The 144,179-nt window shown below is 41.6% G+C and overlaps 5 protein-coding genes across 19 annotated transcripts; 3 read left to right on the forward strand and 2 right to left on the reverse strand.

The window, feature by feature from the left end:
- The first annotated feature begins 6,962 nt into the window (after positions 1-6,962).
- On the forward strand, positions 6,963-58,681 carry kif13ba (kinesin family member 13Ba). Of its 4 annotated transcripts, none has more exons than XM_034571534.1 (39): positions 6,963-6,978; positions 7,567-8,325; positions 14,607-14,700; positions 26,772-26,784; positions 27,582-27,642; positions 27,756-27,848; positions 28,652-28,832; positions 29,870-29,957; positions 30,635-30,769; positions 36,634-36,746; positions 37,047-37,158; positions 37,296-37,508; positions 37,592-37,702; positions 37,800-37,934; positions 38,358-38,488; positions 38,644-38,730; positions 39,065-39,255; positions 39,349-39,628; positions 39,716-39,878; positions 39,974-40,129; positions 40,344-40,493; positions 40,907-41,032; positions 41,166-41,339; positions 46,610-46,767; positions 46,889-47,021; positions 47,126-47,281; positions 47,401-47,500; positions 47,597-47,723; positions 47,854-47,909; positions 48,070-48,194; positions 48,876-49,151; positions 49,237-49,389; positions 49,502-49,579; positions 49,798-49,848; positions 49,973-50,129; positions 50,954-51,084; positions 51,925-51,987; positions 53,512-54,091; positions 54,484-58,681. In XM_034571534.1, exons 2-39 carry the CDS (start codon positions 8,256-8,258, stop codon positions 54,687-54,689), a joined length of 5,427 nt encoding a protein of 1,808 aa, XP_034427425.1. In that variant the 5' UTR covers positions 6,963-6,978; positions 7,567-8,255; the 3' UTR covers positions 54,690-58,681. The 4 variants fall into 4 exon arrangements, with proteins under 4 accessions (XP_034427425.1, XP_034427432.1, XP_034427440.1 ...); XM_034571541.1 differs by having other exon boundaries at positions 51,928-51,987; XM_034571549.1 differs by having other exon boundaries at positions 50,987-51,084.
- Positions 58,682-64,804: 6,123 nt separating this feature from the next.
- Positions 64,805-81,541, reverse strand: LOC117753582 (homeobox-containing protein 1-like). Of its 4 annotated transcripts, none has more exons than XM_034571772.1 (10): positions 81,372-81,541; positions 74,278-74,777; positions 72,547-72,632; positions 72,309-72,419; positions 70,372-70,528; positions 70,183-70,265; positions 69,161-69,256; positions 68,656-68,750; positions 68,149-68,232; positions 64,805-67,490 (listed from the first exon to the last, which is right to left on the reverse strand). In XM_034571772.1, exons 2-10 carry the CDS (start codon positions 74,769-74,771, stop codon positions 67,185-67,187), a joined length of 1,512 nt encoding a protein of 503 aa, XP_034427663.1. In that variant the 5' UTR covers positions 74,772-74,777; positions 81,372-81,541; the 3' UTR covers positions 64,805-67,184. The 4 variants fall into 4 exon arrangements, with proteins under 4 accessions (XP_034427663.1, XP_034427668.1, XP_034427665.1 ...); XM_034571777.1 differs by having other exon boundaries at positions 68,656-68,744; positions 74,278-74,772; positions 81,367-81,541; XM_034571774.1 differs by having other exon boundaries at positions 68,656-68,747; positions 74,278-74,772; positions 81,367-81,541.
- A 2,019-nt stretch (positions 81,542-83,560) lies between these two features.
- On the reverse strand, positions 83,561-94,692 carry tdp1 (tyrosyl-DNA phosphodiesterase 1). Its single transcript, XM_034571726.1, has 16 exons — positions 94,563-94,692; positions 93,343-93,957; positions 93,084-93,127; positions 91,732-91,787; positions 91,325-91,421; positions 90,585-90,619; positions 89,505-89,597; positions 89,215-89,385; positions 89,004-89,082; positions 87,481-87,657; positions 86,272-86,320; positions 85,958-86,024; positions 84,939-85,046; positions 84,625-84,727; positions 84,281-84,386; positions 83,561-83,793 (listed from the first exon to the last, which is right to left on the reverse strand). The coding sequence occupies exons 2-16, from the start codon at positions 93,953-93,955 to the stop codon at positions 83,720-83,722; spliced, it is 1,872 nt and encodes a 623-aa protein (XP_034427617.1). The 5' UTR covers positions 93,956-93,957; positions 94,563-94,692; the 3' UTR covers positions 83,561-83,719.
- A 377-nt stretch (positions 94,693-95,069) lies between these two features.
- Positions 95,070-117,057, forward strand: eprs1 (glutamyl-prolyl-tRNA synthetase 1). Of its 9 annotated transcripts, XM_034571589.1 has the most exons (37): positions 95,070-95,228; positions 96,684-96,768; positions 97,769-97,868; positions 97,948-98,104; positions 98,232-98,368; positions 98,622-98,716; positions 98,833-98,959; positions 99,626-99,818; positions 99,907-100,078; positions 100,210-100,443; positions 100,529-100,613; positions 101,177-101,236; positions 102,502-102,522; positions 104,498-104,608; positions 105,575-105,711; positions 105,834-106,041; positions 106,131-106,243; positions 106,352-106,469; positions 106,825-107,022; positions 107,253-107,420; positions 107,751-107,963; positions 108,724-108,817; positions 108,860-108,984; positions 109,097-109,315; positions 109,398-109,666; positions 111,633-111,684; positions 111,787-111,996; positions 112,143-112,215; positions 112,370-112,449; positions 112,587-112,688; positions 112,822-112,977; positions 113,151-113,348; positions 113,525-113,698; positions 113,846-114,006; positions 114,529-114,607; positions 114,705-114,769; positions 115,948-117,057. In XM_034571589.1, the coding sequence occupies exons 1-37, from the start codon at positions 95,186-95,188 to the stop codon at positions 116,096-116,098; spliced, it is 4,983 nt and encodes a 1,660-aa protein (XP_034427480.1). In that variant the 5' UTR covers positions 95,070-95,185; the 3' UTR covers positions 116,099-117,057. The 9 variants fall into 9 exon arrangements, 8 of the variants coding, with proteins under 8 accessions (XP_034427480.1, XP_034427463.1, XP_034427504.1 ...); XM_034571572.1 differs by having other exon boundaries at positions 108,724-108,984; XR_004612249.1 differs by lacking the exon at positions 115,948-117,057 and having other exon boundaries at positions 108,724-108,984; positions 113,151-113,383; positions 113,432-113,698; positions 114,705-114,736.
- Positions 117,058-118,242: 1,185 nt separating this feature from the next.
- Positions 118,243-123,566, forward strand: LOC117753679 (lactoylglutathione lyase-like). The gene is made up of 6 exons (XM_034571910.1): positions 118,243-118,383; positions 121,384-121,466; positions 121,657-121,797; positions 122,043-122,110; positions 122,905-122,994; positions 123,142-123,566. Exons 1-6 carry the CDS (start codon positions 118,315-118,317, stop codon positions 123,231-123,233), a joined length of 543 nt encoding a protein of 180 aa, XP_034427801.1. The 5' UTR covers positions 118,243-118,314; the 3' UTR covers positions 123,234-123,566.
- The last annotated feature ends 20,613 nt before the right edge of the window (positions 123,567-144,179 follow it).

A 144,179-nucleotide genomic window follows, 5' to 3' on the forward strand; every position in this document is an offset into this window, starting at 1 on the left:
TTGTTTGGAGACTTTAAATTAACTGTATGTGTGAATGTGAGCGTGAATGCTTGTTTGTTTCTGTATGTTGTGCCATGTGATACCCTGGTAACCTGTCCAGAGTAGATCCTGCCTACCACCCAATTTCCGCTGGGATTAGCTCCAGCTCCCCCCACAACCCTCAAAGGATAAGCAGTATAGATAATGGATGGATGGACAGATGGATGTTAAAGTTTCAGGATGAACAAGTCTGTCTGATTGACAATATTAGTGTCCCACAAGTACTGTGTGTCTGACACAGTACTTGTTTTTAACCTGTGTTTAACCTTGACTGAGTGGCTACAGATGGGAAGATGTTACAGCCTCGCGTCTAAAAAGTAAAACAAGTTCTCAGAAACAGACATCATTATCAAAAAAAGAAAGCCCTGAAACAGTGTGTTTGTGTGTGCACAGTGCACTGCTGGAGGGAAGAATCACTCAATTATGCCTCCATCCCTCATGGATTTCCCCGGGCCCATTGGGAATTTAACCGATCAGCGCTTCAATCACCAGAAGGCTCCTGAAACCTGTTGAGACTGTGGAGTGTCTGCTGCAGACCGACAGGGAAACAAGAAAAGCTGGTGAATGTCTCCATAGGTGGAACATTTAATATATCACATTATCACTACCTGCCCAGGGAGAAAGCATGCGTGGTGCCCTCCTGATCATTAGTCACGACTCTCAGCGTGACTTCGAGCAAGGCTCGTAAACTCAGATTGCTCGAGAATGATGAACATGTACAACATAAAACAGTTAAAAAAGGAAAAAAATATAAACTGTTGGCCTTTAATGAAAAACAATGGATCCAAACTAAACAACACACAATAAAGTGTGATATTACTTGCAAACACTAAAACAACAGGAAATCATGGATTACAGCTGAGACCAATCAGGTTGCTCAAATGAAATGAAATCTGTTTTGCAGGGCAGGCTGTGGACCAGCTTAAATAATGTTGGGAATCTTTCAACAACAACAAACACACACACACACATATACACACACACACACACACACACACACACACCATCTCCTGCTTTCGTCTGATTAGGGTCCGGAACAATTACTGTAATCGTGTCATCTTAACGAAGCAGCAGATAAGGAGTCAGACCTTTCCCTCCACCCCCTCAATCGTTATCACTCACATCGCCACACCCACATCAACACACACCCACATCAACACACACCCACACCCACACACACACACAGGGCAAAGTAGATAAAGGGGGGATGCGCACTACCACTTTCAAACTAAATTTGGATGCATAAACAAATCATATCAGACAATTTTATTTAAGGGTGCTCTGAGAGTGCATACCTCCATCAAGGCTAACCCTAAATCCATGTTAAATAAAATAGAATTCAGGATCCCCCTTTAATCTGAGTCCACTCCAAAATTTAATGGATTCTTCCTTTGCCATAGTTTTACCCTTTTACCAAATTTCATGGAAACAAACAAACTAACAAACAAATGCCATTGAAAGCTCAATCTCCCTGGCAGATGTAAAACTATATAAAGTAATAGGTATGCAGTCCATTTACCATTTAATAGTTTACTAGCAGGCAAATAGGCCACCTAAAGAAAAAAAGGCAAACTCGTCTTCTCCAGTGTGTAAGACCAATAATACACACAAGGCCAGCATGTAGAATCATTTGTCATATTGTGTTCAGTGTTTGTCTGAAAAATAATAGCTGAAACACTTGTAGGTTCAATGATACACCTCAAGGTGCAACCCTGACACATTGTCAGTGATGAACCCGGGGCCATCAGGTGTTTTGGGTCTAAACATCAAACACCCTCACCCAGATGACCCAGCCAGGATGACCTGGGCCCAACTTTTTTTCTCATCCGCCCTCCTTAATCAGTACCAGGGGGAAGACCTCTCTGCGGCTTCTAAGATATCTTTGATGGCTCTCCTCCTTTGCGGCCCACAGATACAGAGGAGCCCCAGGACCTGATGTAGAGACTGGCCTGCAAAGCCCCAACATCCCACTCCCAATGGCTTACAGTGAGCTTTCCATCCGTTCCTCCAGCTCTCACCAGGTCAGCATACTTTGTTCGTTTATTTTTCAGGGTTTCCATGGTAGTATAGACTTGGGCCTGGTTTTGTTGCCAAATTCATGGGTAGAAAGATGGGCACTAGTAGCCTACCTAACAAAGTCTATATTAGTTAGGCTACCTTATATTGTCTACATTAGGAAGCTACCCAGTATATATCATCCATCAAAGCCTCATCCATTAAACCACACAAGCAGCATGAGTCTTGGGATGACTCTCCGTGAGACAAATCCCACAGATGTAGGTAATCCAAATACTTTTTCTCTGGCAGCATCGTCAGTTGGACATTTTCAGTTTTGGAAAACTTTATCTTGACAACTGAATTGCAATGAAATTTCCTTCAACCATTCGTGTTCCTCTTAGTGTGAAGTGTGATAACTTGATGATGCCTTCAAAGGTAGACTCCAGTTGGAACAAAGCAGAATTATACTAATGACTGTTCCCTGTCTTCCACCCCTGCTCCACTCTTTTGACTGCTGACCTCTCATCTAACATGTATTTATCTGTGTGAGGGAGATAACAAGAGGCTAATTCCTCATTACCCAGTGTGGAAGATGTTGATTGAAATTTCATAATATAAACAGCAGGAGCGTCCTTAATATTCTTCAAAGCCCCTGCCCTTTGCGTAGGAAAACCCCATGGGAGTCTTAATCACTCTCAGCCCTCCAGGTCTCCGTCCGTTGTGGGGTGCAAACATTTACTTTAAATTAACCAGCTTGAAGGAAAGTAAACAGACCTGTGGGAAATTAATTCTTTTTTTTTTTATCCAGTCACTGATGTGCCATGGTGACAGCTATGTCATCATTCTCTGCTCCACATTACTTCTGTTCAAACATACAATTTCCGTTGAACCGTATGTCATTCTAGCGGGAACGTGCAGAGCAAGGGGACGGGGTATGGGTGAAGAGGACTGAAAATGAAAAGCATTTGACTTTGAACTCCATTTTCTGTCATGCAGTGACAACATTGAAATGTCACATTGCATTCTCTGTAATGTGTGGCTCCTGCATGGGTGTATTTCATTGAGGCTGAATGAGTGAGTGAACAAAGAGTCAGTCTCACTGAGGTCCATTTGACTTTTCAGAAACATCAGATGGCGATGGGCATTGCCACGAATCGCCCTCAGCAAGCTTCCCGCTCTGCCAATCACCCGATCCCACCTCCTGCTTGCACCTGTTCCCCATCAGCTCTTCTGCCCCCAGTTCAGGGGCTGGATGGTGGGACATCTGCATGTTGCAACCAGAAATGTCTCGGTGAAGAGACAAGGTCTCTCCCATTACAACACCACTTCCAAATGTTTGTGTGCAAATTCTACTTTTGTTTGCCAGAAGATGGAGGATACACAACCAATGTAGCATCTTTAATTGAGAGTATCCCAAAATCCCAACATTTTGCGAAGTAATCTTCATCACATGATTATATCGTCAGTAGATATATCACATAAATTAAATTTTATAGTAAACTTTATTTATATAGCCCTTTCTTAACAGTGTTTTACATTCCTTACCTTCCTTAACAAACACTAAAACCTCACTGGCATAAGTTTTACAGGTTTCAATGACAGAACATTTACCTCAGTGCTTTTTTTGTTTGGACAGAGAGTACATTAAGATTTTGTACAGTAGTATCAAAAGTAGTGTGACTAGATTTCATTTTCACTTTTCTATAGCTTTAATTTCTAAATCTCTGTACAGGGTATTTTTGATATTCATAAAGTACCACAGTACATTCACACTGTGAGTCATCAAAAGTCCTTCAGTCGTAAGCAATGACAGCAGACACTGGTGAGTGCGTGGTTCCTGTAATAAGGGGCGCGGTACCATCTCCACCATCTCCCCTCTGCCTACGCGCACGACACTGTGACGACAAGAGTTCTGTCCTTCCGATCATCATCATCCCTGATCGTTACAGATCACATGAGGAAACTAGGAAAAGTTGTATTAGGGTTAATTAAAAATGAGTGTGAGTTATGACCTCTGCTCCCTTACCATTAGTCATACCACCACTAATAGTAACAACGGTAATCATATTTCCTGAAAAACAAGTTGTATTCTAAGTTTGATGTAATTGCCATTAACGCATACTTACAATGTTTTTCATAAGGAATTATAGTGTGTGAAAGTTATATATGTGACAAATTCTACTATAGGTAGTGTGTGATTTCTTGAAACAGGCAGTTGATGCTGGATCCACTTTAGACTTCAGTGTGTCTACATTGCAGCAGAGTGTCCTCTAGTGGTCTCAAGTGTCCCACTGATTATATACCAGCAACCACCAGAGAGTGCTGCTAGTTCAAGAGACCCCAGACAAGACACAAAACCCACTATTATACACTCTCCTAACCTCTGACCGCTACACTGAAATACGACTGTGAGGGGCTCTCTTGACAGGGAAGAGTGCGACAATCTGTGTGTGTGTTGTCTTTAAAGGGCAATTTGGTTTAAACAGATTTTTACCTGGATTTTATCTTGTGCTTCCAAGCATCAAAGATCTTTTGTTTCCTGTGCCTAGAGGATCCTTTAACTGCAGCTAAAAGTACACATGGTGTCTAATGTGGCCACAGACTTCCAGTGGGAAAAACCTGTAAGGCAAAATGAGAAAATGAGTACCCAGAATACTTCACTGTTCACAACTAATTGTTGGATTATTCCGTAATTATATTATTTTATAATTGTGCAGACAAAAAAGATGTTTGCGTTGATACAAGAATATTTAATGGTTCTGTTTTTCCTAAGGGGATGAGACCAGATCCTCTTTATAGTCTGAATAAGCTGACGAAAAATGTTCTAAGCTGTTACATTGTACGTGTCTGTTATTCTGCACATGCCGATTCATGGCTGCCGACATTAAATAGGAATAAGAAAATTAATTTTATTGAAATAATAATTTTAATAGACTAAGACATTTCATGTGTAATGGTGTGTGTGTGTGTGTGTGTGTGTGTGTGTGTGTGTGTGTGTGTGTGTGTGTGTGTGTGTGTGTGTGTGTGTGTGTGTGCACATGTGTGTGTGTGCACATGTGTGTACTTGTAATCATACTAATAAAGTGTTCCACACACACACATCATAAATTAGTTTTTTTTGCTATGGTCCAGTGTTCCTGGCTTAAATCCATCTGGTTTGTCAAATCCATTTCACCACAGCACATTCCTTCATCATCCTTTCCCTCAGTTTTAACCTTAATAAAAACCAGTTCCATCTGGCTTCACACACAAACACTTCTTCACACTCACAGTGGGAGCGGCTCGACTGGAGCTTGTGGGGGTTATACGACCTTTGCCCCCCCCGCCTGATATTTAAATGTTTGTTCTTTCCCTTTCGCAGACACAGCACAAACTCCCTCCCTCACCACATAATACCTGGATGTGAGGCAAGAGAGTGACTTATATTGTATTATATGGTATATTATGCTTGTGTATAATATAGATTAACTCTATAGTCAGGACCCAGGATCCACACGTTTAAAGAAATCCTTAGTGTTTTGCCTGCACTTCTACCAGTGTCCAGCAGGTGTCAGAAAACCTCCACTCTTCAGACCAAATCAGAGGCTTCATCTGGGGATGTCTCTACAGCTTTTTCTAAAATAATAGGTTATCAGTTTAACAAAGATTATAACGAATGCTTTCGTATTTTAACTTTACTTTATTACAGTCAATGGTCATTGGTAAATGTTCACTGAATGTTATTTGCTGCAATTCCTGAGTAGTAATAAATACAGGAAATGTATGACTAAATTACGGTGTATGTGAGCTATGAAGCAATAAATAACTGTTTATATTTTTGTTTGTTTAAAAACTGTTTAAACAAAAACTGTCTGTTTATATGAAATAAACAATACAGACGATGAATTACTTCTTAATTCATTCTGTTTGTTTCTGCTGATATTCAGTAACTTTACCATCCCCATGGTGCTGGACACAGATAATTATAAAGTATTCACTGATTCCACTGTTCATTTTTAGCAGGTAAGGACACAGTCATTGTTCACTGATACTAAACATTTAATGAATGTCCAAGTTGATCCTGTTCTCTTTTACATTGCAACACTATTTCATTAAAAAGCTGTATGTGTTGTGTAAGGTCGCACAATAATGTCTTGACAATTCTACTAAAATTCAATCAAATTTACTATAATCTGGATGTTAAGACTGTTTGACATAATGTAGTTTGCAAACTGTTTGACAACCAAATCCATCTTTTCAATTCTTCACAATTTTCAAAGAAGCCTGATTCAACAGCAGATTAAGGCAAGTTGATTCCTGTGCAGTGGCGTTGTAGCTGTTCTATTTTTATTTTTTATATATTTGTGAATTAATAAATTTTTTCTTAGTGCAATGTATTTTAGTTTTGTTCCAGTGTTGTGTTGAAGCTACTGTGTTAAAACGTGTTATGGTGTGTCATGAAACTGAACCGATCTAAACTGAACTGAGAGAGTTCGGATTTAATGTGACTGAATCAAATTTATTAAACAGCATTTATTTAGCTTTTTGCACAAGTTTAAAGATTATTGAAAAGAAGTAGTATAACTGTTGGAATATGTATTAATCTCTGTAAGGAGGAATAATGTGATAATATTATTTTCTTTTTGTTTTGATTCATCAAAGTCAGTCAACTTTATTTTAAATTCTGCCATATGTACAGGACATATAAGTAGACATATAAGTATTTTAAACATACAAATACACAACAAATGAGTACACAACACTAAGTACCCTTTAAATCCGCATCTAACTGTATTTAAAGAGTACATGTCTGCTATTTAGTCAATTTCTATTCCTTTGAATAAAATGTTTCAAAAAAAGGTGTATATTTTGAAAATGTTCTTAGGAAGTGAGAAGTTTATTGTTTGGTTTGACAGCGGACACCGGAAGTGTCGCGTGACTGTGGGGTCGTGGACACATCTGGTAACGGGAACCTTTTTCTACCTCGTGTGTTTTCAGGAGGAAGAGCAGAGTCGTTATTTACCAACAGTCCACTGGTCAGCGCGTTAAATCATAACCCGAGTCGTGGCTAACGGAGGCTAAAGGAGGCTAAAGGAGGCTTAAGGAGGCTAACTCAGCGGGTGGGGGGGGCTTGTGTCATGAGCTCCGCTGTGGAAACTGGTCGCAGTGACCTCATCACCACACGTGTTCAGAAGAGACTGCACAAAACAACGAAGTTTCGCTAATTTGCTGATGTTATTTCTAGTTTGAGCTTTCACTGGACTTTAGATTTAAAAGTGAATTTAAAGTGTTAAATGGAACCAAAGGTGGATGTTATTCACCTATTTGTCGGTGTGTGACAGCGCTACAACGAGCGGCATGGGACAATAAAAGCATCCGGGGTAAACAGCTACGCTTTAAGCTAGCTGTCATAGCAAGCTAACTAGCTATCGAAGATAAAATATCGTCTTACCTTTCAGGCTGCCCCGCCATTGTGTTCTTTGTCTCGCCAAAAATAACTCTCACATCTGACTTGAGTCAACGTTTAACCGTCTTGCTTTTACTTTGAAGAAGCAGCGTGGAGGCGGAAGGGCGGATGCTGCTCGTTGCCTGCACCTCGACACACAGAGAGGAGGACACACTCCGCTGGGGAAGCTGCACATCATCGCCGGGCGGTTCTCCGGAGATCTCTCCCCGTTGTACGCCTAGGTTAACGGTGACACCCCTGGGATGAATGCGCCGGGGGATGTAGCTCGAAGGCTGGGTGGTGTTCGGGGATGTTATGTCGCTAAGATGGAGGGACGGAGCTGAAAAGAGACCCTGCTTCTCCCCTGCCGCTGCTCCCCTTCACTTTGCCTGGCAAATTAGCCTGGCTAGCCCGTCGCTCTGTTTTTCCCCTCGCAGATAGCAAACGTTTGTTCAGTCAAATCCACCAGCTGCTGAGATATTCCACACAGTTCACACCTTCCCCGTCTCCTCCAGCCTCCACGGATGTGAATTCGCCGGGAACATGAGCAGGAGAAGAGGATAAGGAGGTTGGCTTCCTGCGGGATTCTGCACAGGCATTTTCTTCTTGGTTTTTCTTCCCGTGGACATGCCTTGTCTATGGAGGAGGGAAGCTGAGCGGAGCTAGCTGGCCGACAAGCCCGGCTAGCGCAACGTTCCCTGGGGTGTTGGATGAGTGCTCAGCTCCAGGGTTAGCTGATTAATTTCGGATCAGCACCACCTATCCCATCCCCTTCCCCGGGTAAGGAGGCAGCATGGGGGAGCCCAGCCTGGACGACGCCAATGTCAAGGTGGCTGTTCGCGTACGGCCCTTCAACAGGAGAGGTGAGGGGGCTGCGGTCTGCTGCACACATTGGTTCAGATTGTTATTGAGACCCTTGCTCAAAGTGCACTTGTGTGAATGGAGACCGCATCTGTCAAGTTTCCGGTTTACATGTCAGATACAGTGACACACACAGACCGAAGGGTCTATCATCATGAATAGAACAATGCAACATCAGTGGTGTTATTCTATCTCAGACCCATATGATGGGTTTGCTAATTACCATCTCACAGAACCATTGTCCACAGGAGACTGCCTTGATTTACTCTCCCCCTGTTTAATTTCCTGGGTGCCATTCAGAATTGGCCTCCCATTAGTGAATTGAGCTGCTGCAGATTAAAAAAAGGATGTGGTCTGGCTGGCACATGGTCGTACAGAGCTGCTATAGGGCTTCCCTTGTGGCCGCCTGCCATCTACAGAGATTTAAAGTCGACTTGCAGTGTGAGATCTACCGTCTAAACTGTCTGGACTCGGTCTCCTTTGCTGGCTCATGCAGATGCCAATAGCTTCTTCTTAATCTGTCACTCGCTGCAACATCAAGGCAACTTCTGTGCTAAAAATAGTGTTTTTCCTTGGTCTTTGCTTTTCCACTGTCATCACTTTCCTCCCTAACATTAGACCAACGCACTCATATCTCCAGTATTTTCCCTGGGGAGATGCATGTCCACTTACATCCTCTTCTCTAATTTTAAAAGCCGGGGTAACAAAGGCACAGTGTTGGACAGATCTGCATGCACGCTCAAATGCTCCGGTCAATTATATTCCAGATTTTCAGTGTCATGGAGGAAGACAAGGATGACATTTCCTGGTCGATTGCCAAGTTGTATTTTTTTGGCCGTGGGAGACCATGTGTCCCATGAAAGGAGGAGGAGAGCTGCCGAGGCAGAGTGGTTGACCAACAACTGACCGAATAAAACAAGCATCCCCTCTCTCTCTCTCTCTCTCTCTCTCTCTCTCTCTCCCCTCTGAGCCAGAGAAGTCGGTCACAAGACCAAGGCAGTAGATTCCCCCACTGTTCCCATTGGCAGCGGTTTACCATGAACTCAAGTGTTGTAAAAACTCTGCAGTGGAAATGACATTTTTGGGTGACAGCTCTTTGCAAGGTTAGACATTTGTTTTGGACACACAAAAATCCGCGTGTATCTGTGAACATCAACCATGAGTCAGTATGCTGGGTGTTTATGAAGACAGTGGTGACACAGAGAAGTAGAGGACAGATACGCTCTTTCAGAATTCGCTCTCAGATCAGGTGTATTTGGATTAACAGAGGTAGAGAGTAACTATAAATGCATTTCTTATTACAGCCACATCCCTTTTATTACCTCCTTGTCGGAGGTAATAAAAGGGATGTGGCTGACTGTTTGCCTTTTGTTGGTCTGTTTGATTTTCAGCAGGATTACACTATTACTACTGAAATGGATTTCCACGAAACTTGGTGGAAGGATGGGTCATGGTCCTAAAAAGAACGATTACATTTTGGCATGGTTTCAGACAAAGATAGGGAGATATCTCTCTAAATTTCGAGATAGGGTGTTTAGTTTTTCATAATTTTAAAGGATTTCCCAAGCAATAATACAATGAAAATAATTATTTTGCCCCTTTCCCACTGGTCAAAAAACCCCACTAACATCTGCTAACATCTGACTTTTGCCTGCAATGGGAATGGATACAATCAATACTCACTCCCAGGTCGAATGACTCTGCTGTAGGCACACGTTTTAAATGGCTCTTGCTCTGATCGGCAGTTATGGAAAGAAGACACCCGGGTGAAAGTGCTAATTTGGCATTTCCTCTACTGGCAATGGGAAAGGAGTTAATCCCCTTTTTTAGCAGGTTTACGAGCATTTAAAAAATAATAAAACACAATTTTGGTGTAAAAGAGGTTTATGAGTGTGTGTAATTTTGTGCGGCTTGATTGAATTTAAGGGGACTGTTGCGTTGAGCCTTGTCAGAAGTACAGTATGTGCTGTACTGAGTGTCATTCTAGTTTCCAACAGTTGCTGTGTCCCTGATGCTTCTCCTCTCCTGTCCGTGTGTTCTCTGAGGTGACGGCAAGCTGTCAGCCAGGATCATTTAACTTATACCATCATCTCCCCTTTTAAGTTTCCTCCAATTCTAGTGTGGGACAATGTTTCAAAAAGCTGAATTACAGCGTTATTAAACACTTTCCACACAGATGAGAGTTTACTCTGATGGCGGCCTTGAATCAAGTTTGTAAACTAGTTTAGTATCAAACCTAAAGCAAATTTCAGAGGTTGATGTGATGCTGGTTTGAAGCCAACTGTTGTTGTTGCTTCATAAAGATAAGCAGGGACAACATGGTGTTTGCTGACAGTTGTATGTGCTTAGTTAATTTCTTTCCTCCTGGCTACAGTTACATTTTTTTTAAAGTTGCCTGCATCATTAGCACCTGCAACACATGACCAGCTACACTGTTGCAAGGTATCAAGCATGCAAGACTTCCTCCATCAGCATTGTGCGTCTTCCATTGCTCAGCATAGAATAATCAAATCATGATTTTGGTAAAAGAGACCAGAAGGCAAATTGATGGCTTCCTGTAGCCAGTGGGTTTGGAAGCAGCAGTGCCACGTTTCCAGCCGTTCTGAATTGCTTTCTTTCTAGTTTCTCTGACTGAATAGGACTTCTGTCCACATCTACCAGTGTTGAGACTTGAATGATTTGAGATAACCAGCCAAAAGACATGTCAGCTGAGAGAAACAAAAAAAACCCCATCTTCAATCACATTTACCTTCTGAAAGGGTAACACTTAGAAGAGAAAAAAAAAATCTCATCAGCCATTAGAGATGTTGTTCTCCATGCTCACATTCACATCTCTGCACTGCTCAGTCTTGTCCAGGCACCTCTATTCCTTTGTCTGGTGCTGCTGTCAGTTGCTTCAGGACACAGTAGCCATGGTTGTGGGAGGGCTGAAGATTACTCATTCACTTTCCTCTCTCACATTTCCTCAGCAGCGGTAATTCAGACCTGGGACACTGTAATATTAAGCAGGCTTCTTTTACCTCGAGGCCACTGTCCCTGTGTATCCCAGGTTGAGGAGGAGATGTGGTGTAGCTGCCTGGCTGAACAAAGGCAGGAAGGGAGTGAGTCTGAATGAATATTTGCTAAAGTTGCGTAATGCCCCTTGTTCCCATGGCTGTGGCCTTCGAAGAACGGAGCAACCCCAGGCGTAGCAACGGCAGTACTCTGGTCAATCGGCTGATGTCAGGGCTGTTGTGCCAAAACCTCAGCACCGGTAGCCCAGGGAAGGACCGGAGAGAAAGCCAGTGGAAAGTGGGAGCCGCTTATGGAGCAAGGAAAGGCAGATAACAATGGGTACATTTATCCTCTCAACCACACCGCATCACACTTTCCCTACTGCTGAGGAGGAAGCCCAGCTGCAGAACTATGGGCATGTGGGTGATGTAGGCAGCAGCAGGGGAGAGAGCAGAGCAGAACAGAACATTTCCTCCCTCATCCCCCATTTGTCTGTGTTACTCCCCATCTTATTGAACTTAATCTCTTTCTTTCTCCCTCACTGTCCCTTCCTCTCCTCTGGTTCACTTTCCATTTTAGCTTTCTAGTGTCCGACAGCTGAAGAATTAGAGGGCGATTCATGTCTGTGACCGGTGACACCAAGTTTCCATAGCTCTACCTCTTTTCCTCCCAGTAACAGCAATGTTGAGCCTCTTTAAATAGATACTCCAGCCCTAAATCCCCACTCGTCCTGGTTTGAAAGGGCATGGTTAACCTCAGATATATAGAACTGCTCTGGTTGAGATTCGCTATAGTGTCATCCCTAATCAGACTAATGGTAGTGAATTTTGACTGTGGCTGGGAATTTAAACTCATCATTTTTAGCCATTCAGAAGAGGTGGTAAACTTGTGAACCCACCGTGTACAGATAAAGTGGACATTTGCATGTGAGATTGTTAGGAAAACGTGCTAATAATAATAATATGATAAAAACACACCCCGTCGACCACCTGCAAAGCAGTTCGAAACACTCTTGGCAGAAACAGAGGGGCAGTAGTATGGCCTGGTACCGTTCGGTTACGATGGCTTCTTGCAAAAGCACACATCATCAACAAATCAATAAGTTGTCTGCTGGAATCCGAAAAGGTTTATTTCAATTTTCTCTGTCTATAAACTGTCATGATCAAGCCTGTGTGGTGCATTGATTATTTAGAATAGTGTAGTATTTCTTTCAACTGCCAATTACTGATAATTTTTTTATCTGCATTTGTTTGTTAGTTTGCAAAAACTACTCAACCTATATCCATGAAATCACCCAAGGGGAAACCCCTAAAATTTTGTGTGGATTTGGGAATAGTTTTTCATTGTGAGATTGGTAAGAAAAATAGTTTTTTTTATAAAATTTTCCTTGATTTCTCAGAGAATGATTCATAGATCCTAATGAAAAAAATCTGGCATCTTTAGGTGACTGATATTTATGTGTGTGATACTATTAAAATGCGGATCCTTTGTATTTAAATGTGGTTTGAGAAGGAGACTGTTGGGCCTTGGAGGAGGTATGGGCTCTCTGAATGCCATTCTAGTTTTCTGTACATGCAAATCTCTGCTTCAGAGACACCAGGTAATATTGCTTTTGAAAGTTCTTGTAGAAGAAAGGGATTAAAACCACAGAATACTTTTCCTGTCTCAGCGCATTCCCACTGCATAATAATGATTATCAACAGCCATCTGGGGCATGATTAACTGATAAAAATCTTAAACAGTCTACATGTTTATACTGGGCACATGGTGATGTAAATATGGTGCTAAGATACAGAGCACACTTGGCAGTAATGATTCACCTTTGGAAAAGAATTGTCAGTTCCTTCTGAGTGGACATTGAGCAGGAACGGTCACTTGTTTACATGTGAGCCCTGAACCAGGTCTTACATTTGAAGGACAGTGGTTATTATCAGAGGGTTTCCTCACTGATGTTGTGTCCTTGAGCAAATGCTGATTTGCAGCGCAGGGAGTGCTGTGACCTCTGACCCCCTTGTAAAAGGGGTCACAATAGAAGAGGATATCCCTACCAGGGGCAACACGGGGGGCATAGGTTCCTGAGCTCTGTCTCTAACTTCTATCTCTGGCTTTTATTGCCTGCTTTTACAAACAAGCTCCCTAATGAAGGAGAAAATCACGTGGGTGAATTGTTATCGATGTTTCAAATTTTCACACCCAGTTAAAAAAGTTTCATTTAAAAAATAAAAAAAAAAACTATCATCCCAGTCAGGCCCTAACACATACTTTTTATGACTGTAATGAATTGTCTTTTAAGTATTTCAGTTGCTGGGGCCTAAAAAATAATGGTAGCCTGCAGCTGATACATTTGTCTGCTTTGAAGTAAGCAGTTATTAAAATACATTTATTTTTTTGTTGGTTTTCTGAATGACCAGTTCTGCCAGATACTGGATGCCCAGGATGTGTTGGCAGGACTTGGCCTGTGTCGACAACCATCATTAGGTCTCATTGGCAAAGACAGATGAATGGAGAGTCTTTGCAGCCTCATGAATTTACAGTGCGGTCCATGTTGATATTTTCCAAAGCTTCTGCTGGTGACTTAAACAGCAAGGCTTCTATTAGAACGTTATACGACTGAATCTGCTATGAAAACAACCTAAATATGCAACGGTTTAAACGTATGAACACTGTCAGTTATCTGTTTTAAATTTGTGGAAAAGCATTCAGTTACGCTGTTTAAGTCTTTCTTAAATTTTTATAGGAAACGTGGCATTTTTTTTCTGATGGGACAGCGGAACTGTAAAAGGCAAAACTACAACCTTGATGAAGTAGCCTCAATGATCAACATTATATAGTGTCTTGTAAAGCCACATAAATATGAGTGGACAACGCATTAGCACCACTCCTTAGGTTCAAAGCATTTGGTGTTTTGAAGGCACAGTGTTTTATCATGACACAAACAGGTCAGTAAAGGACATCCTCAGGTGTGTGTTTGTTTTGATAAAGACTGTTTTGTTGGTTAGCCTAAAGGTCACTCCCAAGGTAAAAGGTCATCTTTAGAGTTACTGTTTAATGCTAAATATTTCATGTCTAAACATCAAGTAGAAAAAAATGTGGCTTGTCAAATTTGGCAGCTTTATTTCCACCATGGGAAAGACTTAGGGGAAGATACATGTAGCTGTTTTGGGAATGGTGACTACATCTGTGGTTACATGACACATTCTGCTCTGTTTTATGAAGTAGAGCTAGACATGTTTAGGTTGTTGTGAGGTCCAGTGATTTTAAAACTAACTGTGTGTCGTCTGATCCACAGAAAAGGAACTGAACACTAAATGTGTTGTGGAGATGGTGAAGAACCAGACGATCCTCCACCCTGGGGGAACCAACCTTGGCAAAGCAGACCCGAGGTATGTTTGTCGCCTGACGACATTTTGTGTCCACATTAATTAATTTATTCTTTTCATGCACACATCATTATCATCCAACCGTGCTTATATATACATCCACCCTCCTTTGATATTTTTCCCCTGAGTTGTTCAGTGCATTACAGCATATAGCTTCTGTAGCACCACGTGAAGACTTGTTGATGTTTTTATACATTAAATTGATTATTTTTCTTGCATTTATCAAACATAAGATGATTTACATGTCACAGTGAATTTTCAAGCTGCGACCCACCCTATGTGAGAACGTGTGTTGGGTGGGTGGGGGGCATGATGTGGAACAATGCAGGTGCATGCAGGTGTTCTGAAAACACTGGGAAGTTGGATCTTGTTTGTCCTGTTTGCTCCTGTTTGTTGACTGTCACAGCTCATGCAAACCTTGAGCTTTAAAAACCCAATTTTTCTAATTGATGAAATGTCCCTTAATAATTGTACTCCTTCTTGGAGTCATAAAATACTCGTACCTAAATAAACAGACATGATAGACATATTTTTTTTTATTTATTATGGTTGGATCTTTCCCAGTATGATTATCTCCAGTGTGAATTGAAAATATAAATACAATAAGATTCAATGCACCTAAGACTAGAACCTGTCTGACAGTTATCATGTTGAAGTTTTCTTGAGTATCAAAGTCTTCCAGTCAGTTTAACTGTCAACGCACTGTAAATAAGATCCATTACTGCCTAATGCCAAGTTTATACTCGCTTTTCCCTTCCTTCGTCGTTTCTCAGAATAGGTGTCACTAAGCTGGCGCACGTCTGTCACACAGCGTTGTTTCAGCTTTTTGTGCACCTCCTAACTTACTTGGCGCAGGCCAGCACATACACAAACATGGACTGAGCTGCAGACAAGAGAATGCGAACTGGTCAGTCTCTAGAGAAATCTCTATGCTTCCTCAATAATGTCATAATGAAGGAGCATAGAGATTCTTAGAGAGCTCCTGGAAGGAGATTGCATAGACTGTAGGTAAAGACGAGGCATTCAGCAGGAAACCATGGAAAACAACTCAAGTCCTAAGTGGTGCTCCTGGTGGGCAGTCTGTGCCAAAACCTTCTGTGTTACCTCTTCTTGTTACCTTTTTCTAGCGGTGTGGTTGTAGTTTCTCAGCGGCGATAACAATCGTGCCTGAGAAAAACTTCACCGCGCGAACGTCACAATTGGCTCACTCAATGACCAATCTGTCAAACATAACCACAGCTTTTCTCTGCATTCGTTAAACAGTTCCAATTTGCCAAAATGTGAATGGATGGCGATGACGACAGGGAGTGTTTGGGGCTTGCAGTTATCTTGATTTTATCTGAGGGGGAGCCCACACTGTCAGACTTCAATAACCCTCTCTAAACTACAGTAACTACTCACAGCCATGGGACTCTGTAGCTTCCTATCAGCTGCCACAGGTCACTTTCTATTGGCCTCATCACACACACACACAGTTTGTATTGTCCATATAATCCATACTGCAAACCTCGAAACATTTCTTGTGTCCATTCCCTGACCTCTTCTTAAAAGGCGCGTGTCTAATTTGTTTGGAATGTCCCATTATAATTATGACGTAATTTTTGGCTGGAAGCTGACTGACCAGCTGCTTACTAGAGACAGGTGTATTCCAACACAAGTCACTTGTTTCCCCTCTCTTTCACTCTCACCTCCATGTCGTTAGTCAGCGGCTGTTAGTGGGTAATGCTGAATTGTGCTCAGGGTCTAGAGTCTCTCAGTGACTGCACTGAAGAAGGCCTGAGATCCTATTAATTGTGGTTGCATCTGGCAGAACAGGAATGTGTGCATGAGTTCAGTGTGTCTGTCTGAGCGAGGGAATGTTTCGGCAACGATCACACCCCGCGAACCAAATGTGAAGCTAATCTTCTCATCTATAATGAAAAAGCTCTTATGAATTAAAGTTTTTTGTTCTGATTAAGCCAGTAGGCTCTGCTCCTCTGTCGATCCACTATCTTGGAGGAAAGCGGCTAAGTCGGAAGAAAGATCTCCTTGTGACTGGTGGAGAGGATCAGAAATGGTGAATAATGTCGGCTTCAGGCAGAGGTTCAGGAGCAGACAGCAGCAGTAGTGTGTGTGTTTGAGACAGGATCAGTGAGACGCAGGCAAAACAGAGACAGCTACACAAGAAAAAAACGACTCCACTCTGCTCCACACTTCCCTCTCTATCAAGCCATAACTCCCCACCGCCCAGCTTCCTCCCTTTTTTCTTAACTCTTCCGTTTCCGTGGCAACACAGGGGGAGGTTAACTCAGGGTCGCTGTCAGTGACCGTGGAGCCCCTTCCTTGAGTGAGGACATGATGGTAGAGGGGGAAAAACCCTAATTTACTCGAGCATCTGTCGACCATAAACTTCTCTCGATGACTTTTATGTTGGACAGAACAAGAGCGGAGCTGTAGTGTCTCAGTCTGTGTCTTGGTGACAAAAGAGCGAGGAAGCAGCAGCAGGAGGATGGGCTGACTGACTGCTGCCCTCCGCGTGCAGATGTCATTTTCCTTTGGTTTACATTTACACAGTGTACATTGGATCATTATGTTTTTACGCAGCGTTTCACTTGGTTGTTAAAAGTTGAGAAAGTTTGCCGTGCATAGAGGAAGTGTGCTGTAAAGTTAGGATGTTGCAGTTGCAAGTTGTTTGCTTAAGCTATCTGATTTACCACAAGGATGCCCTTTGTTTAAAACTTGGAAGACATACACCACCAGTTCACCTCCATTCTACCAGTTTTATTTACATTTCAGTCCAAGTCCATTGAATAATCGTAAATGTTAAAGGTTTAAAAAAATTATATTGATTCTATTTTAAAAAACAACCACTAAACATATTTGCACATAACTGGTGGAAGGATGGGCCAAGAAATGGGCCAACTCATTTGATTTTAGGGCGGATCAAGGATATACGACATTGTGGGAAAGGGATGTTTTTTGACATTTCCACAGATTTCCAAGAGAATAATTCATGGGTTTTGATTTATAAAAAAAGTCTATATCTACCAGCGTGTGCAATTTGATGCAGCTTGATTGAATTTACATAAATGGACAGTTTGACTTTGACCAAGGTATGTGCTTGAGTGCCATTCTAGTTTGTTCTATGCTTTAGTTTCACAGTATACTGAGACATTACATTTTGTAGATTCAGCAACAACTGAAAAACTGACTTATGATGCATCTGTGGCTTTAAGGGATAGTTCACTGAAAAATTAAAATACACTCATCTACTCACCACTATGCCGATGAAGGGGTGGGTGAAGTGTGTGAGTCCGCAAAAGTAAACTTTGTAGCAGCCGAATCTGATACAATTGATGTAACTGCTGACCGAGACGTATAAAACAACAGAAAAAACCTAACATGCGTCCATATTGCTCGTGTGGGTTCATCCAATTGTCCGCAAGCCCCGACATTTATATTCAACTCGAAACAAGGTCATTTACACCATGTTCTAATCCTAAATGTCCGCTGATATCTCCCTACGAGGTGCATTCACAGACCCTCGGACACACCATCGTGTAGCTAAATCTGATAGCTTAGCCACTCCGGTGGACTTTTAGGCTTAAAACACCACACGAGCAGTATGGAGGCATGTTATGTTTTTTCTGTTGTTCTATTATGTCTGAAGTACAGGTCACCATTGACTTCAATTGTATCGGATTCGGCTGAAACAAAGTTTACCTCTGAGATAAAGTGTTTCTTGGACTCAAACACTTCACCCACTCCTCCATCATCATAGTGGTAAGTAGATAATGAGTGAATATTCATTTTTCAGTGAACTATCCCTTTTATGGCAAAAATGAACAGGATTGTCTGAATGACTCAAAGATTCTCTGTTAATTTAACCAACAAAACTGATTTGAACCAACAAAAAGATTTCCTATGAACTGATTGGATGTGATAGACAGACATTTTTCAATAAGCAGCAAGACGTCAGACCGTTCTTCACTGTAGCACAGCAGCACCAACATTAATAACATTTGACGCCAGAGGCCAAAAGTTGTCTGTTGCCATGTTCAAATATCATAACTCTCAACTGGCATAACACAGCTCAGAACTGTAGTGACACTTAAAACATCCACAGACTATTTTTGTAGATGGATTCTAAAAAATGAATAATTTGAAATGTCCTCACTTTAAGGTTGTTTACTTTATTTTTTTTTAAGTTAAGTTTTTCCTTCATCCTCTGTGTGCTCTTCTTGTTGGCCTGATTCAGTTTTTCCGCCAGTAGCGCTCTCTGGGCAGGCCAGATTTAAGTTCCTCATGCTGCCACCCTGAGTGACTCACCACAGTGCTGACATTAATCCTGTCTCATGGAGTATTTTGATTCCTTTAAGCACTGTTTAGAGAAGACATGGTTTACATGGTTTTCTTTGCCATCTGGGGATAGAAAATCTTGTATTGCCTCATAAATCGTATTCTGTCTCCTATCTGTTTTTCCAACCGCCCTGCCTGAATCACTTTGGTTAAATCACTCACCTGACCTCCAGGGATGTTTTAACCTCCAGAGTTGGAACTGCTGGGTTAGGTCACTGTGTGCTAGTGTGTCTGATAAGCAGCAGACTGCTCACCTCTGTGCAGCTGTGTGGTTACACACTGCAGTCTGCATGATAACCTGAGGCTGTTTGCATTGGACTGGTGAAGCTGGATGTTGACACACTCTCAGGTCCTGTCAGATGTCAATGAGGCAAACACAAGTGCCTTGGTTGCCGAGGCGATGTACAAAAGAGACTGTGGCCTTGTATCATGGACACGCACATTTTTCTGTGTATCAGCATGTGTGTGAGGTATATGTTGTGTAATAGTACTCAATAATACCTGTGTTTAAAGTATACAGTATATCTGTGAATGAAGAAAGGTGATATTGAGGTCAAGTGTTTGACCAGTGCAGTCTGAAGGAACCATATGAGGTTGTGAGTTCTTTACAGGCCTCTAACATAATGACAGCGCTAATTAAAGAGTGATAATCATTGACAGGCCCCTGTGGCATGGTTTCTCCAGTATCTTGCTTGCTTTGAATTTATTTGATTTGACTAAGTCACACTCAACAGTGCTGATGAATCCATGAAACCTGAATTTACAAAATCATAATGGTACTGCAAACATTCTGCAGCACATGCTTGTGAGTGTGTGTTGAGTTCATGTGCATGTGGTAACTTGGGCATCTGAGAATCGTCATACGAGCTGAGCAATATTTCATGCATTCACACGTTCACAGATCAAAAATCTGATTATAGAGGAGAAAATGCAAGCAAAATTTGTGTTCTGATAATAAGACTGATGACGTTTTTTAGGCTGTTAAGCAGCTCAGTGGACATTGGACTTTGTGAGCAGATACTGAGCTGTAATGTAAACACATCAATGTTGTCCCTGACCATAAACCAGTGAAATATGTTAATTGGTTACCATAGTCACCACTGCCTGTGATGTAAGGACCATTTTCAGCCATGGATATTGATCCTTCATAGTCAGACAACAATATTATATCCAACTAGAAGAGCAGCTCAGAAACTACATATGTCCGCCAAGGCTACCACCCTATCTCACCACGATAAAGAAATATGCTGATTTTCCGACTAGTGGGGCTGAACCCTGACTATGTGTTATGGTGTGAGTGTATATAATTAGCACCAAGCCCTGGTTGGCAAGGGGAAGGAAATCCCTGTGTGCTGTTTGGCTCCGGCCTGAACATCAGGACGGGGGAAAAGGATGTGGACTAATTGTAGACTAATTGTAGACTAATGTGTTGCTCACCTTAAAAATATTTCAGCAGGATGTGTGCGTTCACACTCCAGAATGCCTACGCACTGTACTCTTACTCGCTTCAGTCAGACGTGCCCAACATTTAACTTAAAACCTAGCTAAAAAATGTCTTACTTATATGAATTGCTTCACTGTTGGTGATGGGTATAGGAAAAATATTAACCATGGAATCTATGTATTTTTTCAGGTCAAATTTTCTGTTAAATTTCTGTGAAGAAAGTCCAGTTACTGTGCAACGCATTTGATCGAGGGGCTGAATGTTGAAGACACACAGAGCATCGATTTAAGTTGTTCTTAAAGCTTCAAGCTCCCCTGCCTTCAGCTTAGTGTGGGCAAAATCTGTTGGTGAAATAATAATTTATGAATATACTGCATAAATGTTTTACTGATCTTTTCAGAAGGATTAGATTCAGTTTGGTAATGTTCAGGTTCTATTATCAAATGAGATTTTAAATAGATATGCTAGCTTTTTAATTTTGAAGTTGAATTTTCTAAATTTTCTCTGAAATAAATTGAAATGAACAAAATTGGCATCCTTATTATTCCGTATTATTTTAAATGATACAGCAAATGCCAATGGCGCTCAACGTGAAGTACAGTAGCAGTACGTCGCAGCTGGTAGTTTGTACCACTGGTCCACTTCTCACAGGTTTGATCCCAACCTGAAGTTAATGTCTTTCCACAGATAGTCAATTGGTTTAAGACCAGGACTCATAGAAGGCCACGTAAGAATGGTCCCATGTATGTTTTAGGTCATTCATCTGTTGGATGAGCCCTTACCTGTGACTGAGAATGAACTTGGCATGGTGAATGTTTCACTTTAGACTTGATAATCTTCTGAGTTCACTGATACCCTGCAGAGATTAAATAGACCCTGTTAACCTCCTCCATTTGTCAGTGTGGGGGTTGTGGTGTTGATGTTATTTAGCAAAAAGCTATTTTTGTTTCAACTGTCCACAGGAATTCTCTCCGAAGCATTTTCAGTTGTCAACATACAACGTCGAGTGTTTTAGCAAAGTCCAGACAACTTAAGTCCAGTTAACTTTAAAGTTTCTCTTTTAAACATGAGCTCTTCCTGGTGCTTTTTATTTAAAAGGTGTCTTATTATGAGACCAGACATTGATAAACCTTGGTATTGGTCTTTTTGTTTTTGACGTTTAGCTTCTTTTTTCCATCATTTGAACTATTGATTTGTTGGATCATGGATCTTACACTTATTATTAATATAGCGACTCTGGTCACAGCAACATCAAGAGTCTCACCGTGACCATGTTTGTTAATTACTTGCTTCTTTGTCTCCTCAGACAACTCTCTTCTTTTCTTTATTTTGTACATGCTCAGTTTAGCAAAAACAATGATACTAAACACCACGATTAGCATTTTTCTCCATTTGAATAGGCAGGGTAACTGATCATAAGATTGGAGATGTGATATTAATTAAAGACAATAGTGTGCTTATTTATTACTAGTAATCTTGTCCAGGGTGATTTAGAAGACCTTTGGAGAATAAGCAATATTTCCGCTCTTTTCTCAGCTTCTTTGTTTTGTTGTCAAACCAAAACAAAGGCATGCAGGTATACATGAAAAATAAGCATTTAATTAAATACAGTGCATTGTTTCACTTTTTGACACTTCTGTACATGCAAGTTAAAACAATCACCTGCAGATTTCTGCAGTATGAACAAAACCAGCCTGAGGCTAGATGTTGTAACTTTAAAATTGTGGCATTTACATTTCTTTCATTTCAACTTTAGTTGCCATTTTTTCCCTGGTACTGGATTTTAACCCTATTTGTCACTTATATTTTTCTTATATGTAAATTGCATTTTATATAGACTGGAACCTACACTTTGTATCTGTAAGATATTGCATAGCTGCTGCTCTACAGCTGTCATCTTCCCTGTATGTGAAGACCTATGGTCCTTTTCCATGTCCGTCACCATGTGCTGAATTCAAGCATTAGCCTGTTATAGTAAATGTCCTGTTGTCCTGTGCCATCAGTATGTTTCAGCTTAACATTCCAGTCTCGGTCCCAGCCTCTTTCCTTTCTAACACCCCCTGGCTACCTTCAGCCTCCTTTCTATCCTCCATTCCTCATTCCTGCCTACATGGCAGTGAATGGTACAGTCCTAGAGAGAGGGGAAAAAAGAATGCAAGAACAGTAGAGAAAGAGAGAGGAGGGGGGAGAAGCAGCCATGCATTAAGTTATTTTTTAAATGATGGTGATCAGAGCAGAGGAGCAGGCTGAAGGGAGGAGGGACGAATGGTGTTCGAGGACCTAGGGAGGCGGGTTCACAGCTCTCCTGACCGCCTCACTCTCCCCTCTCATTGGTCGTGGTTCCTTCCAGCTTCATTAATGGGAGCTTGAGCGCAAGACATGGGTGACCCTTCTTGCCTGCAGCCTTTGAAGCAACCATGACAGCTGTCATCACTATGTACGTCAAAACCCGCCATGCTGATCTCACCCCTAAAGTGTTTGGAAGCATGATGGCAGGCATGTAGGGAGCTCTTAAGCCCCTGAGAAGAGCGTTCAAAGAAACAAACATCGACAAATCAGGGAGTTAATGTCAGAGAACCTTTTAGTGGTAACATGTTGCATCAGTGTTTCTAAGAGGATGATCTTCTCTTTGTGTGTTAAGAGAATAACATGTTGTAACACAGATTTCCCCTCGTGTATAGATGGTGAAAACCACTTCAAACACATCTAGATGATCCTCCCTGATTGCTGGAGGTCTTGTATATTTCAAATCAGTGCTGTGGAGAACTGTCCAACCTGCGTACAGGAGGTCCTAATTGTCCATGGGTTTAAAGAGCTACTGGAATCCATTAAGCTACAGATGAGGATTATTCTGCATGTATTTGCTCTGCTGAACGCAGCCCGTCAGCAGTGGAACGTCAGTGAAATATGAAGTGTTGCAGATTGGACGGGAGGCTGGCGGCTTTGGTGGTTTTTAAAGAATGCACAATGGTAAAAGGAAACAGGTGTTTGTGTGTGGGTGTGTTTGTGTGTATACTTGTACAGATTTCTTTGTGGGGTCCATTTTGAGCCTACTATCTACAGAGTGAGGACATTTTGGGAAAGTGATGACACTTGTGTGGCCGGGCCTCACGTTTTGACCTACTTTTGATGGGCTGTTTGTGTTAAGACAAGGGTTAAGTTTTGATGGTTAAGGTTAGGGTGGGGGGGCTAGGGAATGCATTATGCCAATGAGTGTCCTCGCTAAGATAGGTGTGTGTGTGTGTGTGTGTGTGTGTGTGTGTGTGTGTGTGTGAGTGTGAGTGTGTGTGTGAGAGAGACTAGCCGACTCTTACCTCTGGCCTCATCATCTGACAGTATGCAGCTCTCTGACAGCTGCCTTCCCCCTGTGGGCAGATCCAGCGATGTAAGAGGAAGACGACAAGAGGTTTCCAACAGTGAAGAAGACATGAAGAGGAGCAGACAAGGGCATAACAATTAAGTCTGTGGAAAACATGTTTTCATTAAAAACCTGACAGGAGATGTTATTCAGAAATGAATTGGTGAATTGAGAGGATCAGGACACAAATGCTGCTGGGGTTATGGATTCTGCTCCCTCAGGGCCCACTAGTCCCAACAGCGACATATTGCAGTAAGTCTTATGTGATTAGTGCCCACCAAATGGCCTAATGGCAGTAATCTTATTGCAATCACAAAAAAGCATGTCAGTGACGTTTATTGTCATTTTAATAGCAAATCACATGACCATATTATTGTTGACCTACTGATCAGCAACAAATGTTTATGTGCTGGATATAACCTCCCATTGTCCATGTTTGAAGTTTATACTTTGTCGGGTTTTTGGGTATTACTTTACTAATTTGTCTGACTGTGACTCTGAGTGTCACCCGTCTCAACAGCCATTGACCACAACATAAAAAGTGGCACCCCAGAATAAATGGACTGGTAAATCCAGAAACTAGCTGTATGCAAACCCAAAAAACCAGTCTACACACTGGCTTTGATGCCTGATACTCAGCTGAGACTTGGAAACACTCAAGTGAACACAAACTAGCAAGCAGTGGACTGGTTTTCGCATTGCCAGGGCAGGCATATGGGCGACACCAAAACAGTCTGACCACTTCCTTGGTGTGTGTTTGTGTGAGGACGCACCATTTAGCTTTTTGAAATCCTCCAGGCATTTTGCTGGGGGTGTGTGCATCGTGGGGAGGCGCATCTTTAAATATGCTGCTCGTCACAATCCGTGCATGTGTTTTGTCCACAAGGTATAACAACAATACCCTGCTTGTGTGGCTATGCCAGCACACACGGAAACAATTATAATGGTTTCATTTTAAAATGTTGACAAAATAAAGACAACTGACCAGCAATTGTAACATGCATGGTGTGGATTTTCCACTCCAGTCAGTATCGAGATTTTAAAATGAAACGTCCAGTCCGAGCTTGGTATCAGAATCAGCTGATGACTGTGAAAATGACTGGATGCCAGGTAATAAGGATGCTAAAATTAGTTAATGGCCATTCAGTTTTTGCAGGGGTCCAACCTGTGCCCTATGCACTACACTATAAATTAAGATGTTTTATTTCTGAGGGATGTGATCTCCGAATACTAGGCTCTGTGCTGTTGTGTGTTTTAGATACAAATTAGAAGCAAATATTTTAAGGTATCAAAAGCTGAAGTTGCACAGGCAGCAGCAATATTCATACAATTGTGTGAAAGAAATTGTGTGTTCAAATACACTGTTTTCCATCAAACAAAAACACCATCTTAGTTTTTCACACAGCCTTAAGTGAAAAGTGTTGCAGGGTTTATGTTTTTTTTTACTTTATCAAGTCAAAGTCAACTTTATGGTGAATTCTGCCGTATGTATAGGACATAGACGGGATTAAAATGCTGTTTCTCTCTGATCCCCAGATGTAACCATATAAGTAGACAGAACATATAAGTACACAACATATTAAGCACAACAACAAAAAAAAGAGAATGCAACATAATACACAGTCAAAAGGCGCACAAGTATATGTGAGTAGTGCAAAGCAGAATATAGCAAAAATGCATTGAGAAGTGACAGTCATTTACACCCACAGGATGAGTAAAATGGCATGTTATTGTTTTATCATTTCAAAACTATTTTTGTAACTTTTTATTCATTCATTATTTTAGAGACATAAGAAGTAGGTCATGTCTTCTAGAAAACGTAGGTATAGTATTGACAAAGCAGGGCAGTAGAGCAGTTTACCTGGCGCCAGTGTTCTGTTCGGACTTTGTGTTTGGGCCAGCTTCATTTTTAGCAGGTATTTCAGTTGCTACATTATCCTGTCCTGGTCGTGGTCTGATATTTCCTAACATGCTGAAATAGCCCAATGGAGTGATGGTCTGAGTGCTGAGGAGATCCGTTGTAAAGGACATTGCTACTGGCTAAATGCTCATAATACAGACATGTTTGTGTGTGGGTTCATGTGTGTACTGTTCGTGAGTGTTTGGCATGCACATGTGTGTCCCTAGTTTTTCTGTAGAATATCATGCTGAGACTGTGGGCAATCCTCCCTCTTTTTAAATGTCAAATATTCATTTTTAACATTCAAAGGCCTTTCCCCCACATGTCTGTACATTTCTGTGCGTGACCTCAACCCAGTAACCCCTCCACAGCACCATCTGATTCACACAGTATCTCAACACTCTGCCAGCTTCAGCACCAACACCCTCCACCACCCACACTCACACACTCACACACTCACACACTCACAGACACACAGACTCACAGACATTCCCACAATGTCACCAAGTTCCAGAGATTTTTTTGTCTCCCCGAGCCATCATGAATGCCCTTCCTGACATCCACAGACACACACCCTTACCAAATCCCCAGAGAAGTTGGTTTTGTCATGTGACAAACAAGATATGAACAAGCCACACACACACACACACACACACACACACACACACACACACACACACACACACACACACACACACACACACACACACACACACACACACACACAAAAGGTTGATATTCAATCAAGTGTTTACTAAAGTGAAAAGAAGGAAGGCTTGAGGCCAGTGACTGTGACTCTCTCTTTGTCTGTCTCTGTTCACTTATTCTCTACTTTTTATTATGGAAAAAAATTGGACAGACACTTAAATACGTAAATGATTTCTGCTCTCAATCTGGAACCACATGAGCCAACATTCAGAGTATGTTGACTCTGAATGTCTAGCATACTGCATCCTCTCTGACATCTGCACTAAATGTTTTTTATCTCTCTTTCCACATGCTCCCCTGGACCTTGAACCTCCCAACTTCATCAGGAATCAGTCCAAGGTATCGGCACACACAAACACACACAGACATTTTTAACACTGAGCTAATTCCATGGTAGTGAATCACCTTTGTCAAACAAAGAAGCCAATGTGTTTCTTCAACTTAGTAGTTTATGAGCTGTGTGCAACTGTAAAGGCAGTGCTAAAAAACAATAATTTGTTTAAATATATTTTCTAACAGAGCCTTTTTTAAATTAGTATTTAACATCTCAGGAAAACTACTTGCTAGGAACCTTCTCTTATTAACTTTACTATATATTGATATTTCCCTCATGTGTTTTTCTTTCACCTGAAAATGCCCACACATGCTACATATCTAGATTTAGTTTCTTAGATATTTAAGAATAACATTTATTATTTACATGTACAAACAACATTCATATTTGTTTTCTCCCACCAAAAAATATACTATGAATATTAAGGGTTGTTATAATATTACGTGAGAGTAAAATTTAAATTTTATGAGAAAAAAGTTGTATGATTAAAGTCATAATTTTAGGCTATGTGTTATCAGGTGGATATCAGAAGATCAGCTTCTTGTTAAGTTATTCTTTAGTACAGGTTTCACAAATAAAAATATACTTAATCTTTTGGCACACCAGCATCACATTATCATAAATATCCGAGCTTTCAAAAGATTGAGCCACAAACTGAGTCTATTCTGAAGTAAGAACCACTCAGACTTGGAGGAATTTGCTGCTTTTTTGGAGGAGGAAATGTTAGTTGATTGTTAGTGTTGCTGTGTTTGAACCAGCCTGCGTGTCTCTAATGCTGGTATTCTTTATGCTGTGTCTCCAGGTCTTTGCCTACGATCACTGTTTCTGGTCCATGGATGAGACAGAAAAAGAGAAATTTGCAGGTTAGTTTATTAACACTGTTATTGTCATGTCATCGTCATTCCAAGCTTTGAATAGAGATTGTTCACAGTTGCACAGGATGACATGCTCTGTTTGTATGTGTGTGTGTCTCCAGGTCAGGAGGTGGTGTTCCAGTGCCTTGGGGAGAGTCTTCTCAACAATGCCTTCCAGGGCTACAATGCCTGTATATTTGCCTATGGACAAACTGGTAAATTCCTGTGATGTACCTCACTGTTCCGAGCTGTGCACAGTACGCACATACCCTGACTAAGCCCTATTTCTCAATGTTAAATATGTGAAGAAAATCCTGGATCCACCCTTTTGTCCCGATCCTTGCCAAAATCGAATTGCCTGGCCCATGTCCCATCCTTCCCCCAAGTTTCGTGTAAATCCGTTCAGTAGTTTTTGCGTAATCCTACAAACAATAACAACAACAACAACAAAAAACATCCAAAAAACAAACAAGCCAGGGGTGAAAAAATAACCCCCTTGGCAAAAGTTAACATGTCTATTTCCCATTAATAGCAAAGTGCCTTTGTTTAGTTAAATGATTAAGAGGCGTGTCAGTGTGGATGTGTTGTGGCAGGAAGCTTGGCCAGCCTCTCCTTTCTCCAGAAGGAACAACATGCCAAAGCTCAGAGACATCATAGATATGCACATTGTTGCTGTGACTCAAACACACCTCACCAATGTCAGGCAGACGTTGTAGATATCTGCAATGGCCTGCTTTATTGCGTTAGGCATGATTTGCACCTTCCCCTTAATTCAACGGTAATAAACTATCCCCACACTACAAATATGTCAATAAACAAGTTGGAATTAATCAATGAGGTCCAGTGTCAAGATGAGTTGTATAATACATGAGGTTTTATATGACAGTCAATGACTCAGAGGGAGTAGCATGACTCAAAGTCTGTCATCATATAATACATTTATTCTCATACACCTATTAAATCTCAAGTAGCACCATTACATCACGTTTGAGTGTGTGTGTGTCTGTGTTGTCTGCAGGCTCGGGAAAGTCGTACACAATGATGGGTTCAGTGGACCAGCCAGGTCTGATTCCGCGCCTGTGCAGTGCTTTGTTTGACCGAACCCAGAAGGAACAGCGGGAGCAGGAGAGCTTCACTGTTGAGGTTTCCTACATGGAGATCTACAACGAGAAGGTCCGGGATCTGCTTGACCCCAAAGGGTACGACCTCAACCTCTGATTTCACAGATTGAACTGTAGGCCACAGTGGCCTAAGCACTACCCACCTACAGAGCTGCATTTGTTTTTACATTCCCTTGCACAAGCCAAATTTTATGCAGATTATGACTTTGTTATGTTAACATCCTGTTAGAGCAAATTTAAGTTATTGCAGCTGATTGAAATGTAATACTTGGTGGAAGGATTTTAATTTAATTTAATAGAAGCTGGAGCCTTCTGCAGCGACCCGGCCCTTTGCTGTGTGTCTTCCCCATTCTCTCTTTTCATTTCACGCTTGCACTGTCCTATTACTAAAGGCAAAAATGCCCAAACATAAATGTTGATCCAGAGTCATGTTAGATTAATTTACAAATGACCCATGGACAGGAGTTTCATTGCACTTAATTGGAATTTAGAATGTAACAAACACTGGGGCATTAACCTCAGATATATGTTATCTTTATAGCTGCTTTCCGCACTGAACTCCACAGTTCATCCATATTTTCTCCATATTTTTAAGCAAACAGACAGTATCCTGAGTCATTTTCAGTTCTAAACTACATGTTAGTTGGTAGAACAGAGAAAGTCTATGGTCGACTCTGTTATCACCAGCTGCTGTGGTCAGTGGATAAAAGGATCATCATCCTGCCATGCAGTCACTGACGGACGCCAGTTCATGTCCAGCAGGTCAGCAGTAAATCAGCAGCACAGGCCTGTGTCTGCTGCCCCAGACAACATAACCTCTGACCTTCATTCGCTGCATGACCTCCAACCTCTGTAAAACAGGCCAAAGAGGAGAGGACCATCTGACAGCCATATGGGCTTTGCAGAATGATGAAGTTCTCAGGCCCACAGCAAGTTTGAATCAGAGTCTGAGAGCAAAGTGTTAAAAAGTCTATGTGAACTGGGGAATGTTGTAGTGGTCTCCAGAACCAGAGTTTATTTTGTCATTCCTACTATTACAGCAGATAAAGGGGTTTTAGTAAGTGGGACATTGTTGTTTGTCTGTTTTTATTAACCTGTTTTGGGTTTCTGTCCAGGGGTCGACAAACTCTGAGGGTGAGGGAGCATAAGGTGTTGGGTCCTTATGTGGATGGCCTATCTCGACTAGCAGTGGCCTGCTACAAGGTAAAATACTTTTCTTAAATAGTTTTTGTTACACGTTAATGTCAATTTTAGCGATTCCCTCAATCATACCCCCAACATCTACTAGACAGAAAGAGGTTGGCTCAAAGTGTTTGAATTAATAACATTTTGTTGTTTAAACAAGGCTTCCTATATAGGCACTCTTTATTAAGTAAAATGGTCAGCAAATATACAATCGTGGAGGCCATCAGCTATCGTCTGATGATGAATTAGCCTCTGGGGGCAAAGGACATTATTTTGTGGCTCCCAGTCTCTTTCGTTTTAAGCACAATGTTCATACTCATAGTTTCACACAAGTCAAATGTTCTTCCACACAGACACTGATACAGGTGTTTTAGGTCCACACGTCATTTTGACTAACCTTTATTGACAGCTATCTTTATATGAAAACAGATATATTAAAAAGATGATTTCTGTCAATGTCGTTTTCCAGCAATCTAACGTGATTGGTTAAACTATAAACGAAAACCAGAAGGCTTCCAGGCCCATAATATTAACCCTCACCTACAACTCTTCACAGAGATTATCAAATATATAAACAAGCCAGGAGTATGTCAAACACAGTGGTGTGTATGATGTTCCACAAAAGCAGTCCAGTCTAAATGGGAAGACATTATTATTACTTATTAATCAAGGTGTGATTTCTGTCTTTCTGACAGGACATTGAGTCTCTAATGTCAGAGGGGAATAAGTCTCGGACGGTCGCTGCAACCAACATGAATGAGGAGAGCAGTCGATCGCACGCTGTCTTCAACATCATCCTCACACACACACTCAAGGACTTGAAGTCTGGGGTAAGACCTAATAATACAAATCATTGGATTCAATCTGTGGTGGTCCTTGCCAGGGAGGCGTTATGGATGTTTTGACGGCCAACTGACGCGGCAGGATTTCTCCCGGTGCTGCTGATGCTGCTGAAGCGAGCTCTCGATTGTTCTGAGTGTGTGGTTGATTTAGTTTAGCCATCAATCATGTGTAATTGTAAAAGTCCACTAGATAATTGGCTTTTTTCGCGGCCTCCACAGGGAGTGGAGCCTTCTTCTGCTGCAGGGGGTAGGTCTGGGATAGTCACGGGGTGTGGATTGCTGCTGTCACAGTTGGAGTTAAAGGATCATGGTCACTGCAAAGGGATTGTATACGCTCTGCTTCTGCAGCCACAGGGCGCAGGAAACAATGGCTATGGCACCTGCATGGGGGTTGGAGCCCAGAGAAGCCATTGTTGTACTTGTTTACTTATTCCAGTATTTTTAAAGAAGCTCAGCTCTTTCTGTTGTCAGAGAACAGTAAATAACGTATAGAAACTCAACAGTAGCCACTTCAGATATAAACAATATGTGATCGTTAATTTCCTTGAGGCTTGGGTCCAATACCATAGGCCTATAAAGTGCATGCTTTAAACTGCAAACCACCATTCCATCAAAAATTCATGTAACAACAGAGATAAGACATGGTCAAACACATCTCAACAAGTTTTTTCTAAAAAACTAAGTGGGTCTAATTCTAATAAGGATAATGAGTCTGGCCCGAATTGAGAGGCAAATACCCCAGGCTAAGGTGCAACACTATGGATGGAGAAGGAAACATGTTTTGCCCACACTGCGAGAAAGCAGGGTGGAGGGATGGAATTACCAGCGGTGCAACGAACATGAAAATATTGTCTCTCACTGAGCACAGTCAGTGCAGTGACCAGGCATCAGCTGTCAACATAATCTAACAGCAAGCTGCAATGATAGGCCACAGTGTGACGGCTAACGAAACATTCAACATGAAGCTGCACTCTCAGCCACAAGTTGTTCTTGTGGCAGTTAAGGCTCCATTCACTGATACAGCGACTCTGTTAATGACACAGATAATAGATAGTATTTGACCGTGATTTCTCCCGTTTGTCCGGGACGTTGAACTGTTCCAGGACACGTGAAACTACTCTCTGGTCCTCTGTTGTCCCAGACTCCATCTGTGTGTCATTTTGTGCACTTGGACTGTACAAACAGTGACTGGCGGGTTTTTGATCAATCAGCTGCTGGAGGGTGATGTCAGCTCAGCGGTCTGACCAGAACTCTGAGAAAAGACCTAAATGGCTAATTCTCTGTACCCGCTGACCCACTTAGCCTCCGCTGCTCTTTCTCTTTTTCCAGACCAACCTGTCACCAGTGAATCCTGTTAATAATTCACAGGCTTGACTGTGAGACCGTCAGCTGATACAGGATGATCTGTTTTCAAGGAACTTCCAGAGTCACAAAGTCAGTCAGTCACTAGATTCATCAAGCAAACAGCCAACACTGTGTAGTCAGCGAGTGAATCACTTAGCTGTCACATCCTGTAGTTGCTTGTATCAGTTGTTTATTTTTCTCTGGGGATTTTTATTCTCTCCACTTTCTAAATAGATTTATTTTTAATTACATGTATTTAAATTTTAAATTAACAAAAAAATTCAAATTAGCTCATATTCTTAACAGAAACTTATTTATGACCGGTTCAAGCCCCCCCAATTAACCAGACACCTGTTTATTTCAGTACAGTGTGAATGATGTTCAGAGCCTATATTGTGGCACGTCATGTGCTGCGGTTGGGGTGTAGTTCAGTTACCTGTTTTATCTTCCACATTGTGTTGCTTGTTGTTAATAAGCAGTTGCTGTGTGGAGGATGTTAGACCTGTCCTCAAAATGCTGAAGAAGCGAGTGGACAATAAAAAGTGCTCAGTGTGCAAAATACTTTCTGAAAACAACAGTTAATACGTTGACTGCTGAACAATGAAATAATGTTCCCAAGGCAATGAGAAGCCGTACTATCATCCATCTGGTATAGTCCCCAGAGTGCTAAATTCATGCACAGTGTGTATGTAAACAGCCACATATAAAGAGGAGAAAGTGGGGGAGAGAGAAGAGAGGGGCAGCTAGAGGAGAGCTGTTGTAGTTAACCACTGTCATACTGTTTGTTCTTATGACAGTAACAGTACCCAGTTAATATATCAATAATAACATCAGCAATGATAACGGCGCCAGTTATTAATAGTAACAGAGACAAAGGATCTTCCACTGCAGTAACTTCTCATCATCCTGAACCTTATCAGTGGTTCTCAAATGGGGGTCTGTGAAAAGTTGGAAGATTAAAATCCATTAAGATTATCACAGACATGTCTTTTACCTACTGATCTTTACTCAGTTGGTCAGCAGGAACCTTACCTGGGTCTGAATCTTCTTCATTGTTATTTCACTGTTGTTTTCGTCTATGAAGCCCTGCTGTAATCTGCTGTAATATAACTCCCCTCGCTAAGCCATGATGCTTTTGCCTTTATTTCAGCATATCAGTGTATTTCATCAGTAACATGTCTTGAAAAGGATGACAACATGTAAAATGCATAAATTTCTCATCCATCTCTAAAGGGAGAAGCACTGAAACTTTGCACATTTCTCTTGTGTTGTTCTATCACATGACTAATTGGATGTGTATAAAAATAGGCTATGTCAAATCATCAAACTGAATTGCTTTAGAGGATTGACTGTAAATATAGAAGTGGAGCTCATCTGCACCATCTACTGCCTGAGGATCTGTGTGAAGCAGACAGCAGAGTCACTCAGTGCTGGATGAGTCATTCTGCAGCTCGACAGCTCATCAAAGGATTTCCTTTCAGTGGCATGGTGTGCTCAGACACTCCATTCAAAGTTCATTCTGTTAGTACTTTGTCCCTGTTTGTTACCAAACCCTCAGTTGTTTGCTGTTTTGATCCCTGCTTTGCTGACTCCAGACGATCTTTTGCATGTTTATCCATAATGACAAGCATGTGTAGTTATGATGCCCTGACACTTGTTCTGTGCTAAAACCTTAAAGCTGCCAAGGCTGACAAGCTGAATGTCCTTCCTGCTGATTTGGTTACTGACTCTGGTGTCCTCTCTCCTGGTAACTGAATCTTTTATTTGGGAAGACGATGCCACAAGAGCTGGCATTTTATTCTCCTCACTATCTCACCAGCCAAGATAAAAAAAGAAAAATCAGTAGATATTGACACAGATCATCACAATAAATGTCACATTATTATTTCTCTTTTGCTGTTTTTTATGGGCAGAGAATGACACTAGACAAAACATTACACACCTGAGGTTGATCAATTGCACGTTATACCTCCTTGCTGTGCAATGCAAAAGGATTGTATCAATATCTATATATGTATGTATATATATATTGGACTTTTGTGTTGCGATAATTATTGATTTTATTACCCGGCACTAGTTAAAACAATAATATAAATAAAACCACTTGGTGTTTTCATTTCATAATAAAAGTCCTTAATACATTCATTCATCAATGATGTGCACTGAAAAAAAGAGCTGGTTTCCTGATGTTTCTTTCAGAGTGTAACACCACCAGGTAAAAGGGCCTGGTGCTGTACGTTAAGGTCCAGTCACTGGTTATTGCATTAAGCAGTTGTTATAAATCAATTACAGTAAGTTGTTACTTCCCCCTGTATGTGCTGATGTACACATTCACCAGCTTTGCCTCCTCTCCATCTGTTTGCCTCTCAAATATTATTTTACAACAACAACCAAAACAGGTTTTATCTGTCTTTTGATCTCATTTTGCTCAGAGTTACGGATACATATCTCTTGTTTGTTTAATAGTTTGCTTTACTCTCGGCCACAGGCTGATCTGTATCAGTTCATTTCATGACTGGGTCTTTTCAGCATTGAGCTCTTGGGTTTAAAGCAACTTTACCAGGGGGACCAAGACCCCTTTGAGGAACTTAAGAGCTAAAACTGTTTGGCGAGTGGAGGAACGAGGGACTAAATTTAGCTGCTGTACAACAGTTTCAGGTGCTTAAAATAGACACTGTTAATGATGTCGTACCTTCCAAAGGTTTAGGAACAGACAGAGACAGGGTGACAGGGTTTTCAGAACATTATTGTTCAGTCAAACACAGATTCTGCTTCAACTCACGTACCACTTCTTACATAAAACAATGACTTAATGCAGTACTGATTCAATTCATTTCAATGAAATTTGATTACATTTTTATTGCACGATATAAATCATCTCAAGGCACTTTGCATTGCAAAGTGGAGACCCAGCAGTTACCACATGAGCCAGCACTTGGCAAAGTGAAGGATGAGTCAGTCAGGGTTCCTGACTCGTTTTAAAAGAAGAGTGAGAGAGAAGTGAATGAGAGGGAGGGAGCAGCAATAAAGAGAGAGAGAGAGAATCAAAGAGAAATTCAACTTAATTTGTGGAGTTGATTTATGTAGCTGTGTTTGTAAGCAGAAATAAATAACAATCTGGAGTTGGGTTTTACATTCAATTCTCATGAGACTTAAGGACTTAAGGATTACTTAACTGTAATTTTTATGATAATATGAGTAAATCAGTGTCAGGGGTCACTGGGTTGTTATTCTTGCTGATATATAATAATATGTATATTTAAAAGGTTTATATTTTTCTGTATTACATTTAGAAAGAACACCTGAGTAGTTCTTTATCAGATACAGTTAGTCAACAGCATGTTTTTGTAGAGTAGCAGGTCCCCGGTCCAGTGCAGACACAGGACTGCATCAGCGGACGTTCTGCTTTGGGTGCAGGTGTAGATCGGGTGTTACATTCAGCTTTGTCAGCTACTGGCTTGTCAAGCTCGGCCTGAAGGGAATCTGATCTGTACAGTACAGATGGGGAAGTGATCTCTATATCCTCAACAGCTCTTGGAAAGACACAGAGCGAAACTGTCAACAAAATACTTAAAGATGGGAAACCAAAGCCTGACAGCACATTGTGGAACTGAATGGTTGCTGTTATGTTAAAGACAGTGAGAAAAGAGCAAGAATGGACCAAAGCTTCCAGCCCAAATTCACTTCACAGCTAATGAATGAGGGGAGGTTTCTGATGAAAAGTAAATGCCTCGTTATTTATCTCTGGGTTCTGTGTTGCTCTGATGCTCACAAATCAGGGCGGTGCTCAGTTGAAAGCTGTTGACAAGTCAGCAGGTGATTGTCTCGGTGTGGAGTCTCTGGTGATTAATGTCCCATCGGAGGTTGGTCAGACCTTATGTGGATGCACGGTGCTGTCTTTCAGGAGTGTCAGCACATCCAGATCTGCGTAAATGTTCCAGCTCCCGCATATTTGTATGTCTAAAGAACAGGCTGGACATTACATCGCTCTTTGCCATATGGAATCCTACCCTGAATCAGAAATGTGTGCCAGCTGTAAGAAGATGATCAGGCGAAACATGGACAGAATTGAAAATGCTCAACCATGTCATACTCCAACGCCACCGAGCTGTGTGATGCTGTTAGCTTCTAAACCAACAGAACATGCCCTGATGACAGTGGCATTTATTGCTTTGAGTTACATACAGTATGTCAGTTTCAAGTTGGTTGGTGTAATTCTTTCTGCACAGTAGTATTTCATGTTTAATATAGCCTGTTGTAACTAGATAGTACTAAAAGAGACAAAGTCTGAGGTAGGATTAACTATAAATTTCCACCAACTTGAATAGAAAAGTGCTTAGTTTTAAAAGACTTGTGGACAGAAAAAGCAAGTTTTTGATGAACAGTAGGTTACAGTTAAAAAAAAATACAGCAAAGTTTAAGTAAAAAATGTAAGCAAGTTTGTCAGTTTAACTGTTCTCTTTTAAGTTAATAATCTGACGTTTCTTTCTCTGTCTCTCTTTTTCTAGACGAGTGGTGAAAAGGTCAGTCGGTTGAGTCTGGTAGATTTGGCTGGGAGTGAACGAGCAGCAAAAACTGGAGCCGCAGGAGAACGACTGAAAGAAGGAAGCAACATCAACAAGTATGCAAAAACCGACCACACATTTACAAACTCATGATTGGTTGTTTTCCCATTTAGGCTGTTTACTTGAACCTGAAGTCCAGATGGTTTACCGCCGTGTTACATTTGTTTCCCATTTGTATTATTTCAATAGAGAGTTGTCATATCACTCTGCACGTGCACTGAACCTGAAAATGTGTAAGAAATCATAGAGATTATGTTACAGTTCTGGTGAATTTGATGTTATTTACTTGCAGATCGTCGCACTGCAGCAAGTGAAAAGCCCCTCTCATTGTTTTTGTGTGTATGTGTGTGTTTCAGGTCTCTGACGACTCTCGGCCTGGTGATCTCTGCGCTGGCTGAACAGGGGACTGCCAAAAACAAGACCAAGTTTGTCCCTTACAGAGACTCTGTTCTGACATGGCTGCTAAAGGTACAGAAACAATAGACTTGCATGTCCACCACAGAGAGGAAATACATTCTATTGTGCATTTTTCTCTTTGTCTCATAAACGCAACACATCTAATTTCTACTCCTTTCTCTCTCCCTGCCTCTCTCTCCTGTGTCCAGGACTGTCTGGGGGGCAACAGTCGCACAGCGATGGTTGCAACCGTGAGTCCTTCAGCAGACAATTATGAGGAGACGCTGTCGACGCTGCGCTACGCAGACCGAGCTAAGAGCATAGTCAACCATGCTGTCGTTAATGAAGACCCCAACGCTCGTATCATCAGGGAGCTCAGAGAGGAAGTAGAGAAACTGCGAGTGCAGCTCACTCAGGCAGAGGTGAGACAGCTTCAAAATCTTAGAAATCTGCATGTTAAAGTCTCAGCTTTCCCCCGCTCTCATTCACAGTTTTCTTTCTCCAGTCTTTAAAGGCTCCTGAGCTGAAGGAGCGCCTGGAAGAGTCTGAGAAGTTGATTCAAGAGATGACCATCACATGGGAGCAAAAGCTTCGCAAAACGGAGGAGGTTGCACAGGTCGGACAAACAAAAATCTAATAATTAAATAGATTTTCTGCATTTCTCTTTTTAATCCCTGTGTGAGTATGATGTTTGTCCTTGTGTGTGTTTGCAGGAGCGTCAGAAGCAGTTAGAGAGTCTGGGTATTTCTCTCCAGTCATCAGGGATTAAAGTCGGAGATGACAAGAGCTTTCTCGTCAACCTCAATGCTGATCCTGCTCTTAATGAACTGCTGGTGTACTACCTGAAGGTACATACACACTGTGCTCCTCATGCTCTCATCTTCTTAATTATCTCTTGTGTTTTCTCTTATTGACCAAACAACAGTGTCACTAATCATTTAGCTTCTGTGTTTGACTCAGATTCAAACATCACATCTCTGCTGACATAGAAAATACAAATGCACACTGTTTGCATTATACAAACTGAAGTTGCATTTTAACAACTAATCGGCAGATGTCATGTGACTGACAGTAGCTGCTGGAGTGGAAAGCATCAAACAGCTTTCAAGATTAAATATATTGATGTTTATTGGCCTGGATAAGAACTGATAAATTAAATACAAACTTGTAGGTATAGGAGTAGGTGTACTCCACTGAGCATGATGTCACATGTCACATTTAAGTATTTGTCAAATTTTCTGCTGAAAACATCTTTAAATGTTGTGTCTCAGGAACACACCAAAGTGGGTTCAGCAGACTCTCAGGACATCCAGCTGTGTGGGATGGGTATCCAGGGAGAACACTGTATCATCGACATTACGCCAGACACTGCCGTTGTCCTCACCCCTTATCGCAACGCTCGGTAAGTTGCATAACAGAGCCAGGCTCCAGTGTTGAGCAACTCTCAGTTTTTAGGGAGGAAAGCAACACTGCAAGGATCAATAATTCGTTAACAAACAGAAACATCAGGTTTTAAGAGTAAATCCGAATGACACTGCTGTTTCCATTTTGTTATAGGACATGTGTTAATGGTTCTCCAGTAACCAGCGCTCTGCAGCTTCACCATGGAGACCGAATCTTCTGGGGAAACAATCACTTCTTTAGGTAATTTTATACAATCCCTAAATGTTTTTATGTTGTTTGGAAAATAAAGTTAAAATGTTGTTGTTAATTCCCATAGTTTTTTCATGTCATCGGATATCCTTCTACTCTATTTGGTGTTAATTAGTTAATCATGTATTATTTTACATTTTAACTTAATGTTGTTATTGTTATTATTAAACATACCAAACTTGTATGTATGTCAAAGTTTCATCGTGTGACATCAGACAAATTGAAGATGGAGCAATTATTACCTAATTGCTGTCGATCAGGTTTTGAGCAAATTAACCGAATGATACCAAAGATCAGAAGTAATAAACCTGCGTCCTACCTGCAGGATCAACCTGCCTAAGCGACGTTCCCGAGGAATGGAGGAAGAGTATGGTGAGGGTGGAGTAATGAAGAACAGTGGCAGCAGCGAGCAGCTGGATGCAGATGGTGACACAGCCAGCGAGGTTTCCAGTGAAGTCAGCTTCTCCTACGAGTTCGCCCAAACAGAGGTCATGATGAAAGCCCTAGGCAATAATGGTAAGGACACGTTGGCAAAATGAAATATCTATGTACTGCAATGTTCATTTTCCTGTGTCTGTTTTCTGACTGTTTTCTGTTGTGTCCTGTCAGACCCCATGCAGGCCGTCCTCCAGTCTCTGGAGCGGCAGCATGAAGAGGAGAAGCGCTCTGCTCTGGAGCGGCAGAGGCAGATGTACGAGCAGGAACTCCAGCAGCTCCGCAAGAAGCTGAACCCGGACCGTCTGTCCACAGGTCAGTCTGGAGCGCCGACGCCCGGCCAGCAAGGTCCAGGACAACAGTCCCACTACCGCAGCCTGGAGAGACTCAGCATGGGAGGGATGAGCCATTCAACCAGCGCTCAGAGCAGACTGAGGCAGTGGAATGAGGACAGGTGAGTGTCTGTGAGTGTGTCGGTATGTGCATGCTTGTTGTGTTGCAGATTTAACATTTCCTCTTCTTCCCTGACATCCCCCTGCAGGGAGGCAGTGTTGGTGAGGAGTCTGAGAAGGTTGAGGGAACAGATCGTGAGGGCAAACCTCCTGGTGCAAGAAGCCTGTTTTATCGCCGACGAGCTGGAGCGACACACTGAGTACAGAGTCACTCTGCAGATCCCATCAGACAACCTCAACGCAAACCGCAAGGTGTCGCAAACAAACACGAACACACTCATGAGCAAGTTTCCTGTCTTCTGCTCGTAATCCATAACCTAATCACACTTGTATGTGTCTGTGTGTAGAGGGATGCTGTGCTCAGTGAACCAGCGATTCAAGTCCGACGTCGTTGTCGAGGGAAACAGATCTGGAGCTTGGAGAAGATGGAGAACCGACTGGTGGACATGAGAGAGCTGTACCAGGAGTGGCAGGACTACCACCAACATCACCAAGACAACCCAGTGAGTTAGCATGGCAACTTTGTCATTTCAAGTCTTAAAAACATAACCTTGCCTGGTCACTATGACATCACCATCAGTAGCAGGAGTGTACACATGCTTTAAATGACTGTATTGATTATGTAATGAGGAAATACGTCTTTGTTAACTTTTGAATAATGATCAAATGATAAAACTTGCATTTATTTAAAATATATTCTCGGTTTCTCTTGTCTAGGTGATGCGCTCATATTTCCGTCGGGCCGACCCGTTCTTCGACGAGCAGGAAAACCACAGTCTGATCGGCGTTGCCAATGTTTTCCTGTCCTGTCTTTTCTACGATGTCAAGCTGCAGTACGCCATTCCCATCATCAACCAGAAGGGAGAGGTAGGGATACTGTTGAGTTACACAGAATGTAAAAAATTTGATGTATCCTGTTATATCCTAAATATCTCAGTCAGGTAAAAGTCCATGCTGCCTGTTTTAACTTCATTTTCCCTCATTTCATTCTCATCTTCCGGTCAAAACTGAAGCAGTTTTAAATTAGGAACATTTTATCAGATTAGCTAGATGAAATGTATTGTTCCATTAAGACATTATATCCATTTGTAGTGATCCCTCTGACACTTGTCCAGAGTGAGGGAAACATGTCAGGGTCAAAAGTCACATTAAGACCATAATGTTGTTACTACAATGATTATGAATTATTCCAAAATTCTAGGAAAAGATAAAGACAGTAGGATTATTAAATGTTAAATCTTCCATTGTGTCTATGTGTTCCCTCCTCTCTCTGTGATCAGGTTGCTGGGCGTCTCCATGTGGAGGTGGTGCGGGTTGGAGGCGGCTTAGAGGACAACATAGCTGGAGGAGACGAACCAGAAAACAACCAAGACACCGAGATCCAGGATCGCAAATTTATATGCATGGTAAGACTAATACATCATCAGAGTGGCACTTTCCCTTGTGTCTACTGTGATTAGTCAGAAAGAGTCCGATTTTGCATTTTATTTTTAATTATAAATATGTTTAAATGACCTTTGGCCTGTGCATCCTCTGCAGATTAAGATCCTGCAGGCCACTGGTCTACCCCAGTACCTCTCCAACTTCGTCTTCTGTCAGTACTCCTTCTGGGACCAGTCTGAGCCAATCATCGTGGCTCCTGAAGTCGACCCATCATCCTCGTCACCCAGCACCAAGGACCCTCACTGCATGGTGGTGTTTGACAGCTGCAAGGTGAGCACTGGAGGGGGAGGAGAATCATCTCATATAGCAACAAACTTAACAGCTTTCATAGGTCATTTGTGGGACGATTTTTATAACAGTGGTGGGCAAGTGTTCATGTCAATCAATCAATCAATCAATCAAATTTTATTTGTATAGCCCATATTCACAAATCACAATTTGTCTCATAGGGCTTTAACATGGTGTGACATCCTCTGCCCTTAACCCTCAACAAGAGTAAGGAAAAACTACTTAAAAACCCTTTTAACAGGGAAAAAAAAGAACGTAGAAACCTCAGAGAGAGCCACATGTGAGGGATCCCTCTCCCAGGACGGACAGAAGTGCAATGGATGTCAAGTGTAAAGTAGAACATCAACAAGATAAAGGTTTTAGCAGCATTGATTAGGGTAAACATTTTGAAGTATAACTGAAGGTCAGTGAATTGGTGGATTAATGTCATTAATGGTCAAGTGTCTGAGGAGAAATACTATGTATCGAGCAGTCCTGCTGCAATCATAGTCCATGGTCAGCAGCCAGCAAGATCATGATCCACCATCAAGATCGGATGCCACTATAGTCCACAGTTATTGTCCACTGCCGCCATTAGGATCCATCATCAGCTGCCACCTCGGTCGTGGTCCACTACCAGTATCTGATGCCAACACGATAAAGGATCTGCCTTTGTTATCACGATCAGCCAGCACGATGCAGAATCCGCCATACTGGATCCACCATTACGATCTCTGATACGTGATCCCCAGATCCTAATCCATGATGTGGCCACAGCCGCGGCCCTGGATCTGCGGACGATAAGGCAAAGGGACTCCGGGGAAGAAGTCAAGTCAGTAACATGTATTGATGGGATATGAATTACTTTGATGTGATAAAGATTGAGAAGAGGAAGGAGAAGCTGGAAAGAGAAGCTCCGTGTGTCATGTGTCCCCCGACCTTCTAAACCTATAGCAGCCTAACTAAGAGCAGGTCTAGGACAAGCCTGGACCAGCTCTAACTATAAGCTTTATCAAAAAGGAAGGTTTTAAGCCTACTCTTAAACGTACAGATGGTGTCTGCCTCCCGAACTGAAAGCGGGAGATGATTCCACAGGAGAGGAGCTTGATAGCTGAAAGCTCTGGCTCCTACTCTACTTTTAGAGACTTTAGGGACGACAAGTAAGCCTGAATTCTGGGAGCGCAGTGCTCTAGTGGGTTGATAAGGTACTAACAGCTCTTTAAGATATAATGGTGCCATATTGTTAAGGGCCTTGAAGGTGAGGAGGAGAATTTTAAATTCTATTCTAGATTTAACCGGAAGCCAGTGTAGCGAAGCTAATACTGGAGAAATGTGCTCTCTTTTCTTGGTTCTTGTCAGGACACGTGCTGCGGCATTTTGGACAAGCTGCAGAGTCTTTAACGACTTACTGCTGGAGCCTGATAATAAGGAATTACAATAATCCAGTCTGGATGTAACAAAGGCGTGGATTAGTTTTTCTGCATCCTTTTGAGAAAGGACATGTCTGATTTTGGAGATATTACGCAAGTGAAAAAAGGCTGTCCTAGAAATTTGTTTTAAGTGAGAATTAAAGGATAAATCAGGATCGAAGATCACTCCCAAGTTCCTGACTGTTTCATTGGAAGCAAGGGCAATGTCGTCTAGCGCAGCTATATCGTTAGATAATGTATCTCTAAGGTGTTTAGGGCCAAGTATTAGAACCTCTGTTTTATCTGAGTTTAATAAGAGAAAATTGCGGGTCATCCAGGTTTTTATGTCCTTGAGACATGCTTGGAGTTTAGTTATTTGATTACTTTGTTCAGGTTTTATTGACAAGTATAACTGGGTGTCATCCGCATAGCAGTGGAAATTTACCGAGTGTGTCCTGATAATGTTTCCAAGTGGAAGCATATATAATGAGAATAAAATTGGGCCGAGCACAGAGCCTTGTGGAACACCATGGTTAACTTTGGTGCGCACAGATGACTCATCATTAACTTGCACGAATTGGGAGCGGTCTGAAAAATAGGATTTAAACCATTTTAGGGCGGTTCCTTTAATGCTAATTAACTGTTCTAGTCTCTGTAATAAAATATTATGGTCAATTGTGTCAAATGCTGCACTAAGATCTAACAGAACGAGGACAGACACAAACCCCTGATCTGAAGCTATTAGAAGATCATTAGTGACTTTTGCCAAGGCTGTCTCTGTGCTGTGATTGGCTCTAAACCCTGACTGAAAGTCTTCATATATATTATTTTCCTGGAGAAACTCACACAGCTGATTGGCTACAACTTTTTCTAGGATTTTAGACAGGAAGGGGAGATTAGATATCGGACGATAATTGGCTAAAACCTCTGGGTCTAAGGTGGGTTTTTTGAGGAGGGGTTTGATTACAGCTATTTTAAAAGACTGTGGTACATATCCTGATGATAATGACAGATGTATTGTGTTCAGTAATGAACTGTCAATTAGGGGCAGAATTTCTTTAAGTAATTTTGTAGGAATGGGGTCTGAGATACAAGTTGTTGGTTTAGAAGATGAGATTATTTTGGTCAGCTGATCGAGGCTGATCAGAGAGAAGCTGTCTAAATAATTGGTAAGATTCTTGGCCGTTTCTGAGTTTTCTATTCTTGATGGGGTATTAGTGCCAATTGAGGGCAGGAGATGGTTGATTTGATTTCTAATGGTTAGAATTTTATCATTAAAGAAATTCATAAAGATATTGCTATTTAGGGATCGAGGAATACTGGGTTCGGTGGAGGTGTGACTCTCAGTCAGCCTGGCTACAGTGCTGAAGAGAAACCTGGGGTTGTTTTTATTCTCTTCTATTAGTTTTGAATAGTAGGCAGCTCTTGCTTTGTGGAGGGCCTTCTTATATGCTTTAACACTATTCTTCCAGTCTAGGAGATTTTCAACACGGTTGCTGGAGCGCCACTTCCTTTCTAGTTTTCTTGATACTTGTTTTAACTCATGTGTCTTGGAATTATACCACGGAGCTAATTTACTATGTTTTATATGTTTCTTTTTTAGAGGCGCTATTGAGTCTAATGTTAATCGTAATGACCTTACAGAGCTATCGACGAGATGGTCAATCTCAGTGGAGCTAGGGTTTTTAATGAATTTGTTGTTTATATCGACGGATAGTACGGGTTTAAATGTAATCGGAATTATTTCCTTAAATTTAGCTACAGCACTATCAGGTAAACATCTTGAAAATGAGTTCATTATTAGTGGCATATATTCTGATAGTGAAAAATCGAAGGTTATTAAATTATGGTCTGATAGAATTGGATTGCGCGGAAGTACTGTTAGATTTTCAATTTTGACACCGTATGATAATATAAGGTCAAGTGTGTGGTTACAACAATGAGTAGGTTGGTGTACACACTGACTGAAACCAATTGAGTCTAATTGCGAAATAAATGCTACGCTAAGGCTATCTTTATTATTGTCAACATGAATATTAAAGTCACCAACAATAATAATTTTATCGGTCTTTAGGACTAGGTTTGATAAAAACTCAGGGAATTCTGTTAAAAATTCAGTATAAGCCCCAGGGGCACGGTAAACTACAGCAAATATGATTGGCTGTTGGTGTTTCTTGGATTGGCGTGGAAGACTAAGAACAAGACATTCAAATGAGTTGTAGCTTAGTTTAGGTTTAGGATTAATTAATAGACTGGAGTTAAAAATAGCAGCAACTCCACCTCCTCGACCAAATTCTCTGGGGACGTGTGTATTTACATGACTTGGGGGAGTAGATTCATTTAGACTGACATATTCATCAGGATGCAGCCACGTCTCAGTGAGGGACAATAAATCTATTTTATGATCTGAGACTAGTTCATTAACTAAAATAGCCTTTGATGACAATGATCTTATGTTTAACAGACCACATTTAAAAGTCTTTATTTCCTGAGTTGTTGCAGAGGTTGTGTTAATTTGTATTAGATTTTTGTGTGGAATTCTCCCTCTATTATTGTTTGATTTAAATAATGTAACGGGACGGTGGACAGACACAATCTCTATGGGTTTGTGGTTGTGTGACTGATCCAGAGGGAGCGCAGAGACGTGTTTAGCACTGCAGCTCTGCGTCCTGGTCCCAACTCTGGGTTGTCATTTAATAGACTGGGTAATATTCCTAGATAAGAGAGATGCTCCATCCCAAGTGGGATGAACGCCGTCTCTCCTAACAAGACCAGGTTTCCTCCAAAAAGTTTGCCAATTATCTACAAAGCCCACACCATTTACAGGACACCACCTCGACAGCCAGCGGTTAAAAGACAACATGCGGCTAAACATGTCATCACCTGTTGTGTTAGGGAGAGGGCCAGAGAAAATTACTGTGTCCGACATCGTTTTTGCGAAAGCACACACCGACTCCACATTAACTTTAGTGACCTCCGACATACGAAGCCGGGAGTCGTTGCTGCCGACGTGAATTACGATCTTACTGTATTTACGTTTAGTTTTAGCCAGCAGCTTCAGTTTGGATTCGATGTCGCCGGCTCTGGCCCCTGGAATACAATTGACTATGGTCGCTGTTGTCGCTAACCTCACGTTTCTCAGAACCGAGTCACCAATGACCAGAGTTTGCTTCTCAACGGGTGCGTCGCTGAGTGGAGAAAATCTATTTGAAATGTGAGCTGGTGGGTCTTTAATCGTGGGCTTTTTAAGGGTAGCACTATGCCCCCTCCGGACAGTCACCCAGCCGCCCTGGGCTCCCGGCTGCACGGGACAAGTCGAGGGACTGATAGCGGAAGCTAAGCTAAGTGGCTCCGCGGCGGCTAGCGGGGGCTGGCTAACTACAGCTAACGGAGGTTCTAAGCAGCGGAGCCGAGCTTCTAAGTCGCTAAGCCTCGCCTCCATCGCTACCAATACACTACATTTATTACATGTACCACTACTGTTAAAGGAGGCAGAGGAGTAAGTAAACATGAGACACTCGGAGCAAGAGAGAGCAGGGGAGCGAGAGGGAGAGAGAGATGCCATCGCTTCTATATTAGACTACGAGGGTGAGCTCAAACAGAAGAATCCGGTGACACGCTGATGTAAGGACACAGAATCACTAAGCACCAAAGAGTAGGAGTTGGTATGTGTTGATGTTTAACTATAGACTTAGCCGTAGTGATATAGAGAAATATCTGTGTTAGCAGAGGAGCTAGTTCAGAGACAGCGACCACCACCAGCGGCAGGAAAACAGGAAATGACGCGACTCGCTTACCGTAGTACGTAGAATAGAGTGAATGTCCATGTTGTGAATATGACACTGGTCTCTATGGGCACCGTAGGAACTGGCGGTGTCAGTGTCTGAGGATTTCATCGAGTACCTCACGGAAGGGGCTGTCGCCATCGAGGTTTATGGCCACAGGCAGGCAGATGCAGGCAGGAACCCCGCCCTGTGGGACCTCAGCATCATCCAGGCCAAGACACGCACACTACGAGACAGGTAGACTCAAACACACACACTCACCTCAGTCTGGCTTACAAGACTAGTTTTCCAGCAACTGATGCAAAACCAGTGTTTTGTTGTTTCCAAGATGTGTTGATGATGTTGTTGTTTTTTGCAGATGGAGTGAGGTAACACGTCGTCTGGAAGTGTGGATTCAAATCCTGGAGATAAACGAGAACGGAGAGTTTGTCCCAGTGGAGGTGGTTCCTGCTAGAGATATACAGACCGGGGGAATCTTCCAGCTTCGGCAGGTAGGAACAAGCAAACTCAAGCCAACAGGCAGACTTCTAAATATTATAAACATTTTTAAACTTATGTCCTATCCTCTACACTTCCTCTCCCTGCTCATCTGTAGGGTCAGTCAAGGCGGATCCAGGTGGACGTGCGTTCAGTTCAGGACTCGGGCACCATGCCTCTGATTGCAGAGATAGTGCTTGCGGTGTCGGTGGGCTGCGTTGAGATCAGGAACACTGCAGCAAACCCGGAAGGAGATGAGATGGACAGTTATCAGGTAGATCAGTGGAATACATGTCTGTCCATAGTGTCTGTTTACCTAATTTCAGTAAACCTTAAATCAATTTGCTGCTGAATTGAAGCCAAAGAAGATTAAGTGACTGGTTTGTTGGACAGGAAAGAGATCTGGAACGTTTGCGGGGGCAGTGGTTAACCGCTCTCACCAAGAGACAGGAATACCTCGACCAACACCTGCAAAGCCTGGTCAGCAAATCAGGTAACACACAATTGCTCCCTTAATTCTCAGGGATGTAGTCATCTATAGTGTCTTCAGAGGGGCTTGTTAAATGTTTGAGTATTGTTGTGTGCACAGAGAAGACAGAGGATGACATGGAGAGGGAGGCTCAGCTGCTGGAGTGGCGCTTGACTCTGACAGAGGAGAGAAACGCCGTCATGGTGCCCTCTGCTGGCAGCGGCATTCCCGGAGCGCCTGCTGAATGGTGCGACCCATGGCAGGACGTGTTCCTGTCTCTGATTTATTGAATGTTTCCTCATGTTCAAACTACATCACTTGAAGGTACAGACAAATGCACGTAATGATGACAAGCTGTTCCGCATGTGTGTTCACAGGGTTCCTCTGCCAGGCATGGAGACTCATACTCCTGTCCTCTTCCTGAACCTCAAACGTACGTCACTTCTTTGGGTGTAAAACCATTTAATTCTGATCCATACACTGATAATTATATTACATCATATTATGATCTATATTGAGAAACAATTTTATTGGTTGAGTAATTTATACTCTCAGGCTGCTTTACAATGGTTTATTTCTTGTTGTTACTCCAGCCGATGACCTCAGCTCTCAGGACCAGTTTGAGGTTCCTGAGGCCGGAGGTTTGGATGCGTCTCTGAGTGGAGAAGATGAGGATGACTACTTTGACCTGCAAATTGTCAAACACTACGATGCAGAGGTGAGCATCAGGGATGAAATGGTGTGGAAACTTCCCACTGGAGAGTTAACTTGTGACAACACTAGATTTCACCAAACATTTTACAAGAAAAGCGGCGTGTAGGCTCAGTAACACTTTGATCTATTGTGTGTGCGTGTGTGTGAGTGTGTGTGTGGATTAGAATTGGTATCTCGTGATGCTGCCACATTCGTCAGACATCAGAGTTTGCAGATCAATGTTATCACGTTCCCTTGTGTCATCAGGTCAAATCTGAAATGTTGCAAAATAGGCGCTTTTTCTCCCTGGGACGCCACCTTGTGCCACTGTCTGTCAATTCTCCTCCCGTCACATGATAAGACTCCACTTCCCTGCTGCTGCACTGAGCAGACACTTTCTATATATAACTATAGCGTCAGACTAAGTATTAATGTCTAGTATTTTACAAATTAAAGTTTGTATTTGATTGTTGTGGGTGCAACTTCTGATCTGCAAAAATCAGCCAAATGAGTTTTTGTCTATAAAAATGAAATAGACAGTGGGGCTGGTGATAAAGTTATGTAATCAGTATTTGTTTTAACGCTGTGTAGCACAGATAACAATGTGGCAACCCTAGTGAGGATGAACCTGCATTAAACAATTTTAAAGGAATTCCTGGAGTCCCTATGTTTCACTTTCACTCAACTGTATGTGTCAATTCCACAGGTGAAAGCAGAGGCATCATGGGACTCCACCATTCATGAATGTCCCCAGCTCAGTCGTGGTGGAGCGTGGCCCGAGCAGCGGGTATACCTGACCATCAGAGTAATGGTTCAGCTCAGCCATCCTGCCGACATGCAGCTGGTGCTGAGGAAGAGAATCTGTGTCAACGTCAATCCCGGCCGCCAAGGCTTTGCCCACAACTTCCTCAGAAGGATGTCCACCCGCAGCACCATACCAGGCTGTGGGGTCACGTTTGAGGTGGTCTCCAACATCCCCGGGGTGAGGAAATGAAAAGATGTCAGACATTCTGTCTTCAGCACAGTGGATTACTGAACACATGTTTTGATATGTTCTGTCCCATCAGGACGCCCCTGGATCAGAGGACAGGGAGATGCTGGCCAACCTCGCCGCCAGCGCTCACAACAGCCAGTCAGGAGATGAAGAGGCTGCCATCGAGAAATACCTCCGAAGTGTCATGAGTCTGGAGAACATCCTGACTCTGGACAGACTAAGACAGGTAGATAGAGAAACTGATAGATATGCATATAAACACACACACAAAACGATAGATATGATATATGTAGAGCTAGTATAAAACTACAAGCTGTCAATGTGTGTGTTTGTTTTAGGAGGTAGCAGTGAAGGAGCAACTGGCTGGCAGAGGCAGGAGCAACAGACGGAGCCTAAGTTCTCCATCTGTCCACAGGGTAAATCACAAAGACATTTTCAGCCATGAACTCCAGAGAATGTCCACAGAATTGGGCCCGGACTTTGTTCGGCGTTTGCTTTTCACATATGAACGCAGCGGGAGATTCTCCACTCAGACACATTCACAGCAACACAGAAATCTCAGTTCAGTGCATGTCTGAAAGCGGCTTATGAGATGATACTAGTATATTGTAATATGATCTCTGTCCATCCTCAGCTGTCTGGAAGTAGACAAGATTTATCCACAACCTGCCTGCTGGATGATAAGGTAACATACTTTTTGTAGATTTTTTTGACATATGGTTAAAAATTAAAACAGTACACATATCTGATATTTATTTCACCTTTTTCATGCCTTCGTCCTGTCGTCTCTGTGCCTGTCTCCTCCTCAGGGTCGATGGGAGAGTCAGCAGGACATCTTCATGCCTTCTCAGTTTCACCGCACCCTCCCCCGCCCAGCCTCCTCCCCGTCCACCTACTCCACCTCCCCTTCTTCATCCATTACTTCCTTCGCTACAACCCCGCCACAAAATCAGGAACCAGAGCAAGGTAAACCTCCTCCCTTTGACCCCCCTCTGTCTCTCCTCTCCCCCCATGACTACCCTGTACTCGTCCATCTTACTCTCTTACTCCTCCTTCTTTCACTCTCCTCTCCTCCTTCTTTTCTTTTCTGGGTTAATTCATTTCTTCTCAATAATCCTTTTATTTTGACGCCCTCTCCTCTTTGTCTTTCCACCTCTTCCCGTCTTCTGTCTGATGTTTCCATAAAAACATGTTTTACTACAACATCCTGTGTGTCATTGTTTACATTGTAAGACACTGGGTCTCTTCTCTGTTCCCATCATTCCCAGCAAATGGGATGTGTAATATCTCTCCTCCTACTTCCCTCTTTTGGTGTCATCTCTGCTGTTTTCTAACGCTGTGAATGAGTTTTCCTCTCTGCTCATATTCATGACTTGAGATTAGAGTGTCTGATCAATCTGTTTCTCTTTCGGCTGATTCATAGTGATTTCTTTTCCATGTCAGTCAGAATGCCTGTTACTGTAACACATGTTTGAAATTAATTCTGTTTTCAAAATGAACAGAGTTAATTGATTTTGATTCATTTCTGTTTCCAGTTAATAGACTGCTCCTAGAACGTTTTTCATTGTAATTGCTCAAACAACCATCTCCGCCTGTGCCGGCGGATGTTTTCTCTCGTCAGTCTTTCACTGTGTTTGGGGGTTTTGGCCATTTCCTGAACTCGCTTTTCAACTTCCTGTCTTAATCTTTCACACGTCTTCTACCTCCCGCACCTCCTCCTGTTTCCTTGCCTCCTTCCTCTCTTCTACTTCCTCTTCCTCCTCTCTCGTCTCCCCACACCCCTCCCCCAGGTCGCTTAGGACTTGCTGCCTCTTATCTTTCAGTGAAGGCGCTGGTTCCTCAGATGCCAAAACTGCTAAAGTCCCTGTTTCCTGCACGAGATGAAAAGAAGGAGCTGAGACCGTCGCCGCAGAGCCAGCAGGTCAGCAGAGACTGGGTCGTAGAGCCCAGTGACACAGAGCACAAACCTTCTCTATTGCCTCAACAGTTACAGTCAAGATGTCCTTGAGCAAGGCACTTGGATTTAATTTTCAGTTCAGTTCAATCCAGTTTGCACTCCACGATTTTCATAGTAATCAGATTGCTGCACAGTTCACAACTTGTCTTGCAGTCGTTGTGAGGTCACACTACACGACTGACTGATGACAGGGAGTCACACCCTACACCAAACTTTGTTTAATCACTACATAACGTGCAAGAAGAGACATGGTGAGTCTGACTGATCCTCCTGCTGATGCCTAATGTGTCATCCTGCCACAGAATGACACATCAAGCTGGGGGAGGTGAAACTCTTCAGTAGAAATCATTTTACCGTCCGAACTTGTCCGAGCCCGAGAGAAATTATCCTGAACCAGACAGGCATTTTGTTTTTCATGTCTGAATCTGAACCGAGTAGTTCAATAGTAATTTAGTTCATAATTTACCTCACACACACGGATATTGTTTGATTTCCCTGATTACAAGCATGTATGGGTTTTCGTCTGCGACTTGCAAAACTCATCTGAAACTGCCAAATCGGAGAAAAAATGTTGTACTACGCTTTAGTGGAACTTTGAGTTGAGCTTTATTTGATTGTGTTAACATGTGCATGGTAGGATCAAGGTAGCGCTGGTGGAGGAATGGATGTAAAAATGTTTGATATATAAATAGTAATACATTATACTAGACTGTAACGACCAGTACATTTCCAGTATAGTGAACATATGTGCATGCATACATGTACCCTTATTTCCTTGTCCTGACCTTGGTTGTTGTAACCCATCAGCATGTGCCTCGCATTGTGACATCACCCGGAGGGGACGACAACAGAGTCAAGACAGAGACGGTGAGATTGTTCACCGTCCTCCCTCCCCTTACATGTTGACTTCTGTTTGTTTTATCACTTCTGTTGGTTAATCAGTAACTTCAAATTGAATTCAGAATTTGTACTTTACCAATAAATGTAGTTTAACGTCTACTCACCACTATGGCGATGGGGGGGGGGGGGGGTGGTGAAGTGTGACACTTCTGGAGTCTCAGGGGCAAAAACTTTGTTTGAGCAGAATCCCATACAATTAAACTCAATGGTGAGTCCTACTTCAGACGTAATACAACAACAGAAAAACCATAAAATGCCTCCATACTGCTCCTGTGGTGTAATCCAAGTGTCCGGAAGCCCCGACATTTAAATTTGACTCGAAACGAGTTTTAAGCCCAAATGTCTGCTGATATCTTCCGACAAGGTGCATTCAGGAACCATCTTTCGGTGGACTTTTAGGTGTAAAACACGGTGTAAATGACCTCGTTTTGAGTCAAATATAAATGTCGGGGCTTACAGATACTTTGATGACACCACATGAGTAGTATGGAGGCATGTTACGTTTTTTCTGTTTTTTTAATACGTCTGAAGATAGGTCACTGATCAGCTACACTGTTTACCCTGAAACTCCAAAAGTGTTTTGTGGACTCAAGCACTTCACCCACCCCCTCATTCGGCATAGGGGTGAGTAGATAATGAGTGAATTTTCATTTCTGGGTGAACTATCCCTTTGGGTGAAGTTTATTTTAGTAAAACTCCTACATGCACATATTCACATTGAAGCATTATTGGTCCCTTGAGTTCCATCTGTCCATACTGACCTCAGAGCAGTTTAATAGGGGACTTGCAAGAGAGAGAGAGAGAGAGAGAGAGAGAGAGAGAGAGAGAGAGAGAGAGAGAGAGAGAGAGAGAGAGAGAGAGAGAGAGAGAGAGAGAGAGAGAGAGAGAGAGAGAGGCAGAAGCATCAGAGACATTCTAACTCTTAGTCCCTATTATGGAAAAACACCCAATCCTATTTTCATTTTATATCGTACTATAAACACAGCGGCTCTGGAGGACATGCACTAGATCTGACTAACTCAGACTGCAAACCTCTCATAGTATCTTTGCATGAACAGTGTTTTTACACAAAATGAGGATTTACTTGCACTGAAACCACTTTACGAAGGAACTCTTTGCGGCCAGTATGGAGAGGAGGAACAATGATAAGTGGCCGTGCATGTGGACGTGTCAGTATTGTAATAAGACACAAAATGTGAATCTTTCCTGTAATTCTAAATTACTGCTATCAACTTAATTTATTCTTCTGGTTCCACCTTGGTTCTTGATCAGGTCCAGACGTAAAAGGACAAATGAGGGAAATGAATGCAAATAATACAACCACATAACAGACCACACACTTGTTACCTTCCTTCCTTTTGGCTCAAAAAATCATTATAGCATATATAGGGAAGTGGATTATTAGTGCTGATTTATTTTTTTATTTTTTTGCCTTGTCTGCATGTTCTCCTCTCTCCCTCCGTTCCTGCGGCAACTGTGGGTTTTCTGTAGACCGTTATTCTGCAGCCCCCAACCAAAGACAAGCGGGCAGAGTTCCCAGAAGTCCCTCCTCTTCCTGTGCATGACCCGCATGACATCACCCCCCTCAGCCAGTCGTCAAGCGGCTACTTCTCCACTAGCGTTTCTACGGTTACCCTGTCTGACGTCCTCCAACCTTCCTCCTCGTCCTCCTCTCTCCTGGCTGCTGAGACCGCGTTACCCTCAAATCCCCAGCAGCAGCAGGGTGCTGACAGGAACGATGTTGTGACCTCTCCTTCTCAGTGTGCCGCCAAGATGGCCGTCATCGCGCCACCCTCTTCAAACAGCTCAGCCAATCACAACAACGTCAAGGCGGAAAACTCCTTCTCCAAACAGAAGCTGGTAAATTCAGGAGGAGGAGGTGAAGGGTTTGAGCGGCTGGAAATCTTTGTGGACGATGAAGAGCGTAGCCGTTTGGACATTCTGCCTGATTGGCTGACGGACGGGTCGTATGTTACAGTCGGAGGCAATAAGGCGGGGACAGTGCGCTACATGGGAATGACGCAGTTTGCTGAGGGCGTGTGGGTGGGGGTGGAGCTGGATACGCCTGTAGGTAAGTACTCGATTAAAGGTTGAACCAAATTACAGACACAAACTAGAATGGCACTCAGAGAGTTCAAACCTCCGACGAGGCCCAACAGTCCCCTTATTAAACCACATTTATATTCACTAGATCCAGACTTTTATTTGGATTTATATTTACAAACTTTATTATTAAGATTGGGAGTGGGTCCTCTCTACGGAGGCCGCCATGTTTTTTACACAGTTTTTAAGACAACTGAGGTCTTTCATGTTTGATAGGGGAGGGTGAGGTGGGGGTATTCAGCTGCAACATGAAACTTCACCACTAGATGTCACTAAATTCTACACACTGAACCTTTAAAACAAACAAACATGGTGCTATAAATGATGATGATTATAATGTTTGTGGTTGTGTTCCTTCAGGTAAGAATGACGGATCAGTCGGAGGTCACCGGTACTTCCACTGTAAACCGGGTTACGGGGTGCTGGTTCGCCCAGACCGTCTGTCCTGTCGTGACCGGACCAGTCGGCATACGGGAGAGTTTGCTCCTGCCGCCCACGTCCCCATCCTGCGAGGAGAAGCCATTGTTGCACGGAGGGGGGAGAACCGCAAGTCCTGGAGCAGTTGAAACACAGAAACAAGGAGCTTGATGGGAGAAATGAACTCCTTACAACCCTGCTCCTCCTGCTCCACCTGCTCCTCCTGCTCCGGCTCTCAGCTATGCAACAGGCTTACGCATCAGAACTAACTTACTGCCAATGCTCCTATTGAAGGAAACGACACTCACATCCATTCACTGTTAATGGATGGAAAGAGACAATTCAGAGTGAGTTGATGAAAGACTATGCAGTGTATGCAGAAGTCTATGAAAGGACATCTCGGAACGTGAATTTAAATGAATGGCGGTCAGTGGGACGACTGCTGAGAGTGAATGGAAGCAGATCTTCTCATGTTTGGAGCGTCAGACCTGTTGGAGGGAGTGGACTGGACGCTGCAGACGCTCTGATCTGTTTTCTCTGCTGATATACACGGATGCAAACTACTCACATTTAACTATGTTTTAAATCCGGGGGAGGTAAAAAAACAAACAAATGCTGTCAACCCTCACAGTGGCTGCTGACTTCTGCTGCGTTTCCAACCTGTGATGTGTTTGCATCCCTGGATATAAGTGTAGACCTGATGTCCCAGAATTCCCTGCTCTGGCTGCCACTTCCCTGAACCCTCTGGGTCCAGTTTGCAGACTGACACTTTGACTCGTCAATGGAGACTCGTCTCTCCCTCCCCCTCCGACTCCTTTTCTTTTCTCTCGAAGATGAGACTCTCCCAAAATGTGCCTTCACCACGGCTTGTTTTGCAATTTTTATTTCTGTGTATTTAATTTCTGTTGGCTGTGTTTGTGTCGAGGAGAAAGCCTTGTGCTACGTGTGAGGTGATCTCAGGGACTGTAGTGGGGAAAGGTTAAGGATGGGCGCGTGTGTGTTTGTGTGTATTTGTAAATGTTGTACAGTGTTGACATGTATGCACAAGATCATGTTGTTGTAGTCGTGTTGGTGTTGAAGATGAGACGTGTAGAGCAGGAAAAGTGCGTCCTTGTTGGACAGAGCCACTATGGGAGAGAGTTAGTTTGTACTGGGAGGTTTTAAAAGTCGATTTTGCACTTGAGATGTTGGATAAGAAGCTTCTGTACGTGAGGTGGTGAAATGGAGAGGTAGGGGACATGATATCAGACAGAGGCTGGTGGAATGTGGAGACAAGCATATCTGGGCTTTCTGGATGTCTGAATTTGACAGGGAGTTTTGTGGTCATCCTCTGAAACCAGGAGGTCTATAGAGTAGTACTGTGGGGGTGCGTTGGTGGAAATAGGCACGTGTGTACATTGAGGAAAAGAAAGTACGATATCCTGCAAGGAGCTTCAGGCTTGAGAAGAGAAAGGATTTGCTTCTATGCATTTTAATGTGCTTTTAAAAGAAGTCTAAAAAAAAAGAAATTTAAGTTTTATATTTTATTTCTAAATGACACACAAATGGGAGATGAGCTGAGATGTACATTTTGGGAAAGTTTTAAAACACCGAAGCAGTTTGGACTGATGGAACATTCCTGACACATCTGCTGGAGGAAATGAAGACGATGGGACGAACTTTGGGATTTTTTAATTTTTAAATTAATGTTTTTATTGAAGATCCTTGAGGGACTTTTAACGTTTGATACTGACCTCATTCCTGTGTAATAATTTATAGGAAAGCATTGGCAGTGCACCGCAGCTGTTGGATACTTAACATTGGCCATAAATCCATGAGGAATGTTGACAGAATACACATGCGCTTGAAAAACGTTTCCATAAGTTAAAGGGCCATTCCAAACGTTTTCCAGATGAAGTTCAGTTTATTCCTCCTCAGCGTCTATAGACAGTCGTATGCTGTCTCGTCTGGTGTGGCTCTGGAGGAGCTTTCTGTCCGGTCTGAGGAAATAACCCTGTGATGTCATCAGGGTTACGCCATGAAGACTACAAGGAAAGAGCAGGGAGTGCAGAGTTTGATGGATGTGTGTTCATCATGTGGGAAGGGTCTAATGAAAGAGTCACAAAAGCCGTTTTCAGAAATGACCTGCGGGTAAATCCGGACAATTGGCTCCGGAGGTTACCCACAGTTTGTCTTTCACTCAACACAGCGGGAGGTTTTCTGCACAGACACTTTCACAACAGCATCAAATCCTCTGCATTATTCAGGCGAGAGGTGGAGCAGCTGGGTGCAGCAGGCAGAGGCAGGAAGTGACGTATAAACTCCGCTGCAGAGATCACGTGATGTACTTTACTAAAAACAGAGACCGGTGTCGGCTCTCATCATCACGTACTCTCTGGGATCACTCGCAGTGGTTTATAGGATGCGCACTTCCTTTACTCTTCAAAGAATTACGTACTAGCTGGTTGGCCAGTTTTTTTTCTGAAAAGTCAATGCAGAAAATGAATTGGAAATTTCCGAGTCAGCCTCTCGGAGCGATCGTGCTGATTGGCTAAATCTGCCAGGTTCGGTTCATATCCTGATGACGACGAACCGTAATGTGTTCGTAGGCATGTTCATTCATGTTCACTGACTCAGGCGTTGTCGTCGTTGGCTGTTTCTATGGTAACAGTTAATTGCATACAAAAGAATCTGATCGATTTCAGATGGAGATGATATAGCAACTTGTATAAATACATTATATGGAATACTATATGTGCATGTAAAGGCACTGAGTATGTCCAAACACTATCGTCTTTATTGATAACATGTGTTTGTTTTTCCTCATTCCTGTATATCATGTGTTTCTTAATTCAAGAAGCGAGATCTTACTATTTATATTTAAATGCTCGTACACATGCCTTTATCGCATGAAAATTGATAAAGCCTTTTATTTGAATAAATCTTGCACAAATGATTCCATGAAAATTGCTGCTATTAGCATTGTAAATTTACCTGTAAATGGATCAATTGATTTATCTATCACTCTCTGTGTATCTTTCTGTTTATGAGATTGGACTTCTATATTTGTCTTTTCTTTTTCAATCCTGATGGAGAAACTAATGTCAGCGCTTTGGGTTCAGTGACCAATATATTTTTCATGAAGAGGTAACATTTTGAAAACGAGGCACTTTGTACAGTGAGCCTGGAAGAAGAGATGGCTAGAAAATAAATCCGCTCTGCATTGATTTTAAAGGAGGAATGAAACTCAGAGGTGTGTTAAAGCTGAAGTGAGAGACAAGGACACGGTGTGTCGCCATCTTCTAGTTATTGTCTGTGTATTTATTACCGGCCTTAAAGCCCCAGGACCCTGGAGTTCTCTGATTGGTTGGTTGGTTACTGTTGGTCTGGTATGTTATTGGTCGGCAGGTTTGTGAGGTGCTATGTAGTTTGGACTTGTTGGTTTAGTTTTTGTTAAATTGTGGATCATAATAGTTGCGTGGTAAATGAAGGGAGGGAGGAAAGTTTTTGTGTGTCTGTGTGTACGTGTGTGTGGGGGGGCTACAGGCTTTGATCCAGTTGTGTCAGCGAGTTCTTTCCGAGATGGGAAACGACCAATGGCTGCGTCTTTCCTCACGATACTTGTAGCTGTGAGTGAGAGACGCTCGCCCGATCCCCCGTCTCTGTGGCCGGTCGTCTTTCCCGTCCTGGTCTCAGCTTGCACACTTGGGTTCGGGGGTTAGAGATCACTTCTGGCTTCTGGCTTCTTTATGTTATTGTGCCTCTGAAACCACGAGACCATGTATCTTCCACACACTGTTTTTCATATCAGTGCTTCAGTTCATTTGCACAAACGTCTCCAGAGGGAATCAAATAATTCATTTCTGGAACAAGTAGGAAGAAAATATAACCAGATTTTTATCATTCAGATGTTTTTATTTTCAGCTTTCATGTCAACATTGAGGTTTTTTGGAGCAATATTCCTTCACCCACTGTTCTACTGCCAGTCATGTAAAAAGAGGGAAATCAATAATATTGCAACACAGTATTTTACACCAGAGCTCAGCTCAAATGTAGTGGTCAGATAACTTCCAGCAAACCTCTACTTGTCTCAATGCAGATGCAGCATCATGCATCATCAGGTGAAGTGTGACACTGACATCAGATAGAAACACATGATCCACATGATCCACAGAGCAGCGAGCGCCGTCACACAAAGACAAACTAGCTTCAGCCATAACTGTTCTGAACGGACTCAGTGTTGTGGATCCACTTCAGTGATGGTGTCCAACTGTAGATTAGATTAAAGCCTTCAGTATTATTCATGTGACTGTATCCACCATCAGAACCACGTTTTGTCATTTTACTTATTTGTCCAAGAACTTTCACACCATGTACTGATCTGAGTCTTCAGCCCCACACAATGTTTCGCTTTTTATTTGACTGTTTTATTCTTGTTTCTTTATTTTTGTCATAAGTGCTTCTGTTTTGCTCAGATTTCGGTTCCATATCTTTTGTTGCATTTGGCCTCGTGCTGCTGCAGCGGTGGGACCTCTGGTTCGGAGCAGCGTGTCTCCTCTCTGCCTTAACGTGGCCTTTAAACTGGAGCCAGACCGGTTTTAGCAGGAATAATCCCAACTGCAAAACCCTCAGTGTCCTGTGCGGACTCAGTGTGAGCGTTCCAAACCCATATTAACCCACTTTGGTTTGACTATGAAACAATAAAGATGTAAAAAACCTCCAATTTTTAAAACCTGGAGTCATTTGGTCACAAGAGGGAAGGCAATTATGTCGCCCCCTGGTGGCTACTGTCAAACTTTAAATATTGCATCCCTCCACTGCCCTCCAGCAGCGTGCCTCACAGCGTCTGCCTGCCCGGGACCACACCAAACTTTTCAAATCTTCTAAGTAGCAGGTTTTATTTGTGTGCTTTGGATTCAATCTTCCGTTCCTGCCTCCGTAGCGAGTTTCCACCTTGTGACTACCTCTGTCCCTCGTCGCGGTCGTCCAGACAATGCTCTGCCAACTTCCTCCCTGAGGCCTTTTAGCTGATAAAGAGCTGTACCTGCTTCACTTCTCAACTGTCTGCAATCCAGCTCTCTTCCACGTATTAGCAATACACGGCTGCGAGGTGATACGGCACAACCTTTTTACAGCTTTATTTATTTTCCATTGAGAGCTGCAGCTGCTCCTCGCGGTGCGTTTTAAAGACAGTTAACAATATTCCTCCCAGGTACCTGCAGCCATAATAAACTGAGCTGTGTAATAATAGAAGCTGAAGTGGAGGGTTTGGTGCTTTTAAAGTCAGGGAGATATTCCTGCAAAAAGAAAAGAAGAAGCCCTTCCAGTCCCTGTATCCTGTCACACATTTACATCATCAAAATGGTTTTAATGTGGCCTCGGCCTCGTCTGCATTATCAATATATCTCCATCATCCCGACTAATCGATATCTATCATTGCTACTGTTGATTCTGTGGAGCAGGTTTGTGTTGATGTGTCGTTTGTGCGTGCGAGTGCACCATCAGAGTGGTAGTTCAGTGTATGTGTGTGTATAAATATGCGCATATTAAGACTTATAAAAACAACCATCTGAGCACAAGTTTGGGTTTGTTGATTAATTTAATGGTTTTATGTAATTCTATGCTGCAATCCAAAGAATAAACCTGTATTATAATACATTTATAATTTTCATTTTCTATCATCTGAACAGTAATCTGGTAAGAAAGAAATAAACAAAGGAAGATTAACAAGAGCATTTGTTCTTTTATTTGTACCGAGAGAATAAATGTTTAAAGACGTGCTGAGCTGTGGGAGACTGAAGCAGAGTTGTTCTGTTATGACTCCAATTTACGTGAAGGTAGGTGGTGAATAAAAGTAGCTGATGTATCAAATATAAAAGATTTCGAGTCGTTGCCTGTCTGAAAGATTTTTGGATGTACTGATCGTAAATCTTCTACTTTCTTGTAACACAATGTTCACATCACGTGATCATCAGCGGATGAAGGTCTCTTGGTTGTCATGGAGACAGATCGGCATGAAGTCACAGTAGCTAATTTCTCAAATTGTCATCTTGTGAACTTCACCCTCTGATGAAGACTGATACTGATGAAGGCTCAGAAAACCCTGGCGAGTGGACCTTGAGTTGGGATGTTTCATCCAGTTTCCCTCTGTGGGTTTGTTCTTTAAACAAAAGAAAACCACCTTAGTGGGATTAGTCTCACTGCTCATTTAAGGTGCTGTTAGAAATTTGGGGGATTTGTTTTAATACAAATTTAATTCAGACTCGTTTTTATAGGTCCAAACATTTCTTGTGTCAGAATCAGCTTCTTTGAGCCGACGTCCCTGGAATAAACATATGCAGCATTTCAACAGTGATTGTTTCACATGATTAACACCAACCTGAACATATTTAAGACCTAGTACATCATATTTATAAGGTCTAAAATTCTGATAATTCAGACCCAGCTGAAACCCTGTCAAATCTTTGAGTATTACAACTTTGAGGGACGTTTAAAATATTCTCATGTAAAAAGTTTTGAAAATAAACTTGACAGTTATAAGAAAACAAAAAGATCTGATAAACTTTTCAGGGACTTAAAATGCACCATGGTTTTATGGTCAGATGGACATATACAGGAAGCAGCTGAAAGTGAAACCTCAAACCATTTATGAAAAGAAGCTCTGGCTTCTTAAAGCTGCACTTCCTGGTTTTCAATGATTTCAACTTAGCCTTACTGTTTTACATGAAGTGAAAGGAGCATTGAATGAACGTCTTGGCACAGCTCCAGCTGATCCTTTACATATTCTACGAGACGTACTGGAACAGACTTCATTTCCATGAGCAGCTGGTATATATGAACAGGACAAACCAAGACACACTGTGTGGACTGATCAGTTTTTATTCCCTTGTAAATATAATATCAATAAAAACACACCTTAAAAATAACAAATCAGGTTTATCCAACAGATGAAAAAGTAACAAAAGGCATATGTAGATTTTCTACATAGCGATTACAGAACAGTCTACCGTCCAAAAAAGGCACTAAATCTTGAAATAGAAGAGAACGAGAGGGGATTCAAAAGAAAAACAAACATTCAAACTGCTACAACAAACATCCTGCTGAGGGTTCGATACTTTTCTTCTTACACAGAATTATTCAAGAGTTTATTTCCAGAATGAAATAGCAGATCAAATGTTTTTAGACGCATTTCCAGTCATTGGCTGATTAAATGAACATTAAGACGGAACATCCACGTTTTTTTTAGCTGGATGCTTTCACAATAACTGTCTTTTTCCCAGTAAAATAAAAGTTCAGGCAGCAGATCTCAGATCAGATGGAGCCTCTACAGCCCAGTCTGCCTTACTGGGAGCCAGTGAAGACATCTAAGATCCAGTACATATTTACTCTGCTGTGTTTGTTGAGAAAGAGACGACAATGGGTAATAATGAATGTGATCGAGAAAACAGTGAATGCCTGGACACACGTACACATGTTCCAGGACCTGATCTGATTCAGCAGTGAAGGATGCTCGCCGTTTAAAAACAAAACAAAGGCAACAGAGGAATGAAGGCTGAAGATAGAACTGCATTTAAACCAGAGAAGAAAACGCGCTGTCGTCAGAGACAAAGTCTGACACACTGACTGGAAGAGCAAAATGCTTTGAGTTTTTAAGGGAAATATAATATGATATAACTTTTTTTATTATATGAAAAGACTTTCACTTTCTGCTTTTATAGATTGAGATTTTTTTTTATGTTGAAATGTACATTAACGCAGGTGGATTACACCCACCTACAGAACATGTGCAACAAACAAGGCAGGAAGAAAATCTGAGAGCAACAACTTTTCCACAAAAAAAAATTAAAAGACAGCAGCTTGTCTCATTTACAGTTTCATTTAGTTTGTGGTTCCTCATTAAGCATGCGTGTCAAATCTTGTTTTTAATTTGTTGAATTTTTGCTTTCAGATTTCTTGGCTCTATAATGACACAAAAACAAGGATAATGACAATCTTTCAATTTCCTGCATCAGAACTCTAAAGTACAACTTCACGATAAGACCATGAAGGCAGCAACTTAAAGCATTTCAAATGCTGAAATAATCTCAGAACAGCACTTTGTCTCAAATGAATCCACAGATTCACTTCAGAAAGGCTTCTGCTTGGCAGATTCAAAAGAAGAAAAAAAAAAACATTTCCAACCCTGGGAGGGGTTGGTTCGATATTTTTGGTGTAAATAATCATATATTGATGACACAGCTACATAAGTGATGCCTCAGAGTCTAACTGCTTAAAGCAAAGACACCAGGACAGCTCTGCTGCCGCACGACTAAAGAGACATTCCACCACTAAGTTTAACACTTTCTTAGACGCTCAGTCTGAAGCCAACACTGACGACGTGTTTGGACTCCACCAGGATGAGGAGCAAAATAAACTATTATACATTTATTCCATGGACTCTGAGCTGATGAACAAATATATGTTTTTTTCTGGAGTGGAACTTCCCTTTACTTTCCAAATGAATATTTATTGGCTCGAGTTTGAGGGAATTTCCCTTTAAAAAGGACACTGAAGTTTGTTATTAGCCAGCGTGCGCTGTCTTTACAGCTTCTTTAATTCCCAGCGGCCCGGGCGTTGATTCACATTACAGCAGCTGCGGAGCAGGTGTAGCTTATACTGTAGCTAAGGGGGTAGTTTGATTGTTAGTGAGGTATATGTGTCGAGTGTTTAACTCTGAACTAGTAGCTGAGCCTGTAAAGCACCTGGTGATCAACAACGATGAAGCCACTTCACTGTTCATATGTAGCTTAGCTTAGCATTACTCATGTGTTTACAGCCGCTGTAGGAGACCTCCGGCCTGCACTGATCCTGTACACTGTAAAAAATAAGGCACTTTAACTTAAAATCATCCAGTACATCTCATGTGCTGAATAACTAATGTCACATCAGGGACATGGTTCCATGGAGCTGGATCACAGCTGATGTACTAAAGATAGAGAGCTATTTCTACCAGCTGCCCCACAGCAACACCTGTGTCACACAATAAAACAGAAGTAGCTGACTACACTACTGACAACACAATCATTTATCAAGGATCAGCTGCTGAAGTTGACTAATAATCAGCATCATTGAAATGTTTGAATTAAAACCTCATCAGGGAGCCAAGCTACACTAATTGATATAGAAACAGGAACAAACGAGTGGGATACTGTGACCATCACACTCTGTCAGCCTGTTTTAGCTCATTGTTTTGCTTCTGACTCACTACACCCTCATCCTCTTTTACACCAACATTAGCAGGTATACAGAGTTTTTTAAAACACAGGTAAACCCGTTAAAAAAGGTTATTTTTCTGTTTTCCCCCAATGAGTCATTTTCGAAGTTAGGAGGGCGCCAACAACTGAGGTGCTCTCTCACTTGCTTTGTTGCCAAATTAGCGTGTTCACCCAAGTGTCTCCATCACTACAGATTGGAGTCAGAGCCGATTAAACTGCAGAGTCATTTGACCAGGGGGTGAATGCTGATTGTATCCATTCACACGGCAGAAACCAGATGTTAGTGGATTATATGGGAGATTTTATGATTATGGAAATAATAAGAATGCTTGCTGGGTGACACAGGGGGGCAGTGGTTAGCACTGTCACCTCAAAGCAAGAAGGCTCTGATTCTAAATATCTGTGTGGAGCTTGCATCTTTTTCTCTGGCTTCCTCCCACAGTCCAGACACATGCAAACTCGGGTTAGATTAACCGGAGACACTAAACTGTAGATGTGAGTGTGAACAGATGCTTGTCGCTATAAGTTGACCCTGTGATACACTGGTGACCTGTGCAGGATGTACCCTGCTTCTCACCCAATGTCTGCTGGGATTGGCTCCAGCTTCCCCACGACCCTCAAAGTATAAGTGGTATAGATGATGGATGGAATTTAATTTGTTGTTTCTAAAGGCAAACACATCTGCAATCTTACCCAAACAAAAGTGTTTTGGATGAGATGAATATCGTGGACACAAAAGTGGGATGAATAATGATGAGATAATCATGTCTCCTGCTAGTTTATTAGTATTTTCTCATCCAACCAGTAGTTAGACTCTGGTCTAAAGGGCTAAACCCATGAGGATTTTATTGTAAAGCAGAGAACAGATGGGACTTCTACAGCGGCTGTACTGGGATTAATATTTCTAGATGTGACTCGTGTGATCAAACATTTATGTTTCAGATAGACGACTTCTCGTTGTGATCGTCTCTAAAGAATCTAACTCTTAGCTTTCTGAGGAACACCCTCAGTTTCTCTAATCTTTTTTTTTCCTTCTGGCTATGTGTTCCGTCACTGACACTGACCATGAAGTGTTGGACCAGCAGCGACTCTTAAGCACCATGACATTTATCCAATAAAGTGTCATTTAAAAAGAAAACTGAGTTGAAACGTGAACATGTGTGTTTAGAACACATGGCATATCGGGCACGAACACAGATATACCTACAGAGGAACACGATGCATTTAGCTTTGCGATAATGTGACACATCTGATGCATCATTGATTAGCATATCTCTAATACATAATTCAATCCAGGACTATCATACACTCAGAAAATACAGAAACTTTCAACTTAATACTTTGGCTAATGCTTCACTCACCTTTTGCCAACAACAAAGACTCATATTGATAGTTTCTCTCCTTAGAAGCTAATATGTTTATATACTGTAAATAGAAATGGATCCGGGCACATATACACATACCCTCACAGTTTATATCATATATATACTGTATATACGTATGTGTGTACGTATGCGTACATACGCCTCTATTATATTCATGTATTCACTTTACACTTGAATCTGTAATATCTAAACAGTTTGATTAAACTGTTGAACCCTCCCAGCTGATTCTATTGATTATAGATGATCTCACAGTGATCATTCATTCTGCCTGAGCATCCGTCACGGAACAGGGCACAAATGAATAGAGAACACTTGGTCGTCTGGACGCTCACATTTCTAGTTTTTACACAAATCTGTATTTGGCGACATGTGACATTTGTGTTGAGTCACTTTTTCTTTCTTAATCATTTGATATTGATATGGAAGCAAAGAGGCGATAACAATTTGAATTACTTCTGCCGAGGAGGTTTTCACCCCAGGCATTGGTTTGTTTGTTTGTTTGTTTATTTTTTACTACACAACTTGGTGGAAGGATGTGTTATGGGTCGGGGAAGAGGCAACTACTAAACTTTGTTAGGATCAGGATCTTTTTTTCCCCCACTTTCTTTAAAATTGTGGGGTTGTTTTTTCACCAATTTGAACAATTCCCACTGAATAAATCATGGATCTTGATGAGGAAAATCAGGCACAATTAGAAGACTGATATCTATGAGTGTGTGCAACGAGGTATGCGCTCTACTGAGTGTCATTCATTTACCACCTGATTTATAGCAGTGAAGTATGGTGCTGCTCATGGGGCTTGAATTCCTCTTTTAAAATTTCAGTAGCTCATTTTAAGTTCTGTAATATAATAGAAAATATTATTTTCTAACATTTAAATTGGAGAAACCTGAAAAGAATTCTTAAAATTCTAAAAAAAGATCACTCACACTTTCATAAAGTCAAAAATTCCAGTCGCCCATTTTAAACTGACAAACTTCCATCACTTTAGCACCAAAAAGCACCTTTTGATTTTTTTACACATATATTTCCAAACAGAAATTCAAATTCAAGCAGCCAAGACAAAGCAATGAGGTTGTGTTACATTTTGCATGTCGTCCAAGGAAGAACAGCTCAGACAAGTGGAAAACCTGGACAGCTGGAGTTATATCAGAGTTTGTGACCATAAGAAATGGTTGTAAAATTGGTGTTCAAATTAAAATTATTGTGCCCATTCTTTGCTTCCATATGTTGAGCTTATTTCATCAGGGTGGGGGACAGAGGAACTGGTCATTTTTAGTCATCTTAAGCTGTAACGTGACCGTGACTTTAAAAAAAAAAAAACGGAGCTTATTCTGCTGTTCTTCTCACTGGAAGGAATCAACAGCGAATGTGAAATGTAATCAACTGTGATGACATGAATTACATAACTCTGATTTTAAAACAAGCAGTTAAAATGAACTTAACTGTCAAATTCATGTATTTAGTTTTTTGAGGCTGTTCAGTTGTGTTGTGATCACAGTGCAAGACCCTGAAATCTATTGAATCCCGTGATGAATACAGTGTCTGTAAAAACGCAGTTTATCAAGGAAATCTGCACAAAACATCAAGTCCTGTTACTAAGTCAGTCTCTTCTATAGAGGATTAAAAATGCCTTAATAACAAAGAATAATGTGTAAGACAACACACGTTACTTTTGATGATACTCTGCATTTTCTGTCTCATAATTGATTGATTTGTCATTTATTTCACTTTCTTTATCTGATTTTCTTGTTATGAAGGCATTTGAAATATTCCACAGTCATCTGACGAGGACTTTGACATATAGAAGTTAATCGTTATTATTATTGTCATTGTTATAATACACTAGTAATGCCTATAAGAGCATAGCAGAGCAGGTTGATGGTTGGAGGTAGGGTTGGGAGGTATCTCAGGGTTGGCGTTTACACGACTTTTGGTCATTTTTTCCCACTTATTACATTCCTATAAAATCAGCTTGCATATTAACACACCTGTTTTCTGACAACTCCAGTATCAACCACCCTCTTCAGTCATCCTCAAGCATTTCCGTCTTGATATCATTCCCCACGCTGCAGCCCGCCCCTTCCACCCGACTGGCAGCCGCCTTCTCCAACCCGATGGGGTCCTGGGGCTCGGACAGCACGCTGTGGATGGTGGGTTCGTCCTGGAGAGAAGGGGACGGCGGAGACCAGGACACGCCTGTCAGTCTGGATCCTTCTGCCTGAGGACCCGTCCCTGTCACTAGGGAGCGGCCAATCAGAGACGTGCCCCTCTGTCCGGACAAGCCTCCTCTACCCAGAGCGGAGAACCAGCTGGGGAGCAGTGTGGGAACCTGAGCAAGGAGAAGAGGAGAGACTTGTGGCTCAATCTATGAAAATTAAAACGATCTCTGTCCACACAAGCATTTTGGCTAAATATCAGGTTTAACTCCCGTCCATACTAACATGCCAGAAAATGCATATCACATGACCTCTCACGCACACTGGGTATGCACATGCCAGTGTAGACAGGAAGACGTGCATGTGCTATATAGCTACCTACGCATTTAAGCAGTTCTATCATTGTAAAATGCAGAATTTAACTGCACATCTGTTTGTCAAAAAAAACAGGGTCAGCAACAATTTGTATTGATTGTCCATGTTGTGTTCTGTACTGATAGCTGAGGAGAATGCTGGTTGTGTTCTCTCAGAAGGGGGTCATGTGATGGGAGCCCGATGAATTAAAGCAACGTTGTGACCGTCGTTTCCAAGCATCTCCGTTTCTGCCTGTCCAGACTGGTGGACAGCCCCTGCGGTTTTCAAACTAAAACGAGCGTTTCCAAACTTCTCCTTGTTAGTGGCTCTAAAACTCCGGAGTAGTGTGAACATCAGGCGTATCCATAGCAGAGTTGATGCGTTTTAAAACTAAAACGTGGTAGCATGGATGTAGCCTAAATCTGAGACGAAAACTCAGTTTGCATTGTGGAAGACAGTGGTTGTATCGAACTGTACCTGGGTTGGAGATGAGAGGTCGGCTCTGCTGAACCCAAACTGCCTGGCTGAAGCTCTCTTGTCAAATAATGAAACCTCACATCCCTGTAACAGAGCAGCAAGCAGGCTATACAGTAACCACATCCTCATACTGGCAGATAAACAGTATAACAATGCTGTGACTTTATAACTGCATATCCATAATGGTAGTGATGTCAATGAATGCTGTATGTTTCTACTGCTGACCATACCGAGTCTCTGGAAAGATCAGGGGGAAATGACTAAATGTATATTTAAAATAGGATAACATTGTAAACATAAAAAAACAAAGTAGATGTTATAAAGTTTCATGTACTGTTATAAGTGTAATCGCAGGTCAAGTCTGAAAAATGGCTTAGGTGGCGTTATGATCCATGTTCAACCCTTAACTTTATACATTTTATAACTTTGGTTAAAACAATTTAAAGTTTAGTTTACACTCTGTCACCTCTGAGCTGTTGTGTGTAAATGAAGCTACGTGTACTTTACCTGGTCGGGGAAGTCGTTGCCATCCACCTCGTCGCTGTTGGACTGACCTCCAGGACTCTGAACCTCGATTCCGTGACTCTCCAAGATGGCTGCTTCTTCAAAAACACAAACCTGATCATAGCATATCGACCTTCATCAACAACACACTGTGATGCATTCAGAAGCTGCTCCTCTTCAGCAGAATGTCATCTTGCTGATGCAGCTGCTGGTAAAGATGCAACTATGTGTTTGTCACTGATACCCAGATGTGTGTGAGATTCTACAGCTGTATCGTGTTGTTTCAAGCAGGTGTAGGTCAACAGTCAACAGGTTGGTTAACAAAGATGTGAGTTCAAGAGAAAAAGCTCTTTCATGTGCGTTTATTGATTTATTTAGAGACTATCTGAAACCTCAGCCCAGCATGAAAGATAACATGCATTACGTTTCCAAGTACCTTCGTCATGCTGAGTTCTAAAGTCACACTGATTATAACTACAGTCACCACACAAACACAAGTAGACATTACCAATGTTGGCGCGCCTCTTGATGTCTTTGCGTCTGTTGGCAAACCAGTTGTAGACCTTCAGAGATGTGACCCTCTCCAGATCAGTCAGCTTCTTTCCTGTGACACACACACACACAAACACACACAGGGCTTAAATAAAATAAAGTCGTTAAAAACCCAATAAACAGAATCAATTCTCCAAATGTGTTAAGACAGATGTACTCGCCATGTCAATGGAAAGAAGTCTAAAGTAATTGGATGACATTTTACAGTCTTGATATGTTGACTTTTAAAATCATGATCAGACTTTCTGTTCAGTCTCAGTACTGGGCATGGAAGAGAGAACACCACATGTTTGTCCTGTGTTCCCCTTCACAAGCCAATTGTTTCATTATCATATATTTCCACTTAATCATTTAGAATATAGGACAAGATGTTGAATACCCATTGTTTGTTTGAAGGTCTTCTGCACAATTTAAGTCACCAACTACCAGTAGATGTAAGCAGGTGTTAGGGACATAACTGTGCACATTAGCGTTATCAAGTGTTTTGGCCTTGTAATCAACTTTACAGGCCGAACTTGAGGGCACACTGAGGCTAAAGGTAAATCTGACTGGCTACTGGCTTGTATGGCAGCACTATGAAAGCCATGTGGCCGCTCAGTAGATCAGACCTCATTACCTATATGCCTTTTTAAACTAAACGCTCATTTTAGAATATGGGACAAGATGGAGAATATCCCTTGTATGTTCTACTGCTCTAATTAATGCCTACCACCAGCTGATGTTATCGGATGTTAGTGAGCACCAGCGGATGTTAGGGACACGTCTTCAGTCAAATATATAATTCATGAGTAGCTAATTTTAACATATGCATGAAGTTGCATTTGAACCCTGCGACTGCTTGACTTGTTATCACAGATGAGCAACACAATGAACCCTTGTCCTCTCAGTCAATAAAAAGATGTAACTGCTTACTTTGTATTTGTGAGTCAATAAAAGTTCAGATTGATCAAGTCAAAGTTTGCTTAGATTATCATCTACCTGGTTTATGAATGACGGCGTTGCAGGCAGTGGCGATGTCCTCTCTCTTCGCTTCGTCAGGGTACTGGTTATCACTGAAGTAGCTGTGAAACACACACAATTCCATGTTATAATTACGATGCCAATCAAACAATATACCATGACACTCCAGTCCATCCACCCTTCCTCAACACTCCTCCTCCTCCTCACCTCTCCATGACAGCCAGACACTCCTTCCTCCAGGTGAATCTGCTCCCTCGCCGAAGACGGAAGCCACCAGGGGCAGCGCCAAACGGGGGCGGAGCTTGTTGCCACTCCATTATGTCCTCCAGAGCCATTGGGGCAGCTCGCATGGCCAGAGTGGCACCTCAAATCACAAATACATTACTCCATTAAAAATAAAATATATAGTCACTTTCAGAACCGAGGTCTTTAAAGTGGGATGATCTTTGAAGAAAAAGGGGCTGAAGAAATATTACGCTAGAAGATCGTGTAGAAAAGTCTGAATGTGTGAGATTTGGTTGCTGAGATAAAGTCGTTTTGGGAATTTCACAGTTTTTACTTTCCTATAGTCAGTCACTAATAAATATCTTTGGAACAAACTGTTTTTTCTGTCAAACAGCAATATAAGCCTGACTTTCCTGAATGTCTATGGGATCAAGGAGTTGAGTGAAAGTAAGCAAGTAAACTAAGGTGGAGTGAGGATGTGTCTTTTTCCAAGCTTCTTCTGAGGGTAGGTTCACAGTCACTTTAAAATCCCTGCAGCTAGTTTATATAAACTTATACATTCAGTTCCTCCACCTAAAAATACTGTACATCTAATTTATAATCATGAAAAGAAATCGTTGTATATTGCAAACTTATATATAACTTAGACTTAAATGTCAGCATCACATTGTAAAGAGTAAAGAGTGACCCGACACATCCTGATGTACAGAAGGGGTTATTATTAAAGCATCACTCCAGTCTTTATTTTCCAAGTGAAGACACAGACTCACTTCAGTAAGACTGTTCTCTCTTTTCATACTTTACATTCCACACATCTTGACAGTGTAGTCATTGTTCAATGACAGCAAAACAGCTCTCTTTTTCTTAGGAGTAAAATCTCAAGATGATCATAAAAACGCAAACATATATGCCACTGCTTTTGTTTCTTTTAATAAAACATTGCATCTGCGAATCTATGTGTATGTACTGTTTTAACTTCATTTGTTGCCATCTCAACGTCTAATTATTACATTATTCATTGATCTTATTCTTCAGACTCTTATTTCATTTCACATTTAACTGGGTTTTATTTACATTTTATTTTCCTTGAATTATCTACAACTGTTTTGACGTTCAGTGTGTCTTCATGTCTTGTATCCTCTAAATTAAGGCTAAAGAATATCTCTCTTTATCTTCATATTGCAGTCATAGCTTTGAACACCAGTGAGCTGAGAGACAAAATTTATTTTCTGCGCTGATGAAATCCAGCTGACAGAACAGGGTCCTACTCAAGGACACACTGACAATGTGCAGAGGACATGAATTGTCCAAAATAAACTGTGCTTTTACAGATTAACCATCCCTCTCTCTCATTAGAGCCGTTTTCAGACATGAAGTCCAGATAATGTCCATACATTATCTGGAATTTGAGTTTCACATGAGGAATGCAGCAGGACATTGGCAAATCTCTGGGACATTCAGGCGAGGGGGGGCATCGGGGTAGATCATACTGGAGGCAGAACATAATGTTTAAATTCGGCTGCGGTTGGCCCTTATCACCAAAACCTCTCGAATCTCATCTTTCCCAGTTGAAATCTTTGTCTGAGTCCTCTACATGTATGGCACCTCTTCAGTTTTGCTTCTGTTGCATACTAGAAACATGACATGCTCCTGCTGTATTCTCACATGGACTCACTAGCACATTCTCCAGAGTTTTAACTAGGACACTGGTAGTAAAAACTCCACAGACTGTTTGGAGCAACAGACTCAGACATTTTCGTTCTCACATACTAGAACATTTTATTTCAGTGCATGTCTGAAAGCAGCTTTTTGTGGAAGACTTTGTGCTCAGTCAGTGTTAAGAAACTGTTACTGAAGTCAGCAGTGTTCACAAGTGGAAGAAGAGGCAAGGTTATGTGGGAGATGGGCAGTGGTGTTACCCGGGTTAGTCTTCTCCAGCTGGTACCAGCGGAAGAAGGCTCGTTTCTTCTGCTCGCTGAGGTCAGACCCCTGCTGCAGGAGCCAATGGGAGATCCGACTCTGACTGATCCCTGGGAGGAAGAGGAGCGGCGTCAGATCTGAATCCTCAGTTGGCTGGATACTTGCTGATATACCATGCTGCTCTGGTAGTGATTTAATGGGCCTGGTTTTCAAAGTACAGATGAAGCTGATACTCACCGGTTACCTGAGCGACCACGGCCTGGGAAATCCGCCTGTTCGCCAGAAAGGACTTAATCTCCTCTTTGATCAAAGCGCTGTCCCTTCTACAAGCACAGAGAGTATAGTGTTCGCACAGAGTGTAATAAATGGCAACATTTCCAACGGTCAGACATTACTGAAACACAATGCACAACACAACAGTCACTTTGCTCTAACCAGCTGTAACTGTGCGTCACAGTGTGTGGACGACAGTATCTGTATATGTGCAGGAATTTAAACCTGATTCTGTTGGAATATTCTCTGCTCTACTGTTTTGATTTCATCTTCACACACATTCAGATCAATAACACTGATTGCTGCTGTCTGGCTGCTGCAGACTACAAATGAGAGGCACTGGAGGGTGTGTTGTGTGTGTGTGTGTGTGTGTGTGTGTGTGTGTGTGTGTGTGTGTGTGTGTATATACAGTCTCTGTGTTTGTAGACAGTAATACTCGTATCATATTCACATTCAGTGTGAGCTATAAGCAGCCTCGTCATCATCAGGATTTTTGTATTAACACCTGCTCTCTGGTGTCAGGACCTATATGTTGTAATGTGGTTCAAACACCACATACACGTCATTATTGGAATAATCATAGTTATCCACACTGATTAGTCGTGGTTGTCCAGTTATTGCTGTGCTGTCCGTTCTGAGTCTTTTTTTTATACCGTCAGCAACAAGGTTCTTGGTAGTTTGCCAACTAGTGTAAACTAGTTTGCGTTTATGGTCTTTTTGTTGCCCCTATCTCTTTGTTTACAACCGACATCTCACCAGTAACTAAGAAGCTTCAGCTGTTAGCACTGAAGCTGAAGCTTTTTCTCAGCTGTTGTGTCCATGTTTTGGTTGTGTACGGTAAAAACCAGAGTGACTAACAGTCATTATTTTACAGATAATAGAAATCTCTGTCACAAAACCATGGTGGCACAAACACATTAACAGAAAACACAAATGCAAAGGTGACATCGCAATATAAGGTGCTACGTACAGGTGCTTTTAGAAAATACCAAAGCAGTTTAAGTAAAAATGTTTCAGTTCTTCCTTTCTGGAAGAAAACAAGGAACACATACTTTTACTTTTACCTTATTCGGGGGGAAAAAAGGATAAACACAAACTCCATTCTTTTTGGGAGCTACGAGCACCTGTACCGTATCACTTCATAGAAACAAGCATCAAATTTTTGCAGCGACTGACTCTACCGTATAAAACAAACTGCTAATCTGGGTTTCTACCCCATCAGTGCTGGATTGTACACTGAGGTAAATCGTCCCTCTATAATGTCCGTTACATTGTCATTATATTTGACCAGTGGAATGCTGGTCTATCCTTGGTTTAGCCAAGTGTGGAGCTGACTTCTCCACTGGGGGGAGGAAACGTCAGTTTGTAAAGCTCAAGGAAGAGGATGCGCTGCTTTAATACAAGAGGCCAATTAAAGAAGAAATACAGTTGCCAAACAACCAAGTTAGTCCTGATCATTGAAGCTTGGTCTCTTGTAAAACCAACATAACGTTAGAAAACAACTTATAACCATCATCTTTGGTGGCTTAGATTTTTTTGATGTGTAATGGGCTCACTGCTGCCCCCTTGAGGTTGATGAGAAGTCGCCCATACAGTGGGCAAAATTGTCCCCAGCAGGTTGACCTGGTTCATATTGGTTTAGTCAGTCCTGGCCTAAGAACAGTCCAAGTTAAGAAAAGTGTGGTTTGCTCTTACCTCATCAAGTCCTCCACCTTTTCATCAACATCTATGTCCTCTTCACTGGCCTCAAACCCGTAGCCTGGTGCAGTCACACTGCCGCCAACCACGCCGAGAGGAAACCGCGGCGGTGACAGCCTCCCATTGCTGACGGCAACCAGGCCGTTCTGAGCCACAGCTGCCATAACGACAGGTGAGGCAACTGGAACCGGCAGAGGCAGGGAGGTGGTGTCGAAGTTATTGTTGGGTGACATGGAAAGTTGGTTGTCAGGGAAGCTTGTCTGAGTGGCAGCGGAAGTCATGGATGAAGAGGCGGCGACGGTGCTGGAAGAAGACGAGGGAGGCATGTAGGAAGGTTTGTGGCTCAACTTATGTCCATGTTGCCGGTCCAGGTGGTCCAGGGTGTCCAGGGCATGGAGGACCTCCGCATGGGTGATCCCCGTTCTCCTTAGCCTCTGGAGGAGGTCGATCTGCTCGATGGTGAAACGAGGCTCTTCACCCTGCTGGAACATCCTGAAGGACATCACAACGACAACATTAACACCAAAGAAGATTGACTCTCACTTTTAACACTTCGCAGTAGGACCCCACTCGTTGTAGTGAAGAGCACAAACAGGTTGGTGTAGGAACCTGAGCACATCAATTCATTTCTATGTTTGACACAGTCATAAACACTCAACATCTCAAATCTCTTCATCTCCAAGTCTCCCAAAAATATATTAACAAAATTGTAATGAGGTTATAGATAAAAAAAAAAAAAAAATGCATTTAATGCAGTATTCTTCAGATCAGCTGGCTGGTGATTTAGCTAAGAGGGAAAATAAAATATTGCTTAAAACATGCATATGAGACAGATATATAGATAAACGTAACCGGTGACACACTTAAACCTGAGCAAAAGAAAAGACACAAGAGGAAGAGAGAGATACTAATGTATAAAGGGCGAAGTCACATATTCTATCTCAGCCATGACCTAATAATAATTAGGGCAGAAAGATAAAGAGTCAAATGTAGGTTAACACAAAACATTAGAAGTTCATTTGACAACAGTGTATTAACTGTTGCTAACATAATGAAATGCATGCAGTTATATGACACAGAAAATAAAACACAAGACTGGACTAGCTGTGGTATATAAGGTAAATGTGTAGGCCTAGTTGTATATTAGATGAATATCTCTGATCTCTAAATTAAAAATGTCACTTTCATGAAGAAAAAAATATTAAACAAAAAGAAAGTTTAAAACATTATTCTAACTTTGCTTCAGACATTCAAATAAATGAGTAGGTTTTCAGTTCAGTGGTTTTAGGACATCTGTCTGAGATATCTCCATTTGGTGAACTCTGGGCAGTGAAAGAGGCAGAGTGCAGTGTTAAGGAGTTGGGCATCAGTTATTAGGCATCATTGCTTGAATCATTTGACCAATCATTAGGGTAATCCTCTCTCTTTTGTCAGGTTGAAAAGGTTTGTGGGGAGGAACAGTTTCCCATGTATTTGTTTACTGTCTGAAATTGAGTGTTATGGTATGAGGATTGGGTGCAGGTCAACCTGCAGAGGTCACGGGGTTTAGTTGTGGTCATCCTGGCTCAGTAAGGGCCAATGATTGATGCCAGGGAAGGAATCTCTGCTATAAGAGTAGCAGGAACACGTAAAAGAAAAGAAGAGGCAATATCTAAAAATGACAAATCTTTGAACTAAATAAAGATTTATTCAGCATATTTCTAGACATGGTTGAGAAACACTGCATGCAAATATAACATTTAATTTTTCAAAACAGAGGTCCAGAGGGACACTTCAGGTTTCAAAACAGAAAACGAAAATACCACTTGACCACAGAGGACAGGAAATATGTAGAGGAGGGATTCATGAAGCATCACATTGATTTGAACGAAGGAGACTGGAGAAGACAGGAGTAATTTTACGCATTGTGTGAAATGCAGGTATGCACAGGCTTTCGTCTTTCATGTCACGTCTGCTGCATGCATTGTTTTCAGGAAATTCCTTGTGTGCAATATAAATCACACATTGGCAACAATGAATATTACTACACATGGCAGAGGAGATTAAAGAATATGAATGTAAACAGTATCAAAATGGGGTCTGATGACAGAATCTTTAATTAGTGGGATTATAATTGAAGGGATTCAATTACATATGCAACTTGCGATTTGCTTAATCTGTTAAGCTTTACATCCCCAAAAAGCACCGACAAGGAGACGATCACACAGCAAAATGAGGCAAAGTCACGTCTGTTAGCTTCCTGTCTGCAGATTTACAACACACACACGAGAAGACAGAGCGCAGCAGCTGCTATCCAGATCTGAAGTGCATTCCTCTAGGTTAAATAAGAATGTTATTACAGTGGATGTTTTTCCCCCAGTAATCACATCATGTTACCGACATGATGCTGCAGACACAGTTTTAGAATTGTAATTGTATGTGGCTCTAGTTTTACTGTCATTTTTTCCGACATGAGATTTTTTCCTAAATGTGCTCTAATTTAATGTTGTTATTTCATAATCATGGTCACTAAACTGAAGTTTTTTTATTTAATGTCATTTCTAAAAAAGGTACATAATCATAGTCACTGAAGTGAAGTGAAGTCAGGGAGAAGGAGATAAACAGACAAATGATATAGCACATCTGTCTCTGTGCTTTTCTATCTGGTGCCAAGAAGAAAAACAGGACAGAGAATCAAAGTCAGCAGACATGTCAACACTTATAGAGAGGGAGGGTGAGGTTTACTGCGTGTGTGTGTGTCTGGAAAAATGCCAAGAAAAATTTACATTTCAGGCAGCCAAGCACCATACTTTGTGTCTCTGCTGCAGAGGATGAGTCATACTGTAGACTATTAGACAGTTAGACTGATAAACAGGATCGATAACAAGGCGACAAAATCATGGTAAAATGATTCACTTAGCTATTTTAGTTAACAATGTATATTTAACTGATCAAAATGATTTGCCTTTAGTTATTTTGTTGTGTCTTAACTTTTAGACGCCATACATGTACATAAACTCAATACCCCTCACTGACAGAAGAGAAAACAATAGAAAAGCTGGATTATCACATTGACATAAGAATGAAAGACACTTGAGATTTAGCTCAGGTTCCTTATAATTCTCTCGATCATCGCTGAGATGTTTGATTGGAGCCCACCTATAGTGAATTCAATTGACTGGACATGATTAAGTAAAGCACAACGCTGAAGTTTCACGGCTGACAATGTATATCAGAGCAACAACAAAGTCAAAGGAGCTGCCCGCAGAGCTCAGAGACAGGATTGTGTCGAGGCACAGATCAGGGAAGGGCCACAAAAACATTTCTGCAGCATTGAAGGTTTGCTAGAACCACAGCGGCCTCTGGGATACTTAAATGGAAGAAGTTTGGGATCAACAGCCAAACAGAGATCAGCGAGAAAGGGCTTTTGTAAGAGAGGTAACCAAGAACCCCAAATTCTCTCTGGCCGAGCTCCAGAGAGACTTTTGGGTAAGAGATGGGAGACACTTCAAAAAGGGTAACCATCACTGTAGTAGTCAATTGATCTGGGCTTCATGACAGGGTGTTCAGACGGAGGCCTCTACTTGGTGTTTTCAACAAAGCACCGACAAGACTCTCAGTGTGTGAGAAACAAGATTTTCTGGTCTTATAAAACCAAGACTCAACTGTCTGGCCTCAATTCTAAGTGTCGAGACATGACGCTCAGGTTGCCCTTCCGGATTTCTGTTAGAGAGAACTTGCCTGGTTCTTGCCACAGCCTGTGAGGAATGTATTGTATAGTTCCTGTACATCATAACGATCTGTACAAGTTGTTGTGAATTACACAAGGCCTGAACCCAACTATGTATATCCGTATATGAGATCCTTTGTAGGATTTATGATGCCTGTGTAAGGAAGATGCCCGCCTGTCTGTGTGTCTAGATAAGGCAGACCTTGAGTCTGTGGGGGGGCCGAGGTGACGCAGGCTAATTTTTTTTTTTTTCCTTCTAGAGAGTATAATACTGTGAAGCATCTGCTGTACTCATTTAGCTTTTTGGTTTGACTCTATGCATGTATGTTAGACTGAGAATCTTCTCTGTCGACAGATCCATATCATAATAAACTCATATTCAAGTAAGAACAACTGAGGCTATAGTTCCGTTTTTCAGCCATCATCAATATCATCATCAGACAACTGTGCAGAACACATTTCTTTATCAACTACTAACGCTGTATAGACAGATGTGTGCATTTCCAAACTGTGTCCAATCAATTGAACTTACAACATCTCAAAGGTGACTTAGAGCATGGAAGACACCAGCTACATTTCAGGTGATGTTATCAGATACATAATGTGAAGTAAATGAGATCGGGTGTTAAGGCTGGCACCTTAACACCAGCTCAAAAATGTTTTCATTCCATTATTTACAAACCAGCAGGACTGTAGATGCTGTAAACTAAAACTAAGACAAGCAGAGGGTGACTGACAAAGCACTGAGAAAATGGGACTGAGACACATACCAGTGAAAATCTCATTTGAACTATGCTAAAATAAAGTCTGTAGACATTCTATGATACTCGTGACTAATGGCTCCAGGCGTTTTTACATTATGTAGAATTAACTTAATTCTCATAAATATGGAGAAATAAGCTTCACTTCCAGCCTTTAGAGTTTACAGCAGACTGCTGCAAACAGAGACAACCAGCTGTACACAAGTCACCATCTTTAAACAGTCCACTAGGCCTTGAACTTGAACAATGTGTGACAAAACTTAGCAAGAGAACCGCTTGACTTGAAGATTGGATTTTTAAATAGTTCAAAAGCTGTTGGCACAGGCCAACTTATACAGTATCTCACTGATTTGATTGGGTTTTTTCATACTTTCTGTAGAGTGCGGTAGAAATAGAGCACATCCTACTGCAACAGGAGCAGGGTGGGATGTCTCAGTACAGCCACGGGGCAAAAGCAACAATGTTTGGCCTAATTTATCTGCAAGGTTACAGTCTCTACCAGCCACACTGGCAGGAAACCAACTTTCCTCTTAAAGGTGCAACTATTGTAACAAGACACAATGACACCATGTGACTCGGAGGCAACTGGACTTTTTCCCTTCCTGTCCTGAAAAAAGAAATGGGCCAATTATGTATCATAAGACCGGAATACAAGAGTGTATTCCATCAAAATGAAATTTCCCATCAAAACAAACAAATCAAGGCAGGAAACCGACTTTTATACAGGGTTTGCCACAGTAGCTACCAGACCACTTTAAGATTCCCCTTTTGCACATCTGTCTGGTCTCAGGACCCAGTCACTGAAGTTGATAATCACCAAAGTTTCTCACCATGGCTATAATAAATCAACCGTCACTTTCTGGAGGCCGCACTTACTTTGGTAAAGACAAGGTTCTCACTGTACCTTTAAAAAAAGTGGTCCAAGTTTTCTCTTGAAGTTATTCTTCACCAAGGAGGTAAAGTGTCCCTTCTGCGTTTGTTAGTCTGTGTGTTAGTTAGTAGGATTAAACAATAACTACTGGATGGATTACCATGAAACTTAGACGGGTGTGGTATCGGTCAGGAGAGAACCCATACAATTTTTATTTATTTTTTTCCCCACTTTCTTTAACATTGCAATGGCATTTTTCAACATTTTCTTTGATATCTCAGGGAGCGATCTGTGGATCTTGATGAAACATATTTATCAGTGTGTGTAATTTGGTGCAGATCCAAATAAAATGTGGGATGTAGTGAATGTAAATGTGATTTCATAAGAGGACTGCTGGGCCTCAGCAGAGGTATGTGCTCTACTGAGTACCATTCTAGTTATTATTTTATAGGAGGGACAGCCTCAGCTAAAATGGACAGAAACAGACTGGAAACTTTAAAAACATGCATCACATGGTCTAGTTTTAAATGGATGTCAGTTGTTCTGCTTGTGGTAAATGACAATTGACACTTTGTCAGAGTTGTGTGTATGTAATGTGTAATTACTGTGTGACTGGTTCAGAGTAAGGACTAGTAATAATCAGATAGTGGTGTCTCACAATGCTGAAGTCTTTGAGAGAAAATTACAAAGCATTGGAGAATGGACATTATGGACATAAAGTGGACATAAAATATACAAACCACAAAAGCTGAAGTCATAGCCAGTGCAACAGTTTGACTCTAAACCTTATGTTTCCTTCACAGAATCCTGAAGCCCGACCAGGGAAGGGGAAGGGGCTGCCCTTGACCTCTGGCCTCTCCATGGAGAGGATCCCTTTCAGAATAAGACTCTGAACCAGTAGCTGTTTTACTCCTCAGACTGATATAATGTCAAGTTCACTGAAGGCTTACCTCCGACACAAGTCTAGCATGTTAAAGATAAACAGGATTATGATAAATGAACCCGGCGACCTGCCTGAGATCACAACCAGACGTGGCACTGACTGTCTCCTGGTTGCAGCTGAGCACTCTGACAAGTTATAATTACAGTAACAACTTTAATAACTGCAGAGTGAAATCCAACAATAAAAGAGCAGCTGGTGCATGTGCTCACAGACGACATGGTGGTGGCCCCTAAAGTAAAAGGTAGCCCCCAACTCAGATCTGTATATATAGTTCATCCACTTGCCTGTCGAATTACATTGAGAAAGTAATGGCTTTAATGTTGCCCTTCTTCCAGCGAAGCAGACATGGACGACAGATGGTATCTTAGGACGTTTTGCTGACAATGAAGAACTCCTCTTCAATTCGGCGCCCGTGTTACAAACCAACACAATCAACCCACAACACACTGGTCCATTGTGTCACTGCTTCCTCTGGAGTTCGGCGTCATGATCGAACACGACCGAATCACACGGTGTATCGCCGCGGCGCACATTGTGGACAAGCTGGAAAAGTTGACATTGTGTTTGATTAAACGGTTCCTGGTGAACCACGTGAAAGCCGAATTGCAGCCGGACTTTTTACTGACCGGATCAGCCCGACAGAAGCAGCTGAAGTAGAGAGGAGCTGAACGGACGAGTGAGATGCGGCAGCACTGGCTGGGTTTTTTTTTTAAGGAGTTTTCAGTAGTGAGTCTAGAGGGAAATGTCTCAGGAGCTAACAGCACAGCCGAGTGAACACAGATGTAGTTACAGCTTCACCCACCTGATTATTCCAGTGCCAGAGCCTCCGCGCACATTTACTCCAACATGTATCTGCTGCCTCGCGGCGCCAGGACTCACCGACACTGACAGTTTTCCCAAAATGTCTCCTCCGTTTCTAATTGGGTTTCAATCCGCCGTCAGACAGATTCGCCTTTTGTCCGGCAGACAGGCGCCATGTTGACACTGCGACGCAAGGAACGACGGGAGTCGCAGTTCACAGAAGTTGGAGTGAGAGACTACACACACTGCGAGCTGCTGATCACCTGGGCCCAGGGAACTCATGGAGTGGGGCTGCTGCGGTCAACGAGTCAAGCCAGACATGCTAACAAATGTGTTAGTTAAGTTCTGTTTTGTCGTGACAGGTAAATAGTTTTGTGAGCTTCTTTGAATGGTATAAAATGAATTGTAACGTAGATACTAATAGAGGGATGTGAGTTGCTGTGTTATGTTTAATTGTTTATTTTTATTGAATTATTTGTTAATTAATGTCCTGTAAAAGAGTAGCAGATTATATAATATTATTCTCCTTTCTGCTCCTTTTCATTCAATATTGTGTGTTTGCATTCCAATTGTTTTGCTTGGTTGATTTAATTAAATAAACTTGTAAATATTAATAGTTCACAGTGCAAGCAGCCAACCTGGTGAGATGTTTGTATTTTTTTTTTTATAAGTTTATGTATGAGGACAGTTCTAATATGCAGCTTCAGCTCTTCAATTTTGTCGCCTACTATTTTCATCATCACTTTGTTGTTTGTTGTCACACAGGTTAAACAGGTTAGCAGCAGGAAGACGTAAGTACAAATTAATACTAGAATGTCACTCAGAGCACACACACCTTCACAAAGGCCCTACAGTCTCCTTATGAAACCAGAATCTCTCTACAAAATGGCAGTAAAAAAAAATCAGGCCATACTGCTGAAGTGAACATTACACATAATAGTATATAAAATCTCTCCTCATCCTCCACCCACAGACCTGCTGAACACTGGAGTGGACAGAGATCCACGCTGTTGATCCTGCGACATTTGGGCAACAGAAGACTCCAGGTCAATTTCTTTTTTCCCCCTATTGGAGTAGTCAGTGTGACTTTGAGGCAAAAAATGTCTCCTCAGGCCACTGACATATTTAATCCCAGCAAAATACTAGTTTTGAAGTAAGGATCTTAAAAGCAGGGGCACTTATCCTGTATGAGCCCCTCGTGGAGCCGACAGCGGGACCCTCAAACTGTTCTAGCAGCTGATGTGTCAGGAACAGAAGAGAGACGGCCCTCCCTGCTCAGTGGTTCTCTGCTCATTACACAGAGCCCTGCTGCTGTGCGTTCAAGCTGCCTAATCACCAAGTCGTTTGTAAAACCAGCAGTGCTGTAGGTCCTGACCACCAACACTGAGAAGCATCGCTGTGTGCAGCATGAAGTGAGAAAGAAAATGAACATATTAAATTGTACATGTGATTAAAATCTGTTTTTATCCATGATGAATATGAACCTCAGGACGATCAGCAGAGAAGAGAATGTTATATTCATAATTTGCTGTATGACAATTTAGATTTGAAAGTGCTTTCACTTCAACTCTGAATGGATTTCAGGTCAACTCAGTCTGATATTAAATTTGTGCATAAAATAAAAGTACGATCTCATCTGACCTCAGGAAGCACTTCAGGAGACATTGACTCACTTTGATAATCTGATTGTTGATACATAATTTGTATGTCGTTTGATGATTTTATGATGCTTCAACAGTCGCACATTATGTGATAAAAATTAAGATTGAACTAGAATGGCCCTCAGAGCACATACCTCAGCCATGGCCAAACAGTTCCCACACGAAACCACATTTATTTTCGTCTAAATAGGCCACATTTTTTTTATCGAGATGCATGAATTATTCTTTGAGCAATTAATGCAAATGTTGAAAAAACGCAGTGTTAAAGAAAGTGAAAAAACCTGCCTTGATCCTGAACAAATTTCAATGGATCCTCCCTGACCCATTCCACATGGTTTCACCCAGTTTCATAGTAATGCATCCAGTAGTTTTGTGTAATCTTGCTTTCAAACAAACCAACGAACCAACAAACAGACAGGGTTGAAACCCGTATTGGCGGAGCTAATCAACATGCTTAACCCAAACTAATGAGCTGCAGTTTGTCCGTTTCAAAAATCCTATTGCTACATTTACAAAATAGATACATGATAAGTGGACAGTGTTGGATTTATTTTGTTTATTGGTAAACATGTGTCTACAGTTCGGTATAAAATATAAAAAAATAAATGTTACTGACAACTAACATCTAGACACAATACTGACAGTTACAAAAACAGTGGTGTTAAAGTAAGACAAGTGTGTGTGTGTGTGAGATCAGGAGGGAACCCAGATGTTGCCATGTGTGTCGGGAGCCTGGTTGTACGGAATGTTCCAGATCCAAGGCTGATCTGAAAACACAGAGAGAAACAAGGTCAGTGAAAATTAGAAGAATATTACGTTTGATAAATAAACTGGCAGCATTTGTGCTGAGCCAGTGTTTTCCTTCACTGGCTAAAGTGGAAGAACGTGCCTCACACAAAGCTGCATATCTGAGTGGTTCCTCTGGCATCTCGTTTATCATTGGTTTTCATCATTCTTTAATTATGCTAATTCAAATGCATTGAATTGCTAAAAGAAATTGAATGGCTTTGCTTCAGATATAATCCATGAATTATTTGAATAGAAATAATCATAAAATAGGACTAATTCTTCACTATCATTTTTACTAGAATAGGTATAAATACTACTCTGTCTTCAGGGGCTTCAGAAACAAAAAATACCTAACTATGCATTTAAACAATGAGCACGGCAGACAGAAAATGAATGGCCATGAGATATTTAACAGGTCCACCCAGTAAAGCATTATAACAGATCATGTGGTGTTTGAAGCTGTACCTTTAGGAGAGTAGCATACAGGGGGGAGGTCAAAGGGCACAGGGAAACCAGAGGACGACGAGGAGACAGGAAACGGATCCTTGAGAACAGGGAAAGTCTTCATGCCCTGTAAGGAGACAATCATCACATCTAATAAATTATCTATACATCATTTAGAATGCAGTGAGAATTGTTGTTATCCAGCGTGTATAAATACTTTTTTCTATGCATAGAGGTGTGAATGGCATGGTAATGTATTTTTTGTAATAAAATCACATTCACTGCAGCGTTCTATCTCCAACATTCAGTCATATGAACAAAGATCTACAAAGTTCACAAAGTTTGTCCATGTGTGTTTCTCTTACAAAGGCGGAGGGCACATAGAGGACTCCCAGCTCGTACGACCGGACCATCACCTGAGTGTTGTTCTTCTCCAGTGCACCCCACGCTGCTTTGGACAGGTTGGAACTGAAGCACACACACAGAACACACAACAAGGTTTAATGTACATCTGTGTGATAAGGGAAGGATCATTTTGTAACATGACCATTGGTGTGGAAGTTTATTCGGAACAGCCCAATATAACGGACTGTTGTTGGGAGCGGTTTTGTCGTCGATGAAATAAAAACACAATCATATATACGTGCAAATAAAGAAGCATAAATAATTCCACACTCACCTTGTGACGATAAACCAGGCGAGCTCAGTGAAATCTGGTGACGCCCTCATGTACGTCTTGATGTGTGGCATGGCATGACTTCTTCCTGTTGTGTTTGCCTTCCAACGGCTACGTACACACACAAACACACATATAATGTATGTCACTGATCTGTTTAATTAAACTTGAAAAATGTAGTTCTATGGAAAGAGCTGCGTTAACTAACCAGTTACAGTATTTGGGAATTGATCCGGTAACAGACGGTCACGACTATCTACCTAGTTCTACAGGCGGCTCTCAGGTTATGTAACAGAGTCTGGCAGTAATGTTGGAAGTTGCTTCATTACAACTATATACATTACAACTAGTGATGAAGCGGTCACCTGAGTCACCGTATACAGTGTGTAACGGTTAGTTGTACAATTTCAGTCTTTAATCACCGTGATTATTGTGCTGATTTTCAGCTCCTCAGACTGAGCTGAAAATTCTCAAGCATTATCATGATATTCAGAAATGACTTACAAATTAGCTGATATTACACTTATTATAAGACTTTTGAAAAGCAATAGGCATGACTTTGCACATTTGATTTTCTTATTTCATGTTGTGCTTTAACAAGCTAAACCTTCTTCTTTTACTTTTATTATAAATAAAAAAATAATTTAAATATAACACTTCATGAAATTACTTCAGTTTTTGTATTAGCACTTACTGAACATTTTTAGGAAATTCTAATTATACCACAATAATTCTAATAACGGATATTTTTGGTCACTATAATTATGTTATGAAATTTATGAAGTTTAATCAATTACAACAATGTCGACATGTCTATCTTCACCATTTATTATGCATTTAACAAGTAAAGCCCAGTTTCAATGAAGTCCTTGGTGTGTTTGAAAATGAAGGAAAATAACATCTAATTTAGAGGCGACAGCATAAAGAAAAAAGACTGCCAATAATAATTTACTACTGATGGTGCCCTACCAGTAAATGCTTACAGTAGGACTGAATTTGATGAGCAGTAGTAATGAACTTACTGAAAGTACGAGTGGAGCCAGAGCTGTTTCTGAGCTGTTTGGATGCTGTAGGGAAGAGAGCCTCCCGCTGGAGGAAAAAAAAAGATTTATATGACAACCAAATACTCACCAGTCACCAAATAATAACAGTATGACTGTATAAAATATATTAGATGGATAAAAGAAAATAAATAAAATACATTTCTAAAGTGACCAACACCCCTGTGGCCAAATTTAACCTGCATTTCTAGAGGTCATTTCTAGTAAAATGTATACAATACCCATATATATATATTTGAGCAAAATATAAATGTGTAAAAAAAAATGCGTCTTACCTGGATAGCCTTCTAAACTAGTCCTCACATCGTCCACTGATGGATACAGCTGCAAAAATATCAACCCATTAGCTCTTCACTTGATTTGTGAAATTATTGATCAAAGATATGAAAGATGCCAACAAACACAAAACAAACAAACAACAACAGAATGCAAAGATGTGATCTTTCCTACAGTTGAAGCTTGATTCAGAAGAGCTCTTCATTTGCATTACACTGTTAGCAGGATATTAATTTTCATCCAGTTATATTCTGAAATTTCGTTTTGTGTCAGGTGGCTGGTAAAAAGCCCAAGATAGCGAGATACAGCAGTCAAAGAGATAAGGATGGCTGTGGTCCCAGAGCAGCTTACCAGCAGTTTATCATGATGGAGATTGGAAAAGATGAAGCTGTTAAATTATGAGGAGGAAGTTGTGGCCAAATGAAACATGAAGTCCCGGACCAGACATAATTTTGTCTGCAGTCCAGATCTGCCTTCCAACCCCAGCGAGCAGTTCATCATTGCAGCGTGGCTCATCAACACTGCCGGGAGGTGGTTCACAGAGGAGAACGATGAACCCAGTCCCACCGTGTCCAACATCCTGGCAGAGCTCAGGGCTCTTGATGCTGCGGTGAATTTCCCACCCTCCAAACTAAAATCATGTTCCGGCAAGTTTGTCTGCTTAATATCCTCTCATTGGCAGATACCGCAGCCTGTGAAGACTTTTTATATCCCAAATAAAAGTCTCTCCATTCCTGATTTTATCTTGGAGATCACTTTAAATTCAAATTCAAAATTTTAGGCTGCTTTGCCCGGACAGCATGTCTGAGATCCACCGACAGATTCTCAGTTTTCAGGTCAGGGGACAATGAGAGACAATCCAAAAGCTTCCGCCAGTGTTTGTTGAAGGCGTTCATAATAAAGGAATTATGGAATAGAAGACTAATTCTAACTGATTTGGCTGATATTCAGAATCCATTCTTCCCTGTGTGCCACAAACTGCCATACAACGGGATATTTCCCCCCCCCCCCCCATGCTTAATAGATGTCAAAGTGTTGTTTTCATCAAATGCTGCTTTTAACCCTAAACACACTTGATGATAATTTTTAATTTAGCCAGTTGTTTCCAAAACAACTGAGGTGCTGCTGTGTTGCACCAACTCACTGAACACTATATGGTGCATCACTCAAGCAAAGGACCACATTCACTTCTTGCTGGAGGAACATACCAAGTGCACGGGGGGGTCTGAACGAAGAGAGGATTTCCCAAGCGTGGTCAAGGTGCGCTGAAATTCCCCTGCCAACCATTTGGTCTTATCCAGTCCCATGGAGCCAATGCTGGAGAACTGGCCAATCACAGGCCACCGTTCCTCCCCGGGAATTGGTTCTGCGTGGTCATGCAACAGCTTGAAACAGACGATGAATGGAAGAAAGATATAAAACACAAATCACAGTTAGAGACTACATGATACATTTCATTACATCTTTAGGAGCTGTCGTAATCCTTTTATTTTAGCCACATTAGAGACACCGAGAGCATTTTGGTATTATCTAATTCATCAGGTCATCACAGTGATACTTACACCTGTCCTCAGCACTACACATAAAGTAATGATGCTGGTTTGAAAGAACAGAATTTCTTTAAGTTAAATTTTTTTAAAGTATTGACCATACATGTGGTCATTAAAGGAATATCCACTTTCAGATTGATACCCTAAATTCCAGCTAGTTTAGGTTTGAGCAATTTCAGCTCATTTCAATACAATATAAGAATGAATGTGCAGAGGCTTCAAACTCATCACAGATGTCACAGTCAGTGTCAAGTTTGCTTATTGGCTGGTAATGCTACATGGGATTGTTTTGTCTTTGTGTCTTAAAGGAAGCTCTGGAATTTAAAAAAATCTAGATTTATAATATGAAAAAAGCCAAATTCACATTGCCCTTTCTGCAGCATCCGTGTTTGCTCATTGATTTATTGCATTGGTTAACAGCTTTCACTTTCTAAAGTCATCCGTGTATGCAAAGCCCTTTAACAGCAAACTGTAATGTCTGTTGGAAATCCCCACAAATAAAATGTACGGAGGAGTTTTTAGCGCTGATTTGCAATGCAAAGCCATGAAACCATAATCAACAAAATAAAACAAACAACAAACAAAGCATTGATGTAAAACTCCTGCTAAAGTCGTTGGTTATTACCTCTGCTAAGTAAGGACATAAAAATTCAAAAAACTACTGGATGATTTACCACAAATCTTGGTGAAAGGATGTGCTATGGGTCAGAAAAGAACCCATTACATGTGGGTGCTGATCTGGAACAGGGGAAGATCTGATCAATATTTAATTTTCACTTTCTTTGAATTGTGGACGTTTGGCAACATTTTCCTTGATTTCTTAGAAAATAATTAATGGATCTTGATACAAAAAAAAACCCAGACATGTTTAGGGGGCTGATATTTATGAGTGTGTGCAACTTCCTGCAGTACAGTTCCATTTGTGATTTGTATTTCAAGGAACAATCCCTTAGGTAATCATAAATCTTTTTTATTCTCATATCCTATAAAAAAACACTGCACCGAAACAACAAATCACCCTGCTCATCTCTTATTGCAGTGAAAATATGATCAGATGCAGCTATATAAAACCAAAGGTCATGATGAAGTTATTGTTGACTTTTCTTTCAGGGACGACTGTAGATTAGTGACAAGTTAGCAAGAGAATAGTGAGATGAGAGAGAAAGAGAATTATTTTTTACCTTCCGCAGCCTCAGGTGGCCCCAGCGCTCCATGTCTGCACCAACAAACCTGCCTGGGGTTGAGCCAACCAGATACACCCTGATAGGAAAACAATAATGTGAGTGTAACCTGCAATCCAATTCAATTCATTAACAACTGATCTGAGCTCAGCTGCACGATCACGATAAATGTGATGTCTCGTGTGAGATTCTGCAGGTTCTCCCCATTTACCTGGTCTCAGACAGGTCATGCTCTTTGATTCGTTGGATCCACTCCTCTAGTTCTGGCACGCGGTACGACGCCAGGTATTCCAGCAGGTCCCTCTTGAAGAAGGTGGGCGACTCACCTGCGCTCGCACTGCTGCCCTTTGGTAACCGTGGAAACAGAGGGCTCATCCACATCCTGGTTGGGAAGTGATAGATTCAGGGCTACGTCCATGAACAAACCTTATATCTGGATATGGTGCAAACAAGATGAAACGTATGATAATGTTCAAAGGTTGGAAGAGTTTTCAGACTCACCCTTGTGTTTTTTGGTACCAGTCGGCTCTGATGAGGTTGGAGGTCAGAATGACGACTCGGAAGCCTTCCTCATACCACAGCAGCATCATCTTGCTGCACAAAGACACACACAAGATAAATAAATAAATAACTTTATAGATATAAAACCTTTTCAAATTAAAGTTACGTCATGAAATAAAGGTTAAGAAGATAAAATACAATTAATAGTTTCAACCATACCAGTAGTTAAGTGTTATAAGAAGAGATTTAAGAAAGAGAAACACAGCTGAGGGTCCGAACAGGAAAAAGTTTGATCACCTTTAGTTACAAGTGGATATTTTAGAACAGTTAGTGTAGGACCCTGCTTGAGGATCTTAGGGAGCGATCAGGCTCATGGGGGACAGGTAACCAGTGAAGAGAAGGATTGGTGTAATGTGGTCACTTCTCGTACTACATGTTATGACAAGCAACATGTCTAGCAAAGGCCAATGCTAAGCAAATATCAGAGGTCGAAGTTCACCAAAGTTGTGGATTTGCTCCTTAAAGGAAGTGAATGTTTTATTTGCTGCCTCGCTCACACAGATTGGAAGTGAACAGGAGCCAAAGGTTTCCCTCTGATACATTTATATGTGCAACCTGTGAGCAGCGTTTTGTATAAATTATAAACTTTGTGTGTTTCGCCTGCTGATACCAGTGTAAAGTGTGAAAAGTTGATAATTCATAATTTCATGTAGAATGTACAGAGTGGCATAATGATACAGGGCGGCAACAGTGTAATAATAATAATAATAGTAATAATACATGTATTTGTGGGTTGTCATATTTCAAAGGAATTGATTCTTTCTTTTCTTTTCTTTGTTAGGTTTATTGGCAGGTGGCAACCAACGTCAAGGTGTATTACCGCCATCTCCTGGTCAGTTGGCGGTGCTTTTATACTGCTTGCTCTCTAATGTCCAACTTAACCTGCTCCGGAGCAGGTTACCCCGATAACCGTAAATCCTGCTTCCTAGCCCAGGCCCCAGGAGAGGTATGATGAGTTAGCAACAGCAACAACCTTAAAAAACAGCAGGTGAAATACAAGGCAAGGAATGAAATTCTTACGTGTGGTGAGTTCCAAAAGCAATGTCCAGCTTGGCCTGTCACAGAAAATCACACAGGTTAAACAGAAGAACAGATTTTAGGCTTAAAGAACAGTCTCTATAACATTAACTTTTGCCAACTACCATTAAAGGGGAATTCATGCATTTTTCTTTTGGAAAGAGTCAAGTAGATTGTCGGCCGCGGCAGTGGCTACAATGTCGTCGTAAGGGGCAACTGTGACAGTCCCCAAAATGTCCACTTAAAGTGCTTTTGTCACCAATAAAAGGCTCAAATTGCATTAATTCCAAAGGTTTTTGTATGTACCATTCATTTACACACATTATAAACATATGGCCCAGGCTCTACAGACACGGAAATCACTTTTGCTCCACTCTCACCAAGATATTTGGTGCAAAAGTGAGAGTGCATTTGCTGATATGTGCATATTTTGTACATGACTTCACATCCTTGATTTCAAGATGCAAGATGCATTCACACAGAATGCATCTTGCATCAAATTTGCAGCAGTAATTCGTTACGTAGGATTTGTGTATCTGCAATGAAGAATCTCAGAAGGCGCAACTGTTGTGTTTGTTGGAGAGGTAAAAGAAATTTACAAGTTTGCAATACCTGAGGCATTTTTCTCTATGACTCAGTTGTTTTGCACCATAAGCACCTCAGTAGAATTTGCAAGTAGAGTGTAAATACTTCAGAAACACTTTTTCTACACTAACCACTTTTCTGTGGCAATGACTGTGTACCTGGCAGAATCGAACATGCGGAAAAGGTTGAGCCTGCTTGAGCAGCCGGGCCTTGGCCTCTCTCTTATCTCCATGAACGATCAGGACTGGAAGATCCCTGAAAACACAACACAGTGTATCGTAGTGAAAACTGCAAAAATAATTTAAAAAATCATTCAAATTTAAGGCTTGAAAATCTTTTTACCGAGGCAACAAACTATCTCCTAAATGCTCAGAAGATTACATGAAAGAATGTTGTCACAAGAGAGGTTGTTGGAGATTTTTCTCATTTGTTCTGTTTTTTTATTCAGTATCATGAGAAAGCAGCTCATGATACTACCAGTATAATACCAGCCAAACTAGACACAGGGATCTGAAACAGGGATGTGTTTGTGATAATGTGACAGCTGCAGAGAAGCAGAACTTACCTGAACTCTGGTGGGAACTGGTTTACCATCCAGGCAATATCAAAGCAGTAGTTAAACTATGAAGAAAAAGAGAATATTAATGAACCATATCTGTCTACTCACTAAGCAACGAGATGTAAACTAGAGTCTACAGACATGCTAGCAGCTCTGAGAGGCTGTTTGTAAGCAGAGCAGTACTTTGAACTAAATGCTAATGTCGGCAGCTATAATGTTCACAACGTGTTCCATCCTCAAATAAAGCTGAGGCTGATGTGAATGTAATTCGTTTTACAGAATACCAAATTAAATTTGTACCTGATGATGACACTAGACAAATAGAATGACACAAGAATGGCGCATATCTACAAAGGCCAAATAGTCTCCTTAAATTCAATCAAGCTGCACCAAATTGCCCACACTCATAGACACCAGTTCCATTAATGTGCCAGATCCATAAATATTCAGTGAAAATGTCAAAAATAAAACATCTTCCATGCCAACCTCGCAATGTTAAAGTAAAAAAGAAATCCTGGATCTGGCCCCTGATCCACATCCGCACTAAAAGGTAATTGATCCTTTCCTGACCCATAGCACATCCTTCTAATTGTAATCAGTCCAGTAGCTTTTGTGTTATCTTGCTTAAAAACAAAGCAACTGACAAACACTGGGGGAGGTCAAAAGTAAAAGGAATCACCCTGGTCACAGAGATGTATCCTCTGAGAACCAGAGCTGCACAACATTTCATAGCAATGTTGCCAATAACTGTTGAAACATTAGACTAAAAAAAAAAAGAAAACTGTGTCAACCTCATGGTGGCACAAGAGGAAAAGTCAGGGAACCATAATCATCTGCAGGCTTTGACCTCTGGAGACCAAATGTCCAGAACAAAGAAGTTGGCTGACCGACCCACTGAGAGCCCTGAAGCCATGGCACAAGCATGGCTTTTAAAAAACTAGAATTACTGCCTCGTGGTTAATTACACCTCTGCCAACTAGTCAAGTTGCAGTTTACATCCATATCTATTGGATCCAGGCTTGTATATTATAGGTAGTGACGATTTTGAAGGAATTTTATAAAATGTATTAATTGTGTTTTGTCAGAATTCTGAATTCTTGAGTTATGGGCAAAACTGTGAGGTCACAGTGACTTTGACCTAAGACCACCAAATTCTAATAAATTCATCTATGAGTTCAACTGAATGTTCGTGACATATTTGAAGAATTTCCCAGGAGGTAATCCTGATATATATCGTATTAATGAGAGGACAGACGTGCAGACAGAAGAACAAGCAGAGGGATGAGCAGAATTCCTCAATACATAATCCCTCTTGTTATTGCTGTCACCAGTGCGGAGGCATAACAATTGTTACTCACCTGAACAGATTCTTTTAAGGTCCCAAATAGAGGGGAGAGAATGTCTAGATGAAAAGATAAAAGCAAAGATTACTTAATAAAACTAATTTATAAAGGACTGATGGTGACAAATGTGAGTAGTGTTACTGAAAGCACTAACTTAAAAGGATAGGGACATTCCAACTGGTCACCTTATTGTGAACCTGTGCTCATGTTTTGTTTTTATCTTGAAATGTCAAACCAGACACCAGCAGACTTAATCAAGGGAGAGGTCTCTCACCTCTGATGTGCAGCGCTCCATTGTTGTACTTCCTGTCCAGGCCCGTGACCTTGTTGAGGTAAAACCTGTAGGTGTCATTCAGACAGGGAATACTGGATTCGAAGAAGTCCTCTGGCTCGTCGATGTAGTAGATGCGGCCGTGGGGACTGGGAGGCCGCTCGTCCTCCACCTTGGTTTTCTTAGCCTTGGGAGTTGGAGGGACCTTCTTTGGTAGGTTACTAACGCTGTTCGCCTTCACGTCCCCATCATCATCGCTATCTGAGAGAGCCCAGCCAGAACCATCCGACACATCTTTCTTTCGCTTTCCAGCCAACGAAGGACTAGTTTCATATTTTACTGGATTCAACAGGTTCTTCGCAGCCAATTGTCTGGCTTCAGAGCCGATGGCAAGTGAGGATACAGACGGTTGGGCTGGTTCAGCTTTCACCTCCAGAGGGGCTGATGCTGGTTCTAGTTTTGGGACAGGGGGAGAGGCAGACCGACGTGGGCTGTGACTGGACGCAGCGGGTTGGTCGGGATTAGATTGTCTAGTCCCAGAGGGAGGAAGAGCCTCATCATTGTCATCATCGCTGCTAGAGATGGTCCACTTGCCGTGTTGACTGTCCTGTGACATGCCTGAGCAGATACACAGAGTTCAGACATCAGCTGATCAACAGGATGAGGGCGCCTGTGGTGACGCCACTGGTCAGTCATGTTTAGAATAAGGAAATATTGATCCGGGTTAACTTTTACCCTGATGCTACCTGCGTTGTTACCTCTAACTAGTCGCTAAATTTGTTAGATTAAATATAAAAATGATACTAACATATCAGTTATCATTAAGTATCCATTAATTATTCTAGTAATATAAAGGTGACAATAACTGTTGATAACCTAATGGAGACAGGTTTCATTAGCAGAGTGAGGGTTGCAGCTGAGAAATCAACTGGAGCCTCTGACTGAAATACCCAAATGTACAAAATCTAAGAGGGAGAGTTATATGCCATAAAACGTGTAAAAAGACAGATTATACAAACATGCAAGATAATGTGCAAAGACAAAATGTCTGGCATCCGTAAAAACACGAATTAGCTGCACAGATATACACAGCGATGTGTTAAATAACCAACATGCAAAGAGAAAACGAGATAAACCGATCGTGCAGGTTAAACAATGAGAAACTGAAATTATATGATTCTATTGTGACGAGTCTGTATGAATAATGTGAGTGTTTACTTTACCACGTTTAGATAAGAGACCGCAGGGCAAACTTCATACAACACCACAGTTTGTGTACAATACACCACACAGGAGGAGGTGAACACGGAATATGTGTCCGGGTCAAAACACTGGCTCTTCGTTAGTTCCGCTACATCGGCTGGCTCGCAAAACTATCGGCTATATATAAAGATCTTCTTTTTGCCTTGATATAAAAAGTAATAAATATATTTGTACTTACTATATAGGTATGTGTAGTAATATATATATATATATGTATATAATTCTAAATTTATTATATAATTATTATTATAATTGTCATGATGAAATAATATCCATATTTATAATAGAGTAGAAGTAGTTGTGTTATTCTTGTGATCTATCTATCTATCTATCTATCTATCTATCTATCTATCTGTCTATCTATCTGTCTATCTGTCTGTGCAGTTCTGCTCCTGTGCACCTGGTGGCAGTGTTACACATCGCAGTTGTTGGTTAACCTTCATAAAAACCACAGAAGCGTGCTGCCGTCTCTTCCTGCAGTGGTGTGTTGTGTGCAGAGTTTCCTCCTCCTCCTTTCTGCAGACTTCAGTCTCTGAAACAGTGACAAGGCTTCACCACCTGAGTGGAAGAAGGAGTTTACATCATGGCGTTGAACCTCACCATCAACACGAGCAACCCGCCTCTAGGTGAGTGTTTGGGTGCGGTGATCTCGCAGCAGATCCTCCAGGGGGAGCGGTGTGTTGTGCACGCAGGTAGCCGGTGACAGTGAGCTATTTGGGGGCTGCTACGTGTCAGTCAGCTCAATGATTGACACTATGTGGGGAAATGCTCCTAATTGAAGTCTGTTTGCGTGCATTAAACTGTGCTGCTTTAGGGAACGTGAGACGAGATCAGTCACTTGTTTACTTCGGAAGGTGCGAGAAAAACAAGAACAACAATAAACAACAAAGAAACAGTTTAATTTCCCCATGCGTCTGTTAAATGTTCTCTATTGACCAGCCGAATTTAATATTAGAGTCCGGGAAACTTAAATATCACTATGGATTTCGAAGCAGTTGTGTAGTTTCTTTGGTAAAACAGCAACGCCTGTAACTTGACCTATATATATGAAAGGAAACTGGTTGGACGGTATGTCCATATTGGTTCATACAGGTTGGGTTATCTAACGCACCCAGCCGGCGGCTCCTGATAGTGTGCAGCGCTGTGTACAGCTAACCAGCTAACGCTAGCATGCCGTCGTGGCACACGCAAAACAACAACAAGTGAACACTTTAATTTTAATAATGACAGAAACTTCCCCACTCTACTCAACTTTATCCACTGGAGACATTTAACACCGGGACATTGTCTGTGAAAAGTCTTCTTGAAAATGATTGTGGACACTTCACATGAAAGCAGTTGACACGCTGACGTTAGCTTACTGTAGCTAGCTCAGTTCAGGTTTACACATATACAACGTTACATGTTGCTACAGTGTAGGTATACATGTACATGTTTTATGAGTGTGACAGTTGTGTTCAATAAAGTGTGGACACGGCTTTAAACCAATATGAGCTAATAGAATGACTAGCTTTAACAGTGAATGAACAGCGCCGCGGGGCGTTGGCAGTGAGAACAGCAGGCTGATGCAAGCATCCTGAAACGTGGTGTTGGGTGGGGGAGTGCCTGTGTTGTGCACATTTACTTCTGCTGCTGTCAAGTACTGTTTGTATCATCTGTTGAAAATGTAGATAGTGTTGTAGTTTGCTAATCTTTTTCTAGATTTAATTTAAAACTCTGTGTCTACAGAAAAAACCTGATGCAGCAATGTAGCTGTCATCCTATTAGCTACAATAACTTGATCAACTGAATACTTTAATACTTGCATGTATTCATTTTGCAGGTCGTCAGAGTAAAACAAAACATTTGAGTGTGTGTGGATGTTAGATCACAGGACCAGTTCAACTTGTTCCTGAATCAGCTACATATGTGAAGATTGCCAGTCATCCAGTAAATTGTTGTTCTGAAGTGAAGAAGCCTTTTGACTAGTAGAGAATCTTCTGGAATCCAAAGCATGTCCAGTTGCTCTTGACTGAAGCTGGTTGAAGCTGATCATACTGAGAATCACTATACGCGCACTAACAAACACGTGTGTCCTGCAGGTGCGCTGCTGGCAGCCGAGCATCTGAAGGGCAGTGTCCAGGTGTCGGTGGAGGAAGGCAAAGACAACCGCCTTCAAGTCTCAGAGTATGTGACACAATTCTAACATCAAAGTTCACAGATGTAGTTGATCATCAACAGGCAGTGTAGAAAAACACAAGTAAATAAATGACAATATGTAGAAACATATAAATTGTTGGAGATTATTTGGAGCAAACTGAGTGAATCACTTCCATGTTTTCTGGGATTGCCCCTCTATTAACCTTTACTAGCAGGAGATTAAGAAATGCATGGAGAAAATATGGAGGATAAATCTCCCACTGACGTTTGAGTCAATGTACTGGGGGAAAATAGACAAAAGACTGACAAGTGTCAGGGTAATGCTTATTACAAGTACAAAATAATGGCTGAAGACAAAGGCAGCTTGGTAGATGCCATGCATAGCATATATAAGATGGAGAAGTTGACTTTCTCTTTCAGATTGGATTCAGACAAATTCAATACAATCTGGGAAATCTGGATTAAATGTATTTCAACAACTAGATTGGACTTGGTGCACAGCTACATATGTGTTTTTGTTGTTGTTATGGAGATAATTAAACACTAAACAAATGGAAGTAAACAAGTACAGCACAGGGAGAAGCATTATCTGGTTAGAGGTACAGGTTTATAAAAATAAATATAATGTACAGGCAGGGACATATGTGGTAAATATGTGCAAGAAATAATGTAAGAGTATGAATATGAGGAATAATACATATGTATATTGTATGTTAAAATATAGAGGGATGGACATCAGCATTTGACAGGAAATCTACTGATAATAGACATCTATGATATGGAATAGTTTTCAGATGAGGACATATTTCATTGCCTTGTCCACCCAATGGGATCTAATTTATTCATTAATTAAATTTCCTCTGTTAAAGGGAAATTAAATAAGAAATTGTTTAGATATTTTAATAACGGTTCAATAAAAGAGAGAATATTTAGCAAATGTCTCAGTTTATAGAGTTAGAGGCTGTGCAGGTATATCACTTATTGTTTTGCATGCCGATGAATCATCTGTTAACTGTTCCTTCCTCAGTGCGATCCAGTTCAATGATGCCAACTCCATCAGTCGGTACTTGGCCCGGGTGGCTCCTGCTCTTGGCCTCTACGGAGCCAACATGATGGAGCAGACTGAGGTGTGTATGGTTGTGTATAATTGAGATTTATTGCAACATTTGGTGGTTCTTGCTTCTTATTTCTGATTATGATCTGCAGGTTGACCACTGGTTGGAGTTCAGCGCTCGCTGTCTGTGTGGCCAGCCCAGTTTGACGGTGGCGCTGAGTGAACTGGATCTGGCCCTTTCTCTGCGCACCTTCCTGGTCGGACATGCCCTCACCTTGGCGGATCTCTCTGTCTGGGCTGCCCTGAAAGGTCAGTACCATCCAGGATGGGGCAGTTTGGACCTCTGCCTCTTTTACTCTCTGTCTGTTTCAGTTTGGAATTTCTGCAGGTGAATGGGTGAAATGCACAGCTACAGGTTGTGCCTGATTCTTCACAGGTCATGAGGAATGGCCAAGCCAGGGCAAATCCTTCTCCCACGTCAATCGCTGGTTCTCCTTCCTGAGCTCACAGGTTCCCTTCACTGTAGTGGACAACAAGTACACCACTAAGAAAGCTTCAACGACCAAATCCAATGTAAGTTGAATTTTCATGAATTTTCTTTTTTAACTAATAAGTTTAAGAGAAAACAATGTTTGGTTATGTAAAATTATTGAACTGAAACTGTAAACAGATATTTAGTCTGGTGAGGTTGACGTGGAACTTTACACTGAGCAAACAAGAAGAAAAGTGAAACAGTAGATAGTATTGAAATTAATTCATATTTTAAGATTCAAATATTAAAGATAAATGTTTCTTTCCTGTATTCCTGACTGTCTGTGTTCTGCAGTCGAGCGAAAAGAAGCAGGATGTCGGAAAGTTTGTGGAATTGCCAGGAGCTGAGATGGGCAATGTGGTGGTTCGATTCCCTCCTGAGGCCAGCGGGTGAGGCTCAATCTGCATCTGATCTAGGGGATGCTCAGATTACAACCATTAGATCCCTCACTGTGCGGTAGCAGCCTGCTCTCTTTGTTAACGGATACATTTATCTGTCTCTCTAGATACCTGCACATTGGCCATGCCAAGGCTGCTCTGCTCAACCAGCACTACCAGCTCACATTCAAAGGCAAGCTCATCATGCGCTTTGATGACACCAACCCCGAAAAGGAAAAGGAGGACTTTGAGAAGGTGAGACTTCCAATTTCCAGTGGTGAAGGAAGTACTTAAACATTTTACTTAAGCACATATAAATAGACAAAAATGTACTCAAGTAAAAGTATCACATCCACTTATCTACCAGAGTAAAAGCAAATATGTACTTACTCATTATATACTTTAAGATTTGAAAGTAAAAGTACGTGCATAGTTCAGTACTCCAGTCTACTACATCATCATGGCTGAGTCTCGGCATTTGCCTCTTCTGAATCAACTTAAGGGGTTTCTTTAGTTACGCTTAGCTCTAGTAGAACGTCTAATGTTTCCTGTCTGCTCTGATTGGATCAGTGGCTCAATCCCCCTTTCGTTATTAATTACTTATAGAAAACAAAATTATGTGAACATCTAACACAGTGCATTGTAAAAATGTAGTGGAGTAGAAAGTACAGATATTTGCTGTTAATATGTAGTGGATTAAAAGTGAAAGTGTACCTGAAAATAAATCAACCGAAGTACATTTTTCATGTATCTGTACTGTAATGAGGTTAAATGTATTTGCTCCCACCACTGCAAATGTCTCAGGGTAAATGGGAAAATATAAATGGTTAAATTGTGAATTATTTATGTTATTTCCGAACCACCTGTTAGAAATGAAAAGAGTTATTGTTCTTATTTCCACATGTCGTTGCTTCTCCTCAGGTGATCCTGGAAGATGTTGCCATGCTCCAGATTCAACCCGACCAGTTCACCTACACCAGCGACCATTTCCCCATCATAATGCAATTTGGTGAACAGATGCTTTCTGATGGCAAGGCCTACATCGACAACACCCCCCCTGAGCAGATGAAGCTGGAGAGGGAGCAGCGCACTGAGTCCGACTGCAGAAATAACAGTACGCCTGTCAATCACAGTGAACACTGAAGCTACAATATGCAAACTTGCTGAAGCTACAATGTGCAACTTCTCTCTATCTTCTGCAGCGGTGGAGCAGAACATGAAGATGTGGTCTGAGATGAAAGCTGGAACAAAGAGTGGTCAGACTTGCTGCATGAGGGCCAAGATTGACATGAAGTCCAACAACGGCTGCCTGAGAGACCCCACCCTGTACCGCTGCAAGACGGCTAGCCACCCCCGCACTGGAAACACCTACAAGTACTTTACCTTTTTATGTCTTTTTAAAGATTTATAAAAACAAATCATCTGGGATATTTGCATCTACTGTTTTGAGTATTCAAATATTTACTGATATCAGTTGTTGAAACTAACCATCTCTTTTCTTGCAGCGTCTACCCAACATACGACTTTGCCTGCCCCATCGTGGACAGCTTGGAGGGTGTGACCCATGCTCTTAGGACCACTGAGTACCACGACCGTGACGATCAGTTCTACTGGATAATCAATGCCTTGCGGATCAGAAAACCCTACATTTGGGAGTATGCCAGACTCAACCTCAATAACACAGTGCTGTCGAAGAGAAAGCTCACCTGGTTCGTCGATCAGGGATACGTCGATGGATGGTAGTTTTATTTATTTCCTCATTTTTCCTTCTCTTCCTCTCTACCCTAATGTACGCTTTTGACTCATTCTCACCTCATTCTCCAGGGACGACCCTCGCTTCCCCACTGTCAGAGGAGTCCTGAGGAGAGGAATGACTGTGGAGGGTCTGAAACAGTTCATAGCAGCCCAGGTACATCTGTCAGCCATAGTTAGAGAAGGCAGGAGATGTTTATTACAAAGATGGAACCCTAATTTTCTTAAATGGGGGGAAAAACATTTTTTTCCCCTCTATCCCTTATCTTTGTTGTGGATCTTTAATGCAAATAATGTATATAACAAAACAAATAAACAGTCCAAATTTTTTGATACTGTGATCAAAAATATATATATTTGACTGATGATCAGCTCTTAGCAAATTATATAAATACTTTATCATGGTTTCAACTCCCTGCCTCTGAATTCAAAGACTGAGGGCATGATAACTTCATCCGGGATTAACAAATTCAAATCTTAAACTGCTTCCAAAAAGCCAAATTAGCTGAACAGGATTATCTGAGCCTGATAACAGCTTGTTCTTATTTATCTTCTTTAATTTCTCAAATTATTTCCTCTCCTTTAGAGGAACTGAGCATATTAAGATGTAGAATTTTTTTAACAGGACAGCACAATGTCAACATTATAATCCAAAATGTGATGATTATGTAATGAACAAGAAATTCAAACAAATTGATTTTCCTTTTATTGTCTTTCCAGGGAGGATCAAGATCAGTGGTGAACATGGAGTGGGACAAGATCTGGGCTTTCAATAAGAAGGTACATTTTTCCTTGTTTTAATAATCAATGTGATGCTGTACATCAAACAATGGAAATTATAGACAACATTGATACCAATATGCAGTTTAATAGTTAGAAAGACACAAGCGTGATATTGATAAAAGTGACCACCTCCCGTCAACAAGTGAATGGCTTGGCTTTTGCCACAACAGATATTTGATAAACTCCAAATGGATCAGAATATAATTTGATGCATGAATGTGCTGCGGGGCCTGCTGAACACTTGTGCTCGGGCAAGTGATTGACAGAGGTACACGTATTTGCCCGTGGATTCACTGCTGGCACGGCTTCTTTCTGCTTTGCTGCTCTCATTCAGTTTTAACACTTTTCATTTGCCACCTCTTCCCCTGATCCTCATCATCCCACCATTACTGCTTATTGTCCCCACGGTGACACTGAAAACCTCACAAACCCAACCAGCTACTTCATTTCATGCCCCACAGTTGTTTGTGTATTGTCTTTTGATTTCCTCATTTTCATCTGTCTGTCACTTTCTCCCATGTGGTTTGTTCTCGCTGGCACCTGCTGCTTCATCCCCGAGATAGAGATAGAAGGTGTGACGTTGATGAGTGAGATCCAAACCTTAGTTAGAAAAGCAGATTTTATACTCCTCATGGCCGACACTAGTCTTTCTTGAGTTCAAAATGGTGGGGCTGAACAATGACTCCCAGGACTCTCCATGATGTGGTGATAATGACAACGTTTAGGTTGTGGTGGAGGTTTTATAACTACTAGCTATTTCTGTTTTTACAAAGGGATTCATATGCATGTTTCAGATAACCCGCTCCTCCCTGCCTTCTTCAGACAGTTTCAGGTTCCCACAGTTCTTTCACGTCAACTTAACATTTACAGTGATACTTTGACAGTAGATGTTGATTTTGGATGGTCCAAAATTTTAGGTAATACTGAATTCAGTAAACACAGGCCCGTAAAACCCATTATTATTTTGTGGATTTAGTTTAGTGGATAGATCAATAATGAGTCAGTGATTGACAAGCCTCGAAGAGAATTGGTTTGTGTTGTTTTAACCTAAAGAGGATTTCAACCCAAGGCAAAAAAGAAAAGTAAATCTGAGTCGAGGCCAAGTGAAGAGAGTTCAAGAGAAACAAAACCAGGAAGTTGTAGTGATGAGGGGAAACTATGTAAACAGTCCATTCTGTGTAAATGTGTCTCTACCTTTATCCTCTCTCTTCCTCCCTCCTTATATCTGACATTGAACAGCATCTCACTCTTCTGTTTCCAAGCTGCCAATTAGCTGTCTGAAGGTACTCCTCCTCCTCCTCGTCTTCCTCATTTTCACCCACGTGCTCTCCGTTTTCATCATGGGCTAGTTTCTCTGAAAATCCACCTGCAGCCTTCACTATTTTACCAGCCAAGCAGATGATGGGGTAGTAGATACAAAGTTGTGCCCAAAAATTTCAGTTTAACCTGTTAACGAACAAAGAGAAGGCGCGGAAGAGCAACAACAAGAGTTGTGTAGTGGTCAGATGTGAGCTTGAACCTCAACTAGCTCCCAGGTGCAGAACTGTGCAGTATCTGCAGATCAAAAGTCTCAAAAAAGTACAGAACTTTCTCAGACCTTTACGGAAAAAGGTTAAAGTCTTAGATTTTTTTTTTGTGTAAATGTTAATAGTAGTTATAACTGTTGGTTGTGTCCTTAACATCTGCTGATGGTTGACAACTTATCATCAAACTTGTACCGAAGACCTTCAAGTGTACAAGGGATATTCATTATCTTGTCTAATGTTTAAAATAATTGTTGGCTGTTTGGAGACTCAGTGACTCAGTGATAATAGACAAGTTCCATTTTTAGCAAAAACGTCAATTGACCATTTATTTATTTAAAAATGTATCAACTCAATGAACTTGTTAATCTGTTCATCTATTTTCTTTCTGCCCATCTGTAAAGAATGTGTTCACTTAGATGTTATTTGTCTCTTTGCGATTGTGCAGTTTTACTCATCTACCTGTCTTTGCAGTATTTCAACTCAACTCTGACTATAAAGCCTGAAATATTAACAGATACTTCATACAGAGGCTTTGCCCGAGGGGCCCTCTGAACCCTTGGGCCTCTTGGCCTGTGCCCCAAAGGCCTCGTAGGTAGCAATGGGTTCTTTTAAAAGGTTTTAGCTTGGTTAACACTGGACATCATGTTAGCTTGATGTAATAGGAAATGCCATTTGCCTGTACAACTCTTTTCACAGCAACAGTTTAATAATAGAGAAGAATGTGAATTTGAACATTCAGTGAAACCATATTATCTTACTAAAAAGGACAGTGAAGCTCTTTATGTCTTTCTGTGATTTTGGGCCAATTTAAAACCCACAAGTGCGATGGTTGGACTTTATCGTGGGATTTTCCAAATGGAGAGTTAAATCTTAAATTAACTTTTTTTTTTTTACTCCAAACACACACTAGCTCATCCATATACAGTGCAAAATCCTCCCCCCATCATGCTGTCCCCTCCGTCTCTCCCCTTCTTTTCATCCATAGAATCCATTGCAGCTTTTTCATTGAGAAGTTTCCTTTAATATTTCTAAATCCACTTTAACATCTTTAATATTTATGTGATATTTTAGAAATGCATCATGCCTTATTTCCTAAACCACTACTATCACAAACCGCCTTTAATCATGAGGTCAAATTCACTCCTCAGAGAGATTCAGGGTTTTGTCATTCTGCCTGGTTACTGCCAAAATCCTTCTCGACCAACTGTTTGCTAACAAGAGATCATTTTACAACATTTGATGTAAGAAATGAAATATGACTAATGTATAACCTCCGATTTGTATATTTTAAATTTGATGCTGTCAGATCATTATTTAGGAGCATCCACCATCTATTCTTCACCACAGTGATGCCCCTACTGCTATGATGATTATTTGATCTATTCTGCAAATCATTAAACTGGGATTCAGGCTCTTTCACACTCACACTGGCTGGTAACATAGTGACAGAGGATGGCGGCTTAACAAGCAGCTTAACGACCTGCAAACAGACATGATCCACTCATGAAACCAACTTTTCTTTCGCCACTCATCGTTTTGTCCAGACTCTGACTTCCTCTGTTTGGCATTGAGCAGATCAGGGTATTTTTATGCTTTGACCGAAGCTGCATCATTTTCTGCTTGGTCCTTTCATTACACAGCATTTCGTTTTTGGAGATTTCATAAAGCTGCTGTCTTCTTCTTCTGACCTGTTTTGTGTCTGTTTCTGTCTGTACGTGTGTGTTTGTGTTAGGTGATTGATCCAGTAGCCCCCAGATACACAGCTCTGTCCACCTCCTATGTGGTTCCTGTTTCTATCTCAGAGGCAAAGGAGGAGATGAAGGAAGTGGTCAAACACCCAAAGGTTAGTGGTCTATCGCGATTCCTCTCATGGTTAATTTTTGATTTATCTTTCAATGCTTAGTGAAAGTAGATTGGTTTATTTAAATTAGCTGAGCTGTTTCTGAACACTTTATCTTATTTGTTGAAACCCTCTTCATGTACCAATAGCCATCAATAAATAAAGTCATCTGAAAAAAACAAAAAAACAAGGTGTCTGTGGCCCTTGCAGGACTGTAATTAACACGACCAACATTTAATTCTGACCATATGAAATGATTGGTCTGTCGGTAACCAGCTTGCGTGCATGGGCTCTCACCGGAATCTTCACAAGCCGTAGAGACATACTCCGCTGAAGCAGGGACGATAGAAGTTAGTGAGCGATTCACGGAAAATACGTCTTCTAGCAGTTGTCAGTCATGTGTTTTGGGGGCGTAGCTTTGATGAGGGGACTGATGGAAGGGGATGGGATATATCGGTTGTTTTTTTCTAAATGTAGCCTGGTCTAAACAGCTCTGCCATGATTACCAACCATAGCTTTAAAGAAATGTACCAGTGTTTTGCATTATTATATAAAATGGTGTTTGTAATTTCCATGGCGAAGATTAGTTTGAAGTGATGCAAGGGTGGTCACAAACCTTTTTAGGCCAATTTAAACCATAAAGAGGTGTTGGTTTCAATATTATATTATATCAAATTATGAGGCATCAGGTTTTTGTATTCATGTTTCCAAACATCATAGCTTATGAATGCTATGCTATGTACTCTGTGGTCAGAGCTTTAATCCATTCTCTGGTCACTTTGTGATTTTAACACACTCTAATTCTAAAACCAGTGTCTTTCATTGTAATGAATCTGCTCTGCTGAGCATAGTCTCTGCAAGTTGATTTTGAGGTCCATGCACTGCATTTAATTAAAACCAGTGAGCCCCAGGAGGGTGTGGGGGGAAAAAAACATTTTTGGTGATACTTTGATTTGTGGGCCCATCCAGAACATAGAGGTGGGCATGAAGGAGGTTTGGTACGGACCCCGAGTTCTGATCGAAGGAGCAGATGCTGAGACTTTCTCAGAGGGGGAGATGGTCACCTTCATCAACTGGGGCAACCTCATCATCACCAAGATCAACAAGTATGTGTAATCTTTTCTCAGCAAATCCATCTAGTTGTTAGGAATCACATGATGTCAGGTTAAAGTAAAGATCTGCTTTTTCACCCATTCATGTTCCCCCACCCCCCCTTCTCACCACTCAGAGCGGCTGACGGTAAAGTTGTGTCCATGGAGGCTCGCCTGAACCTGGACAACAAGGACTACAAGAAGACAACAAAGATCACATGGCTGGCTGAAACAAGCAGCGCCCCGCTTCTGCCCACCATCTGCATCAACTACCTGCCTCTCATCACCAAAGCTGTCATCACCAAAGAGGACGACTTCAAAGAATACATTAATAAAAACAGCAAGGTCTGTCCTGCAGTGTGTGCACCCAACCTCATCTGACGTGTCTCATTTGCTTTGGTTGTATATATCATTTTTATTTTTCACTCTTTCAGTTGGAAGAGAAGATGCTTGGAGATCCCTGTCTGAAGAACCTGAAGAAAGGTGACATCATCCAGCTCCAGAGACGAGGCTTTTACATCTGCGACCAGCCCTATGAGCCAGTCAGGTGAAGTGTTTGTGTGCCTGAACCACCCCTCTTCATAGAGGACATTTCCCCTGTCTTAGTGTTTTCATTGTCCTCCTGTCTGCGTCTAACTGTGGTTAACATCTGTAGCCCTAACAGCTGTAAGGAGAGCCCCTGTGTCCTGCTCTACATTCCTGATGGTCACACCAAGGAGATGCCGACTGCTGGATCCAAGGACAAAGGCAAGAGCCAGACCTCCAGCAAAACAGTGAGTGCCTTTCAAGAAAATGTATAACAATGGTCAGTGACTAATAAAAGATCTTTGGTCCAAAGGTTTTGTCCGTAATCTTGGTTACAAACCAACGGACAGGGGTGAAAACATAACCCTCATTGAAGGAGGTAATGACCCAACAGAAGCACTCAAAGTGTTTACACAGTAGTGCACTTTGATCTTTAGTTTCTTAGCATTTACCAGTTATGGGAGTGACAAATCTAAACTGTAGTGAGCCCAAATGGAAAGACAGGAGTAAAATACAGTTAGATGAAGCTGCAGTTATTTTCTGTGATTCTCAGATTTTCATTTCTAGCTCCATCTGTAAATCTGTCTTACCTCCTCGTCTTAGCCCGCCACCCCCACCAAGGCTGCTTCTAAGTCTGCCCCAGCACCTGCCCCTAAGTCTGCCCCAGCACCTGCCTCAGCCTCAGCCGGTGACCTGCTCTCCAGCATTGTAGCTCAAGGTGAAGCTGTCCGCCAGCTAAAGACTGCCAAAGCCCCTAAAACTGATGTGGACAAGGCCGTTCAGCAGCTGCTCTCTCTCAAGGTAAATCAGCTGTTACTAAAAGAAAAATAAACAGCAAGTCACGACACTTACTGTTAATAATTCAAATGATTTGCCATTCATATCCACTTCTCTCTCTCTCTCTCTCTCTCTCTCTCTCTCTCTCTCTCTCTCTCTCTCTCTCTCTCTCTCTCTCTCTCTCTCTCTCTCTCTTTCTCTCTTTCTCTCTCTCTTTCTCTTCCTTTTTTTTTTTCTTTTTTTTTTTTTTGCAGGCTCAGTTTAAAGAGCAGACAGGTATGGACTACAAGCCAGGTATGGCCCCTCCCACCTCAGCTCCAACACCACCCACATCTTCATCAGACCCCACCTCCTGTCCATTCACCCGAGTGACCCAGCAGGGTGAGCTGGTCAGGAAACTGAAGGCAGAGCAGGCACCCAAGGTACGTTCGCGTTTGTCCAGTCACTAATCATGTCCACAAACCATCGTCCAATAATCGTTTGTGTTCCCATTTGCATGTCCACTCGCTCTTCCCGCCCACATCTGGTTGTCCAATCATCCCCCATGTGCCAAGTCATTTGTCCCTTTGTGGATTTCGAGTGATTTGTGCAGTCATTTTTCATTTGTCCATTCAAACTGCGTGATCTGTCCAGTCATTGTTCGTGTCTGCACGCGTTTGACCAGTCAATTCTCATGTCCCATACAATTTGCATGCCAGTGAAATTTATCTTTAACTACCTGCAACAATAAGCTGGTTTGTTGATGGTACTAGGACCAGGTTGACGTAGCGGTGAAGCAACTCCTCGCTCTAAAGGCGGAGTTTAAAAAGATGACTGGTCAGGATTACAGACCAGGGATGGCCCCGCCCACTGCCGCCGCTCCCCCTGCTCCTTCCCCTGTGACCAACTCTTCTTCAGGTCTTTATGAGCGTGTTTCACAGCAGGGGGAGGTCGTGAGGAAACTGAAGTCTGAGAAAGCCCCCAAGGTATCCAAATGCAGCATGGCAGACAGTAGAAAATGTTGCTTATTTATGCCCAAATTATATTTGTGAATATCAGTTATCACCTTTTGGTTTTCTGAGACCCCAATAACAGATTTGTCCACTACTGGATTATGCAGTGTGGTGGAAAACATTAAGGGGTCAGGATGATTTCTGAGAAATGTTGCAGAATTGGAAACAAACATTTGAAAAATGTATTTCCAACGTTCTCTTTCACTTTCTAAAAAACTATGAATTTGTTGCTTTTATAAAAGTACCTAAACTTTGCGTTTTGGAACATTGGTCGGTCTAACGAGATGTTTCAAGACATCATCTTGAATTGTGGAAAACTGCGACATAGATTTTTGAGATGTGACTGAGTGTTGGACAAGGTGTTTTGAATAGGTAAACTTACAACATAAAAAACAAAAAATGCCCCGTAAATACCTAATTTGTGGAAGAAAACAATAACTGCTGTAAGGGAATCAAACTTTAGTCTGAGCTTTTCTAAAATATTGCCTGATTCAACACCAACGATGATAAAAAGTTAAGACTGGTCAATCATGATGAAAATGAATGTAGGTGTAACAGCTTATGATGTTTATACAAATTGTTTGTATCAAGACGTTTGAATTCACATTTTAAAGGAATATTAACATATCTTCCTGATGTTAATTGTGGACAGGTGCTGTTACAACAGTGTTAAACCATTTCAGAAATATAAAATCTGGTACGAACTGAGTGACTGTATCCATCTTGTCTCCAGGACCAGGTTGATTCAGCAGTGAAGCAGCTGCTTGCCCTGAAGGCAGAGTACAAACAGCTCACAGGTCAGGACTACAAGCCGGGGGCCGCTCCAGTTCAGAAAACCCCTGCTCCAGTTCAGAAAACCCCTGCTCCAGTCCAGAAAACCCCTGCTCCAGTCCAGAACAGCCCCAGCCCTGCCCCTGCTGCCACCGGCCTCCACGAGAAGGTTGCTGAACAGGGAGAAGTGGTCAGGAAACTGAAAACTGAAAAAGCTCCCAAGGTGGGTCCACACTGTTTCCCCTGCTTTGAGACTTTCTACATTGTTGAATAGTCGTGCATTTGTTCACTGCACCTTTGACAACATGGCTCTCTTCATGCTGACTGTTCCCCAGGATCAGGTAGATGCTGCAGTTAAGCAGCTGTTGGCTCTAAAGGCAGAGTACAAACAGCAGACTGGAAAGGATTACAAACCAGGAGCCCCAGCTACTCCTGCCCAGACCAGCTCCTCCTCCACCAAGTCCAGTTCTTGTCCACAGTCCCAGGAGCTGTTCTCACAGGTGTCCCAACAGGGGGAGCTGGTGAGAAAGTTGAAGTCTGAGAAGGCCCCCAAGGTAAGGAACCAATCACAGGCTGGACTAAAAAACAGCATCAAGTGGAGAGTTAAAAAAAAAATAATTTGTACTTCTGTTTCAGGATCAGGTAGATGAAGCTGTGAAGGGTCTTCTGGACCTGAAGAACAAGTACAAGACTCTTACGGGAGAGGACTACAAACCAGTGGCTGCTGCTGGAGGTCCTGGAGGAGAGGACAAAAACCGCAAGGAGAAGGAGAACAAGTCTGAGAAGCAGGGAGGAGGAGCTGGAGGTGGAAAGAAGGGTAAAGGAGACAAGGCCGGTCAAGGCAAAGAGTCTGCAGGAGGAGCTGGAGGAGCAGGAGATGGTCAAGGATCCAAGAAACAAACACGGTGAGAGACTGGATAGAAGTGAAAGAGCGGTCAAGATGTAGATCCGGAAATTGTTTTCAGCCAAACTTAAAGATGTTGTTAATAACTGTCATCCTTCTGACAATAAATACAAAGACCATTGTCAAATATTGAGGAACAAAGTATTGTTTTACTTTTTGCATCTGAAATCAACTTTTCTACTTTAAACCCTTTCTTTCAGTCTCTCTATGCAGACCTTTCATTATGATTTCTAAACCTGTTCACACTCTTCACTGTGGTTACCCTCGCTGTGCAGACTGATGGATATATTCCTCTTCATATTGCACATTCGGCAAAAAAAAAAAGCATGAATATGCGCCTTTATTTCTGTCATTGTCTGAAATTGACCTGTAGACTCAGAATCTCTGAGCCAATACAAAATATTCCTACCGAACTGTTTTCTTATAGTGTGTTCAAATTAAACAAGTTCTTGACTTTTGTGACTAGCACATGCACAGTGACTTGACAGTTGTTGGATTAACTGGGCAATGACTTAGCTTTGGAAGTTAGCCAATGCTTGTGCTAATTTGGATCCTAATGAAACACAACCGATGGAAGCTGGAATCAAGTAACAGATTCATATTTTTAGAACTTGCCTGGTACTCTTAATGTTTCAGACTTCTCTCCAAGCCTTTATGTTCCATCTCTGCAAAGTAGGGGCAAGTTTGTCCTCCATTTCTGATTCTCAGTGAAGTCAGGAGAATCTCAAAATCTCATGCCGACTGTCACCTGATGCAAATCTATGGCTTTTTGTGTCTTTGCATTGACTTTGTATGTAATCGCACCACAGGATAAATTAGCTTTGAACTTTACAAAACAAAGATTTTAGCGTTAACAGAAATACTGGGGGGACAGTGGCATGAAGGTGGGGCAGATTTAATTCAAATGTAGTACACTATTCCACTTGGATACTGAAGATGGATCATCTGTGAGCACAGCTTAATGACTGAAGAAAGTTTTGTATTGGATATGGTGAGTCTAATTAGTTGGTGTGGTTTTCATATGCTTGATTAGTGTGTGCTTTGCCTTGAGACGTGCTGCATGACTCTGGGGATGTCTGTCTGTCAGCCCTCCTCGTTGGTCCAGACTCAAATCTCAACACTGAGATGGCTTTGTACAAACATTTATGATCCCCAGAGGATGATTCCCATTGACTTTGCTGAGTCCTGATTTTCTCCGTCAACCACAGGAGGTTTACTTTTTTGTCCTCTTGTGAAATGTCTAAAGTATTATGGGATGTGTTGTTATGATTGTTGGTAGGGATATCCATGGTGACCAGAGGATGAATCCTAATTATCAGCTGACTTCTGCCTTAGTGCCACCAGCAGCTCAACATTGTACTTTGGTTTATGATCCACTACAAACCATGGAAATTCTCATCAGTCTCTGCTTTATTCAGATTTAATTACCAATTGGCTAATATTAGCATTGATAGCATGCTAAATTAGATTGTAAACACACTAAACATTGCCTGCTTCTTAGCATTAACATGTTGGCATTATCAATTCCTCACTGAGCTGTCAGCATGGCTGTAAACTCTTGTTTATTTTGACTCATATGCTCACCAGAATTTTTTTATTTGACGACCATCTGAAGGTGAAGAAGATTTTTTTAATCTAAGATGCAAAAAGTACAAAAAATAACTTGTTCCTCAGATTAAAATTAAAACCATGATAATAATTGGGGATTGTCACTTTGCAGTCATGGTGCAGCTCGGTCTCAGTGTTTTGTCAGTTAGGAGCAGGAAACTGGTTTGCTGGCTGTGCATGGCTGGTTAGATTGGGAGTCGCTGTGTCAGTTGTTGCACTGGATCATTGAACCTGCAGATCTCTGTGCAGTAGCTGTTGAGTAGATCATCTAACAAGGCATCAACTTTATATATATATATATATATTACCTTAATTTTTGCATTCGCTTCACAATAACTCATTTGTCATCCTCTTGTCAGATTGGGCTTGGAGGCTAAGAAAGAGGAGAACCTGGCCGACTGGTACTCTCAGGTGAGTCGAATAAACACACGTCTAATTTTATACGTCTAGATGACAATGATGATCATATCATAATAATGAATTATCCAATATTATGTTACTGTCCCCCTTCAGGTCATTACGAAAGCAGAGATGATCGAGTATTATGATGTCAGCGGCTGCTACGTGCTGCGGCCCTGGGCCTACTCCATCTGGGAGTCGATTAAAGAGTTCTTTGACCGGGAAATTAAGAAACTTGGTGTGGAGAACTGCTACTTCCCCATGTTCGTTTCTCAGGCCGCACTCGAGAAGGAAAAGTCCCACATCGCAGACTTTGCTGCTGAGGTAAACAGGACCCAAGAAATTGGGTAGAATAGTAATTGGAGCACGACAGAAAGTGTGAAAAAAAAAATATTGAATTTAGCACAACAATACTTTTGCACCACACAATGTTAACAATCTATTAATGGATATTTTGTGATCTTTGTCAGGTTGCCTGGGTAACCCGTTCAGGAAAAACTGAGCTGGCAGAGCCCATTGCTGTCAGACCCACCAGTGAGACAGGTCTGAACCACACGTCTTTAGTGGACACTACTGTATATAACTATGCTGATACACACACACTGATGTAAAACATTTACATTGTATTAAATGAAGCTGTCGGTGAGGTCTTGTTGCTCTGTCATGTTTGGTATAAACCTCTCTGTCTCTCTCTCAGCGATGTATCCGGCATACGCTAAATGGGTCCAGTCCCACAGAGACCTGCCAATCAAACTCAACCAGTGGTGTAATGTTGTGGTCAGTGTCCCCTTTTAATCAAATCTACACCATTTAAATGCACATTACACATATATCTTACGTTATTATTTGAATAATTACAGGCATTTGCAGTTGCTGACGTGTTATCTCTCTTTTCCTGCTCTTCCTCCCTGTAGAGATGGGAGTTCAAACACCCTCAGCCTTTCCTGAGGACAAGAGAGTTCCTGTGGCAGGAGGGACATTCAGCATTTGCCACCCAAGAGGAGGCTGCTGAGGAGGTAATAGATCCCTGGAACCCTGATCTGGATGTATCAGTGCTGAGAGGCTGTGATAGAAATGTTGTAATAAACTACATGCTGTATTTTTACAGTACTAAAGGTAGTTTTTCTTTTGGCTTGTGTGTGTAAATAGGTGCTTCAGATCCTGGATCTGTACGCCAGGGTGTATGAAGAGCTGATGGCGATCCCTGTGGTGAAGGGGAGGAAGACGGAGAAGGAGAAGTTTGCAGGAGGAGATTACACCACGACTGTTGAGGCCTTCATCTCTGCCAGTGGGCGAGCCATTCAGGTACACTGGAGAACTGGATTAATTCACTGATTCCTCTCATCCACTTGCACTGATGCCAGCAGGACAAAATGTTTGATTTGTAAATCTCCTTTTTTCCACATGTAATCCACATGCACTCAGACACTGGTGTTTTTAAGACACAAAGTAATCTTGTTAATTTGTCACTTCCTCAGGGTGCTACATCTCACCACCTTGGCCAGAACTTCTCCAAGATGTTTGAGATCATTTTTGAGGATCCGAAGAGGCCGGGTGAGAAGCAGTTTGCTTTCCAGAACTCCTGGGGGATCACAACCAGAACCATCGGTGTCCTCACCATGGTCCATGGAGACAACATGGGACTTGTACTGCCCCCCAGGGTCGCCTGCCTGCAGGTAGAATCACTCACAGTTCCTTTTTTGAACCTATTCTCATATTTTTATATGAACTAAAAGAATAGTTGAACAACAAACCCCTGCGAAAGTAAACCCCTAACCTATGGTGAAAACTGGTACGTACAGACAAAATATAGCATATGTTACATTTCTAAAATGTGTCCATTCTTTCCCAGGTTGTCATAATCCCATGTGGAATCACTGCCTCTCTACCAGAGGCAGAGAAGGAGGTGCTGTTGGCCCAGTGCTCCAAATACCTGAGCAGGCTGCTGGACGCTGGCATCAGGGTGAAGTCTGACATCCGCGATAACTACTCCCCAGGATGGAAGTTCAACCACTGGGAACTCAAGGTCATTAATAACTTTGAATTGAATGAATATTTCTATGATATTTAACATAGTTTACTAAGAGTTTACCCTGCAGACTTACAGTCTGAAACAAGGTGGAAGAAATGGCTACACAATCCTCTAACGCTGTTGTCTTTGTGTGTCATCCAGGGAGTTCCTATTCGTCTGGAGGTTGGCCCTAAAGACATGCAGCAGCGTCAGTGCATTGCAGTGAGGAGAGACTCTGGTGCAAAAGTGACGATTCCAGAGGCAGAGGCAGAGACGAAGCTGGCAGCCATGTTGGAGGACATCCAGACCTGCCTGTTCAAAAAGTAGGACACAGCACTACGCACCAGGGTCAGACACTGAACTGGTTACAAAGAAGATTCATTGAAAAGATGTTACTTGAGTCTGACTGGAAAAGCAGCAGAGAAACCTGTCTAAACATGCTCTTAATCCCACAGAAAGAATTTCAATACATCAGGCTTCAATTTGAAACAAAAAAAGTGATTCAGAGGCTTTGGCATCCAAACTCACAATCATTCTCATGTCAATCAGACTTCTACACTGGGGTTTTTTGGAATAAAAGACATTTGTGCTCCCTCGGCTGATATTTCATCGCTACAGGACTGCTGTGATCATGATTACATTAAGCTATGATTAAGGCAAAAAGAAAACTGCTCTAATGCAGTTGGTGTAGCTGAGTGTTTATAACCTTCCTGTTACCAGCCAGCTGGGGATACATTATGTTAGAGAGTATGTACACAGACAGATAGCCAAAGATAACAGAGAATGACAAAGCTGTTTATACAAGAAAATTGATTGAAAAGTGTGTGTGTGTGTGTGTTTGTCAGAGCTTCAGATGACATGAAGAGTCACATGGTGGCTGCACACTCGATGGAGGAGTTCCAGAAAGAGTTGGACCAGGGCAAGGTGAGTAACATAACCCTCTCTGTGTGTGTGATACATTTCAAATATCCGTCCTCACCAGAGTAAATATATGATGTTGTCGTTTGTCTTGTTTTCATAGATTGTGCAGATCCCATTCTGTGGAGAAATCGATTGTGAGGATTCCATCAAGAAAACCACTACCAAGTATGTCCAATGTCTCACTGACTGTCATGAAGTGTCATGTTGCAGCTGAATACCTCTCAGCTCACCCTCCCCTTCATGAAAGAGAACCTGTGGTCGCCTTCAGTTGTCATAAAAACTCAAAAGGTGTTTAGTTTGTCCAGTTTGGAAACTGTAAAAAAATCATGGCGGCCTCCGTAGAGAATATAAAGTATTTCAATACATAGGGCCCATTTTAGGGTAAAGAACCACAATTCCTACAATTTATATGATTACACAAGGGTGAGAACATCGCTAGGATTATTTTATATTCAATTTCTGCCAATAAGATCCCGGTCGCCTGAATCTTACACACTGAACCTTTTTTAAATGCAGTTGCTGAAGGGGTTAAAAACAACACACTGCTTTTATGTGCTGCAGTCATTCCGTATTTTCAGTCAGGCTTTTTTGCTCTGAGTACTAATTTCGATCATTAGGGCCCGAGCACCTCCGGTGGGAGGCCCTATTGTATTTCGAAGGATTTGTATTTCCCTTTTGGGGCTTTTTCAGGGCCTAGACGCTCAAATTGTTACCAAAGTTTGCAGGGAATTCAAAACCCCAAAAAGTAATTGTATTCTTGAGTAATTTGAAATGGGCGTGGAAAAATGGCTCAACAGCACCATCTAAGGAAAAGCCCCTCAGTTAGCTTTCACCGATCTTCACAAAAATCGTAGCCCAGGTGTATCATGACCAGACAAACAAAAAAGGTCAGAGGTGCAATGGGGAAAAAAGCAACAGGAAGCCCGCCATTTTGACTTTAGTGGCCATTTTGGCCATTTTTCACATTTTTACTTTGACGAACTTGTCCCAGGGCTTTCATCTGATCAACTTCAAATTGAGATGAGTGTCATCACAACATCTCAGCTTTGTTTTACAACTATCATTTGATTTACATGTAATTCTCACCGTGTGATCTGCAATTGATTGCGTGGACCGTAATGCGCAATTAGTAGACAAGGATCGACGTCGCGTGACAGACGCAGGAAGTGAAGCGTTTATCCTTCCCGCAGTGTGCAAAACACATGCAACGCGGAGCCGTGTGCCCGGTCGCCGATCGCTCTCTCCACCAACCGCAACAGGTCCCGAGTTGCGTGTGCTCGGGCCCATTCAGTGCTACAACGTAGCCCTTAGTTTTAACTTGTTTTTTGCTCTTGTTCCATCAGGGACCAGGACCTGGAGCCTGGAGCTCCATCCATGGGAGCCAAGAGCCTCTGTATTCCCTTCTCTCCCCTGAAGACGCTGCAGCCTGGTCAAGTGTGCATCAACTGCAACAAGCCTGCCAAGTACTACACCATGTTTGGACGCAGCTACTGAGAACATGGAGGATGAGGATAATAGTTGAAAAGGGCTTTCCTACCCTTTCCGTCTCTTTTGTTTTTTTTTAATCTCCTGTGGGTGTCCGGGTTATTAGGGATATGGCTGTGACTGGATGGTGGTTTTGTTTCTGTATTCCTTTTACATGTCAATATTGTTACAATGCATCTGAAAGGATGTGGAGGTGAAAAGAAAGTTGAATCTTTATTATGTTCTGAGAGGAACGACTGGTGCAGTTTCTCCCCTCCTCTCTAACGACCATATCAGGAGTACGCTCACTGTCCAGAAGTGGTTTGTACAAGAATGGAAGTCACCAACAGAAACCTGTCACATAATAACTCCTCCTTGTCAGGCAGGTTTGTCATCAGATAACATGTCATCTGTTGGAGTCCTTCTAAATACAACTATTTAAATTGTAAAAGCAGCTGCTGGATTTGGAAATGTCTAAATTATTGCTCTATTTTTAAACATTTTCTTTAGAACCCCAACTTAAAAAATCATATTTTGTGTTTTTAATATCATATTTTTGTCAGCATTGATAAATTGAGAGGCCTTTTGAAATCTGTCAAAACCCAAAACGTGAACCAATGGAGAGGGAAAAACACATCCTGAGTAACATGTTGTCATCATCTGTCTGGGCAGAAGTTCTCTTTACTTAGCTTCACTCTCATCTCTCGCAGCCACTCTGTCTCAGGAACTCCAGGTATTCAGGCTTGTAGGTGGGGTGTTACTCTCACAGCTTTGTCAGCCGCCCTCCCTCTGTTTGTATGACTGGTTACAGACTGTGGCTCAATGCAAATCCTTCAGATCACCAGAGCCCAATGACGTACACCTGTGAGGAACTGTGTGTGAGGACAATACCCAGTAATGTAGCCTTCTGCCACTTCTGTCTTGTGAAAGAATTCTACAACTTGTCTATAATAATAATAAAATCATAATAAACAAGAATCCATTGCAAACTAACGTGTGTTTTTTTTAAATGTCTTTAAACATGAGAATCAATGCACTGCAGTTCCTCATTGCTTATTTGTGCCTTACTTATTGGAAGATGATGTAGAAGAAAAATTGTGTGTATATATTTAACTAGAAACATAAAATAAACAAAATGTACAATGTAAATTTAACAGATAAAACAATGTACAATCACACATTTTAGCATTACTGTATATTGCACTACACATTGTAAGATTCAAAAAGTAATAAACTGAGACAAGATTACTTTATTTACTTAGTAATATATAGGCAAATATACAATGTAATAATCACATAGTGGATTCAAAAGCAAACTTCCTTGATTACATAATAATAAGCCTTGTCTGACCAACTGATAAAGTGGCACTTCCGGTGTTATTTTTTTTTCAAAATAAAACTTGACAAACTGGTAGAAAACCTTTGACCTGGTTTCACAAACAAAACACTGGTACGGGGTAAAGATCATTTAGGAACAAGGAATTTGCTGACCAAATTTTTATATTATCAACAGTGTTCACGATACAAGAAAATCAACCTATCACGAGATTCTTTGAATTGGAGACAGTTGAAAAAGAAAAAGCCACTATGTATTCTGTATTATTCTGAAAGTTTGAATTGAAAATGAAAGTAAAGGAAAAACAAGAGGAGTTGTCCATCTGGAAGAAAAAAAACCTAGTACAGACAGTATTGAAACTTCAAAACAATCTAGCCAGGGTCAAAGTAAAATTGTCTCTGCCAATGCTAGAATATAATATTAATATGGGACACCAGTTATTAAAGCACTGGCCTTATAATGTGGGTTATAATTTTGTTTATATTTATATTGTTTTTAGTAGCTATTTATGATGTTTCATATATTTATATGGTGCCAACTCATGTCTGTTAATGTAAAACACTGGCTGTTTTGGGTTTTTTATTCTTCTAGATATTTATATTTTAGATATCAGAAGGTTTTAATGTTCTTTTTATTTTTTCTTATGTTAGTGAAATATTTGAAATTTTAAAAATGTTTACACTTCCTACCCTTAGTTGGTGTAAGATTATTTTTGACATAATGTGGACCAACGCTGATATGATACGCTGATACGTGATATGCTGTTGTGTAATGCCTTTTATTTTTTGAAAGCTCGTAGCGGAAGCTCTGTGTGTTGAACCCCTCTCTCTCTCCCTCCGTCTCTCTCTCTCTCTCTCTCTCTCTTCAGTAGAGCTGCCTCCAGTCTGCTAACTAGCGTCATTCAGAGAAAATGAGCGACAAAGGTATGACAGACGATGCGGTGGCTGCAGCTTGTAAAGATGGAGACTCGATCACTAAGGTAAGAGACTTCCTGTCTCAGATCTGGACTCAACTTCTGCTAGACTCTGTCAAACTAGGCCAGCGACTCGGCTATGCGTCTATTATCGGACAGTCACATGTCCGATAACAGGTGTTAAGGTCCTCCGCTCAGCCGCACATCAGTACCGCGGTGACAAGTCATCAGCTTTATGCTCAACATGTCTGTCAACGCGTCCGGTGGGTTCAGCGTTGATATAAACGTTCCAGGGTTTATTACAAGCTGCTGGAAGCTAGCTGCTCTCACTGTTCAACTTTAGCTCTCGCGTGGATACCGCACTGTGCCGAGCAGAGTCGGTATTTAGGCGCGGTCACACCTGGGATTAGCTCAGGTGTGCAGAGGAGCGAGGAGCTGAAGGCAACATGTCCACTTCACTGACTCATACCGCCTCTGGTTGAGCAGTGTGCAGCTTTTAGAAACAAGTCTCCTCCACGTGTGTCCTTTTTAAAGTCCTGATCAAACCTCCCGTACTGTGCCAGGGGCGGATCTAGGCTGTTTCTAAATCGGGGGGCCACAATTTGCCCAGAGGGGCCAGTTGTATATCAACCATCCATGCAGCATTCCTGATTCAGTGTGATGCCCTTTTAAGTCATTCCTTGTTTACTGTCAGCTTTTTTTCAAGCACTTTGTCTGCTGAAAAAACTTAATTATAATTCTTAACAAAATGTGATATTTATATTTTATTATACAGATGTATAATAACAATTAATAACAGTATTATGTGTATTAAAAAAGAGATTACTCACAGGAGAGGGGCACTTCTGGGACCAATACAATTTCAGTGGAGGCCAATTCGCCCTGGACCCGCCCCTTATAGTCAGCACTATGCATAGACAGTAAAAACAGGATATACTGCAATCTAGACTTGTAGTATTAGATTCATATTCAAACTATGGAAAACACAGGCGATAGATGCACCCTCCACTTTCCATACATCTTTCATAACTTTGGTGAAAATTTCACTAATTTTAAGATTTAGTTATTTTTCTTGTAATTGAACATTAACTGTTACAATCACTCATAATCCTGTTATTTTTTATGTTGAGGAACATATACTGTTTAACCTCTCTCTGTTAAATATATTGAAGGAGATACTTTGCCAGTCAATGTCACAGAGGCCCAAAAAGTTCAAAACTGCAATGGTTCATCCCAAAAGTGTGATGATTTGACACAGAATGACCCATAAACCACCTCTTGTTATTACTGTCTCTTAATCATTAGCTATCAGACTGGCTGCACACGACCTGGAGATTCTGTAGGCCATTGTTCGACAAACTTGACCCTAGGTCCACTGGAACCGGTTTCTGTGAATATTCATTCACATCTGTTGAAGTGCAGGCTGAAGACTTTGTGGAATGTGTTAACACGTCTGTGTGCTGCAGAAGTTCAGTCAGATTGTCAGGTCAAAGTTCATATTTGTTCTCATTTGACCTGAGAAAAGTAAGATTCCATAGCACTGTTTACAGAGACCACTCAAACTGGTTTGGAGGTTTTGCATCTTTTGCAGAAGTAATGGATTTTGCCAGTTGAGTGAGTTTCTATGGACGTGTAGACAACTTGACAGTGTTTAGAGGAAGGGCCCAGGGGAAGGGGAAGAGTTGCTTGCCACAGAGATAACACTCGACTGGGAAACACACACCAGAAGTTTATTTCTCATACACTTTAGAACTGGTTTCATCTAATTGTCAACATGCTAGCTGCATTATGTTACATTGCTCTAGTTTTGACACTTCTCACCAATGACAACATTAGATCCTGTGCTTGTTATCTGCATCTTAAAAGCAACAACCAGTTGTGAAGGCAAGGTGATGCTGTCACCATTTTTTTAGTGTTTGTGGATTGCTTTTAGTAAAATGTGTCCAATTTATAGTATAAATTTTACGACGACATCAGACCTCAGCTTGTAAAACGTAATTGTTTCCCAGACAATAAGGAAGTTACTTATCTGAACAGACCTGATCTAATGAGTCTGTAACACTGGCTGCTCTGTAGCTCAAACACATGAGGAGATCATGTGCTCTCGGTCGCCCTGAGGTGCCGTTTAGCTAAAATCCCTTTTTAAGAGCTAGTGCAAAGATACAAATGTTCCTTTGCTGGAATCCAGGGACAGACAACACAGGGAGACAGATCCTCTCTCCCTGCAAACAGACGTGTTGCACTTTCTAACACAAGAATATCATGCAGTGATAACTATCCCCATACTACTACTTTTTAGGGGAGGGGTATGGAGAACTGGTACTAAATTGGTACCAGTTTCTCTTTGGTCAGTATCAAAATCTTGATAAGCCTGTTATTTATGTTACGTTCAGGGTTTCCGCTATGCAGCCAGCCATGGTTAAATCATTACTGCCCCGGCTCCAGGATTAGGGAAGACGTACATTGGACCTAACTGCCTTGTATCCTCCCTCCCCACTCCCCAGCCTAAACTGAATTAGTGTCAAATCCATATTGAGACAATCACAACTATAGAGATGTATCAATAATAGTATTGAAAAGGTATGGATAAGCAGCATCAGTTTTAATATTGATAAAATCCCATCCCTACACCACTATCTCCAGTGTATTTCCATTCGTCAAACATGTCATTATATTCTGTTTTCCACTGTGGTAGCAGGGTCTAGATTGTTCATGGACAATCTAATTGCTCATAAAGTTGATGTGGCTGATTACCCACACTTGTTTCCTGTTTGGGCTGTGGCTAACCAGCAATGCTCACAAATTACTCACCACTGTTTCTATTGCACTGTGGTGCAGCTCATTTCAATTCACTGCTTCATTTTTTCCTTTTTTTCTCGGAAGACTTGTCCATTAGTGCTCGTGTTCAGGCCTCCTACTGTCACCACATGAACCATATTTGAGAATTTTGAGAAACAATAAGATATCACCTTGTAATTTAAGTGATTGACTATCATCATTACTGTATATTTTATTATAATGTGACTGTATGTGTGTGTGTGTAAAGTTCTGTCCTTGCATTTCTAGGATTTCATGATGCAGCAAACTATGCTGCGAGTCAAAGATCCCATTAAATCCTTGGATTTCTACACCAGAATCCTCGGCATGACGTGAGTATTAGAGTGGAACTCAGTTTGTTGAAGTTTAAATCGATCTGTTCTGGTTATTGCAACTAAATAAGATTTTACAGATTACATTTTTCACACAGTTGTGTGTGCGTGTGTGTGTGGTCAAGGCACTTTCTCATTCATAGCCAGGGCTAAAGTGAGGTTTTTCTCTCTGGTGTGTAAATTCTTGCAGGCTCCTGCAAAAGTTTGACTTCCCCGCCATGCGTTTCTCTCTCTTCTTCTTGGGCTACGAGGACAAGAAGGATATTCCTACAGACATGAAGGAGCAGACGGCCTGGACCTTCTCCAGAAGAGCCACCATTGAGCTGACACAGTGAGGGTCAACATCCTAGAGTTAAAGCTGTGTGATAAGGGCATGAAATTATCAAAATAACCATCTGTACATAAAATAAATTTATATTTTACTTTTTGCATGTATGTCCCATCAGTGCACAGATGGTGTAATATTTTTGAAATCTGCTTTTTAAGTTATAGTTAGTGTTGCAAATTCAAAATGTATAATAATTTATTCACTTCTTCTCCTCATGTCCTCTCTCACCTCTTTCTCCTGTCTGTCAGTAACTGGGGCTCTGAGGCTGATGAGAGTCTGTCTTATCACAATGGGAACTCTGATCCACGTGGCTTTGGTAAGATTGTTTGCTTCTTGTACACTTAGGATCAATAGAACTATACAAAGGGGGCGGGGGGGGGGTCATGGAATGTCAGAGGTTGAGTTAGTTAAAGATATTTTCATCATCATGTGTAGTGCAATACTACACTGCCATAGTCTCAGATCATTCACAGAATATTGGTGCAATAGCATACACACAACAGCATTGAGTCTCAAATGTAATTTTCCATGAAAGCATGCAATATATTGTATATATTGCAACAATACAGTATTACAACACAGTAATATTACTAAACACACTTCTTGTATGTATATATATATATATATATATATATACATGTGTGTAATAGTAACACATACATATATACATCTGCCAAGGAGGTTATATTTTCCTCTGTTTTATTGATAGTTAGAAGGATTATGCAAAAACTACGTTTTGTGGAGGGTTGGACAAGATAAGGCGTTCAACATTGTCCTTGATTTCTCAGAGAATAATTCATAGATATAGATGAAAACTGATATTAATGAGTTTATACACTTGCAGATCCAAATCAAAATCTAGAGAATTTAAATGTGGTTTCATAAGGGAACTGTTGGGCCTTGGTTAAGGTATGCGCTCTATTAAGTGTCATTCTAATTTTAAATCTCTCTTTAAAAATTCATCCACAGTACCAATTCACCTGCCAGTTATCATTTTTTTAAACTGTTGACGTTTATGTTAATGTATCAGCTCATAAAGCAAAGTGTGGATATGTGGAGCTGTTGTCTGGATTTAGAGTTCTGAGTCTCAGTCTACCTCACATTCAACAGGACACATTGGAATCGCCGTTCCTGACGTCTCTGCAGCCTGCAAGTTGTTTGAAGAACAAGGAGTCACGTTTGTCAAGAAGCCAGATGATGGTAAGATGTGAAGCATTGGTGAACATTAGGTTTATAGATGAAATGGATGAATCTTTGTCATTTCACCTGTGCTATGATTAGGATGCATCATGATGGAAATCTTACATATATTCACAAATAATTGTCCTTCCCTTATTTTTTTCTTAGGTAAAATGAAAGGCTTGGCCTTCATACAGGACCCTGACGGCTACTGGATTGAGATCCTGAGTCCAAACAACATGGTGTCCATTACCTCATAAAAACTGACAACATGCTACCTGCTGCAGTGCGTAAGGGCCAGTCCTGCTGTGAATTCCCCAGGAGAGCAGAACACTGGCGTTTAGTGATTAATAAGCAACCTACGCCGCAGAGCTGAGGGGAAACGGAGCGGGATCTGCTGCACAATGATGATCAGTGTGCCTTTGCATGGGCTGGACTATTATTGCGAGTTGATGAGCAAATGGATTAGTTATTTTTATGAATCGCTACTACTTAGTGTAGCTGTTGAGTTTATCTGCCATCAGTTTGTATGTGTTTTCAAAATAAATAAAGCAGTGTTACTGGGCAATACGTGTGAAAGCCACTGTTCAAATTCAATAGATTTTTTATTTCTTGAGTTTAAAGACAAGAAATATTAGTTTTGCCAAAACAGTCACAGCCAAGTTATTACTGCGGCAACAAAGTCGATCACAGTTCAGATCATAGCAGCAGAAGTGAGGTGACTTAGCTCCTGTCTCACAGTTTAGTTATAAAAGAAATAATGTACATTTAGAGTTTTTAACCTATTCAGAATTAATTTTAAAGTCAGATCCTTTAATGATTTCCTCCTTCAACTCAGTTTTTTAGTTTATACAGAGTACAGTTGGTTGACTTTACGAAGTCACTGCTGCAGTCAAGACCCGACAACCAACTGGGAAAAGTGACCCACGAGAAGGCCAGCTGGTTTGACGTTTAATTTTACGCAGATTCTTTAAGAAATATGCAATGATGTACAAGAAAGAAGAATAATAACAGGAAAACGTAACTAAACTCAGGAAGCGATGTAACATTTTGAAGGTCTACATGTATTTTGCAGGAGTAAGGAGAGTCTACCATCAGAAATGGAATATAAGAGTCATAATTGTGTTTTCATTAGTGTAGTTAATAATTTGATATTAAGAATTGTTGTGGATAAGCCTCTCTGCCATGGAGTCTGCCACGTTGCACTGCCATGTTTCTACAGTAGCCAGGAAGGCACAAACCAAACACTGACTCCAGAGGTGACGGGGAGATCCAACATACTGAAGTTTTGAACATACAATATGTAACTTTTCAGCAAGCGGCCTAGCTTGATGATGTGAAGCGGCGTGGGATCACGGGAGTTCTTGTCTTCACCACCGTTGCTGATGAAAATCAACCTGACAAATCGTGTTCATGGCTTAATGTAGTGAAGACTAATTCACGTTACGCAGCAAGTAATAATTGTGCTCCACTACGAGTAACCAATAGAAACAATGGAAGGAAAAAACAGCAGCTGTGTGTTTTTCTTCGTCATACGTTGTTTGAAATTGTAGTGGAAGCAGACAAAGCCGTGGGTAAAGAGGATATGATGGAATTAAAGGGCGACCAAAATGAAACGTCCCTTTACCTTGAATAAAATTGACACTGGGTTTGAACATTGTTGAAAACATTTAGGATGGATTGTGATGGATAATTTTACATCCTTTCGTCTCTATGGTGGCCGCCATGTTTTTTTTACAGTAGACTAAACTGGAAAAACTAAACACCTTTTGAGTTTTTATGACAACTGAAGACTACCACAGGTTCTCTCTCATGTTCGAACCGGGAGGGTGAGGTGAGGGGTATTCAGCTGCAACATGCAACTTCACCACTAGATGTCACTAAAATCTACTCACTGAACCTTTAATTCCGTTGGGTAAAAAAACAACAGTACATTACACAATCAAGCCACATTTAATAAATAATAGTTTCCCCCTCAGAAATCTTCATCTTTTATTTAGCAATTTATAAACTTTTAATTCAAATTCAAAGGAGGATTATTTCTCCCTTGACGTGAACAGTGCACATGGATCACACACACAAAGATAACATGCTTGTATGTGTATGTGACTCTTTTCATGTTCACCTCTAACATTATATAAATTTGTGATGGTCAATATGCAGTTTGTATTCCAGGCTGTATAACCAGTGTTACCTGCTCCGAGGCAGAACATTTTACTACTACGAAAGGTAACAGCAGCTTGGGTTTTTAATGTGTAACAGTAGGGGGCAGCAGAGGGCGGCTAATGCCAGTAATGAGCCAGCTACAGAGAGATGTATTTGTATGCAGGTTGTAATTTTAACATTAGGTTGTTTAAGCTTAGAATTTGGAGTGGGTTTATTTAAAATATAGGTGCACACAAACTGCAGTCACAGCTCCACTTTATTTTTATTTGCAACATTTCCACCAACAACTGGACCTTCTGTGAATCATGAACTCAGAGCGTACATGACACGTATCCATAAACACACAACCTTTCAGAAAGTTATTTTTTTTAAATCAGCAAAGTCAGGATAAATGTGATTGAGGTTATGATTTTATACCACAAAAAATAAAGGAACTCCTGGAATACAATGAACAACATCCCTGAAAGAAAAATATGAATTTCTGCTGAAGAATACATGACATGATCAAAATGTCAGAAACAGCTGTTGGATGGATTTTGAGGTGATTTTGTTTTTCAAGTGCTGTTTCATAGGTGAACATGAATGACAAGTCGTCAAAGTGATGAAGGAAAAACAAATCTCAATTTAATGACATTTGGGAAAACTGAAATGATTTGACTGAAAGCTGCAAAACAGCTACTAACTGGGCCTTGTGGGGAGATTGTCTTTTTTAACAGCATTGACAGGGTTTTCAAGGAGGATTTTTCACTTTAACGAAAGATATTCTTGAAGTTCCCTTGAATCCACCGTCTAAACTACATGTGTAACGTGGATCATAGTCGGTAAAGACATTGCCGTTTATAATTTGACAGCTTCCTCTCAATTGTTTCAGTAATCCATCAGACCTGAAGGCCTATTATGCCATGTAAGCACTGGCCTGCTCCCTGAACCTCACCATCACTACATCTCCTATCAGTATTATGGATGTTAATCAGTTAGGATAATGGAGGACTCATTGATTCCTCTTGCCTTGGTTCAGAGCTAATGCAATATGTACCCGATTCATTACATTGCATCACATGGAGCCATATTACCATCTATTCTTCTTTCCAGGTCAACTGATTCTCAAATCATCCCTGATGGCGAGGAAGACTCGCATGAGGCAGAGGGGGCTCCACAGTGTGAGATGGTCGGGTTCACTCATAACCACGTTGACAAATAGCTCTCTGTGAAAGAGATGGAAATCTGAAGAAAGGGATGACACTAAAAGCTAGACTATTGAATTTGCAAATGGGGATCGCGCACCCATCCATTTAAGATGTCCAGTGTACACAGTAACCACATTGTGGAAGCCCCCCCCCTCCTATTGCAGCTGCACATTCATCTGCAGCGAGGGGCAGGTGGGGGTCACTGAGAGAGAAATAGTTGTAGTAAAGTCCCGGCTTTGAGTGAGTGGCAGAGAGAATGGGAGGAAAAGACAGAGGGGGAGTAGAACGAGATATACAGAAAGCACAAAGGGATAGTTGGAGTTGGTGCCACTCCTCAGCTAAAGTTGGCTTGATTTCCCGAGAGGCCAAATTAGTTTTTATTGGACGTTTTTGGGGGGTGAAAGACTGTGGGTGAGTGTCAAAAGCCAGCAGGAGAAGGGGCGGGGGGGCCTCAGAGGGAGGAAAATACATGATTTGTCAGCAAACTGCGAGCACTGACAATCCACATGTACCACAAAGCACAGCAGACCACTAAAGAGCATCCCAGGCCGCAGAAGGCCTAATAATCACATTGCGGTGGGTGAGGCGAGGTGGACATAATGTTGATTCCTTGTGCTTGAGTTTGATGGTTACATATATTGCCGGTGTCTTTCTTTTACTTCCTCTGCTTCAACAGATGAGCAACAAAAAAGGAGTCTCTGAAGTCTTGCTTCCTTCGAGCATCAGTGACTCTAAGAATGGCAATATCTGTTCGCTGGTCAGTCAGCCCACCGCTGTGGTCCGGCCTGAAATATCTGGACTTGATGGACGGCCATACATTTTAGCACAGTCATTCATGGTTCCCAGACAAAGTATCCCACTGGCTTTGGTAATCCCCTAACTTTCCCCTGAAGGCCCACCATGGGGTTTACATTTGTTTTTTAGATTGAAATGTTTCCATACTGGATGGATGCCATGAAATTTACATTCATGTTCCCCTCAGAATTTATGACCCATTAAGTTTTCACATCAGGCAGCGTGACATTCCCACCAGCGTAAGGTCTACCTGTGATTCACATACTCCTCAGAGGGTCCTATTCCCAGAGTTGTGACTTTTGTCGCTTCTCTGTGCTGTGGATTCATGAGGCTGTTTTAGAGAATGTAGAGGAACTACCCCTATGTGCTGGGTGAGTGTTTACGTAGTTGGATAATTATCACTGATGCATGCATGTGTTAGCAGCTTTTTGAGTTGTGCTTTGAAGTCGGAATGTGGAAAAAAGATGGATGGTGTCAACAAAATGTGTTGTATTGATGTATTTAGACAATTAAAACAATGCTTGGACCCCTCTTTCCAATATTTACATCTTGTTGATGAGCAAAGAAAATGGATCAGGTTTGACAGACATATATAAATAATAAACAATTATAATAAGCAATAATAAGTTTGGTGTTAGGTATTACTACTACTACTTCCCTAGTGGTTGTTCTGACTTTAGATGGCGTTCACGAGAATCTTCCCAGTCAGGAACACATTTTTCTGATCATTCCGACACCCCATTACTACTGAACATCAGCATGTTTGAATTGTCATGAGAGCAGGTTCGAATCTTCTAGTTTAAATCACTGTACCAAAGTGATGTCTGACAGAGTCAGTATTGTGGCTGTTGTGTTCTCCTACTTCCTACTTCCTACAGCCTCACACGTCCGTTTCCGTCTTTGTACTCATCTCAACAACAGCATCACTCAACTCCTCTGTTGTTTTTTCTTTATGTTTCCACTCATCTTCCTTCCTTTTACCCCCTGAGCTCCTCTGACCTCTGACCTCTGACCTGGTCTGTCTTATTAGCTAATGGACCAGTGAGACAGCCACACTGACCATCAGACTAAACACAAAGAGCCCCACTATTGGGACGTTAAATGCCAGGCCATGTGGTTAATACTGATCAGCTTTAATAAAAACAGAGATAAACACAAAACCCTAGCTTGACATATTTTTTATAGGTATACTTTCTCCTTGTTCTGATCTTAGCAACTAGTTCAATCATTTTATAATGTTTTATTATCTTGTTTTTTTTTTTACTCTTTTTTCATCTGTAACACTTTTTATTTTTGTATTTGTGCTCTAATGCTGTGTGATCTCTCATGCAGCTGTGCAGTTTCCTATAGTTTGCCTTCAATTTGTCATTTTTCAAAAAGTAAAGGACATTGCAACTGTGTTTTGAAAGGTGATATATAAATAGAGATTATCATTGTTATTATAACAGTGCAGTGGCTGCTTTAGGATCTTTGGAAATAAGCATATGGTCAAATATCTGTTCCTCCTCAGTTAAGCAGCAACTTGAACTAAATGGCTCCAGAACCAAAATCTTCTATCTTTCCAGACAACACGTCTCGCCTTAACTCTGAAAGTCTTCTTCTACCCTGCGTTACCAGACATAATGAAACAGACCGTAGAAAAAAAAATACGCTGACAGAATCCTGTGCTAACATTTTAGGCCTGACTCCTTAGGTCACTTAGAGAGCTGAATTGAAAAAGGATTAGGAGCAGAGAAAGAATTAGAGGGATTAAAAAAGTATTCTCAGGCTGTTTCACAAATCCATAGCAGATGTGGTGAGAAAAAATGATTGGTTGTAGATGCTACAACTCATATTAACAAGTTTTGTGAAACATGGCGGCAGGGTTCCTCACACATCAGCGGCCAAACCAGCAGGAGCTCAGGAGCAAAACTGCCTGTGTTCAGAGTGTGGGAGTCAATAAAGCTTCACTTCCTACTTCTCCTGTGTTGATAGTCAGACTCCACTTGAACAGCTTGAATCCTGCTCTGCTAACACCGGACCAAATTGAGCTTGACAGAGCTGCAGGGGAGCTGCTTCCGCTGTTGTCACCCTTCCATCGTTCTCCGGATTATAAATGATGCTCGGAGATCGACAATATTTAAATTTACTCCTGGAAACAAAACCAGAGGGACAGACGGACTTATGAACTTCCACCACACACACACAAAGACACAAATGCATTCTCCAGCATGATTGCACATACAGAAGAAACAGGCGGGTTGTTTCCACAAGGCGTGGATTTGTTTGACATGTTTGGTTACTTTGGAAACGGCAGTCATGCACCTGTGGGAGTGAGGGTCTGTGCAGCAGACTGGTGACAGCCAGTTGTCTAGAGGGATGGGAGCGGGGTAACGGATATGAGCTGGCACTGGAATCACTGGAGCTGCCAAACTGGGCACAGCTTCAGCATCAAGGACGCCCTCTGACCACATTTTCCCGGCCTCATCAGGCCGCACCCTTCTTCAGAATCTGGGATATTAACTAGCATGGCATCCAGTGACAACAACAGCCACTGATGGTAATTTGGGGGTCAGACTTTGGCAGGTCCAGTGACTGTTGATAAAGATGGACAGCATGACAGCTCACTCAAAGTGTAGCCAAACCTGAATGAACCATTTACATCTTCATCAGGAGCAGTCCTCTTCCATGGAGTCCGTCATGTTGCACCAACATGTTTCTACAGTAGCCCAGAATGAAAACAGAGAGAGAGGGCCTTTCGTGTTTTTACCTTTCCACCGTTGACTCTCCTACACTCTTGGAAGAGGAAGTTGACATGAGTGGTATTCAGTTGGTTGCTATGTACAACTTCACCACTAGATGCCACTAAATCTCACACACTGAATCTTTAAATATGCAGGTGAAGGCTTCATACATGATATTAGAATCCAAGAAAAAAGATGGAGCAGCAACAATTAACCCAAAACACACCTTTTTTTTGCAGAAACATAATCCCAGCTATAAACTCAGCACTCAACTTCACATCGACACTGAAGAAACTCTGGCATTTTAACGGTTTGTGCACTACTTTCTTGCAGAGTCATCCCATTAACACACGTCAGCCTCTTATATTGCGCCACAGTTTAGAGGGAAGAGCTTCAAATTCAACAAACAGTTTCTATGGAAGCCAGATGTCAAAATAATGTTAATAATGATATTTGTTAGGGTGATTTGAGATACACTCCGCACAACCCCTCTCTTTTAGTGAGGTTGAGCAAGGCACTAAATCCACAACAAATCTGCTGCTCTGCAACCGGGCCTGACCTCTGTCTGTTTTCCAAAGTGGATAAATAAGATAAGTAAAAGTCTAAATGTCACAGTTTCTTTACAACGCTCCGCCTCTTTCTTCTGCAGAGATGCTGAACGAGCCTGTGCATTTCCCCCTCCCCAATTAGCTGACTGGTCTGAACCGGATCTAATGATAATTGAAGCGGCAGCATTGCCTCACACAGCTCCTAATAGCTTTCTCTTTAATAAATCACAAGGGGCAATCACTCTTCCATTACCTTCAATCACACTTGCCACAATCACAAACCATTAAAACGCTGCACTGTATAGATTATACATGATGACAGCAATCCAATCCCTCGTCTTTTCTATTATCTCAAGTAGAACCATAGGTTGATAACAAATGCCCAGTGTGATGTCAGCATTTTAGTCACACGCGTGCATCTGTAAAAAGTGTTCGATATTCCCTTATGTTGGCAGTCGAGCTGCTTTCTAGCTTTGTTTCACACGTTAACCACATCGCTCTCCCCGTACTAATCTATTCCACTATAGCCATCTTAATGCTGAGCTCAGTTATTCCTTGCCACATTATTAGCTTTGACCTTTGCTTGTCGGTTCCAGCGCTGATACCAAGCCAGGGAAACTCTGCCAGAACCAGAGCCAGAAATAAAGGGGGAACACATGTTGCATTTTATGAACAGTTCAGCTGTGGAACCTACACTCTTATACAGTGACGAATGCAGGTCTGCAGGGACTGTAAAACCATGCAAGGCTCTCTCCACACACACACACACACACACACACACACACACACACACACACACACACACACACACACACACACACACACACACACACACACACACACACACACACCCTGAACCCACTCCCATCCACACCCGCCCTCAGCTCCCTCTTGGCCTGAACCCGAACTCTGTCCATCTATATGTCACCCCATCCCCTTAATGCTCCCTGTTCTCCTCCTCACCTTCATCCAGTGGGACAGCTCGAAACATATGATCTCTTCCCCACCCTTAATTTCACCTGGATCTCCCCACCCTGCCATTACCAAATGTGCTATGACTATAAACACAATGCTGTGCATAGAAATGATGCTTATATACAGCTTAACAACTGTTTTCTCTGAATTATTATCATATATAATATCATTTCCAGGACACAGGTTGGGCTGTGTCTCAAGTCATCATTCCTCCCGTGTTATTGGGCTCATGATTCCTCCTTTGACTCTGTCATCGACTCATGTAGATCATCGCTCAGGATACCTTGACTCCCTCAGTGCGGTTTAAGGAGTGGCGTCCTTTCCAGCTGCTCAGCTCATTTCTGTCCTGAGAGCCTGGAAGTAATTAGGGACCAGTGGTTGTTAACACAGCTTATCAGTGGATTTGTCATTTGCTGCACGACCAGAAACACACGTATTAGACTGGACATCCTGAAACCTGCATGAAAGACAGGAAAGCGGAAAAACATTTCCTTCATCAGATATTAGTACTACTTGATACTGACTTTATTTACACCTGGAATTAAAACGCCTCGAATTCAGGTTGTGTCTGCTTATATTACAACTGCTGTGTATTTATTTTTCAGCAAAAAGTAAAAACAAAATGGTACATGGTCTGTTTTTATATTGCAGTTTCAAGGCTTTGGGCAATTTGGGGTTCGGTATCTTGCCTAAGTATACTTCGGCACAGAGAATGGGGGAGATGGGGGATCGAACCACCGTCTTTCTGGTTAGTGGACAACACAACTGTTTCCCCAACAGAGTTAATAAATAAGCAAGATGGTGCAATGATGTGGAAATTGTGGTGTTGGTACAGTTTTTACACCGACAGGAAATCAATACCAACAGGAAGCTCAAACTGTCTCCATAGCTGCAGGGAGCTGCTGAGAGAAAGGTGGACTCACCAACATTAGATTTTTCCAACTCTTGCTTTTTGGCTATTGTTGTCTGTACATGAGCGAGTTGTGTGCACATGTCCTGTGTCACTTCAGAGGATTTACGGATGTTTAAGCCAACAACAATGAACATCAAGCAGCAGGCCCATTTAGACCCCATCCCCAGTAAGCCAGCTGAATATACACACACTGTTTACAAGTGAATACAGGGTACATCCACAATACTGGTTTAGGATTATTTTTGAAGAGATCTTTCGACACTGACCACAAAACAACTGGAGGAGAGTTAAAGGTCGCAGAACCCACACTCTCTGGACAGGTGTATGTCACTGTTTCAAACTAACTTTGAACTCCGCTGTGAATAAATCATTTCCTTGCATTTTTTTTGTGTTAAAAATCACTTTCTCTCAGCATTTTGCAACATTAGTTTCTAAATCTTTTAGACTGATAGTGGCTGTGGATGAATGGAATATCTGACCCAGCTGTTCTGTACAGAGCAGTAGGAAGTAGAAGGCATTGTCATCAGCCACTCTGCACTTCCTTTCCCCACTTCCTTTTTCCTGTCTGTCCAGCGGCAATCTAAAGCCAGGGTATTCCTCTGTGTGTGTGTGTGTGTGTGTGTGTGTGTGTGTGTGTGTGTGTGTGTGTGTGTGTGTGTGTGTGTGTTGGTGCAATATTACTTGTGAGGGTACGTCCAGATGATTAACTTTTGGAGTTAATCAGTCAAAGGTCAACAAAAAGATTTTTCCACAGATAGTAGTGCTAGAGAAGTAACTTAGCTTATATTTAACATCAAACTATTCCCCATCTGACGTCACATGACAAGTGATGTCATGAAGAAGTCCGAAGTCAGACATGCACAGTTCAAAAGATTCATTTTTAATGTTTCCCCACAGGACTGCAGACAGGACCTAAAGATTGTTTAGATAATAACTTACTTATGGTAAGCATATATGCCAAGAATGATGTCGTCACTATGAAGTCAGAAAATAACATGGAACTTTTACTTTTTCCCTTAATCAAAAGCCACTTGAAGCTGTGTTGAGAAAATAAGAAGTGTTTGTACATCTATTGCATGTGTGGGTGTGTTTGTTTCTGCTGGTGTTTAGGTTTGGGAAAAGTCCCATTGGCTCCCTTCCCTCTTTATGTCTTCTGTGGTCAAAGTGTGTCTACTGACCCAGTTAGTGCACAGCTGCATGGATGTGTTCTTGTGTCCGTGTGCAGGATGTGCAGGGTCGTTAATAAGGTAATATCATTCATGTGAGCATAAAGTGTAACATTTCTTCTATAATATGTTTGACATAATACATATTGTCCCCATGGGGGAAATTGTCTTTGACTCAAATGCTGCACACATATACTAGCCTCCATAACAATATGAAAACAATAACAATCTATCCCACATATTACAGTAAACAGCCAGTGATGAGAACACATGAAAGGTTATTACACAGCCCCGGTAGCATCAAGCAACACCATTAACAGTTTGACTGAAGTAGGCACAAATTAGTTTTTAAAAACCATTGTATTTACAAAATGATACTCTATTAACTTATGCTAAAGAGTAAGAACTCGGGATCAGACACACCCTGTGCTTGCCTGAGAACAGTCGGCTCACATATTGACTGGAGGCACTGGGGTTCATCGCTCCCCAGGTAGAGGGAAAGAACAGATGGATAGGTAGAAAGAAATGAAGACATGTTTACATTTCTATCAATCTCTGCTTAGCAAGTTGTCTAAGACATTTTCATGATCATACAACTTTGAATATAAGGTTTTAAGAGGCAGTTTTAACACTGGCAGAATTTACATCATTAAATGTATGGACTGTGGAATGGTCACCACTACATCTGCTGCCTTTCCCCCCAGTTCATGCTCCATTAGGTTGTATGGTCATTGGATTTTCACTAGCAAGGACCACACCCCAAAAATATGTGATTTAAAGGTTTGAATGGAAAGTGACATATTGGATGTTGAGGAGAAATGAATGGACGTTGAGTGAAGAGGTTAAGGTAAGCTGGAATCTCATAGGCTGGTCTGGGAGGATGCACTGGTGACCGACCGGGCAGAGGGAGACTCAGTGTGGGGAATCAGGCATCATTCAGCCCGAGCTTATTACAGGCCCCCAGACAGTACCTCAAACCAGACACGCAAAGGGTTTGCACCAGACTGAATAAGAGGCGATGAGGGAGGAAGGGATGTTGGAAGAGAGGAAGATGGAATTAGAGTAGGCACAAGGGAAGGAGGATGAATGGATGTTAGAAGGGATGAGGGACGGGGGATGAAGGAATGAGAGGTGAATGGATGTAAGTAGGGATAAGGGAAGGAGGACGAGTAGATGTGGGTCGGGATAAGGGAAGGAGGATGAAGGGATGACGATAGGAACAAGGGAAAAAGGATGACGGGATGAGAGCTAAATGGATGTGGGTAGGGCTTTTTTCCTTTGTTTATTTCTTTTTTCCTCTCTTCAGGGACAGGGGGGTTTGAAGAACCGGACACAAATGGAGCGTGATGGGTTGACTGGACTTGACAGGTGATTAGAGGTGTGGTTGAGGCGAGGCCCTATTCCCGAACACAAGTTAACTTGTTACCTTCAATAAAAGTGCACTCTGGCTCGTCCCTGCAGGACACAAATGTTTTGAAGTCGGAGTTTTGCACAGCTTTGGCTTTATCCTTGAACTCAAAACACAAATCTCCCAGGTCACAGAAAAAGAAAGCTCAGTTTTCGTCTCATTAGACCATACAAGTTTTTTCCAATTGTATTTTTTTAGCTTTCATTTTAGACTGGTTTTCTTTATGCCATATCCCATAAAGCTGCAGCTTGAGGAGCATCTTTTTAACTTCTCTGTGTCCAAACCTTCTCTTGTCTTTCTCATTCAGAGTTGTTGAAGGTCTCTTGGTGGTGTCGCTGGCTGATATCCTTCGTGCCTGCTCCCTCAGGGTCTGAGGACGAGGCTGCTCCCGGCAGATTTACAGTTGTGTCACGCTCTTTCCATTTCTTAATGATTGACTCAGCTGGACTTCAAGTGAACTTGGGAATGTTCTTGAATCCATCATCTGACTTGTGCTTCTCATTCACAGAGGAGTCGTTTGGTGTGTATATACAACAATCTGCTGAAACACCTTGAAAATTATAACATGTTATATAGCATGTTTTATTTTTGATATATAATTAATGTAGCATCAAAGATTTAATTCTATTTTGATTCAATAACACCAGACAGTATACTCATTTGAACATTTAAGTATATGAAAGCATGAAAACATCCAATGTGGGGAAACCTATAAATGAATGTACAGTAAGTCTGCTTGTATATGCACGAACACACTTCTGTCTCCTCTGTCGTCCTGCCAGGCTTAACAAAATCTCGCTGCTGATTCCCATCAGTGGCTGCCACAGTGATCTAGAGGCTGGGCTTTGTGGGTGAGCTGTTTTTAGACAGAGGGAATGTCACTAGATTTATGCAGCTAATGTCAAAACAGCTGCTGCCATGAATAGCTGAATGTGGCCTCGTAGTTAATATCCTCATCCAGACATTGTCATTCAGGAAGTGTTGCAGGTGAGGGTGAAGACAATAGAAAGTGAACTCATTTTATAGTATAGAAAAACTTCTTTCTTTCTCTTTTAGTTTTTATCTCCTGCCCACACACATACGTACTTAAAACACACACACACACACACGCGCACACACACACGCGCACACACACACGCGCGCGCGCACACACACACACCAGTTTCCGCTGGCAGCAAGTTGGCTAAGTGCCAGCTGAGTCCATTCTGAGGCTTGTCTGCCATTTATGTTCCCAGCCCGTCCACAGGCCTTCCCATGTGTGTGCCTGTGTGTGTGTGTGTGTGTGTGTGTGTGTGTGTGTGTGTGTGTGTGTGTGTGTGTGTGTGTGTGTGTGTGTGTGTGTGTGTGTGCCTGCGTGCACGTGTCTTCCTGTGCACCAGTCCTTGGCATACATAGTCACATTTCCACACCCCACCTCCATCCGCACACCTCCCCATTTACCCATTCACACCGTCAAAGTACACCACACACACACAATCGGATTAGAAGGTTAGCTGAACCTGCTGTTACTGGAAGTATGCTGTGGGTAGAGTCTGATGGTTTCTTGGATTGTACATGCACTACTGAGTTTTGTGTAAAAAGAAAACAAGATGTCAAAAAGACGTCCTATGGTTCAGCAGGTAGGTTCGATTACTGGCTGCTCCATTCCTCCATTCCATCTGTGCCATTGTCCTTGGGCAAAACACTGAACCCCAAAGTGTGCCTGATAGTTGTACTGGCAGTGGTGTTTTGTTGAACCATCCATCCACCCTGACCTCCTCCCTCCGTGGACCTTGGATGTTGAACCTGACATGACACTGTTGGGACACCTAAAGGTCACATTTACACTCACCTGCGATTAAAAGAAACATAGGATTCAACCCCTGACCCCTGTCAGACAGGCCATTTTCACAAAGACAGACTTTAACTGAGGCTTAGTTCAATCAAGTTAGACTTAGATAGATAGATGTTTGTAACACACGAAAGGCACAAAGATGAAAAGAACAAAAAGAAAACAAACATCACACACGTAGAAAACACAGACGAAGATGTCAAGAGAGTTTGTGGTGATAAGAGCAGACGGCAGTGTCGGGCGGTGTAAACATGATCATGTGATCTCCCCAGCAGAGTTAACACGTCTCTTCCTGCCCTCTTTCTGCTGCACCCGGCTGCTCCACCTCTCGCCTGAATAATGCAGAGGATTTGATGCTGTTGTTAATGCAGAGAACCTCGCATTGGTCTTTTCATGGGGGTTGTTGACAAAAAGAAAAGTAAAGGATGTCATCATCTGTATTGTTTAAAGCAAATTCACTGACGGGAGTTCATCATTTTCAGAAGGTGAAAAAGAGGCGTAAACCATCACAGACCTTTACATTAGGGAAACAATTTTACAGTGAAAGGTTTGTTTATGAAATGATCAGCATTTATCATTTCCTTTTTGCTGTTTAGCTGATCCACCCAACAGTGATTTCCTGGAGGTTTAATGCCTTACAGTGGAATCACATTGGACACTGAATGTTAGTCATCATGACACCTGAGCAATAAAGTTTGCTCCTGACAAACAGTGACATTTACTTTCTGCCAGTATGTTGGCATTTGTGAAAATGCTTTTAAATCTTGGATGATAAGGGCTGACAGAAAATGTAATGCATTATGGATCACAAACATGCACTGAGCCGTAGGATTTAAAATGCAGTTATCTCATTACAAATCATATTAACGGTATCAGTCTGGTAATCAAAGCTTGGCCTCTCCTTGATGAGTGCAACAACTTCCCTCTTATTTGCTACTGCAAACCAGAAACAACAGTGACTAAGGGAAAAGAAGATAGACAGTGGAGCACTTTAAGACAGACAGCCCTTCTTCATTGCTTGCTTACTTAAGCTTAATTGTTTTACTTAGCAGGATTGAGGATGTCTGAGCTGACATTGTTTACCCAAATAATGTATTTCTTGTTGTAGAAGTCTTTACACCTTAAGCCATTCCACTCTAATTATTTGTACTAGCACAGCTTTGGCAGCAATGTTTTCAAAGTTGTTTTACTGTGTCCCAGGCACAGACTGTGCTGTAGAAAGTACATAAATATTAAAGATAAAGTGTTTATAATACATCATGTTTAAAAATTTGACCTTGAATAGAAAAAACATATTAGCCCAATCAAGCACTGAAACACAGATACAAAATATATTTAATGAGAGAAAAATGCTGTTTACAAATGTAACCTTTATCTTTTCTCATTTCTAATCCCTGGGAGGTTTTTAATGCCAGAAACACTAGTTAGATGTACTGTCAGGGCACAGTATTAATATGTCTTTTAAAACATGACTTTAACCACTCCTAATGTGCAAAACAGAAAGAATAATAAACTGTTGTGTAAGAAAACATTGAGTAAATAATGTCAGCAGCCGCCTGCGCACCTCAGACACAAAGACAGGTGAGCTGCAGGCTCTCTGATGTAAAAAATAATAAAAGAAAAACGATACAAAAATACATGTTTTGATGTAATCTAAAGATTCCCTTCACGTCACTGTTGCTCCGTCATAAGACTTGTGTCGCCAAAATCAACAAACTTAGAGGAGGACAGAGCTGCAGAATCTCAGGTGAGATTTGAGAGTCGCTCACAGCAAATCGTTGCTTTAAACTGAGTTCTTGGAAGTCTATCACATCGAGGTTTCTATCAAATAAAAAAGTAAAAAATCTGTCTCAAATCAAACAAAAACAAAAAAACAGAGAGTTTCAGAGAAGTAATATCTGGAAACAGAGTCAGGCTCTTTATGTGTGTGAGCAGACACGTTTGCCTTTGAATGAGAGTGAGACAGAGAACAAGTGTGCATATTATTTTGGCCACCTGACAAAAAATGTCCTTATCAACCCTCTGCCCTTGATGCAAGGTTGATCTAACCTGTTGTTGGCAACAGCCTTATATTTAGCGGACAGATACATCAGCCTTATTGATCTTCTCATCTAACTCTTGGCAAGAAAGCAAATAAACTCATCCCCCCCGACCCTGACATTTCTCAAAATGTCAGAAAATACATCTAAAGCTGCAGTAGGTTTCTAAACTTAAAAACGCTTGGGAATTTCATGCTTACAATGAGCGTTAAGGTTTTAGCTTTCTTATCCAATCACTCGATTGTTGAGTCATACACTCAAGATGGCGGCTCAGCCTGATTACCTGTGTAAACGATATGTAGAGGGCTCCGCAAACTTCTTATTTGTTTCATCAAGGTCACAAACTAAAAGAAATGAATCGCCTGTGCCGAACAAAATGTAGATTTGTTTTCAGAAATGAAGGTGTCAGATGATGAGACTGGTTCTGACTGGTGGTGAAAAGAGGCACTACAGCTGAAAGGAAGTGGACGAAAAGAAGAAGCAAAGAGAGAGAAAGAACGATAGACAAGCAAGAACAACGCAGCTCAAGGACACGTCCTGTTTGTGCTTGTTGTCACTCGTCCAAATTTCTGCACTTGAGAGCGTAAGTGGAAATAAATCAGCCGGCGAGCCGCTGTGTGTGAATGTGAATCAGCAGTGTTTGTGCGTGCGCAAGATAGTTAGAGAAGGAGAACAAACTCATTTATTACGAACGTACCGGACAGATTGTGAGTGAAAAACCATCCGTCATCTCTGACCCCGCCCCCAACCTGACTCCACCCTCCCGAGTCTCCAGTCACATTGTCCCATCTTCAACAAGTACCAGAAACCTGTACGGCCATTATCGGTGAACTGTCTGCACTGGACAAAGCGTCACATCAGTCGTCCGCCATGTGCTTTGTTCCATCTTATTCTGAGCCTTTCTTTAAACATTCATTTGAAAGTGTCATTTAATTTTTCTTCCTCTGCACTTCATCTATCACACTCATTGGTTTATCCTCCTCTTTCAACCTCCCTTGTCCCTTCGTTCTGCGTATTCATTTAACTTTGTGGCACAACGTATTGTGGTGAATGCTAATAGGTTCCCACACTCACAGGGTACAATATAGTGGAGAGCAAAGGACTGTGTGTGTGTGTGTGTGTGTGTGTGTGTGTGTGTGTGTGTGTGTGTGTGTGTGTGTGTGTGTGTGTGTGTGTGTGTGTGTGTGTGTGTGTATGTGTGTGTGTGTGTGTGTGTGTGTGTGTGTGTGCACGCAGTCAGTCCACAGTTCCATTAGCCTGATGGAGTTTCTATTAAATTAGAAACCCTCTCTCTCTTTCTCTCTCTCTCCCCCAATCACATTAGTGCTCTTATCTCATTTGCGGAGGTTCTGCAGGCAGTGAGGGGTGGGGGCAGTGGAGGGGGGGGAGTTATGATCTGAGAGCGGACAGGAAAATGACAAGCCCTTGTAAATACAGGGAAGCAGGAAGGGCAATTGATGTGTATCTCCACTATGCATGTGCATGAGCATACAATGGACGGCTGTGTGCGTCAGTGTGTGTCTGTGTGTTCATGCTTGATACATAGGAATTAATGTGTGTAATGAGTTGGATTTCAGTGTTTAAAATGAAATTGGTCCATCAACAACTCTGACAGATAGCGTAGCCTTTGATATCGCCTGATGACAAAATGCAGACAACTAGTGTGTGTAGCTACATCAACATTAACACGATTCATTTAAAAAGCAAAGTGATCTTGTGATTAGCATTTTTGCTCCATATGATAACTCGTCTCTGTCCATATTAACACGTGTGAAACCGATGGTCATGAGTATACCAGTGTGAACAGGAAACAGATCGTCCAGTCTGCAGTTAGTTTACCTAGTTGAAAAAAAAATACCACAAACGAGAAACAGCAATGGCAAAAATGAAAATGGCAGGGACTTCTTTTCCTGGACCATCAACTAGGATGAACTGTTACTGACAGTGAAGTGTTAGCAGGGCTTTGCTAGCTTCACCACTGGTTGAGTATATTTATAACTGACCAAATCAGGAGGTGTTAGTGAGTCTCTCCATCATCGTTCCCAAAAGTCTATATCTGCACAACCAGCCTTAAATGCAACCCCAACTGAAAAAGGCGGCCAGCAGGATTTTCCAAAGTTCCCAGTTCTCAGTTTGACTTGCTTTAAGTCAAAACGTGAAAATATTGTTTTCCTAAGTGACCTTTTTTTCCTTGGACTGTACATAAAGATGGACGACATGATAGCTTCTTATAAGTTCAGCCAAATCACCTGGATCGCCCCCTGGTGGCTGGTTGCAGCATTTGGTAATAACTCTCACCTCTTCTTTCTTAGTGGATGGAACATGGACCAAACGAAAAGATGGTGTCTGTCATTTTAGGTAGTTCTTATCACTCTGATGTTTGTTCAAGTGTTCATGGTTCTGATAAGTTTGCTTTTAGTTGATCTCAAGTAATTTGAAGCTCTAAAAACGTAGTGAAACCTCATCGACATGATCGACATCTGAGAGCGGTTGAAGTTGGTATTGGTACGACCTTATACCACCGCTCCACACCACCATCACTACTGTGGAGACTTTGGCTTTCAAAAAGTTAAGATGGCTGCACAGGGACTCTCCGATATTTTAGCTTTATCTTGTACAACGAGAAGTGGAGATACGTCATCAGTCATCAGTCTCATACAGTCTCTGTTATTAAAACTTAAATGTATCAGTGTGATTGTAACATGTGTGTTACTGACATTGTAAGTAGCAGATATCGAGTAAAATACACATTGCAGAAAATGTGTTGTTTTCTTACTTTGGCAGGGGGCTACCGCCATTTGAGATCAGGTTTGACATTAGAACCGAATTTGTTTTCATAAGTGAGCAGAGACCTAATTAATATATTACATACTGCTTGTTAAATCTGCACACAAAGGGCATCATAAAACCAACAATTTGTGGTGTTAGAGGGAGTTGTCTGACTATTTCTCCACTAACAACAGTTGACCTGTCCGCCCAGCTCTACTGTGCAGTGGATGTTTGGCAATGTGGCAGCATCAGGGTGACGACAGGAAGTCCCTGCCCATGGCTGTTGTTTGGCAAGACGTAGCTACAGCACGCACCACACAGCAAAACCACTTATAATTTATTTTTGTGCATAAATCAAACTAACACATCCATTTTTTTTTTTTGTACCTTTGGATAGAGGTAGTCAATATTAACACACACCCCTGTGGTATTCATGAAAATGGATGTCAGAGTTTTCACCAGTTGTGACCATTGACTGTAAATGGTTTACCACATGTATAGGTGGGACCCCGCTCCCCTGACTGCGTCTGTTGCAGACTCTGGTTCAGAGATGGCAGCGTTCGTATCCTGGAAATTTTCGCTTCGTTTTTGAATGGTGGGAGGAAGTGGAATTGTATTGTCCATCTTTATATAGGCCCACAGTCTATGCTTGTGACAGGTTTGCTGACATCTTCAGGCCATATAAATCAATTCTTCATGAGATGGTTGCTGACTATATTTTAGTTGTAGTCATATAATTTGTCTTTTGATTTTGTAATGTTGATATTTTATGCATTTGTATTTCCTGCATTATGTGCTAGCTTGCTGAAGCTTCTGCGACACTCATGTTGCTGTTGCCTAGCAGCTGTGTGCTTATGATGTATTCACTTAAACCCAAGCATACCGTGTACTCGACTTATATCCTAACCGCAAGCTCATGAGTTTCATACGAAGATCAAACATTAGAGTGAGTAGCAAAATTTATTTAAAAAAGTAATTTAAGGTCAGTATGAGGGTGAGGGAGGTAAACATTTTGTTTAGTATATATTCACAGTTATGCGGATACAATGTGTATAAATTATAAAAGACAGAAATTAAATTGCAGGAAATGAGGGGAGCCTGAAAGTCTCAAATAAAAAAAGAAGAACCTGCAACTCATTAAAACAAGACAAATAAGCAAACTCACAAACATCAGAAGAACAAACAATATCTTAACGTGTGTGTGTGTGTGTGTGTGTGTGTGTGTGTTTGTGTCTTTTTACTACCAGCTATCCTGGGATGTCCAGCCCGGATGATAAAGGTAATGAGTTTGTGGAAACTTCAAGAGATGACTGAGACAAGAGAAAAGAGATGGATGCATGGAGACAGACTTGCATATACTGAGACAACATGTCCCTGGAATGTCTAATTATCAGTGTGTGTGTGTGTGTGTGTGTGTGTGTGTGTGTGTGTGTGTGTGTGTGTGCGTGCGTGCGTGCGTACGTGTGTGTGTGTGTGTGTGTGTGTGAGTGCATGTGGCAAGCACACCCTCTGCCCAGTGGTCGTAGCTATTACCTTTAAATTCCTGAACCTTGATTTAAGAGTGAGGCGGACACGCCCACCAACTCCCTGCCACAACTCCACACACTGGACCAACAGTAGCTTTCCATCCACAGACCTCTCTGCCAGTACTCATGAAGAAATGTGGGTTTGTTTTAACAGCAGCTTCTCTACTGTATTCAAACATGTGTCCATCACAACAACACACACACTTCCTGATCTCTGATCTGTTTTTTTATTTTTATTTTAAGAAAAGTACAGCATGAAACACAACTCGTCGAGATTTACTTTCTGTTTCTCGTTGTTGTGCTTCCTTGAATTTAAGAGTTTGAGCCCAGGACCTCCTGCTGCGTTCTTCACGTGTGAAAGACGATCGCCAGAGAAAGTCCAGTCCCAAGTCTTCTTCTCCTTCTTTATTCGGTTTATTGGCAGGTGACAACCAACGTCAAGGTGCATTACCGCCCTCTACTGTGTGTTTCAATATCCTACTTCCTCTTCTTCCCCATTCGGTAGCGTATCTCTTATTACCCTTGATATTTGATAGCTTCTCCTTCGTTCAGTTGAGTGGCGGGTGACAACCTCCTGTGTTGGAGTGTATATCAGAGTTATCTAGCTCATATTAAATCAGTTTGTCCAATCCTGTCTCCCTCAGCTAATGGAACATACTCCCTATTCCAAAGGTAACTACTATTTCCAAGCTTAGTTCTTCCTCTCTGCTTTGCACTTTTCCTCTTGAGCTTTTCTCGTTCTCGAACACACTTATTAAAGTGAAGCATTACATGCTCCACTGACTCTTCTATAAAATATTTTGTGCGGGGGGGTTCAACACACAGTGGAAGGCGGTAATGCACCTTGACGTTGGTTGCTACCCGCCAATAAACCAAACAGAGAAGAAGAAGAGGCTCGGACATCCTCCGCAATTCATGACTGAAAACGCCCTTAAAATAACAATGCCTTTGAACAAGAGGCCGGGCTTTCTATTAGAGTCACAATCTTTTTGTGGCTTTGATCTTCAACATTATTTGAGATCTTTAAAATTGCCTTTGGTTCTTTATCGTGTCTTTGATGTGTCTATATGACTTATGGAAGAAGATACCCTTCATGTTCCATATCAAGGGCGTTTTGTACTACCTTGGTCAGCAGCGCTAAGTGGAAAGAAACGGATCAA

Source organism: Hippoglossus hippoglossus, chromosome 3 (assembly GCF_009819705.1).
Source record: "Hippoglossus hippoglossus isolate fHipHip1 chromosome 3, fHipHip1.pri, whole genome shotgun sequence".
In the NCBI taxonomy this organism is placed as follows: domain Eukaryota; kingdom Metazoa; phylum Chordata; class Actinopteri; order Pleuronectiformes; family Pleuronectidae; genus Hippoglossus; species Hippoglossus hippoglossus.

Excerpts from the sequence above, each read along its gene's own strand:
- kif13ba (XM_034571534.1), top strand. The coding sequence starts at position 8,256 with ATGGGGGAGCCCAGCCTGGACGACGCCAATGTCAAGGTGGCTGTTCGC. Across the intron at positions 38,489-38,643 it reads ACCCCTTATCGCAACGCTCG|GACATGTGTTAATGGTTCTC; the intron begins GTAAGTTGCATA and ends ATTTTGTTATAG. Across the intron at positions 51,085-51,924 it reads CGTCGCCGCAGAGCCAGCAG|CAGCATGTGCCTCGCATTGT; the intron begins GTCAGCAGAGAC and ends GTTGTAACCCAT.
- LOC117753582 (XM_034571772.1), bottom strand. The coding sequence starts at position 74,771 with ATGTTCCAGCAGGGTGAAGAGCCTCGTTTCACCATCGAGCAGATCGAC. Across the intron at positions 72,633-74,277 it reads AAGGTGGAGGACTTGATGAG|AAGGGACAGCGCTTTGATCA; the intron begins GTAAGAGCAAAC and ends CTGTGCTTGTAG. Across the intron at positions 68,233-68,655 it reads GCAACGACTTCCCCGACCAG|GGATGTGAGGTTTCATTATT; the intron begins GTAAAGTACACG and ends GCTCTGTTACAG.
- tdp1 (XM_034571726.1), bottom strand. The coding sequence starts at position 93,955 with ATGTCACAGGACAGTCAACACGGCAAGTGGACCATCTCTAGCAGCGAT. Across the intron at positions 85,047-85,957 it reads TGGCTCCACTCGTACTTTCA|CCGTTGGAAGGCAAACACAA; the intron begins GTAAGTTCATTA and ends GTGTGTACGTAG. Across the intron at positions 84,728-84,938 it reads GCCTGGTTTATCGTCACAAG|TTCCAACCTGTCCAAAGCAG; the intron begins GTGAGTGTGGAA and ends TGTGTGCTTCAG.
- eprs1 (XM_034571572.1), top strand. The coding sequence starts at position 95,186 with ATGGCGTTGAACCTCACCATCAACACGAGCAACCCGCCTCTAG. Across the intron at positions 101,237-102,501 it reads TCTGGGCTTTCAATAAGAAG|CTGCCAATTAGCTGTCTGAA; the intron begins GTACATTTTTCC and ends TCTGTTTCCAAG. Across the intron at positions 114,608-114,704 it reads AAGAGTTGGACCAGGGCAAG|ATTGTGCAGATCCCATTCTG; the intron begins GTGAGTAACATA and ends TTGTTTTCATAG.
- LOC117753679 (XM_034571910.1), top strand. The coding sequence starts at position 118,315 with ATGAGCGACAAAGGTATGACAGACGATGCGGTGGCTGCAGCTTGTAAA. Across the intron at positions 118,384-121,383 it reads ATGGAGACTCGATCACTAAG|GATTTCATGATGCAGCAAAC; the intron begins GTAAGAGACTTC and ends TTGCATTTCTAG. Across the intron at positions 121,467-121,656 it reads ACCAGAATCCTCGGCATGAC|GCTCCTGCAAAAGTTTGACT; the intron begins GTGAGTATTAGA and ends AAATTCTTGCAG.